Source organism: Rhinichthys klamathensis, unplaced genomic scaffold, assembly GCF_029890125.1.
Source record: "Rhinichthys klamathensis goyatoka isolate OS25496 unplaced genomic scaffold, OSU_Roscu_1.1 h1tg000144l_1, whole genome shotgun sequence".
In the NCBI taxonomy this organism is placed as follows: Eukaryota; Metazoa; Chordata; class Actinopteri; order Cypriniformes; family Leuciscidae; genus Rhinichthys; species Rhinichthys klamathensis.
The window spans coordinates 2,245-146,423 of record NW_026606679.1 but is presented as its reverse complement, the minus strand read 5'-3'; the positions used below and the strand labels follow the sequence as shown (position 1 = coordinate 146,423).

Genomic DNA, 144,179 nt, shown 5'->3' with positions numbered 1-144,179 from the left:
TAAATGTCCCAGCTGCCCTTGCTTGCACAAGTAAACAGCAGGCCTGGCAAAGCGCACCCAGGTAAAAAGGAAAGAAAGTTACAGAAAACAACTTCCACAAACAATTTTAATTTGCCAACAGTTAATAATAATAAATAAACGTGAATGACGTGCAAATCGCATAACAATCAAGTGCAATATAAACATGTTTTGTCAGGGCATCAGTCCCGAACCGGCATCAACACTCCATTTCAACATCTGCTTCCTCCTTCACACGCTGTAGAAAAGGCCCCAAAGTTATTTCAGTGTTGCTATTATTTTGTATAGTTGACCATATTAGGCTTTGTTTCACGTTTACTTCCGTTTATTCAGTGCTTGTAACGGTAGCCGAAGCGCGCGCTGGTTTGTATACTATCTGACGTCACACAGTTAGTATGCAGTACGATAGAGATAGTCAGTCAGTCGGTCGGTCGGTCGGATTGTAGATGTGAGCTGCACCTTTCTTCAGAGTGTGCGTAAATGAGAAGAGTAAGTACATATGTGATATTGTATTATTTGTTAAACTAGTTATTTCTGTTATTTGATGTGGATAACAGTTAGGAGTTTAAGGAGTCGCTATGCGACCGTGGTGCTAATTATATCCACGTTCGTTCATTTCACGCTCGAGCTTCGACTCGTCTGATTTTAGTACGTCGAGTTAACGATATGTAATATCGTGTTTAGATGTGTTTATACTTTCATATTTGTTGTTAGGATTGATCAGTACTTTGTGGTTGAGTAAAATAAGAAGTAAGTGGTGGTAAATATTGTTATTTGGATCGCTATCGAGGTTTCTCAGTCAGGGCTTTGCTAGCTCGAATGGAATATAGCATTCAGTACGGGGTTTTTTCATAATAAAACCATCCAGCTGTTTAGTTAGTTGAAGCTATAAAGTGTATTATCATAGATGACAGTAAGTGCTATCTATGTTAGTGGGAATTTAACTTATAATAGAAAATCTGAGGATCCTTTATAATAAGTGTTTGAATCTTTACATTATGCTTACAGTATTAGAGTTTAAGAGATATACTGTATAGTTATATTCTGACTATTGTTTGCTTTGTTTAGTAATGTATATTAGTGCTTAGAGAGGAATGAGTGTATGCATATGTTTAATTTATGCATTTGTAATTTGTTTCTCTCTTTATAGAAACCACACTCATAATTACACTCACCCTCAAACTCACTCACACAAGAAAGAGGAATAAAGAAACAGAATCAGAACTATTTCTCCGCTCTTTATTTCATACTCTGGAACATTTGGCCTTAAGTGGTGTTCTGGCCGACACACCTGAGTGAACTTGGTGATAAACCCAGAACTAGCACCTAGACTGAGCGTCTACCCATTATCTTCACGACATTGATGGTCCTTCGAGCCGGATCACTGAGTTTACGTCAGAGATGGAACTACATCCAGAGTATGATGCTAGTGGTGCACGTCCCAAACGGCACATTCACCCACCTGTGCGCTATGCAGATTATGAGGTCGATTATAGAGGCTACATCGGTCAGAGGTACAGAGAGGAATCAGAGAGTTATCACCAGGAGGGAAATGCCAGGATGACACCCCTCACCTCCCCACCAGACTCTCCTCTTCGACGCCAGAGGCGGGATGCTATTCTTCAGGAGATGGACCTGGGCTATAGGGCTGAGAACCAACAGCACAGCCAGAAGAATCAGCTAGCCCCCCAGCGGTTTCCAGAGAGAGAGTTTAGGGAACAGCTACGAGATTACTCTACTCCCCTACCTCCAGCGCTGCACCCCATACATCCACAGCATGACAGCCGAGTTGAGTTAGATGACATTCGTCATGAAAGACACCTCCTGCAGCAGACACAGCGGCACATGGCATCAGACTTGGTCGAGCTTAGAGCGCTGCGAGCAGACATGAGACAGTTAGTAGATTCTGTTTGTAACATGCAGAGTCCAACCTCTCTTCATACCAGAAAGCCAGAGTTAACGGTGATGTCGCCACGGCCACCTGTCGAAAGTGAACCTAACGCTGAGGAAGAGGATGATTGGCCTGCACCACCACCATGGCCAGACCCAGTAATTGACGAACTTCTGCCTGGTGACCCACCTATGCTAAATTCGCTTATTAGGAGAACAGATGAGGTTCCAAGAACTAAGGAAGAAGCATTGCCAGCCCCAGCTCCTGACATGTTTGTGGGCCAGCCACAAGTTTATCACTCAGCACATGGGGCCCTTCCTACTGCAAAGCCATGGGAGGACACTGTCCGTCAGCCATCGCCCTGGTTCAAGCCCGTTCAGTTTCTGCCACAGCCACACGGATTACCTCCAGCTGAGCCCAAGTGCCCTACAGCTTATAGTGGTCAACGGAGTAAGCTTGGCTGTAACGCAACGCCCCAACAGCGACATCCAAGCATGGCATGGACACAGCCACTGCCCTTTAGATCACCTCAGGGTCATAACTCCAACGTCCCAGAGCCAAGTTACCGTGGGCCACGCCCAACAATCCGCAACTTCGCCAGTCGGGACCCAAGTGAGTTTGCACGGCTCAAGATCTCATTGGAAAACCTCTTACCACATGACGCATCTGAGCTGTTTAAATACCAAGTGTTGGTCGATCACCTGCAACTAGAAGAAGCCAGGTTAATAGCAGATGCTTACCTTAACTCCCCAACACCCTTTTCAGACACAATGGTTGCCCTGAATGACAAGTTTGGCCAACCACATCAGATAGCGCTGAGGCGTATTGCTGCTGTGCTGGACTCACCAGACATAAGACGGGGAGACTTTGCTGCATTTGAGAAGTTTGCACTCCAGATACAGTCACTCGTGGGAATGCTGAAAACACTAGGCCACGAGGGTGAAGTGGAACTACAATGCGGCTCACATGTTGCTCGTCTGCTGAGCAAGCTGCCATCTGAGCAAAGAGCCGAGTTTCGCCGCTGCATGTATCATCAGGGCACAAGAACCCACACCTTAACTAATCTTTCAGATTGGCTGAAATACGAGTCTTGGTGCCAGGACTTTGAAGGACAGTTAGCTGTGAGAGGAGTGCGGGAGAAGCCGGTGTTCCGACAAGAGGGTAGGAAGGGTAAGCAACCTACCACTGTCCTCCATGGTGTGAAGGACACAGCTAAGAAACCTGAGGCTCCAGTGCCACGCAGCTCCTTCAAAGGGAACAAGAGCAAGCCATACTGTCCATTCTGCAATAACGAGGAACACTAACTTAGCCAGTGTACAGAGGTATCCAGGCTATCAAAGGATCAGCTGACTGAATGGATAAAAAGGAACAAGAGGTGTTGGCGATGTGCACGGCCACACCAGGCGGCTCAATGCAACTTAAAGAAAACTTGCAGCCTCTGCCAAGGGAAACACCTCCAGGTGCTGCATGAGGTGAATATGAGGTCACCTAAGGAGGCATCATCGACACCAGCAGCGGAAAGCCATGGCATAAGGGGCACAACAGAGGTTCTGTATCTAGACAGACCCACTGAAGGCAGTCGGGTTCTTCTTAAAGTTGTCAAAGTCCGGATTCACCATGGTGACCAATCAATCAACACCTATGCCATACTTGACGACGGTTCAGAGAGAACTATGCTGTTGCCAGATGCTGCAGAGAAGCTAGGTGTGCAGGGGATTCAAGAGGACCTACCACTACGCACGATTAGAGATGAAGTGCGGACCCTCCGTGGTGCATCAGTGTCGTTCTCCATTTCTTCGCCGTCAAGGCCAAAGACTAAGTTCAAGATCATAGGTGCATTCACCAGTGCTCGTATTGGACTAGCTACCCATACTTACCCCATGGAGCAACTCAGGAACACATACAAGCACCTTATTGGCCTTCCCATTCAGACCCTTATGAATGTTAAGCCCTTGCTTCTAATTGGAAGTGACCACCCCCATCTCGTCACTCCCATTGAACCTGTCAGATTGGGACCTCCAGGAGGGCCTGCTGCCATCCGCACAAGGCTGGGCTGGACACTGCAGGGCCCAGCGAGTGTAGTTTGTCACCTCACCCAACCACGGCAGTGTCTATTTACAACAGTAGCACCCCAGGTGAGCGAACTGATGAAACATGTTGAGAGATTATGGCAGGTCGACGATGTCCCATTCAGAAGCGAGAAACTAGTTACTCGTTCAAGACAGGACCAAGAGGCCATCAGCATCCTGGAGACCAAAACCATCAGGGTAGAGGTTGATGGCATTCTACGTTACGCCACCCCGCTGCTCCGCAAGAGAGACATGCCACTCTTTCAGGCTACTGAAGAAGCCGTCATGCCCAGTTTACGAAGTGTAGAGAGGCGACTGGCTAGAGATTCTGCACGGGCAGAAGCCTACAGAGTGGAGATGGAGAAACTTATCAAGGCGGGCTATGTCATCAAGTGTGGACCGAAAGTTTCAGCCGAGGAAGGTTGTGAGGAATGGTATATTCCTCACCATCTGGTGAGCCATAATGGCAAGAATAGGCTGGTATTCAACTGCTCCTACCAGTATCGAGGGCAGATCCTCAATGACCATCTACTGCCTGGGCCGACATTAGGAGCATCACTACTGGGAGTCCTGCTAAGATTCCGAGAGCATGCAGTTGCGGTTAGCGGAGACATCAGAGGCATGTTCCACCAAGTTCGCCTCCTCCCAGAAGATCGTGCTCTGCTCAAATTCCTTTGGCGCGACGTCAGTCAAGAAGGCCCTCCTGCAGTGTATGAGTGGCAGGTGCTACCGTTTGGTACAACATGTAGCCCCTGCTGTGCCACATTCGCCTTACAGCGCCACGTCTCTGATAACAGCCAGCCAGATGAAGAGGTGAGGTTCTCAGTTGAGAAATGCTTTTATGTAGATAACTGCCTCCAGAGTGTTCCCAATATTGCTGATGCGAGGCACCTTGTAGACAAGCTACGAGCCCTTCTTGCGTCTGCAGGCTTTGATCTGCGTCAGTGGGCAAGCAACGAACCAGGTGTAATAAGTCACCTACCACAAGAGAGCTGCTCTGCCAGTGTTGAGCTATGGCTGGCTCAGAACAAGACAGATACCCCAGAATCTACTCTAGGGCTAAGCTGGCTCTTCCACACGGATGTCCTTGGCTACAAGCATCGCCATGTGGAGTATGGGGTTCCTACGATGCGTAATATCTATAAGGTGCTGGCGAGTCAGTACGACCCCTTGGGGTTCATCCTACCCTACACCACCAGGGCTAAGATAATTGTCCGACACCTTTGGGACAAACACAGGGGATGGGATGATCCATTACTACCGCAGGAGCTTCTGCAGCAGTGGAAAGACTGGGAAGAAGAATTACAAGTCTTACCTCAAGTCACCCTGCCCCGACCATACTTGTCGAAGGACGTGGACACCTCCGGTCTTCAGAGAGAGGTGCATGTATTTTGCGACGCCTCAGAAGAGGCTTATGGATCAGTGGCATACCTCCGGACCACTGACAGACACGGTGAAGTGTATCTGTCATTCCTGATGGCCCGTTCTAGAGTTGCTCCCAAGCGATTTCACTCTATGCCCCGATTAGAACTCTGTGCTGCCCTTACGGGTGCACAGCTCTCGCAGGTGCTGAAGAGGGAGCTTACCATCCACATTGATCAGACAATCCTTTGGTCAGATTCCACAACGGTGCTGACATGGCTGAGGTCTGAATCTTGTCGATTCAAGGTCTTTGTGGGCACCCGCGTGGCCGAGATACAGGAGCTGACTGACAGGCATGCCTGGAGATATGTTGATACCGCAAGAAACCCTGCTGATGACGTAACACGAGGGAAGAAGCTGAGAGAGCTTGTTCAGCCAAATAGATGGAGCCTGGGACCTGCCTTCCTCCTGACCAGTCCAGACTCATGGCCAGAGGACCCTGCTGTTGAACAAGCAGAAGATACCTCAGAGCTGCGCAAGTCTACTTTCTGTGGGGTCGCCGCAGTTGCATCAAGCCAGTCGACTTCAGAAGTGAGTCAATACGGCTCGTGGAAGGAGCTGCTGGATGAGACAGTGCAGGAGCTGCATGGGGCGGCCAACTTTAATGATAAGCCCACAGCTGAAGACTACCGACAGGCTGAACGGTTAATACTTCAGAGGGCTCAGAGGGATAGTTTTCAGCAAGAGTACAGCCTCCTGAAAGCTGGTAAACCAGTTCCCAGCAGCAGTCGACTCCGTATGCTGTCTCCAGAGCTGGATGAAAAGGGAGAGCTCATTCGTGTTGGAGGACGACTCCGTCGAGCAGAAGGCCTAGAACTGACCACTCTTCATCCAGTCATCTTAGACCCAGGTCATCGAGTGACTACGCTCTTGATCCAAGATTTCGACAACCGCCTACGCCACCCAGGCCCAGAGCGGGTGTTCGCCGAGCTTCGACGCTCCTTCTGGATCCTGCGAGGGCGTGAGGCTGTCCGGCGCTACCAGTATAGCTGCGCTGACTGTCGGCGATGGAGGGCAAGACCTGCAGTGCCGAAAATGGCAGACCTGCCATCAGCCCGTCTACGCCTTTACAAGCCGGCTTTCTACTCTACAGGGATGGACTGCTTTGGGCCATTTGAGGTCAAAGTTGGCCGGCGCCGGGAGAAGAGATGGGGGATCATTTTCAAGTGCCTCACAACGAGGGCAGTGCACTTGGACCTCCTTACCTCTATTGATACGGATGCTTTTCTGATGTCCCTTCGTCGATTTATTTCCCGTAGAGGAACACCTGCCGAGCTGTTTTCCGATCAAGGGACAAATTTCAAGGGAGGTGAGCGAGAACTCCGTGAGACCTTCGCTGGAATGTCTAAAGAACTACAACATCTCCTTGCACCACAGAAGATCTCCTTCCGCTTTAACCCCCCAGCCGCTCCTCACTTCGGAGGGGTGTGGGAGAGGGAGATACGCTCAGTTAAGAGTGCACTCTATGCCACAGTCGGTGCTCAACCTGTTCCGGAAGAAGTGCTTCGCACTGTACTTACTGAGGTGGAAGGGATCCTCAACAGTAAGCCCTTGGGTTATGTTTCTTCAGATGCCAGCGACCCAGATCCAGTGACTCCCAGTGTTCTTCTTATGGGGCGGCCTGATGGTTCGTTGCCTCAGGTAGTCTACCCCGAAAGTGAGCTCATCTGTCGCCGCCGTTGGAAACACTCCCAAGTTTTGGCTGACCACTTTTGGGCCCGTTTCATCCGACTCTATGTGCCGAGCCTGCAAGCTCGCCAGAAGTGGCAGGCTACACCAGCTGATATTGAAGGGGACTGGGTAGTGATGATCGCTGACCCACATCTTCCGAGGGCTCTCTGGCCCATTGGGAAAGTGGTTAAGACTCATCCCAGCCCTGACGGGCACATCAGGTCCGCTGATGTAAAGGTGAAGGAGAGAATCTACACACGGCCAGTTGCCAGACTGGTTGTCCTCCCTGCACTTCCATCTGGAGAAGATGGAAACGGTTCCACTCCTGCCACTACACCCCAGCCATAGAACTTTGTTGCCTTTATTGATGAGCGAATGTATTACATACATTCGGGGGCGGCTGTAGAAAAGGCCCCAAAGTTATTTCAGTGTTGCTATTATTTTGTATAGTTGACCATATTAGGCTTTGTTTCACGTTTACTTCCGTTTATTCAGTGCTTGTAACGGTAGCCGAAGCGCGCGCTGGTTTGTATACTATCTGACGTCACACAGTTAGTATGCAGTACGATAGAGATAGTCAGTCAGTCGGTCGGTCGGTCGGATTGTAGATGTGAGCTGCACCTTTCTTCAGAGTGTGCGTAAATGAGAAGAGTAAGTACATATGTGATATTGTATTATTTGTTAAACTAGTTATTTCTGTTATTTGATGTGGATAACAGTTAGGAGTTTAAGGAGTCGCTATGCGACCGTGGTGCTAATTATATCCACGTTCGTTCATTTCACGCTCGAGCTTCGACTCGTCTGATTTTAGTACGTCGAGTTAACGATATGTAATATCGTGTTTAGATGTGTTTATACTTTCATATTTGTTGTTAGGATTGATCAGTACTTTGTGGTTGAGTAAAATAAGAAGTAAGTGGTGGTAAATATTGTTATTTGGATCGCTATCGAGGTTTCTCAGTCAGGGCTTTGCTAGCTCGAATGGAATATAGCATTCAGTACGGGGTTTTTTCATAATAAAACCATCCAGCTGTTTAGTTAGTTGAAGCTATAAAGTGTATTATCATAGATGACAGTAAGTGCTATCTATGTTAGTGGGAATTTAACTTATAATAGAAAATCTGAGGATCCTTTATAATAAGTGTTTGAATCTTTACATTATGCTTACAGTATTAGAGTTTAAGAGATATACTGTATAGTTATATTCTGACTATTGTTTGCTTTGTTTAGTAATGTATATTAGTGCTTAGAGAGGAATGAGTGTATGCATATGTTTAATTTATTCATTTGTAATTTGTTTCTCTCTTTATAGAAACCACACTCATAATTACACTCACCCTCAAACTCACTCACACAAGAAAGAGGAATAAAGAAACAGAATCAGAACTATTTCTCCGCTCTTTATTTCATACTCTGGAACATTTGGCCTTAAGTGGTGTTCTGGCCGACACACCTGAGTGAACTTGGTGATAAACCCAGAACTAGCACCTAGACTGAGCGTCTACCCATTATCTTCACGACACACGCGTCTGGCGTGATTTAACTTCTCCCCGGTTGTTCCATGAAAACCGCAAAACACGAAAAGCTGTGAAGTGATCATAGGGTTGTTTCTTCTTTGGGTTGAAAGATAAAAAGGTAAGCAACCACTTTTAGTCTCCGCATTTGTCCTCCGACTGTAACTGCTAGCGCTTTCACCGGAAAAGAGTTTACCCTACTTCCGGTCTCGGCGGCCATTTTTGTGAAATAGGCCTATGGTGACAAGAAAGGATGGTAAATCAACATCGTGTCAGTCGACTGCAGAGTTAAAGGGATACTCCACTTTTTTTGGAAATAGGCTCATTTTACAACTCCCCCAGAGTTAAACTGTTGAGTTTTACCGTTTTGAATCCATTCAGCCGATCTCCGGTTCTGGCGGTACCACTTTTAGCATAGCTTAGCATACATAATTGAAGTGGACAAGACCATTAGCATTTCTAAAAAAAAAAATGACCAAAGAGTTTCGATATTTTTCCTATTTAAAACTTGACTCTTCTGTAGTTACATCGTGCACTAAGACCGACGGAAAATGTAAAGTTGCGATTTTATGGTCTTGTCCACTTCAATGATGTATGCTAAGCTATGCTAAAAGTGGTACCGCCAGAACCGGAGATCGGCTGAATGGATTCAAAAACGGTAAAACTCAACAGTTTAACTCTGGGGGAGTTGTAAAATGAGCCTATTTCCAAAAAAGTGGAGTATCCCTTTAAGCAGAGGTAGAGAATTGTAGAATAAAATGTTTAAAATGATAAAAACACCGGAGAGCAGCGGCAGCCAAACGCGCCAGCGTTCACCCAACCCAACCTAACCTTCCAAAATACTCTATGTTAGTTTAATCGATGGATATGTTTATGATAGCACACATCCATGGACTGGTAATAGACACTTTTCCTGAAAAGGCAGCACTGTCACAGATTTCTGTACCTTACTCTGAACTAGCACAACTTTCAGAACCATATCATCCTGCTTTCGCTTCTTAATATTCACGGCATGCATTAACAAAACCACCTTTAAAATTCCCATTTACATAGCCTAAAAGTGCTCATCTTAAAAAACGAGCATGAGATTAAAATAACAGAGAGAAAAAGGAGAAAAGCACTTCATCATCGTTTTAGCCAGGACAGCCTCAGGGCAGCTTGTTCAAACGGTGAGTGTGGAAATGTAGTTTTGCTGCGCTGCCAGTTCTCCTCTGCGAGCTCTTTTAATCAGATAAACCCAACCCTAACCATGAAAATGAATGGGGTCCAATGATGTTTGGACGTCAGCGTTCTTTAAAATATATTTTTTGTGATCTACAGAAGAAAGAAATGCATACAGGTAACATAGGTAAAGCAAACCAACATGAATTTTCAGAACAGATGGAAAAAGCCGGTGAGACAAGATTCACCCTGGCGTCCGATAAAACCGGTCTGGACAAAACCCACGGCAGCCGTTGTGCTTCTTACCTAACCTTGATCTATTATCCAGACCAGGGCGAAACTGTGCTCACATCAGAGAGGTGAGTGTTAGTTTCACCCGCGATCGATTTCTTTCGTCTTTAATGGATGGCTTTATTTAGCCGCGAGAAAGAGCACCACTCTCTCATACACGACCAGCAAGCTGTTTAATAGACCCAAATCTATATTTCATTAAAATGATGACATTCAGCACCCCCTGCTTGCTCTTAACTCCTGTCCTATCGATCGCCGGCCGTTTAACTCTTGTAGTCATGTGATAAATGGGCTGTTCGTAGGTGGCGCTCTCCTCAGAGCCCCCCACTTTTCATGATGTTAAGAAACAGGCTCTGGATTCTGCCCATGTCAGACGGGGTCAGAGGTCACTGCTGTGCATCTGCAACACACGAGTTTGGATTTATCATCTGCTGGACGGGATCCGAGGTGCGAAGCGAGTCCGGCATGGTCACATTCTCACACAGATGGAGGAAAATTGGCTCGGCTTGCACAGATTCATCTCACTCAGTCGGCTCATATCTGCTTCATTTGTCATCGAGACAACAACAAAAAACTATGGTATCGATTTCATTCCCAGAATCACGAAAGTCTTCACTGCAGCCATTAATGTGTGAAAAGTATTTGAATTAACTCACTTTTTGACTTCTTGTCAATGGTGCTTGCTGTGTACTTACTAACCACTAAAATCAGCATGTATTTCGTCCTGCACCATTTGAGACACGAATTATACCAAATCATGTGTCTTGTTGGAGAGAGGTGTTTAGTATAAAAAGAACTATTAAATGTGTTAAAAGTAATTCATATGACACATGAACTATATTTCAACTCTTATTTGAAGTCAAGAACTGGATCAATCCTATTACTGAACTAATCATTCAGACTGATTTTGTGAACGGGATCAACCAAATCATTGAAAATATTCAGCTGGAAAGATTCATTTGTTTACAAATTGATCAACCTCCTCTCACGAGAGCACTACTTCATAGATTACACACTATCCAATGGCTTCAGAAGAGTACTTTTATGGTGCTTTTTGACATTTTAAAGCTTGACAGCGCAGTCCTCATTTAGTGGCTCCGATATTCTTCGACAATTTACCTTTTGTGTTCCACAAAATAAAATCACATGAACGACATAAAAATGAGTACATTATTATTTAGTATTCTATCTATTCACCTCACACACACATTATTGCCGTCATACAGTATTAATGCCATTTGGTCTAGTGACGGAGTACAAAAAATGCCTGACATAATTGTTGTGGAAAGCTGTGGTGTTTATGATGAACTGGCAGTAATCTGACAGGCTCTTGAGGGTAAACACATTTGACATTTTCTCATTGACCTTATGTGTGCTCGTCCAGGAGCTGATCTTTGACAGCTTCTCCTCTGCATCCTATAGAATCAGTCCACTTAACAAGCTCTGACCGATACAGAAGCCACATTCTGTTATCATAATACACTTTTGGATAGAAGATACACAATCTAGATCATTTTAACATAGGCAAGTTGTGCCGTTAGGGAGATGATCATGTTAATATTATTACAATTTGAATATTATTAATATTTTAATTATTTAAATTGTATTATTATTTAAAATAAACTATTTTCTATTTTAAAATGTCATTTAAAGCAACACCAAGTAACTTTTCCTCTGCGGTCGCCCTACAGGTTGGAAGCGGAATTGTCCATTACCGCTGTTGTAAATAGTTTAGCCTACTGTCGCACGCACGCTCGTTGTTTATCCAGCACCGGCTTTGGAATGAACGATGTCCACAGACAAGGTAGAGTATTTTGCATGATTTCATGAAAGTATGATGTATTGCGACATCAGAAACGAAGAAAAAACTAAATAATGACTATTGTAACGCTTGACGTAAAGCAAGTCAAATTTGTAGTTTTCTTATGTCTCAATAGAACTACAGAAACTCGACCCGATCTGGCAATCTTACACAGCGTGGTTATAGCAGATATAGGGCCGCAAAGCGGAGGCGTAAGTGCCTTTCACCCTGTTACGACTTAATGAACCACTGAAACGATTTTGGAAACATTATTTTAAGGTAAAAAATCTTACTTAGTGTTGCTTTAAAATAATTTTCAACAGCTATTACTCCAGTCCAGACTGATCCTTCAGAAATCATTCTAATATGCTGATTTGCTGCTTAAGAAACATTTCTTATCAGTGTTGAAAACATTTGTTCTTCTGATTAATAATTTTGTGGAAACTGTAAACAATCTTTTTCTGTATTCTTTGATGAATAGAAAGTCGAAAGAAATCGCATTTATATGAAATAGAAACGATTTATTTACTATCACTTTTGGCCAGTTTAATGTGTCTTTGCTGAATAAAAGTATTAATTTCTTCAACAACAACAAAAATCTTACTGACCCCAAACTCCGCAATGGAAGTTTCTTTTTCATGACCATTTAATGCCCTTTTTTGCTGGAACAGATTATATATTTTATGATTGTTTATAATTTACTACAGTGTGACATCAACACCGGCCACTATTAGTACACCTGTTCAACTACTTGTTAATCCAAATATCTAATCAGCCAATCACATGGCAGCAACTCAATGCATTTAGGCATATAGACATGGTCAAGATGATCTACTGAAGTTCAAACTGAGCATCCAGAATGGTGAAGAAATGTGATTTAAGTGACTTTGAATGCATGGTTGTTGGTTCCAGACGGGTTGGTCGGAGTATTTCAGAAACTGCTGATCTACTGAGATTTTCACGCACAACCATCTAGAGTTTAAAACCATTTTTCACACTTCAAATCTAGTTACTCATTGGTTGCGTGATTGGTATTGCACTGGCCCATTGCACTAGGTTGGCAATGGCATTATGTGTTAGTCTCACATCAGAAGGTTTAGTTTCAATAAATGCTCATTTAGTTCTGGTGAGGTGTTTTTTGGCTTAGAAAGTCCCTGTATGTTTTCATAAAATGGTTTTAGTTGGAAAGATCAAATAACTTCGAGATAAAATTCAGTAGATTGCACCAAAGTTAGGGGGTCACTTTGTTCATTGAATATGGACATCATCAGACATAATGGTAAAAACACACTCATCACATATGGACAAGAGCCACTTCTGAAATTGAGCAGAGAGATGCACACATCCTGAAACAATCCAAAACTACATCTCTTCCCCTCTGAAATCCATTCACCTGATGAGGCTCTCGGTGAGATCAAAGGTGGTGTAGCTGTGCTCATTCGCTTCAATGATGAATTCGCTCAGTTGAATGATTCAACAATCCAATATGAAGTGTGTTTCTCAGACGCATGTTCTCCACTTTCTTCTTTGTGTCCAGAATTACTTCAAGTGTGCTTGTGAAAGTACACGAGGGATCGTCCTGTAAATGCACTTCTTGCCTTTTGATAGTGCTAGAAACATCTAAATCCACTTGGGTATAGGAAGAGCATTTTCTTCCATGGCTCCTAAGACAATCTGTTGACTAAAGTCTCATCTGTATAGTCAGGGATATAGTTAAATTCCCACAGCCCGCTGTACTAGCTCTGTATGCCGGGAGCTATTGTTTTAAACATCCTCCTTTGTGCTCAGTGTGCAAACTCTCTGGGATACTCTGATGACACTCTACATTTGCTAAAAATGTAATGCGAAGAATCTCATTTCCCTCAGTGCGGTGCACTCAATTTGATTTCCAGTGTGACATATATTGCAGTTGATGCTTCCTGTTCCTCTCATCTACTTTCGATGCGTATTTAATAAGACTGACAAAAATTAATTTTTTTAAATAAAACTGAACTGGGACAGATTTTTGTTTTCAATGATAGTGAAGAGGTCATTGTACCATTAACACATAGCTCAAAATGTCTTCCTCATTTTAAACAAAGCATTTATATAATCAAGCTCCAAAAACATCTCGTTTGGTTATACATGAATATCAGATGATGTCACCAACGTCTCCTCACTGACGTCACTCAATTCTAAAACTTGTCTTCTGCCATCTTGAGTACCTGATTCGGCAAGATCGATATGTCAGTCGCAAAGGAACTAGAGCTTATTCTCTGGCCGAGCCCGAACTTGCGGGCCGATATTTCCCGTCACTGTCCTCGGGCCGGGCCTTTGATCTAGAGACGTGCACTCCCAATGCAAAAGAGTGCGGCGCGGGACTAGATTTGATGGCCGAGTGCGAGCGGCAATGCACTCTCGGTGTGTGTGCGCGTTGCAGGGAGAATAAAACGATTCGCGGGACTCCCGCAAACTAGAAATATCTATGAATAAAACATATAAAAACTAATACATTTTTGCAGAAAAGCAACAAGAACTAAAACAAAATAGAAACGATTTACAGGGCAGAGTTTCCCTTTAAAACACGTTTGCAGCGTTGAGCGATGTAGCCAATCACAGACATACGTGTTGATTTCTTCAACGCAAAGGCCAATCAGAAGCATTTAAGATAGACTCCCCTCACTGCTCAAAACCTCACTGCTCAAAACCTCTATGCTCAAAACGGACTTTTTGTTCAGAGCTCTGTATGCTGACAAATCCTCTAATTGTAACAAACAAAGTTTATATATTATGAAAGATTCATTGTGCAGTCAGCTTAAATGATATTAACAGAGATGTGAGATCGCGATTAACTGATGTCAGCTTTTTAGGAATTATTAAGGGAGCGCACTTTGCGTGCATTCAGTCAAAATCCTTCAATCATATCATGCCCAACCATGCACACAGTAGCTGCTTGCTTTTATGTTATAACAGTGGTTTGTGTGTGCAAACTCTCTGTGCAGTGTTCATTTTGTCTGTGGTGAGTGGATGTAAATGATAATGACCTTACGCTAGCTTAGGGGTGTGCGATATCACGATTTATGATCGTGGATTAAAATATATCCACAATCTGCTTTTGAAGAAATGTCGTAGTATCGTGCATTCTATCAGTTGCAGTTCTGGCGCCTCCGTCTCAGCATAGGCTACAACGCGACGTATATTCACATCAAATGTATGTTAACGCAGAGGAACGGGACAGTGCAGTTCACATAAGTTCATTATTTGCATGTGCTAACAAGTCATTCACATGTTGATGCGCGGTTCTAACGAGCGCTTTTCTGAACTCGTACACCCGAAGCGCACGCGCGCGCTGTCTAACAACAGCGACAGGTTACTGAACTAAGTTATCTTTCTAGTCTTATTGCACGAATACTGTCAAATACACACAGGGTTTACATAAACAAAGTTGGTTATGTATAAAGTGCAACAAACAGAGAAAATCTGCTTCCTAGCTAATGCCGTCAGTATTGTACTACTCGGCAGGTACTCAAGATGGCACTAAAAAAAAAAGAGCGGATGACGTAAGAGGTCAAGTGACTGATATTCATGTATTGCGGGATCTGTGATATCATACTGGCAAATACATTTGCATATGACTGCCTCCAGAGGAAGACACAGATGAATAGTAGAGTTGGGGTACTCGAACTCGGACTCGAGTCCAATTTTGAATGATCTCGGACTTGTCACGCACTCGGGGGAATTTGTACTCGGACTTGACACAGACTTTTTTTCCGAGTACAGTCGAGTCCGGGCACTGGAGGACACAATGTTATTCAAAAACGAAACGAAACTCTGTGTGTTGTTTCAGCGTTGAGCATATAGCCAATCACAGACTTGTATTAAGCCCATGAACGCAGTGGCAAATCAGAGGCGTTTTAGAGTCACCAGGCATGCGGAGAATTCGCTCAAAATTTATGTTCAGAATCAGCACGAGCGTTATAATTTCGCAAATCCCCTTATAAACAACAAAGTCTAGACGCAATGTAAATAAATTCACTGTGCAGTGAGAACAACTTCAGTGCTTATGACGAGAGTTTTAGTGAGAGTGCAGAACGCGGTAAGTCATGGCTTAAAGGAAGATCTAAACAATAGTTTTGTTTTTCATGCTTCTAGTGGGCCAGTGGTTACGTTCAGACAGTAAAGTTTAAGTAGTGATAACTGCATTTAAATGTGAGAGTTAATCCGCTTAATTTTAGTCCTGTGAGTCATGAAATTGCGATGATTGACATAGTAACCATAGCAACATGAGAACGTGATAACCATAGCAACATTTTGGCTTCTAATAATGTTATGATTTTTGTTACATTTACACTTTAGTCATACGTTTAGTCATACACCTCCAGAATCTCCAAAATGTTATTTGTATTTATTTTTTAATAAGAAGGATCATACAAACATTGTTTCTATTTAGTAGGCCTACTGTCCTGAAAAAAGCTTTTTCACATAACAGATGTTTAATAGCCCATTAAACCAAAATACAAGACAAATTACATAGGCTTGATTTTTAATATTGTGTGTCATTACCTAAAGTATCCATATATAACTCTTTTTTTGTTGTTGTTGTTTTTGTAATGGTTCTTCGCGAGTCCCTTGTTTGTCCCGAACACTTAAACTGCCCAATGGTCTTCAGAAAAATCCTCCAGCTCCTGCACATTCTTTGCTTTTCCAGCATCGTCTGCATATTTGACTCCTTACTAACAGTGATTGTATGATTTTGAGATCCATCTTTTCACACTGGGACTCATACACAACAATTACAAACGCTGCAAACATTTAGTGATGCTCAAGAAGGAAGCATCCGTTAAGAGCCAGGGGGTGTAAACTTTTGAACTGGATCATTTGTGTAAATTGATCTTATTTTGTTTAAAAAATAATTAATTCATTTAGTCCTGCCCTTCAACGGCTAAATAAGATATTAGCAATAGGCTCCGCCCACTTGCGTTCAGTCGCGTAACGGCTGCCAATTGCCTACACTGGATGTGAGCGTCACGTCATAAGCAAATAGAACCCATTATAATCACTGACGCTTTCTACACTGGATACATGGATCCGCTTGAGTCAACAAGACAAATGGAAGAGTGAAAGAGCGTTCGCTTTGACACGTCTAGTTTAAACAGCTCGTTTGCATCTCTGTAGACTTCAGAAGAGTCCCAGCATGGGAAAAATTTACACGGTTTATTTGAATGGTGTCCCAGATCGCGTTGAAGAATTATGTTTGTTCGGAGCATTTTGTTTTGTCTGCGAGGCAGTTTAATGGAGAGTTCGCAAAGAAACCTTTGTTGAAAGATGAAGCAGCCAATTTCATAATGCTTTGGCTGTAAATTACGGTTTTTCCACATATATATTTGTTTAAGGAACATATTAAAATAAAATAAAAAATGTATGTCATGACACTTAAAAAGCATAAAATGAACTTTCAAAAAACGGCAGAAATCAAGTTCCAACGCCAGCTGAACAACTGTTCCCCTTCAGTCGCTCACGTTCGACGTGACGTCGACGTGACGACGTTAGGGGATCACTTCAGGGAGCCCTATCAACTTCGAGTATCTAAGAACAAGCCAATGAACGTTGGCGTGCGTGAACGCGTCACGCGCCCCCGCCCCGCAGCGCGGGTATAAAACAGGAAGCGGGCGCGAGCACACACCGTCTTTCATTTCGGAGCGCGAGTTTCCTGTGACTGTGTGTCTGAGATTCAACGCCTTTTGAAGACTCAAGGAAGATCTCTGTTCCAGTGTTGGTGTGACGGCGCGATCAGCGGTGGCCGCGAGCAGTGCAGCTCTCAACTGCTGTTCTCACAGCACTTTTGTTTGTGTGTGTGTGTGTGTGTGTGTCCACACAGTGGCTACCCCTGGGCGCCTCAGCACTGTGAGAGCAATTTCCTTTTTTATTTTTACTAAAAGAGCAACACAAGCGGACCCTGCGTCTTTTTCAAGATGTCATTCCGCTTGTGCGTTTCTGGATGCTGTCGTTCCCTGGCGCCAGCAGATGGTCACAATAGCTGCATCTCGTGTTTGGGCATTCAGCACGCTGAGGCAGCTTTTGTGGATGGTTCATGTTCCCATTGCGGGAATATGACTATCGCAGCACTAAGGTCGAGACTCGCTTACCTCAAGGGAGGTACAGTCCCCTCGCATATGCCCCGATCTAGTGCTTATTCTGCCCCGCAGAATAGGCCTACTTCGGCGCATGACCAGGGTGATCTGAGGATTACCGTGAGGGATTCCCCGCCGAGGCAATCTCCGCGGGCCCCTCACGCCTCTCATGTGCTGTTGCCATCGGCGCCCCTTTGCGAACGGCTCGGTCCTTTTTCGGAACGACCAGTCGTTCCCTTTGGGGCACCAGCTGACGATCAGATGTCGATCGCAGCATCGGAGGGGGAGCGGTCATCTGGAGATGACGACTCGGCTGCGTTGCCCCCTTCGGGGTGTGTAGCGTTGTCCGAGCCGGATCCAGAATGGGCCGCTATGCTATCCCGGGCCGCCGAGAAGGTCGGGCTTGCGTGGAATCCTCCACCACGTCCCGAACCTTCTCGGCTGGACGATTGGTTTCTCGGGGCGGGCCGTGCTGGTTCTCAGTGCGCCGCCCCGGTACCTTTCTTTCCGGAGGTGCATGAGGAGCTTTCTAAGACGTGGAAGGCACCGTATAGTGCCCGAAGCCGTCCTAGTGACTCCTCTCCCCTCGCCACCCTCGACGGCGGGGCAGCTAAGGGGTATGTGGGGATCCCCCCAGTGGAGCGGGCTGTCGCGATGCAGTTGTGTCCGGCATCCGCCTCCTCCTGGCGGGGTGACCCACGCCTCCCGTCCAAGGCCTGTAAGTTCTCGTCCGGTCTAACGGCGAGGGCTTACAAGGCCTGTGGACAGGCTGCTTCCGCTCTTCATGCCATGGCGCTCTTGCAGGTCCACCAGGCCCAGGCGCTCATGGACATGAACGAGGGTGGTTCTGACCCAGAGCTCCTCCGGGAGCTCCGTGTGGCAACCGACCTCGCCCTCCGGGCGACGAAGGAAACCGCACGTTCAGTCGGTCAGGCGATGTCCACTTTGGCTCAACCTGGCGGACATGAGGGACACCGATAAGTACCGTTTCCTGGATGCCCCTCTCTCCCAGGTTGGGTTGTTCGGCGACGCGGTCGAGAGCTTTGCCCAGCAGTTCTCGGCCGCACAGAAGCAGACGGAGGCCATCCGACACATCCTGCCCCGGCGGACCGCTGCTGCTCCCACCCGCCCGCCGGCAGCAGCCCCTCCGTCTACTCGTCGCCGAGGTCGGCCTCCTGCAGCGTCCTCCGCTCCCGCTAAGCCCCAGCAGCAGCCATCATCCAGGCCTCAGCGTGGAGCAAGCCGCAGGAAGCCGACCCCGCCCGTCCAGGCCGCTGCCAATCCAGGAGGTAAGCGTCGGTGCAAACGACCCTGAGACGGGCGGCCCAGAGGTGGATCAAGTTGCTCTTCAGGAGATGGCGGACGAGCCACTCCTTCCCCCGGTGGAGGGCCGGGCGGAGAATCTTTTGTTTCCATTTCTTTTTGTTCCGCCACTGACCCACGGGTCCTGCGCGTCCTGAATCGGTCCCTGCACAGGCTACCATTCAAGATGCTTATGCAGAAACGCATTTTCAAATGCATCCGTCCCCAAGATTGGTTTGCAGCGATCGACCTGAAGGACGCGTACTTTCATGTCTCGATTCTCCCTCGACACAGACCGTTTCTTCGCTTTGCGTTCGAGGGACGGGCATATCAGTACAAAGTCTTACCCTTCGGGCTGGCCCTGTCGCCCCGTGTCTTCACGAAAGTCGCGGAGGCGGCCATTGCTCCCATGTGCGAGCGTGGTGTTCGCATTCTCAACTACCTCGACGACGGGCTTATTCTCGCCCAGTCGAGAGAGCAGTTGTGCGAACACAGGGACATGGTGCTCAGTCACCTCAGCCACCTAGGGCTTCGGGTCAACTGGGAAAAGAGCAAACTCACCCCCGGGCAGAGGATCTCTTTTCTCGGTATGGAGTTGGACTCGATCAACATGACAGCGCGTCTCACCGAGGCCCGCGTCCAGTCAGTGTTGAACTGCGTGAGTACGCTCAGACGCAGAACAGCGGCACCACTGAAACTGTTTCAGAGGCTCCTGGGGCATATGGCATCTGCAGCCGCGGTAACGCCGCTCGGATTGCTTCATATGAGACCGCTCCAACACTGGCTTCACGATCGAGTCCCGAGATGGGCGTGGCAGAGCGGCTCGTGCCGGGTTCCAGTAACCCCACACTGTCGCCAAACTCTCAGTTTGTGGTCGGACCCTTCGTTCCTGCGGGCAGGTGTTCCCCTAGAACAAGTGTCCAGGCACTCTATCACCGGCTGGGGGGCCACGTACAACGGGCATGCAGCTTCAGGTCTGTGGACGGGGCCTCAACTGCATTGGCACATCAACTGCCTCGAGTTGTTAGCAGTACATCTTGCGCTGGGCCGCTTCAAAACGTCGCTACAAGGCAAGCATGTACTGGTCCGTACGGACAACACTGCGACTGTTGCGTACATCAACCGTCAGGGTGGTCTACGCTCCCGCCGCATGTCACAACTCGCCCGCCATCTCCTCCTTTGGAGTCAGAAGCATCTGAGGTCGCTTCGTGCCGTTTACATTCCGGGCCTGCTCAACCGTGCAGCCGACGAGCTCTCACGGCAGCAGGTGCTACCGGGAGAATGGCGGCTCCATCCCCAGGTGGTCCAGCTGATCTTCAGGCGCTTCGGGACCGCACAGATAGATCTGTTTGCCGCCCCGGACACGTCTCACTGCCAGTTGTTCCATTCCCTGACCGAGGGGACCCTCGGCACGGATGCTCTGGCACACAGCTGGCCCCGGGGTCTTCGCAAGTATGCGTTTCCCCCAGTGAGCCTTCTGGCACAGACCTTGTGCAAAGTCAGGGAGGACGAGGAGCAGGTCTTGTTAGTTGCGCCGTATTGGCCCAACCGGACCTGGTTCCCGGAACTAGTGCTCCTCGCGACAGCCCCTCCCTGGCCTGCTCTCTCAGAGACGGGGCACCCTGTGGCACCCGCGTCCAGACCTCTGGAAGCTTCATGTCTGGTCCCTGGACGGGACGCGGAGGTTCTAGGTGACCTACCCCCAGCGGTAGTTGACACCATCACTTCCGCTAGAGCCCCCTCTACGAGGCGCCTCTATGCATTGAAGTGGAACCTATTCGTTGAATGGTGTTCTTCTCACGAGGAGAACCCCCGATCATGCTCGATCAGAGCCGTGCTTTCCTTCCTGCAAGATGGGTTGGAGCGAAGGCTGTCTCCCTCCACCCTTAAAGTGTACGTGGCCGCTATTGCCGCACATCACGATGCTGTTGATGGTAAGTCCTTGGGGAAGCACGACCTGATCGTTAGGTTCCTGAGGGGAGCGAGGAGACTGAATCCTCCTCGCCCACTCTCTATACCCTCTTGGGATTTGTCTCTGGTCCTTTCGGCTCTTCAGAGACCACCCTTTGAGCCTCTGCAATCAGCTGAGTTAAAAATCTTGTCCTGTAAGACAGTTCTCCTGGTTGCATTGGCCTCTATCAAGAGGGTAGGGGACCTACATGCATTTTCGGTCGACGAATCGTGCCTGGAATTCGGCCCGGATAACTCTCACGTGATCCTGAGACCCCGGCCCGGATACGTGCCCAAGGTTCCTACCACTCCCTTCCGGGACCAGGTGGTGAACCTGCAAGCGCTGCCCTCGGAGGAGGCAGACCCAGCCCTGGCTTTTCTCTGTCCCGTCCGCGCTCTGCGCTTGTACGTGGACAGAACGCAAAGCCTCAGGGCCTCAGATCAGCTCTTCGTCTGTTACGGAGGCCAGCAGAAGGGAAAGGCTGTCTCCAAGCAGAGGATGGCCCACTGGATAGTGGATGCCATCGCCTTGGCTTACGAAGCCCAAGGCGTGCCTTGCCCGCCCGGGTTGAGAGCCCACTCCACTAGAAGTGTCGCTTCTTCTTGGGCGCTGGCACATGGCGCCTCGCTGACAGATATCTGTAGAGCTGCGGGCTGGGCGACACCTAACACGTTCGCTAGGTTTTATAGCCTACGTGTTGAGCCGGTTTCTTCCTGTGTGCTCGCTTCAACCAGCCGGTAACACCGAAGTTCCCGCTCTAGTGTCGGCTTGCTGCGCCACTCCCCTCCACGGAGCGGATACGTGCGCTTTTTTGCTCCAGTCGAGTTCCCCACCTAGGCGAACCCTGTGAGTTCCTCCACACCCCTTCGGCAGTCGGACGTTGCGGAGCGTCCGACGCCAGGCCTAGTGCTCGTATGCTTGTGTAACTTGTGCTAGGCTGGGTTCCATATGTGTGATCCCTGCGGCGATCCCATATGAGTATTCTTCCACGACCAGCTCCCTGCGGTGAGCCCGTGTCTTTCCCTTGGCAGAGCTCGCTCTGCCGTCACTGTCTGGTGTAGCCTCCCCCTTCTTAGGCTGGAGCCACCCCAGTGACATTCCATATGTTGCACTGCCCTAACCGGCCAGTCCATATGTGTATTCTCCACATGGTACCTCCCTTCGGGCAGGATGTGGCTCCGCAGCGTCCCTCTCCTCTGGAGGGGCACGCTTTCCCAGTGTTATTCAAGGTTCTCTGTGTGGGTATATGGAACAGCAGTTGAACTACCTCTACGCAGGTCTTCCGCCCCAGCAGTTGGGGGTCTGAGAGTCTTGCGTAGGGCGCTGGATGTGGCAGCAACCGATGGCGTTTTCCATGGGATCCCCTAACGTCGTCACGTCGAATGTGAGCGACTGAAGGGGAACGTCTCGGTTACTGATGTAACCCTCGTTCCCCGAAGGAGGGAACGGGAGACGTGAAGTCCCGCCGCCACAGTTGCTGACCATCGCTGTACGGCCGTCATTAAACTCGGCTCCTCAGTGAAAAACGGTGTGTGCTCGCGCCCGCTTCCTGTTTTATACCCGCGCTGCGGGGCGGGGGCGCGTGACGCGTTCACGCACGCCAACGTTCATTGGCTTGTTCTTAGATACTCGAAGTTGATAGGGCTCCCTGAAGTGATCCCCTAACGTCGTCACGTCGACGTCACGTCTCCCGTTCCCTCCTTCGGGGAACGAGGGTTACATCAGTAACCGAGACGTTATTGAGACAGATGGGAATGTTAATGGATAGCTTTCTTCAGGTATTATAAACCTCAATGAGTAGAAATCAGAAACAAAATGAGTCCATTGTGATCAGTTTTCAGGTGCTGGTCCGTGCACAATGCGCTAGTTTTCTACTCTAAACATTGCCATTGTGTGGCGATTCTTTTTCTGACGCTGTCTGGCTGTCATATGCCGGTAATTATGAACAAAGCGCATGCAGAAGACAGACGAGGTGAAGAAGTAATTTCATACCAATCACTGCTCATTACCTAACGAACATTGATGACACTCAGCCCTGGAGAGGCCACACAAACCAGTACTGATGAGTTGTAATCACACTCTTATTTACCTCTTTGGAGATAACGAGGTTTTGGAATACAATTAAGCAGCAGTCAGGTTAAAGCAGGGTAATTCCAGCATTATATCCTACCGATGAATAATTAACGCTAGTATAATTGGTATTTATTTGCCTGCCAATGCTGGGCGTCGTAAATGCTTGTTAATTGTGTTTCCTTTGACTCGACTCTCAACAACTCTTTCGGTTTTAATTAATAGGAAATTAATTTTACAGTGCTCTGTTTTGACAGGGTTAATTTGCATATTGTATGTATGAGAGATGTTGTATATCAGGGTTTAAAATTGGAAATATAGGCCACTCGATTGAGGAACTTTCTGTATCAAATCTGGCTTTCGATTCCTCTCTTTCTTTTGCGCTATTCTGTAAGCACAAAAGGTGACTCTGTCGCCCAAAACCACCGTGCTCTGCCTACCTAGATCACAATTTTAGGCATCATAGGAACTTGTGAATTGCATTCGCATAGTCAAAAAAACTTCATTTGAAGTTGCATTTGGGTGGAAATGTTCAATTCCGACTTTGCAGAGTTGCGTATGTATTTGATGTCATAAGCATTGCATATGTCTTTTGTAGATAAGACTATCCCAGAATGCATTTTGATGAGCTCAGTTAAGCTTCAAGTAAGATAGAAATTAGTCCACCCAATATTTGGGCATTCTGTAGATATTTTTTTAATTGAAGGATTGAGTTATTAACAACATGCTAATGCCAACCTCCATTGGAATTAACTGTGAGTGTAAGAAGTGCTTCTAGTGAGGCTTTGAATGACTCATTTCAAATCAAGTCACAGTACACTCATGTTAATCAGTATGTATACCATATTTGCTTGATTAGTATATTGTCAAAAAATGTAAATATTAGCCAGTTTTATAAATACATGTATACTGTATTCTATTTATACAAAGTTGGATGGATGAAGTCGTGTCTTGGTGAGACAAGGTGAGCTGATACTTTATTAAGTGATCAGACTTTTTATACCTTGTGGACAACAAAACAGGTGATTTTGAAGGGGCTCAAGAAGACCTGGATGAAAGGAGCACCTTAGCAACTGCATAGCAACATCTACAACTTCATAGTGAGCTCTGCATGAGCAACAAAGAAACAAATCTATAAAAGAGCTAAACATGAGCTACCTGAGGATTAGATGCACATTTGATTATTTAAATCCCAAAAAAGACAGTCCATTCACATTATATCTGGCAAATTATTTCCAGCAAATACACGTAAAACGGCTAAACATTTCACCTTGAGGGAAAAAAGCCTTTGAATGGCCCATCATTCGTTCCTTTATGTCCCTATAAAAAGAGTTTTGCTGGATGACACAGTTATGCAGCGTCACACTGTGAGATTCACTCAGTGAAATGCCAGTGGAAAGTTCACACTACAGTATTACCCACGATACATTTCACCTGACAGCTCTGTCACAGCATTTGGTAATGATTTTTTCTTCATTCACAGATACCCTTTCTTCATTGACAGAGCTGTCATTGTGAGTTCAGAATGAAATGTTCCATATCTTGCCTTTTTTCTCGTTCCTCGGAAGTTCTTTCATCTGTACTGGGTTACACAAACATACTCTGTGAGTCTATGATGGGGAAATAAGCAAGTGTACTAAAAAGCTTTATCTTCTACGACTTGTGCTCAAAAGGCAGAAATAAAAACACATCAGCAACAGCACTTCCAGTGCCTAACATTTGTAGAAATGTTAGTAAAAGGATACGGTGAAAATCTGTTAAATGGTTAGCTGTAAGTTCCCTTACTATTTACGGTGAAAAACTGGGTAGCACTACAGTCCTATTCCCCATGTGCATACTGTACTTATTATATGAATTGCAATAACTGGGAAATAACTAGGTACTAACCCTGAACCATGTAGTTACCTTATATTACTCAGTACTTTCTTAGGTAAGTACACTATAAGTGTAAGTACTGTAAAATAAACTGCAACCAAAAACTGTAATAGACCTAATAGGACATTTCACACATTTTACAGTAAAGTACTGCCAAATCTACAGTTTTTGAAAGTGAAAAATAAGTCATCTTATGATTAGTATGACATATAGTATGAATTAGTTTGTCTTTATGGCTTTCATTGGTCTCGTACATAATGTTCTAAACAGCTTTTTCTTGTTTTTGTCTTAACCATTAACCAATCGTTGCAGCGTTGCACTAGGTAGCTCCGCCCCCAGTGGAATCTCATTGGTCCAAATTATTTCCCCACATTGCTGAATGTTAAATAATAAAGAGTCTTAACTTAGTTTACCTGTTCAGCTGATGGCGTTTAATCTCCTGGACAGCCTCTGTAGTCCCATTCAGCCACTTGTTAGCAACCGCCCTTTTCAAGACACATAACAGCTTAAAAATGGGGGATAATACTGATGTTTTTTATGTCGTAGAATAAAATGTGAAAGTGTCTTGAGCTTGTGTTCACCACAGACCTCATTTAAGTCGTTTAACCAAAATCCCATTTTAAAAAACCATTGACTTCAGGACGTTGGAACCGGAAGTGCTAAAATGCTAACTCGCTTCCACGTTTTGGCCTACAAAGTGATGTCATACCTGCACCACTCTATATACCCCTTTTGTGGCCCCGCCCCTTTTCAGCGCTGCGCTCGTTGTCTTTTGTCTTCCGGTCTGTATTTTCACAGCGATCTTGCGTATTTATAAATGAACGGCTCGTTTTAAAATCTTTCCGTTCTACTGACATTTGTTAAGACATCTGCAAAAACGGAAGTTCAGAGACAAAATTCTAAAGATGGCGGCGCCCTCGTTTCTCTGGCGCATAAGGTCTATTGCCGTACTGGGTAGCTCCACCCCCAATGGAATATCATTGGTCCAAAGTCCTGCTCCACAAAAAGTGTGATATTTGTGACGTCTGACTGTGTTAAACTCACAACCACAATGGTATGTTGTTGTGGCTGTTTCTAGGGCTTCACTAAAGTGGTTTTCATTGTCTCTCGTGTGTCTTCGTGGTTTATGGAGTGTTTTTTGTTGCTTACTGGTTTGAGTGAAGACACAATCAGGTTTTTTAAAATAAAAAAAACTTGAATATGGTCTTTTCTGTTCTTTTCTATTGACTTTAACACGTTTTTATAATCTTAAATAGAACTTGTGGAAGAGCGCGAGACCTTTTCCTGTGGCTCACACACACACACACACCACATGATGGACATGGTCTCATGATCCTTATCTCGAAGAGGGCAGTGGGGAGAAATTGAAGCTCATGAACAACCTGGAACTGGAGAGGAGAGAATGGCATGTGTCACGGAGGCGTTTTCTGTGCAGTGAGATATGAGTGTCATCTGTTTTTATCACTGTTTCTAAAAACAAACATATGGTTGTGAAATCTTATCCATATGCTGGTGGTTTTCTTCTTTCACAAACACTAATTAAAGCTCTCGCATTTCCTCCTCACTGCTGTTCTCTGCAAACATCACACAGGTGTTAGATGCCTTGGAAGGTTTTACTTGGTTCCTCTTCTCCCTCTTTCTCTCTATAAGTCTTGGAGGGCATGAAGTGTGTGTGTGTTTGTGCCCAGCCGTACACTCTAAAATGTACTGTATATAAAAAACAACAATGTACAGTATTAATTTGACAGAATTTTCCGTATTTTTTTTTTTTAAAGGTGCTTTACCTGTATTTTGAATTTTGAGTTTTACAGTTCTGTTATTTTACGGATGAATTTTTTACAGTGAATGATTGAATCATTTGTGTATCAGTTCGCAGCATCAGTACTGCAGGTTTGAATTATACTGACCTTAAATTTACTGTAAAAGTGTATATTCAACACATTCTCATCCTTTGGCGTCATATAGGTGACGCCGATATGACATTTCGTCGAAATCTTACGCACATGGCATCCTTTAGCGTCAATATAACACGCACTGTTATGGGTAGGTTTAGGTCTGGGGTAGGGTACGGTTATGACGCCTTGGGATCTGTGTCTCATATTGACGCTAAAGGATGCCATGTGCGTAAGATTTCGACGAAATGTCAAAAGCGTCACATGTATGATGCCTTGGGATGAGAACGAGCTGGTATATTTCATTAACTGAAGTCATGTTAATATACAAAATTGCTAAAAATCTGTTTTTAACCTTTATAATACTTAAAACTACCTTAACTGGTGGTAAAGAGAAAGCCATATGATGAATCAAAGTTCATCTCAACCTTTTCACAAGTTGAGGTAAATACTACACACTGTCATTCAGAGAAATCTGGGAATGTCAATGTAGCTATGTTTTTTTTACTGTAAATCTTAAAATGACTACTGTTAAAATGGTAGATTTAACCGTACAATTTGTGATATGTCCCATTAGATCTATTACAGTTTTTCACCGTAAATAGTAACGGAACTTAACGTTAACCAATTAACAATTTTACAAGTCTTTAACCATTCAAATTTATTTTTTCCAGTGTATGATTTATCATTTTATATGGTTAATATACATGATTTGCATGACTAATTTTCTCAGAAAACCTGTTGATTCTCTTTGAAGTATAATTCAATAAATTCCATTCCAAATTCCAATTCAGTGTGTGTATCACAGTGGTTTTTACCATACTTACGAGGTGTTGTTTAGGCACAAATGTGAAGCTTGCCTAAAATCCCCTTAAACATGCATGTAAAATCATAAAAATATGACGGACTCACATTGAAAAAGTGGCCTGGGCCATATCAAGAGACATGGGGCCGATTGCACCATTCACATTTTCTCAAGAAAATGTAAAAAAATTTCTGTACTTATTAAAGCTATGATGAAATCATCAGGTATTAAATCATATATTCTTCAATAGAGGACTCTACATTTAACATTTCATCACGTTTTTCTTTAATAATACATCACACACTATAGCTAATGCTAAATTCTCTCGCACATGCTGCCATGGGTATAATTACATGCAGCGCATTGATTTACCAGGGTCTGCTATATGGCCTAAACATCTGTTCTACTCCATCTCACGCTAATCATACCTGTTGTTTCTCCCACAGGAAGTTCACGCCCGTCAGGGACTTTGCCTCGTCGAATTAGGCCGTTCAACATAACGTCCACATCAAAGTCGGCGTGCAGAATAAACACATCGCCATCATTTAGCGCGAGCCTATATGGGACGTTACCACAGATCAGTCTGTGGCAAATTCAGAGCGATGTGTAATCTCCAGAAACCACAGAGTGCTTTTGATTCGTGTTCGCTGTGCACAGCACAAGTAGGCTACATCTTTGTTTTATTCATAATCGCCTGAGCTTCCTGATCAAAGACTCCCACAGTACCTCCGTCCACCCGCTGAGCGTTCCTCTGCGATTAAACGGGACTGCCTGCCCGTCTCGCACCACCCAGAACCCGCTGTAACCTTTTCATCAGGTACTTCCTTTGTTTCACTCATTAGTTGTCCTTATGGGAATTCTACCTCTCTTTCTCCCCCTTCTCTTTCTTTCCAGGATGAAATGAATGGGAAATAATAAAGCTTATATTCTGCTTTGATGCTTCTACCTGAATAAATTCTCATTTCATATTTCCAGCACATCACCGGCTCACAATGCTCTACATCTCTATAGATATGACAGAGGAAGCTGGCACAGTTGGTGGCATCTTCTAGTATGAAGTGAGATGTGACAGCTTCGCGGTTGATATCGAGACTGTTTCGACACTTTTCATCATTCGGGTTTATTTCTACTACCTTTTCACCACGTTCATTGTTCTGTAGACTTCCTGTGTCTTTTGTACAGCAGTGCTTTGTTGGAGGCCTTCGAGCACAAAAAGGCATTTTTGAGAGTTTGTATAACTCCTAGGCTGTCGTTTGAAAAGATGAAGAGGTTATATACATCATAGGAGTTGCTATGCATGGTAGGTGGTTGCTAGGGTGGTCTGGGTGGTTGCTAGGTGGCAACTTGCCTAAGGCCGTCTGTCAACCAATGAGCTTTTACCCAGATTAAAACGCCAGCACTCTTCTGAAAATTATATAATACCGTAAAACTTCAAATAGTAGTGTTGCATATAAAAAAAGACGCTGGACAAGAGGTTAATGCACACAACTCACTTTACTTTTAGAAAAAACGGGAACTCTCATTTCAGACCAAAACAGCTGCATACTCAACACATGCATCAAGGCGTTACCAAACGAACACAGATTAATTTGTCCTGAACGGAAATAACAAGTAGCCCGGGCTTTTATTTTCCCAAATCGTCAAACTGCACCGGCTTGTATTTAGAGACAGGCTTCTATATGAGACAGGCCTTTATAATTTAGTATTGAGATGTTGTTTATTGAGTGTATAGGCCTGTCTCTAATCTCTAAAAATCTCCAAATGCTCCACGTGAAACTGCGGTCTTCCGACCTTTTACTATCGCGTCAAATGATTTTGATTAATATGCGCGAGGGAGAGAGAGCAAGACAGCGCTCGTGGTGTTTGAAGACGTGAGAGTGCGCGCACGCGGCCGGGTCTCTCTCTCTCTCTCTCTCTCTCTCTCTCTCTCTCTCTCTCTCTCTCTCTCTCTCTCTCTCTCTCTCTCTCTGCTCGTAACGCGCCCTGTCAAGCGCAGCAGTCATTCTATTCTACATCACTCATCGATCAAAAAAGGCGTTTGGAGGGACAAAAATTTGCTTTGGCGGCCGCGAAAAAGCGGACGACCTGACGGTTTTAGAGCATTAAATACAACCCGAAACTAAAAAACAGACCCGGCCTCTATTTGAGACCGGCCTTTATTTACCCAAACCTGCAGCCACACCAGGCGTGTAAAAGAGACAACCGTCTATTTGGGACTCGGCTATTATTTGAAGTTTTACGGTAGTATCTGATTTCACAGACGGTTTGTTTCTGAATATATAAATGTCGATACAATTTATTTGTACGGAGACACTATGTCTCCCGGCTGGCCTGGGAACGCCTCGGTGTCCCCCCGGAAGAGCTGGAGGAAGTGTCCAGGGAGAGGGAAGTCTGGGCATCTCTGCTTAGACTGCTGCCCCCGCGACCCGGCCCCGGATAAGCGGAAGAAGATGGATGGATGGATGGATGGACAATTTATTTGTTCTAACTGTAGTTTTTAATGATTTTGTTCCGTTGTTGTTCGTGTTGTCGTCGTGGTCTGTTGCCGTTTTCGTAGCAGGATGAGGCGGTTGGTCGGTGTGGTATTGTCCCGCCCCTCCTCCACTCCAAGTGACAGTGATGAGCGCTGCGTTTTACCCAAAACTCGCGGCGACCAGTAAACAAATTTTACTTTTTAAACCTTTTTTTAAAAAGTCTTAAAAGTTAAAACTTAAAAAACCATTGTAGCAAACCAGCTACTAGGTGAATTACAACATTACAAACTTTTATTTGAAGCAAAAAAGCATTGGAAAAGCAAACAAAAAGACAAAGGTACAAGAGTGTGAACTTGACTTTAATGGGGGAAAGGACAACAATCCCATGAAACATTGTAAATGGCATACTCAAATTAAAAAGGATTGAGAGATATAAATTTGTTTTGAATAATGTCAGAAGTATTTTGGCAGCATGCGAGGCTGACTCGATTACATGTTTCATGTGAGAGGGTGTTCCTTTTAGCTACGATATTCTCGCTACGACTGGTGGACATTTCTGAACAGCATCCTAAGTAATGTAGTTTTACACCACAAATTCAGTTGTTAAACAATTTATTTGAAATAAACAAGTTGAAATAATGAAAACAGATGGCTTCAACAAAAATATATACCATCACTCTGTTTCCCTTTGCAGGAAATTAATGTTTTTACTTCCGGAGCCTGACTGTTGCACTAACATTCTGGTCCCATATCTGTGAGATTTTATTATCTTCTTGGGAAAATAGCAAATTTGGTCACTTAGAAATGTATTAGCACACCTCTCATTTAAAAACTGCATTATTTAAAAACTCATTTATGTCTCTAGCTCAAACGTTTTGGGACGGGTTATGCACTAAAGTTGTTTAGTGTCAGGGGTTTGTTCAAATCTCTTGTTAAGAACACTAGTAAATAATTATGCTTGACTTAACAAACAACACTAATTATTAGCAAACACGTTTGGATCTGGGCCCAAGAAAATGCACAGAACCCAAGAGTCGTGTTTGACTGCGAGTTGAAATGGACCATAAATTATACTTAATATTAATGCATAAAGTACTGATAATTATACGACTCCATCAAATGCGAAATGTCAAAAACGAGGTCATGAATGGATGATTTTCTAATTCGGTTCTAACTCAAAAGTTAGTGATACATGCAAATGACTTATTTTATGGTTTTTTTCACAGCCAATTGAGAGTTAAATCTATCTCGCCGCTAAATGAATAACCCACTTTTCAATAAATCAATTTATTAATTCACTAAAGTTCTGTTTAATTAACAGGGTCGGCCAGGGAGCCTCACATATGCCGAAATAACGGTCCCCTCTTTGTTGTTCATTAACAAGCGAATTAGATGGGAGCAGTTTAGTGTTTTTTCATCTTTAAACATGTTAATTAACTTTGAGGTATGTACAGTGAGCATAAAAATCAATCATTTTCATGTTTTAATCAAAAGGGATGCAATTAGAGATATCTGGAAATATAACGTTATATTAATGCCAGAGCTGTGGCGTTGTTGCATGTATATTGAGCGGCTGCTCTCATGGGAGATACACGTCATATTATACACATATTATCCTATGCGCCATTCCTCTCACATATTAATAAATATTAAATGATAAATAAAGCTGAAATAAACCAGATAAACTTTGCCAGGGCTTTGCAATTCAGTAATAAGGTTGCTAGGATATTCTGGCTGGTTGATTGATGGTTGCTTAAATATAGCTCATTTGATATAAATTTATGAGATTTTGTTTTATTTTTTATCTCTGCCAGGCAGAAATCATTAGTCTGATCACTTAATAGGAAACACAAGTGAGTTATTATTAATGTCCATAGCACAAACAGTGCACAATGATCATTAATTCCATACATTCGAGCCATGTCATTTCAGTGATTGCATTTATGAGTTGAGCGCATGTAAATGCCATAATCATCAGGATATTTTTTAGGCCATGAGATGAGGGCATCAGTTGTGGAGAAATCAATCTGGTATTATTGGTATTATAAGAAGTTGTAATTGTGAATGGTGTCAACAAATACCAGTTTAACCATTTGTTGAGCTAACACTTGTACAAAATTTGAGGTCTGTAAGATCGTTCAGTGTTTTTTAAAAGAATTCACTTTTGCTTATCAAGGCTGCATTTATTAGATGGAAATACAGTAAAAATAGCAATATTTTGAAATATTACAATTCAAAATAAGTATTTTCTGTGAAAATGTAAATTATTCCTGTGATGTTTTCACATGTGTTCAGTGTCACATGATCCTTCAGAAATCCTTCTAATATGTGGATTTGCAGCACAAGAAAGATTTTTTATTATTGTCAATGTTGAAAACAGTTGTGCTGCTTAATATTTTTGTTGAAACCGTAATACATTGTTTCAGGATACTTTGAAGTTCAAAAGGACAGAATGTTTTGTAACATACAAAATGTCTTTACTATCACTTTTGCTCAATTTACTGGATCCTTGCTGAATAAGATTATTAAATGGGTCGTGACATGAGAAATCAAATTTGCCTTGATCTTTTGACATATAAGAGGTTGTTGAACCTTTAAAACATCCTGCAAGTTTCGTAGCTTAAAACGTCCTTCTCGTTATAAACAAAGCATTTATTTACTCAAGCTCCAAAAACGGCTTGTTTGGATATTGCGGGATCTGTGATGTCACACTGGCGAATACATTTGCATATGACTGCCTCCAGAGCAAGACATCGGCAAATAGTTTTACTTCGCACCATAGGCCCCGCCCACTGCCGTTTGGTCGCTTAATGTCTGACACTTGTCTTCACTGAATTTGAGTGTTGCGTCAAAAGTAAATAGACCCCATAATAATCACTTACACAATCTACACTGGATACAGTATACAGATGCGTGTTGAGTTCCCTATCGGTCAGTCACTACAACGTAGGTCAGACTGACCAATAGGAATCTCGCTAGAGAGGCCAATCTACTTCGAGTGAAACTAAAACAAGCCAATGCACATTGGCATGCAATCATTTGCATCAGCTGCGCGTCCTCGTCAGCGCGGGTATTTAACAGCAGCTGTTATGATTGCACACTAGCTTTTTGCTTCGGAGCCAAACGCTTCATGGTAATCCTACAGAGTGTGAAACTTGGCAAGCCTTCGTTGGATCTCTCCTTGTTCGGTGCGGGCGTTACAGCCCGGCAGCGCGAGCAGTCTTGTGTCCTCTCTCTTCTGTCTGTCTTTTTTGTTTTGTTTTTTTGAGCAAATTCAAAAAAGCTGTTTTAACAGCTGGTAAGGTGCGCAGTTCAGCGCTCAAAGGCTGTTCTCACAGCCGGTAAGACCTGCCAGCGAGAGAGAGAGACAGCGCACAAACGGGTGCACATTCCCGTCTGTGTTCGCAGTGACTGTTCCCCTGCGTGCTTCAGCACCAGTGAGAGTAGTCCCTAAAAGAGCTTACACAGATAGAGAGCGTCTTTAAAAAGAAAAAAGAAAAAAAAGATGACTTTCTATCTGTGTGTTTCTGGATGCGGTCGTTACCTGGGCTCACAGGATGGTCACAAGCGCTGCCTCGTGTGTCTGGGCATTGAACACGCTGAGGCAGCGTTTGTGGATGAGTCATGTACCCATTGTGGGAAGATGACCATCGCGGAGCTACGGTCGAGACTCCTGTTCCTGCAAAGGGGCGGAGTCCCCGTGCCTCTGCCTCGTTCCAATCCTCCTCGGAGGGTTGCTTCGGGCGGAGGCACGGGTGACCTGAGGATCACGGTGAGCGCGTCTCCTTCGGGGAACCAACCCCCTAGGAGCCCTCACCCCTCTCATGCTCCGCAGCCAGTTGAGCTTCCATTGGAGAAAGCTGGACCATCCTCGAGGTGTGTACCGGTTGTCTCCTTTGGGGCTCCCAGTGACCAGATGTCGATCTCTGCATCGGAGGGTGGGTCAGACTTCTCTGCGGACGACGACTCGGCACCGCTGCCTCCTTCGGGGGTGCCAGCGGTGCCTGAGACGGACCCGGAGATGATGGCCATGCTCTCCCGGGCCGCCAACGGGGTCGGGCTCGTGTGGAATCCTCCACCGTGTCCCGAACCCTCGAGGTTGGATGATTGGTATCTCGGGGTGGCGCGCGCTGGTTCTCAGCAACCCACCCCAGTGCCTTTCTTCCCGGAAGTGCATGAGGAGCTTACGGGAACGTGGACGGCACCTTTTACTGCCAGAAACCGTTCCGGTGGCTCCTCCTCCCTCACCACCCTTGATGGCGGGGCAGCTAAGGGATACACGCGCATCCCGCCAGTGGAGCGGGCCGCTGCAATGCAGCTGTGCCCTAACTCCACTCCGCGCGGAGAACCGTGTCTTCCTTCCCGGGCCTGTAGGTACTCGTCGGACCTATTCGACGAGGCTTACAAGGCCTGTGGGGAAGCTGCCTCTGCCATGCACGCCATGGCGTTGCTGCAGGTCCATCAGGCCAAGGCACTGAAGGACCTGCACGAGGGTGGTCATGATACACAAGTTCTCCAGGAACTTCGTGCCGCAACGGACCTCGCGCTTCGTGCGACGAAGGTCACCGCGCGGTCAGTGGGTCATGCGATGTCCACCTTGGTGGTCCAGGAGCGCCATCTCTGGCTGTGTCTGGCAGACATGAGTGAGGCTGAGAAGCTCCGGTTCCTCAACTCCCCCGTGTCCCAGACCGGCCTCTGCGGTCGAGAACTTCGCCCAGCAGTTCTCGGCTGTACAAAAGCAGACTGAGGCCATCAAGCATATCCTGCCGCGGCGGTCAGCTGCTGCCTCCAACCCACCACCTGCGGCTCCTCAGTCTGCTCGTCGCCGGGGGCGTCCTCCTGCCCCTGCCCCTGCTCCCGCGCTGCAGCAGCAGCCTCCACCTAAACGGCGCCGTGGAGCCAGTCGCAGGCAGGCCGCCCCGCCCGTCCAGGCCCCCGCCAAGAAGGGTGGCAAAGCCAGAGGTAAGCGGCCCCAGGACGGGCGACCCGGAGATGGAAGGGACTGCTCTCCAGGAGACGATGACCGCATCGCTCCTTCCCCCGGAAGAGGGCCGGGTGGAAAATCCTGTGTTTCGTTTTGTTCCGCCGCTGGCCTTAAAACCAGCGGTACCCAAATTTTCAATAAAAGAGCAGTTTCTACCATCTCTGGGTCCGAAGAGGACCCGGAGAGCAGTGGGGGGACAGAATCCTCACCACTCTCATCTGCCTCCTCTGTCGCCAGTGAGCAGCAGTGTGCAGTTCGAGAACGCCACCGAGCCGCCTCCTGCACCTCTTGCCCCGTGGAACCAGGTAAGTGCTGCACAGCACACACAGACCCTGCTACGGGCCGCCTCCTAGAGAGAGCCTCCCGAGCCACGTCCCTGTGTTCCACCTCGCTGCCCCACTCCGGGTACGCCTACAGTCCCTTTGGTCCCGCTTGCACGGTCTCTGAGAGCCTGGTTAGCGCTCCCCAGTCCGTCTCGCTGGCTCATTCGGACCATCAGGCTCGGCTATGCGATTCAGTTCGCCCGGCGTCCCCCCAAGTTTCGGGCCATCCACTCCACTACAGTGAGAGCAGCCGATGCCCATGTCTTGCGTGCGGAGATTGCAGTCCTACTGGCGAAGGACGCGATAGAGCCGGTCCCTCCAGCCGATATGGGGTCAGGGCACTACAGTCCCTACTTCATTGTACCCAAGAAAGGTGGTGGGTTACGACCGATCTTGGATCTGCGAGTTTTGAATCGGAGCCTCCACAAGCTACCGTTCAAAATGCTCACGCAGAGACGCATTTTCGGATGCATCCGTCCCCAAGATTGGTTTGCAGCGATCGACCTGAAGGACGCGTACTTTCATGTCTCGATTCTTCCTCGACACAGGCCGTTTCTGCGCTTTGCGTTCGAGGGTCGAGCATATCAGTACAAGGTCCTGCCCTTCGGGCTGTCCCTGTCTCCCCGTGTCTTCACGAAAGTCACGGAGGGGGCCCTTGTTCCCATGAGAGAACAGGGCGTTCACCTCCTCAACTATCTCGACGACTGGCTTATACTAGCACACTCTCGAGATCAGTTATGCGAACACAGGGACCTCGTGCTCACGCACCTCAGCCAGTTGGGCCTTCAGGTCAACTGGGAAAAGAGCAAACTCGCCCCTGTGCAGAGGATCTCTTTTCTCGGTATGGAGTTGGATTCGGTCGCACAGACAGCGCGCCTCACAGAGCAGCGCGCTCAGTCGGTGCTGAACTGCTTGAACACGTTTAAAGGCAGGACAGCGGTCCCACTGAAATTTTTTCAGAGGCTCCTGTGGCATATGGCAGCGGCAGCAGCGGTAACTCCGCTCGGCTTGCTTCATATGAGACCGCTTCAGCACTGGCTTCACGGCCGAGTCCCGAGATGGGCGTGGCATCATGGCACTCACCGGGTGGCAATCACACCGGCCTGCCGCCAGACCTTCAGCCCGTGGTCAGACCTCTCGTTCCTTCGGGCAGGAGTCCCCTTGGAACAGGTCTCCAGGCATGCTGTGGTTTTCACAGATGCCTCCGCCACTGTCTGGGGTGCCACGTACAACGGGCATGCAGTGTCAGGGGTGTGGACGGCTCCCCAACTGCATTGGCACATCAATTGCCTCGAGTTGCTAGCAGTACATCTCGCTCTGAGCCGCTTGAAAAGGTCGCTACAGGGCAGGGACGTACTGGTCCGTACGGACAACACAGCGACCGTTGCGTACATCAACCGACAAGGTGGTCTACGCTCCCGTCGCATGTCGCAACTCGCCCGCCATCTCCTCCTCTGGAGTCAGAAGCGTCTGAGGTCGCTTCGAGCCATGTATGTCCCTGGCGTGCTCAACCGTGTGGCCGACGAGCTATCACGAGCTGTGCTTCCGGGAGAATGGCGACTCCACCCCCAGGTGGTTCAGCTGATCTGGAGAGAGTTCGGAGAGGCTCAGGTAGACCTGTTTGCCTCTTCAGAGACCTCCCACTGCCAGCTGTTTTACTCCCTGACCGAGGGAACACTCGGCACGGACGCACTGGCACACAGCTGGCCCCGGGGCCTCCGCAAATATGCGTTTCCCCCAGTGAGCCTACTTGCACAGACACTGTGCAAAGTCAGGGAGGACGAGGAGCAGGTCCTTCTGGTGGCTCCCTATTGGCCCACCCGGACTTGGTTCCCAGAACTCATGCTCCTTGGGACAGTCCCTCCCTGGCCCATTCCTCTGAGGAAGGATCTTCTGACTCAGAGACGGGGCACCCTATGGCACCCGCGTCCAGACCTCTGGAAACTCCATGTCTGGTCCCTGGACGGGACGCGGAGGTTCTAGGTGACTTACCCCCTGAGGTACTTAACACCATCACTTCAGCACGGGCGCCGTCCACGAGACGTGTTTACGCCCTGAAGTGGAACCTGTTCGTCGAGTGGTGTTCTTCTCGCCGAGAAGACCCCCGGAGATGTTCGATAGGGTCTGTGCTTTCCTTCTTGCAGCAAGGGTTGGAGCGAAGGCTGTCTCCCTCCACCCTCAAAGTACATGCTGCCGCTATTTCAGCTTATCACGACCACATAGATGGCAAAACAGTGGGGAAGCACGACCTGGTCGTCAGGTTTCTTAGGGGGGCGAGACGATTAAATCCTCCTCGACCCCCCTCCATACCCTCTTGGGATCTTTCCCTGGTGCTTCGAGCACTTCAGGATGTTCCCTTTGAGCCTCTGCAGTCAGTAGACTAAAAGCTTCTTTTCCATGAAGACTTTGCTACTGGTTGCACTGGCCTCTGTCAAGAGGGTAGGAGACCTGCACGCATTTTCGGTCGACGAATCGTGCCTAGAGTTCGGGCCGGGTGACAACCATGTGGTACTAAGACCCCGGCCTAGCTATGTGCCCAAGGTTCCTACCACTCCCTTCAAAGACCAGGTAGTGAACCTGCAAGCGCTGCCTTTGGAGGAGGCAGACCCAGCCCTGGCTTTGCTCTGTCCCGTTCGCGCTCTGCGTATGTACGTGGACAGAACTCAAACCATCAGGACCTCAGACCAGCTCTTTGTCTGTTACGGAGGCCAGCAGAGGGGAAAGGCTGTCTCCAAGCAGAGGATGGCCCACTGGATAGTGGATGCCATCGCCTTGGCTTACCAAGCTCAAGGCGTGCCCTGCCCGCTCATGTTGCATGCACACTCCACGAGAGGCGTTGCATCCTCCTGGGCGCTGGCACGTGGCTCCTCGCTAACAGATATCTGTAGAGCTGCGGGCTGGGCGACACCTAACACGTTCGCTAGATATTATAGCCTACGTGTAGAGCCGGTCTCCTCCCGTGTTCTCACCCTAAACGGGTAGAAGCACCGAGAGGCCCGGCTCTGTCGGCTTGCTGCACCCTACTGTGCACCCTTATTGCTCCAGAGTGAAAAACCTGTTGAGTCCTCCAAAAACCCCTCGGCCCGGACATGGCGGAGCGTCCAGGTGCCAGGCCTTTATCCGCTGAATCCTTGAGAACCGGATCTGGGCTGGGTTCCATATGTGTGACCCTACGGGGATCCCATATGTGTATATTTTCCACGGCTGCTCCTAACAGAAGCCCGTGTCTTTCCCTTGGGCTAAGTCACCCACTATCTCATATGTAGTACAGCCTTCAGGCTAATCCATGTGTATTCCCCACATAACTCCTTGAAGTAAGTGGCTTCCGCAGCGTCCTCCTTCCTAACTGAAGGGCACGCTTTCCCAGTGTTATCCAATAATCTCACTGTATGGGTTATTACGGAACAACAGTGACAGATACACTCTGTGTGTAGCCTCCTCCTATCGTCCTTCTAGGCAAGAAGGTGTAGAGGCTTGCATGGGGCGCTGGATGGGGTGCAGCAGCTGTGGCGCTTTGGTAGGGATTCCTATTGGTCAGTCTGACCTACGTTGTAGTGACTGACCGATAGGGAACGTCTCGGTTACATATGGTAACCCTCGTTCCCTGAGGGAGGGAACGGAGACGTAGGTCCCGTCGCCACATCTGCTGCCGCCCGCTGGGGCGGCCAGCTTTTTCAGGTTTGGCTCCTCAGCAAAAAACTAGTGTGCAATCATAACAGCTGCTGTTAAATACCCGCGCTGACGAGGACGCGCAGCTGATGCAAATGATTGCATGCCAATGTGCATTGGCTTGTTTTAGTTTCACTCGAAGTAGATTGGCCTCTCTAGCGAGATTCCTATTGGTCAGTCTGACCTACGTCTCCGTTCCCTCCCTCAGGGAACGAGGGTTACCATATGTAACCGAGACGTTTCTGACGCACTGCACGTGTTTGAGTCTGTCGACAACGGGACAAATGGAAGCGTAGAGGAAAGTTCGCTTTGAGGCGTCCTGTTTATTTCTGTGGAGACTTCAGAGGGAAACCACCATCAAGAACAAGTGGATGGGTTATTTTTAATGGTGTCATGGACCACGTCAAAGGATTATATGTTTGTTCGGAGAATTTGACAGCCGATTGTTTTGTAAATGAGGCACAGTGTAATGGAGAGTTCGCAAAGAAACTTTTTTTTGAGAGATGAAGCAGCCGACTGTATTGAATCTGACAGCAGCTGCGTCACAAACTGTAAGCAAATGATTTCATAATACTTTGTCTGTAAATTATGGTTTTATATGGATAATGTTTTCAAAACACTTTACTCATGTGCAATAGCGAGTGAAACTGTCATCTATGCAATGACGTTGGCCAATCATAACAGTCGCCATTTACTGACAAGCTTTAAAGGAGCCACCCCTTAAAAACAGATCATTTCAGACAGAGGGTCAGAATGAGGGTTGAAAATAGTCATTTCCCCACATATATAAGTTTACCACACATAACTTTATTAACATATTGACATCATAAGTAAAGCTTAAGGAGCATATTAAAATAAAAATAAAAACGTGTCATGACTAGTGTTGCTTTCGTCAACGAAAATTATGACTAAATGTCGTCGTCAACGAACCTTTATCACGTGACGAAAACGAGACGAGACGCAACGTAAATGCTGGTCATGTGACGATGACTATAATTAAATGTATAATGCATTTTCGTTGACCAAAAGGAGACGAGACGAAATGTTAAAGGAACACTCCGACTTTTTGTGACTTTAGCCTATTCACCTTATCCCCCAGAGTTAGATAAGTCCATACATACCTTTTTCATCTCCGCATAGCTGCCAACTCTCACGCATTGGCCGTGAGACACCCGCATTTGATTGGTTTCACACGCTCACACGCCACACTCCCGATTTCTCACGCTGAAGTGTCAACCCGGGCGGTCAAATGCCTGGAAGATGAGTTTATCTATATATCTACCTGTTGAGCCACTCGTGATCGACTAGTTATACCGCAAATTCGTTAAAAATCTCCCGTTATCTAGAGCGAGCGTGCATGCGAGACAGAGATTGTGCTCCAAACCGCGTAGAGCGAGCGAGAGACCTTGCGCGAGCGAGACCGCCCCCCCACCCCCCCCCCCCCCCGTCAACAAATCTCACTCGTCTCTACCCCCCCCCCCCCCGTCAACAAATCTCAATCGTCTCTACCCCCCCTTCCCCCCCCCCCCCCCCGTCAACAAATCTCAGGCCGAGCAAAACTCAAAAGTTGGCAGGTATGTCTCCGTGCGTGCGTCTGTTTGACGCACCCACCGCTAGCCTAGCTTAGCACAAAGACTGGATGTAAATGGTTGCAGCTAGCATACTAATCCAAATAAGTGACAAAATAACGCAAACATTTTCCTATTTACATGTTGTGATTTGTATAGTCACATAGTGTACAAAAAACAAAGTCACATGAGACACAGACATATTTTAACCGTATAAATACTGGGAACTATATTCTCTGAAGGCGAAGCACTGCTACTTGGGCGGAGTGATAACCGCAGCACCTGAGACGCGCTCTCTGCTCCTCACCACGGCTGCTGCGGGTGCTGCTCAGGTGCTGCGGTTATCACTCCGCCCAAGTAGCAGTGCTTCGCCTTCAGAGAATATAGTTCCCAGTATTTATACGGTTGGTTAAAATATGTCTGTGTCTCATGTGACTTTGTTTTTTGTACACTATGTGACTATACAAATCACAACATGTAAATAGGAAAATGTTTGCGTTATTTTGTCACTTATTTGGATTAGTATGCTAAAAGAAAATTTTGGTTTCGTCTATACTACTAGGTAAGGTACTTATACTACTGTATATTGACTAGGTTAAATAGAATTGCATTACTAAAAAGAGACTAAAATACAATTTGCATTGACTAAAACTAAACTATGTCTTTCGTCGACTAAAACTAGACTAAAATGTCATCAGTTTTCGTCGACTAAAACTAGACTAGACTAAAAAGAGTATGAACGTGACTAAAACTAATAAAAAATAAAATGACAGCTTGACACAAAGACTAGACTAAAACTAAATGAAAACAGGCTGCCAAAATCAACACATGACCCCTTTAATTTGTTTTTATACTGATCCCAATTTTTGCACACTACTTTACAGTATATGTTGATAAAATCACCGGAAAGCAGTGTAGAGATATCATACCCTGAAGCATTGTGTACGTTGTTAATTAAACTCACTTCATAGTTTGAGAGGCCATGTAGATCTACAGGAAATCCCTAGGCACTCACCTCGTTGTGAGACGCCACCATGGTTGTTGCCAAATGAGGCTCAACTCCAGAGTCCTGCTGTATTCCCAGGTAAACCGGTCCCGGATTTAGTTGAACAACCCGAGCAGCAGCAAGATAAGCAAAAAGCCATGAGTCTTTCCAGTAGACGCAATGCTGTCTAGCGGTCTGTTTGCATATCACAGCGCATCCATGATCGAAAACAGATGAATAAATTGCATAATGGCCGAGTAAGTTTTGATGAAAAAAGATGGATACACTGTAAAAAAAAATCCCGTTGTTTTTACGGAAAAAAACTGGCAGCTGTGGTTACCAGAACTTTACCGTCAAAAATACGGTATCAACGTTTTTGGTTTTACAGACTTAACTTAAAATTTACAGTAAATAAACCGCAATTCATTATCTGATATAATGATCATTTACCAACCTATTGAAGTATTAATATCTGTTTTGCACCATTGTAATACACTTACAAACCAACAATCATCACAGCAGAGATGAGAGTCAAATGATAAAACAAAGCTCATCACAAGCAATCTTCCACAAGAAAGTTAATACTATTATATTGAAGCTGCACAGTGTTATTTGCACAAACATTAAACACCATCATGGTAACACACATGACATTTTAAAAATGCAATAAACATTAATTTAACAACATTAAATGTAACATGAAACCCTAATGTACATAACTGATTAGAAAAGAACTAAGAAAACTAAGAAGAAACATTGTTAATTCAACAAAAATAAATCAAATGTGAAGTGTCATGCAGGGAATTGTGGGAATGTCAATTTATGGTCTTTCACTGTAAATTATACAATGAGTTGTTCTTTTCACTTTCAAAAACTGTATTTTACAGTAAAATTACATTAAATGTACCGTTAGATCTATCACAGTTATTTACCGTATATAGTAAGGAAACTTTCTGTTAACCAATTAACAGTTTTGCATTGTAGCATTTCTTTTACCGTTAAAATCACGATAATTTTTTACAGTGTAGATACCGGGAGAGGATCAAAACTTAGACATTTGTTTTCCCTGCCCAACGTGATAGTTGCTTGCGTTCCTGAAGCACAGCTGATCTGTGTAAAGAGTTCTGGAAACAATGCGTAGTAGTGTGAAAAACACACCACAAAGTGTAGACTCGTTTAGCTCTACTTATAAAATTTGATATGGCCTCTGACAAGTATGCATTTAAGCAAAAAAAAACAAAAAACGGGCAATAGTTGTAGAAACAGTGGAGTTGCAGCACCTGCCAAGATGCGACGCCACACCGCCGTCGTGTTGCGTTTAAAACCGACGCTAAAGGCTAGAATGCACTACAAGACTGTCCAGTTTTTCCTCTGTAACCATTTACAAAGTCAGCAAGTTTATGATGCGTAGTATTTTAAAACCTGTTTAGATGGTAAAAGTCATGTAATGTATTCCAGCCTTAAGTTACACCACAGAAACGGTCCAAAAATACAGGCGTTTCAGATTTTTCCATCATGGTCAAACAAATCCGTGGGACCTCATAGTGGGAGTCGTGCAGGGGCCCGGGGGCCGCCTGAGGGGTCTGGGGCAGAAGGCGATTCACATTCACCGCTAGGTGTTTTATCAAGGCATGCTTCAGTTGCTTTATTGCTGACTTTGGAATAGAAAGCCAAACATGAGTGAAGGAAATCGCTAGGGGACGAGTTTAATGAAGGAATGGGAGGGAGGACAGGAAAACATGTCACTATCGGTAAGTTTTGAAGAGTGCTAAAGTGGATGGTGAAGGGATGGGAAATGTGTTTGGGGAAACTCCTCTAGAGTTCAAAGCGAGGAGCTTACAAAGCCCTGTCCTATATGACAAGATGAACTCAGGACGGCACAACCTGCGACAAGTCTTACGGCTTCATCCGCTGGTCTGATTTAATCTAAGGACAGATGAGATACGGCAATGCGCCATATGTATCGGTCACGAAGCACATAATCTCAAAAAGCCCTGGGATCAAGTTTAATCTGTCATAAAACACAATTTTAGCAAGAAAACACCTAACTCTCGACATATTTGGCGTGTTAGGCGAAGCATCACAGTGAAGATTTAACTCCTCCAGCATATTCAGTCGCAAACATTAAGGGTGAGGAGACATAATGCTCAGTCCATTTGCTTAATATATGTTTTATGTTGTGGTGTAGAACGTTACAAGGATCAGCAGTTGTTATACAGCATTAAGCTTCCTTTCCTTTGCTCTGATCTCTCTGGATTATATGAGATTACGGGATTTCATATTTAAAATCACAGCCGAAGTTTCCGTAAATCCAGTATAAGAGATTCCGGAGAACAAAAGACACAATGAGACACCCTGAGATTTGATAATCACCTGTCCTGGGAATTTATGCAACATGCAATTGCAAACATCGCAATTTAAGGCACGCGTGTATATTTGTATGATAATAGAGAGATTCTTGCTTTGATGTGACAGGCATGAATTTTAATGTCGTTGCAATTGTATATGGATGTATTTCGGAGAGGAATGACAAGAAAAAGCAGATAATCTTGATGATGACGAGCTGCACACTCATTATCACAATAATGTGAAATTAGATCCAGATGCACAATCTCAGTTTTGAAAGAGTTGACCTTTGTTATTGTTCCCATCATGACTGTGGTTCACATCAACTCGAATCAACTCTTAGTGAGAATGTAAAGAGCTCCTAAAGGGACACGGTGATGGACAAATATGAAATGGGAGGAAAAAAAATACATTTCAGTGCTTTTTGCGTCCACTCACAAAAGTTTTGCATTCTCCCGAGAAACTTTGCATTTGCTCGCAAAACTGGTCTTATGGTCTTTGCGAGCGTGAACTTGGGTGAACGCAAAAGCAATGACATCATTTTTTCTTCCCATTTCATCCATGTCCCTTTGGGGCTCCGTAAGAATGTGCGTCGTTGATGCAAATCGCTTTCATTTTGAACAGACCTTAAAATTGCACAAACTGTAAACACATAAATTTACTTATTTTTACCCATCTTAAATTGAGTCATTCCTGTGAATGCATTAGCTATATTTCATGTCCCCGTAATATACCATTCCAGCCCAGTCTCACACCCAAGGCGTCATCTAACTGACGCTTTTGACCATGTTTGGCCATGCGTCAATATGCCGACGCACAGGGTACCCCTTGAGCGTCAATATGAGACGCGCCTCCTAGTGGTCTAATCCTAACCCTACCCCAGACCTAAACCTACCCATAACGGAAGCGTCATCTAACTGACGCTAAAGGGTGCGCGGCATTTGATGACGCCCGAGGATGAGCGTCTCATGTTGACGTTTGGGGGGTGGTGTGTGCGTCGGCATGTTGACGCATGGTCAGAAGCGTCAGTTAGATGACGCCTTGGGATGAGACTGTGTTGACCATTCAAAAGTGTGCGGTCGGTATAAGATTTGTTAATGTTTTTGAAAGTCTCTGCATTTATTTGATCAAAATACAGTAATAACAGTAATATTGTGAATAACTGTTCTACACTGTAAAACAAATATATGATCAATAAGTTATGGCAACGTGTTTTACATTGCTTGTTTTACAAGTTATACAAGATTCAACTCATTTTTCTAAGTCAGTTTAATGTAATTTAAGTTGAAATGACTTAAACATCCAAGTTAATTGTACTTTAATTTAAGGCAGCACTTGTTTTTACAGTATATATTTTAAAATGTAATTTATTCCTGTGATCAAAGCTGAATTTTCAGCATCATTACTCCAGTCTTCAGTGTCACATGATCCTTCAGAAATCATTCTAATATGCTGATTTGATGCTCAAGAAATATGTATTATTATTATGAAGTTGAAAACAGATGTTCTGCTTAATGTTTGAGGAAACTTCATTTTTTTTATGAATAAAAAAAGCTCCAAAGGAAAGGATATATTTGAAAATAGAAAACAATATTAATGTAAACCTTTGATCATTAAATGTGTCCTTTCTGAATAAAAGTATTGCTTTCTTTAAAACAAACAAACAAAAAAACTATTGTAGGCCTACGTCTTTGTGATTCTTAATATTTTACCCATTACACAATTTTCAAAGATGGAAATGTTAGAAAGTTTAGTTTTTCCACAATGTCACAATTAAGTGAACATGGAGTGAATGTTGTATCATTTTACTTTATTGGCTTTTGGATGTTTATTTTTTTATTTTTTTTATCTCTAACTAGCAATAACAACTTTATTAACAACAATTTACTAAGAAAAATTCTTAATTTTCTATGAACAAAATGATAATTTTGTAATAGTGTTTTAACTGGTAATGATTGTTGTTTAGTCTGTGGTGTTTTATTATCAGGTTGTTTGTTCCACTCATTAAGTTCGGTAAAATATATGAACATTTCAAAAGATTATTTTTAAGATATCAAAATGATCATGTAAACTAACTCTCAATCACAAAGCAATGGCTAACTTGTTATTATCATTCTGCCAGGCATCTGGTTTAATTTCTTCCTATCAATGTATTTAAAATGAAAGTTATACAGGTGAAACTCTAAAAATTAGAATATCGTGCAAAAGTTCATTTATTTCAGTAATTCAACTTAAGGTGAAGCTAATATATTATATAGACTCATTACATGCAAAGTGAGATATTTCAAGTCTTTATTTGTTATAATTTTGATGATTATGGCTCACAGCTATGAAAACCTTTTCACAATATTCTAATTTTGACTTTGGGGTTTTCAAAAGCTGTAAGCCATAATCATCAAAATGATAACAAATAAAGGCTTGAAATATCTCACTTTGCATGTAATGAGTCTATAATATATTAGTTTTACCTTTTAAGTTGAATTACTGAAATAAATTAACCTTTGCACGATGTTCTAATTTTTCGAGTTTCACCTGTATTTAATAAAGCCTGTATACGCTTTTATTGAAATACTTCCTTAAATTAGAACAAGAGTTCAGAAAGCACTGCATTACACGAATGACCCATATAAAGATCAGAACGCAATATTCTATTCTATTAGCATTACGTAGTGTTGTTGTGCTGCCATTAAGAGCACCAGTGGCCCTTTCGACAGATGGTTCATGTTCATAAGAGGATAGATTCACACGTTTATCCCGTTTCATTTCCATACACAGCCTGCGTGCGCACATGCTAAAAGCCTTTCAGGACGGTTTGATGTGAAAGCCTAAAATCACGAGGTTATGTGTCTCAAATCCTTTCTGTGAAGGCAAATTCGTATTTGGGTCAAGATTTCGTTGCAACTCTCTCTTTCACACTCCATTTCATTGTCTATTTTGCTCTTTCTTGCTCCCGCCCCCCCATTCCTCATTCTCTATCCTCTCTCATCCGAGAACACAAGAGGACATGTTAACCTCTACTGTATAGTCAAAAAGAGAGGAATATTAAGGGTGAGCTGCTACATGTTTAGTGCTGATTGGTGGGTGTAAGCACAGTTTACGCAGGGGCTCGTTGCTTCTCCAAACTGCCCGCTGACCGGCCAATTGACCTTGGAAATATGGATAAGATGGAAAGACCTGACCGTGAAGCACTTTAGAAGATCATTTTCATAATCAGCACATCAGCAAATGCCCTACAGCCCAACACACTGCACTTTTGGGAGGCCGGCCATCTTAGACACCACATGAATAATATGATAAAGCCTTAAATATGTGGAATGAAATTAATAGGTTTTTTTTCTTCTGTTTTTCGTTTGGTAATGTTGAAGAAGGGCATTTTGTCTAGTGTGCTTGATTATGCGATCTATGCCAGTGGGTCATGACTGTAAAATGGGTTTACGGTCTGTTCGGATCATGCATAGTTAGGATTTAGCATTATAAAAGGCTTAGGAACTTTTACAGTGCCCCTATTATTTCAGATATTGCATTTCATGTAGTGTGTAAAATATTGTATTTTTGATCAAATAAATGCAGCCTTTGTGAGCAGAAGAGACTTTCAAAAACGTTTTAAAATTACATAAATTTATTTCTATGTTCATTTTTTGGGTAACCCGTCACAAAAAGGTTTCATTTGTTATCTGTTTACTTTAGTGAGACTCGCGCTTAGGACTGCGCATGCGCATTAGCTTGGTTTTTTGTCATGATTCGACAGTTTAGAAACAAAATTCATGAGACAGTCGTTGTCAGATTTCATTGGTGATTTCAAATATGAAATGTAATCATAAGCTTGGCGAAAAGTTTTGGAAAATGTTTTGTTTTCCCGTTCAAAGAGATAGGAGCTGTACTTGAATGCCCGAGAGTGAAATGACTTGTCTTAAAGGGACTTTGCTCGTGAGTCCTCGTGTGACTGTCTATGCTACGAGGCATCATTTTTCTGTGTGCGGATGAGGTACAAACCTGCATTACGTCGATGGAAGACATCACCATGGTTACAAAAGTTGTTTCCGTTCTACAGTTTGGAGGTGAGAATGGAAAGGGAACATCCTTTGCACCTCTAACTTAGCTGGAGGGAGGCATGCAGCTACGGTAAATTGTTAAATGTCTGAAGATCGATATTCCTTGTCCGCTTGCCTCCTCGCTGATGGGTAGAAATGCTCTCAGCTTTCATTAGGAATGTCAGCAAACCAGAGATCTGACCTACATGCAGCCAGAGGTCAAACTGGCGCCCACTCGCGTAAGTTACACAATGCCGACTGAAAACGAAATAGAATGAAATATTTTGAGGCTTGTGCTGTATGACAGGCGTTTATCTTTCAGTGGCTATTAACTTCTTTTAGTCCAAAACATCCATAAGACTTGATGTGACCGGTAACATTTGTAATGCAAAATGTTCATATTTTTAAATAAGTGTTTGTCTAGAATAGATCTTTCTAATGGACTGAGGTCAGCGCCCTTTGCTGGACTTCAACACGCACATAGAGATACTGAGCGCCATCTAGTGGTGTGAAACAACAAGTCTGAACCCAGATCACTCACTCTCAGAAACATCCTGCACTATAAAATATACAGATTCCAAAAGGAGGTTTTTGTAGCGATGACTTTAAAGATTTTTCAAAATTTCAGTCCTGAATATTTGGAGCGTAAATCATCCCACGTAATTTTTGCGCTGTTAATTTTCCACCTGATGGATTTTAATTTCACCTGACAAATGATGAAACAAAAACAAAATCGTTTTAGACTTATCATAGGCTCTTTTGACTCAAGCTAACAAAACCACCCCAAGACAACCCAGAAAAAAAACATGGAAACCGCTTAGCAACAAATTAAAAATCACTCAGAACCACATAGCTATGCCCAGGTAACCACAGGCAAACATTTTCATCAGAAAAAAATAGTTTATAATAATAACTAATAAGTAACAAGACTGGTATTAACCATTAAAAAAAAAGCCCAAATAGCATTATGCATAAAAAAAAGCATTCTTAAGCACATGGACCACCCCCATACCTAAAAAAAGACATTTATTTATACTAATAACGACAGTAAATAAATAAACAAACAAACTTAAATTAATTATTTAAAAAAAAAACATAAAATGGCCTAATTTTACTAAAATAAAAAGTATTCTAAAGCATGCAGATTCCTCAAAACATAATTTATAACAATAACTATACTGGATGAATAAAGAAATAAATAAACTGGTATTAAGTATTAAAAAAACATACAAATGCCCAAATTTATTCAAATAAAAAAGCATTGTAAAGCATACAGATTCCGCCCAAATAATTTTATTATAAAAATTAATTTTTATAAAAAATAAAGTGCATAATTAAATAAACAAACAAGCTGTTTTAAAAATGTACATAAAAATGTCAAAATTTTATTAAAATCAAAAAGCATTTGAAAGCATGCATTTCTCAACAAAAAAGAAAGAGAGAAATAATTATATTTATAATATGAACAAAACAAAAATGACCTAGACTGGTATTAAGTACTTAAAAAGCACTCTAAAGCGTACAGATTCCCCCAAACTTTCATTTATAATAACTAAACTGGTATTAAGTATTAAAAAAGATATAAACTGTCCAAATTTTATATATATAAAAAAAAGCATTCTAAAGCATACAGACTGCCATGCTCTAACCTGTTAAGATTTAATTTTCATTAATAGTTTTCGCATGAATCAATAACAGCTGTAGCTGCCTAACTCTTATCCTGTTAGAGACAGATCTGTGGTTTCCTGCAGTCCTCCAGATCCGTCATATCCCAGAAACGCCGTCTGTGTCCTCCCTCCGGAGCTCGCTTTCAGTCTGGGACGTTTCTGCATCCATCATACGTGACAAGCGCAGCCAGACTGTTGGAAAACACACTAAACATGTTGCTTCACCAGAACAGGCTGCTGGGAAAGAAAGATCATGTGACCTGTAAACATGTAAGCTCTCGATAAACTGTTTAGCTCTTTCCAGACCATAGAAATGGACATAAAAAAAAAAGAAAAACGAAATATAGAAACGTGATTTAATATAGTGTAAACTAGGAATGTTCTGGGTTTAAAAACAGCGAAGCTTTATTACCAGCATTACATTTGGACTCATCCTTCATGTTTCTAATATTCTGGCTATACTTTTCAAAACTCTGTTTACCAGAGTGTAATATCTTGCAGAAAACAGTTCTTTTAAATGCGTATTTTTATAAACTGATGTTTCTTTTCTTCTTCTGGGAATCAAATGAATAGCATTTATATGAAATATAAATCTTTTGTAACATTATTATTGTCTTCATTCTTAATGCATCCTTACTAAATGTATTATAAAATAAAAGAATGTTTCTTTCAACAAAAAAAAAAATCATACTGACTTTTGAACGGTAGTGTATGTATGTTATCATAGAGCTTAAGTTCTACTGAACCTACAAAGAATCCCTTAATATAAATGATGTGAAGGAAAAGCTGTGATCTCATTTGGGCGAACGACAGACCGCAGATCTCCAGTAACGTCTGCCCACGTCTCTCTTCCTGCAGGAAAGCTGCTATCACGTTTGATAATGGACCATTTAACGGCTTTCTCCAGGTAATGAGGCAGATGACTCAACTTCCTGATAATACAAAGAGCAGTCTGGGAGCGAGACACACTGAGAGAGAACCAGACAGTGAGGTAAGCAAATACACCTACCTTTCTGCCAGTGCAAAACTTGATGCTTGGATGTTTTTGGTGGTTACTAGGTTGTCCTGGTTGGTTGCTAGGTAGTCAGAAGTCGAAAAGAGCCCACCCTCAAATCTCTATAATATTCTGGTATCTAGACACCATGTGGGAAAATCTGGTGACACTGGTTAGTTGTGTTTTTGGTACATGGCTGATTTCTAGATTGTCTACTCTACACTATTAAAGGTGAACTAAGTAACTTTTTTACCTTAACCGAACAGCTTTGGAGTCATTGTAATGTTTATATTACTGATTTCGTGTTGAATGGTGGTCGTCTCGCACCCCCCTGGTGCCTGTGAGCCGCAAAACCACCCTTGCAACTTTGGGCCGGCGGGCCGCCTGCCTCAGCGTTAGGAAGTGTGATATCAGGTCTCGCGAGGTAACGAATTGCTTTACGGCAAAAAACAGATCTGATAAAATTCTGATAAAATGAGCATCAAACAGAAATAACCCGGCGCCGTATACATGTGGTGTTCGAGGCGCACATACAATACAGACTGCCGACAGTTAAACAGGGCGCGCAGCTCTTAAAGGGGCCATACCTTATTTCCACTCGTTACAGCGTCCATCCTACTGAACAGGTACCGGTGTACAGGGGGAGGGGATCCGGCCGTGAGTGCGAGCCATCTCTGCGTGAGTGCTATTCACGACAGTACAAGTGCTCCACAGCGACTCTAGGGGTCGCTGTTTGACAAAAACGGAATTCCTACTTAGTGCTGCTTTAAACATCAAGGTTCAAAAAGGGGGTTTTGCAGTGATGCATAGAATAACCATTTTTTGTATTCCAAAAAAACATTCAGTGAACTGTTCTTAAAGGGATAGTTCACCCAAAAAATACAATTATTTCATCATTTACTCACCCTCAATTTGTTCTTGTATGAGTTTCTTTCTTTTGTTAAACACAAAAGAAGATATTTTGAAGAATGTCGGTAACCAAAGAGTTGATGGGCCCCATTGACTTCCATAGTAGAAATAAAATACTATGGAAGCCAATGGCTACTGTCAACTGTCTGGTTACCAACATTCTTCAAAATATCTTCTTTTTGAAGAAAGAAACTCGGGTTTGGAACAACACGAGGGTGAGTAAATGATGACAGCATTTTTATTTTTGGGTGAACTATCCCTTTAAAAAGAACCATTTTAAGTGTGAAGGACACTTTAAAACTTTTTTCACTCCATAGAACCTTTTGTGGAATAGAATTGGAATTGAATAGAATTGGTTCCATTTTCTTGGAACTATAGATGCCAGTAAAGTTTCTTGATTTGAAATTGTAAAGCTCGTCCAACAGAAGTGTTCAACAGAAGAAAGAACAACTTGAAGGTGAGTAAATAAAGAAGAATGTTCATTTTTTGGTGACCTATCCCTTTAAACAAGCTGTATAATTTGATGTATTTTGTGCCGAAAGTTTTCAAATCTCTAACCTTTCAGCATGAGCAAAAATAATAGTGATTCTTGCCTTTGCAAACACCACTCATCAACACTTCTTTTTAACATTGTAACAGTGCCCATAAGACAGGCGCATCTGCAAAGCACAGATGGCCACATTCATAGTTGATAAGTGTACATCTTCAGCTGTCTCCAAAGAACAAGCCCTTAAAAACTGAAGAGCATGGCAGAAAGCATCGCAACTTTCATGAGGATGTGTGCTGTGATGGACACTTGATTTTTTTTTTTCAACTGGCTTTAGTTTCTCGTCAAACTTCTGTCTTGTTGGTGTTTGAAGTGTCAAGCTCTTGTGAGCGTGCAAATTGAAGAGTAGCTTTGTGTGAAGGAATGTCAGGGAACAGAATGTGTTTTTTATTAAGTCATGTCGTACTTGCAGAAAACATCTTGTCAAAAATATTTTGAACCTTTTGCTGTGTAACATTTATTCAAAGGAATAGGAACTTGAACATTCTGTCATTATTTACTCACCTTCATGTTATTTCACACCCATTTTCTTTCTTCTGAAGAACATACAACTTAGCGAGATGCCGATGCTACTTTTTTCTTGCATAGAAAGTGAATGGTGAATACTTAATTGTGATATGTATATATTCAAATGACAAAACAAGGACAAAATGTGCAAATATTCAAATCACATGAATGAGATTTGTGAGCTAAGAGGAGATTGTCATAACAGCCTAAATTTCAATTTTTCAAGCTTATCATATGGATTTGTAAGACTTGGAAAATACACTGCCGTTAAAAGGTTTGAGGTCAGTACGTTTTTTATGTATTTGAAAGAAATCATTACTTTTAATCGGCAAGGAGACATTAATTTAATCAAAAGTGACGGTAAAGACATTTATGATGTTAAAATAAATGCTGTTCTTTTGAACTTTCTATTCAAAGAATACTGAAAAGTGTGTATGGAAGTAAAATAATGTCAAATGTTTTTGAAATAAAAAGCCTGTTGAATTGCACTACTTGAAAAAAATAGGCATTGCATTAACCATGCTTGCATTTTTATGCATTGTATTTTTAGGGCTTGCATTTTTATGGGCTGAAATTCAACATGGTTGAATATTTAAGCTGTGAATATTTCAATTAAAAACATTTCAAACACATTTTCATTATTAAAAATGCAATAATCCATATTCACCATTCATATTTCATTTCCAAAATATTCAAACTGTTTAAAAATACAACCAATAATATTCAACAGGCAATTTTCGGTCCATTTTATTTCGCTTTGCAAATTCGCTTCCACAAATTCAGTGGTTCAAATTCGACAGTAAATTCAACATTGACGTCCAGGAACTGCAGGAAAAGCAGAAGATTGCCGAGCATAATCTCCATCTGCTGTTAGTCGACCTCACCAGCAGGGGGTGCAAAAGCGCTTGTTGTTGACGAAGACATTCATTCATAAAATGGAAATGATTATCTGTGACAGTATATGCGGAAAAGATGATAAACACACAAAAGCTGTGTTTATGTTTCATTCAATAACTTCATTGTTTCTTTCCCTGTGTATTCTACATGTCATCAGCTTTCTCTACCATGAACAGGATTATAATCGGTTTCCCTCAATACCTCATACTCAAGGATTCCCTTTCCGTTGGGACAAAACGCTTAACACATACAGTGTCATGAAAGACCAATCTTGCACCTTATTGGGGATGTAGGCTGTAGGCTACTATATAGGCTACAGGCAAGAAGATGGACTCAGATAATAAACTTTACGCGCAAAGTTTCATGCTGAGCGTTTCGTGATATACTGGCATAAAATCAACACTTGATCAATTAATACTAACACTTTCTATTCTATTCTCTCTCTCTCTCTCTCTCTCTCTCTCTCTCTCTCTCTATATATATATATATATATATATATATAAAGTCCTAAAATGCCTACGTGTATTGCATTAGCTTAAACTGGGATCATAGCACTTGCATATTGTTGTCCTCCTATTGTTAGTTTAACTGTAATCGCTTTGGATAAAAGCGTCTGCTAAATGACTAAATGTAAAATTGGCTTGACATTGGACATTCGCACATTTAGGGACCGTCTCTAAAGTTGCATACAACATTGGCAAGTACGTTTCTAACTTCAATCGCAAACTTACATTTATTTGAATAAATATCAAAATCCAAAGGGTGCGCATTATGCCTGACACTACATGAACACTTACAGTTGGTTTTATGACTGTAAGTCGTTCTATTCAAATGCTATTGAAGTTAGAAACGTGTATACCAAAGTCGTAGACACTTTAGAGACGGTCCCTAAATGTCCGAATGTCCAACATCAAGCCAACTTAATGCCAGTCTATCACTGGGAAACGCTTAGCTGTGCGCGTTATTCTGAGTCCTTCTGCTTGCCTGTGAGTTTGGACTTTTACATCACTAGTCCATTAAGCTACGTTAAGCGTATATGTCCAGCAGGGGAATCCTGAAGTATTGAGGGAAACCCTAATAGCCTGCATGCAGCACATCGCCACAATATAAAGTTAAGGCAACTAAACAACCAAGAGAAATATATGTCAACCTCAAAAATGTAACATTGGATCTGTATATCCACATCGGGGAATAAAATTATGATCTCGTTCACGGTAGAGAAATATGCATGTAGGCTACACAGGAAAAGTAACCGTGAAGGCACCGAATTTAACAAAAACAGCCGTCATAATAATCACAAATAAACTTACATTGCTGTAAATGAGTTTTATGAATGAATGACTTGCTCTAATTTTGCTGGTCTTCGTCAACAACAATCGCTTTTGCACCCCCTGCTGGTGAGGTCGACTAACAGCAGATGGAGATTATGCTCGGCAATCTTCTGCTTTTCCTGCAGTTCCTGGACGTCAATGTTGAATTTACTGTCGAATTTGAACCACTGAATTTGTGGAAGCGAATTTGCAAAGCGAAATAAAATGGACCGAAAATTGCCTGTTGAATATTATTGGTTGTATTTTTAAACAGTTTGAATATTTTGGAAATGAAATATGAATGGTGAATATGGATTATTGAATTTTTAATAATGAAAACGTGTTTGAAATGTTTTTAATTGAAATATTTACAGCTTAAATATTCAACCATGTTGAATTTCAGCCCATAAAAATGCAAGCCCTAAAAATACAATGCATAAAAATGCAAGCATGGTTAATGCAATGCCTATTTTTTTTCAAGTAGTGCAATTCAACAGGCTTTTTATTTCAAAAACATTTGACATTATTTTACTTCCATAAAAGTGTATTTCCACAAAAATATTAATCAGCACAACTGTTTTAATAATAAGAAATGTTTCTTGAGCAGCAAATCATCATATTAGAATGATTTCTGAAGGATCATGTGACACTGAAGACTGAAGGAATGATGCTAAAAATTCAGCTTTGATCACAGGAATAAATTACATTTTATAATATATTCAACAAGTAAGGACTTTTTTTAATGGTTATAATATTTCACAATTTTACTTTGATTTTTTATTAAATAAATGTAGCCTTGGTGAGCATAAGAGACGACTTTCACAAATATAAAAAATCTTACTGACCCCAAATTTAGAACAGTTAGTGCTTTCTCTCTTTTTTTCGTGTTTTGCGGTCCTTACATTTACTTTCATTGTATGGATAAAAACGCTATACACATTCTGCCTAAAATCTTCTCTGAAGCAACATAACGTTGAGTGAATGATAGCTAAATATTAAGCTTAGTCTGTCTGCCTATAAGGGGTTGAATGACTTCAGATTTTTTCAAGTTGACATCGATGTGATTAAAGTCGAGTCGACGTTGACTAGTCGCTGATGACGTCATTAATGAACAAAAAAGCCTGAACCTCGAGCTGAGACTCGAACGCGGGTTACCTTGTGCACAGTTATGGCAAATGACACAGCGCTCCTGCATAACAGATTATTTTATCAGTTATTTTGTCTTTGGGTCGTTATATTTCTCACAGATTTTTGCTCGTTCTAAATCAGATACAGAGAAGCTGGCACAGTAAAGATTACATATAAATGCATTACAGAGAGCGATTGCGTGTGAAACAAGTATACCTGGCTGGCAGCGTCTCTCTACTAATAGTGAAGCTGTGGGTTTTAGTTACTAAGAAATATATGCTAGAACGTTTCAGTTTCTAAGCTATTTTATTGATAAATCACAGAACAGTTGACAATACATTTCTCCGGTATGTTTTAGCTTACCTCAAGGGCATCCAAGATGTAGGTGTCTTTGTTTCCGCAGTAGTTTCAATTTTGATATTTTTAGGTCAAACCGTTCTTGTCTGTCAGTCATATAATGCAGGTCTATGGTCACCACCTCAAAGAGCATACACAGAGAAGTCCAGATTAAACATGATTTAATGACTCGTAAATGTAAGTACACATTGATGGCCTAAGACACGAAACGAGCGGTTTGTGTGAGAAAACGAACAGTATTTATATCGTTTTTACCTCTTGTAACCTCTGTGCAAGTGCCGGAAAGCGCCGGAAGTGATCTCTCGTGCATGTACGTCACTCATTGTTTACACAGAACAGAGATTGTAGGTAAGACGGCTAATTAAAATGGTACTAATTTGCGCTTATCCGGGATGTTTAAACCGTCGTAAAATAAAACTATAAAAAAAATAAAACAATTGTACGAGTGACATACATGCGCGAGAGATCACTTCCGGAAAAGACCGAAGCGCCCGCGCCCGCGCCCTCAGATCACTTGGACGTGGCTGTGTTTGCAAGAGTGTGTACATCAATGTGTACTTACATTTACGAGTCATTAAATCATGTTTAATTTGGACTTCTCTGTACATGCTCTTTGAGGTGGTGACCATAGACCTGCATTATACAGTATGACTGACAGACAAGAACGGTTTGACCTAAAAATATCAAAATTGAAACTACTGCGGAAACAAAGACACCTACATCTTGGATGCCCTTGAGGTAAGCTAAAACATATCAAAAATTAATTTCAAAGTGAACTATCCCTTTAAGGTCGACTAGTCTGTGCAACCCCTGTGCAATAAAACTGTTTTATTGTGATTTTTGACCTTATTTGTCTGGTTAGACCTGTGCCGTAAGACAAGCTCTAATGTCTCCGGGATCCTGAGCCATTTGAAATGCTTATGCTGATATGGCTGTAACCGCTAATACCAACTGGCAGCAGTGCACCTTCTTTTCCACAAAAACCTATCATACAGTAAGAAATGCTTCTTGCTTCTTTTGTCCTGTTTAATCTGGCTATCGTTCTCCCATTGGTGTCATGTGCTCTGAGACCTGTGAGAGGCCGCTACTGTCCGTGTAGTCTGAATTTATAGCATGCTAATTACTCCTTACGGAGTTCTCGCTTATTGACAATGGCTTCCTCGAAAATGCTCGTCGGGGGACTAATAATGAACAGATGCTTCCCACACTGCAGCGCAAACTAATGAATACTCTTTCAGTCAGGGCCTGTGATGGATTTAATGACAAAAATCATTTTCGCCCACAGTCCACATGAAAAACGGACCGAAATAAGCAGAATTGCATTGGTCCCAGAGCACTTGAAATCCGCATGACCCGGATCAAACGCCGGTGGTAAATGGGGTTCGTTGTCTTTGTTTCATTTCATTTTGTGTTTGTTTTCGCTTGATAAGTGATGAATGAAAAGCTTTATTGTATCAGTGCGTATCTCAATGGCTGCCATCTGTCTGAGGGCCCCGTTCGTATGCCGTTGTGGGAGGAAGCGGCTTTATTGATTCGATTCTGAGCTGAGTCTCCTTGCAGGCTATGCCAAATCTTTGAGTTAAATGACAAACAGGCTGAGAGAAAAGAGAAATGACTCTTCTAAACGTGCGCCAGGTCGTGAATGTATTTCCTAAGGACATCCCTCGCAGCCAGGGGAGTCACATTTTGGCAGGCTTTGATTGGTTTGATGGTTTCGGCATCCTCAAGAAGGGTTGTTTCACAACATGCAAGACCTTTAAGAGGATTTACAGTGTTTTGCGCCTGGAGCCTTCGGGCTTTGTCTCATTAATACCTGGGAATCTCTCTGGATTTGTTGTGGGATGAAATGAATGTTGCATATTTACTGTCGTGCTTTGAAATGTGTAATCCTCCTTCAATTCAAGGTCAAGTTATTGAGATCTGCACTTCATTATTAAACTCTAATCTGTATTTAACAAGTGATATGGTTAACATGCTAAGAGCTATTAAACACGTCTGTGATTACAGTGTCTAGTTACAAATATAGAGGGCAGATAATATAGATTAAAGCAATAAACCACTCATTAAATGGATTTTACTCTTCTTATGCAAACTGAGCGCCTAAATCCTTCCCAGTGGCGCATAATCACCATAAAACATTGGCATTGAGTTGCCTGTTTGCTACAAGTAATGTAGTTTAAATGGTCCCTTTGCATATTGATTCTGATTGGTCAATACAGCCCATCTGTTGTATACTATGCTGCTACATTTTTTAAATATGATGTTGTTTGTGGATATTGTCAGGTCACTGCACAATTTCAATAAGAACAATAAACAAAGAAAGAAGAATACTATTTATTGTAATACTTCATTTGATCATAATATAATGTAATATTTCTTAATGTACACAGAATATATACTTATTTATATATTTGGGCATAAGCTACTACAAGGGACACATACAGTAATTAAAGCAAACATAGAAAAAACATCAGAATATCATTGGCACAAATGTGAAAAATACATACTGGATGAAAAACTAACTCAAATAAACACATTACAGTCTCACAGTGAATACATTTTCATCTGTTTTCACATTCATGGCTTAATACACAGATCTGGATGAAAACACAAACGTATGCTGGAAATAAATAGCTCTGAATGAAGAAGCGCTTACCCAACATTTACCCAGACGAGCTGCCTCTTTATAAAAACACACACACACACACACACACTCCTAAATATTTGACTTTTTTGTGTCATAGAGATCCATCACCATGATGTTTGAATTAAAGACAGAGGAAGGTGCAACTTTGTAAAAGGAAAGATGATTCAAGTCATGGAATATTGTTTGTATCCCATTTAACTTCCCTTGTGTGACATATTTCAGCAGGATGTTCAACGAGAAAAAGGCAGGACTTCATCTAATGGGAATTGATTAGATCGTGAAATGTCGTAACTACAGCATCTAGACCCAAAAAGCATCTTCATCCATGGATAGATAGATATTCATAAGTGTCTTCTGATCAAATATATTAAGCACAAATATATTATTGTACATATTTTGTCATAAGTTTATATATTAATTAGATACACATACTTGTAATATATATATATATACACTCACCGGCCACTTTATTAGGTACACCTGTCCAACTGCTCGTTAACACTTAATTTCTAAGCAGCCAATCACATGGCGGCAACTCAGTGCATTTAGGCATGTAGACATGGTCAAGACAATCTCCTGCAGTTCAAACCGAGCATCAGTATGGGGAAGAAAGTTGATTTGAGTGACTTTGAACGTGGCATGATTGTTGGTGCCAGAAGGGCTGGTCTGAGTATTTCAGAAACTGCTAATCTACTGGGATTTTCACGCACAACCATCTCTAGGGTTTACAGAGAATGGTCCGAAAAAGAAAAAACATCCAGTGAGCGGCAGTTCTGTGGGCGGAAATGCCTTGTTGATGCCAGAGGTCAGAGGAGAATGGCCAGACTGGTTCGAGCTGATAGAAGGGCAACAGTGACTGAAATAACCACTCGTTACAACCGAGGTATGCAGCAAAGCATTTGTGAAGCCACAACACGCACAACCTTGAGGCGGATGGGCTACAACAGCAGAAGACTCCACCGGGTACCACTCATCTCCACTACAAATAGGAAAAAGAGGCTACAATTTGCAAGAGCTCACCAAAATTGAACAGTTGAAGACTGGAAAAATGTTGCCTGGTCTGATGAGTCTCGATTTCTGTTGAGACATTCAGATGTTAGAGTCAGAATTTGGCGTAAACAGAATGAGAACATGGAACCATCATGCCTTGTTACCACTGTGCAGGCTGGTGGTGGTGGTGTAATGGTGTGGGGGATGTTTTCCTGGCACACTTTAGGCCCCTTAGTGCCAATTGGGCATCGTTTAAATGCCACGGCCTACCTGAGCATTGTTTCTGACCATGTCCATCCCTTTATGGCCACCATGTACCCATCCTCTGATGGCTACTTCCACCATGTCACAAAGCTCTAATCATTTCAAATTGGTTTCTTGAACATGACAATGAGTTCACTGTACTAAAATGGCCTCCACAGTCACCAGATCTCAACCCAATAGAGCATCTTTGGGATGTGGTGGAACGGGAGATTCGCATCATGGATGTGCAGCCGACAAATCTGCGGCAACTGTGTGATGCCATCATGTCAATATGGACCAAACTCCCTGAGGAATGCTTCCAGCACCTTGTTGAATCTATGCCACGAAGAATTGAGGCAGTTCTGAAGGCAAAAGGGGGTCCAACCCGTTACTAGCATGGGGTACCTAATAAAGTGGCCGGTGAGTGTACAGTAGGAATATTTTATGATATATATATATATATATATATATATATATATATATATATATATACACTCACCTAAAGGATTATTAGGAACACCTGTTCATTTTCTCATTAATGCAATTATCTAATCAACCAATCACATGGCAGTTGCTTCAATGCATTTAGGGGTGTTGTCCTGGTCAAGACAATCTCCTGAACTCCAAACTGAATGTCAGAGTGGGAAAGAAAGGTGATTTAAGATATTTTGAGCGTGGCATGGTTGTTGGTGCAAGACGGGCCGGTCTGAGTATTTCACAATCTGCTCAGTTACTGGGATTTTCACGCACAACCATTTCTAGGGTTTACAAAGAATGGTGTGAAAAGGGAAAAACATCCAGTATGCGGCAGTCCTGTGGGCGAAAATGCCTTGTTGATGCTAGAGGTCAGAGGAGAATGGGCCGACTGATTCAAGCTGATAGAAGAGCAACTTTGGCTGAAATAACCACTCGTTACAACCGAGGTATGCAGCAAAGCATTTGTGAAGCCACAACACGCACAACCTTGAGGCGGATGGGCTACAACAGCAGAAGACCCCACCGGGTACCACTTATCTCCACTACAAATAGGAAAAAGAGGCTACAATTTGCAAGAGCCCACCAAAATTGGACAGTTGAAGACTGGAAAAATGTTGCCTGATCTGATGAATCTCGATTTCTGTTGAGACATTCAGATGGTAGAGTCAGAATTTGGCGTAAACAGAATGAGAACATGGATCCATCATGCCTTGTTACCACTGTGCAGGCTGGTGGTGGTGGTGTAATGGTGTGGGGGATGTTTTCTTGGCACACTTTAGGCCCCTTAGTGCCAATTGGGCATCGTTCAAATGCCACGGCCTACCTGAGCATTGTTTCTGACCATGTCCATCCCTTTATGGCCACCACGTACCCATCCTCTGATGGCTACTTCCAGCAGGATAATACACCATGTCGCAAAGCTCGAATCATTTCAAATTGGTTTCTTGAACATGACAATGAGTTCACTGTACTAAAATGGCCCCCACAGTCACCAGATCTCAACCCAATAGAGCATCTTTGGGATGTGGTGGAACGGGAGCTTCGTGCCCTGGATGTGCATCCCACAAATCTCCATTAACTGCAAGATGCTATCCTATCAATATGGGCCAACATTTCTAAAGAATGCTTTCAGCACCTTGTTGAATCAATGCCACGTAGAATTAAGGCAGTTCTGAAGGCGAAAGGGGGTCAAACACAGTATTAGTATGGTGTTCCTTTAGGTGAGTGTATAGATAGTGTATCACACCAATTTCCTGCTTCAATAAGAAATGTCAACACTTTCTTTTGTACTTTCTTGTCGATAACACTTAATTGAACGTGTTATAATAATTATAGGTTATTAAAGGGTTCAACTGCTTCAAGGGGATTTTCAAGGGGAATACGTTTTTACAGCACGTATTTAACACACACATGCTTTTGCCCTTGGTCAGTGTTCACACTCCAGATTAGCTCTATTTCCGTAATTAATATGCTTGACTTGTGTGAGCAAACTCTTCCATCAGCCCACATTAGCATGGCAAACAAACAAACAAGCACACTAAGACCCCAGTGCAGCAGAGCATGATGGGTAATGGGGCGTTATGCCTGACGGCTCCTTCAGCGGTAACAGAAGCAGTCGAGTCACGTGACACACCCGTGTACTAAGAGGCGGAGTTAAATTAGTGTCAATCACCATGAAAGTGTATTTACCGACTAATCAAGCGTCAGTCAGACAACGTGTACATAAAAGCTCAGCGGAGACAGAAAGGGCATCTTGTAAGTCTGCTGACACTGCGGCGCTGATCTAAACCCAATCGCACGGTGCTGACAGCGGCTGAATGAGACCCAGAACTCATGGAAAACGAGAGCTAAAGATGCTGAACGAGGTGAAAAACTGAGGTGTGGCTGCAGAGAGATGTGTGTAAGTGTTACCCTTGAGGAGCAGACAGATGAAGAACAGCCTTTATGGGGAAAACTAAGAACGTGCATCGTTACGATCCCTCCAAGAGATCAAACCGAGGTCATTCCAGTCAGATACAATCAAATAAATAAGATACGCTGCTCTGGGGGAGTACAGTGGTGAAACAGACCAAGAACCCAAAACACTCTGATGCTTAACACAACGACATGGCAATTGAAACCGCTTCACCCATCTCACGACTACCAGACACTCAAAACTGCTAACAGAACATGTTTTCACACACTATACAATACATAAAACAAACACAACAGGGCCGCAACTAGCATAAACACTAAGACACTTTCTCTTGATTTTTCAATCAGCAAATCTTAAGGGAAACAATAAAGGTTAATGTAAAAAAATATCGGTGCTGAAAAGAAAGGTGTGGAAGCTTTAGGTGCACTACCGTTCAGAAGAATAGTTTTTTTTTTTAAAGAAATAAATACTTTTTATTAATTCAGCATAGATGCATTGAATTGATCAAAAGTGGCTGTAAAGACATTTATGATGTTACTAAAGATTTCTATTATGAATATATACTGTTCTTTTGAACTTTATATTCATCAAAGAATCCTGGGGGAAAATGTATTACGGTTTCTGCAAAAATATTAAGCAGCACAACTGTTTGGAACATTGCTAATAATATGAAATGTTTCTTGAGCAGCAAATCAGCATATTAGACTGATTTCTGAAGGATCATGTGACTCTGAAGACTGGAGTAATGATGCTGAAAATTCAGCTTTGATCACAGGAATAAATTACAGACTTCTTACCAACCCTAAACTTCTGAACGGTAGCTTTAAACCTTTCCATACAATCAAAGCCTTTTCTTAGAGACGTTATTTCTGTGGTAAGTGTAGGGTAAAGGAGGCTAAAGATGATAGGATGGATGTAAAAAAAAAGGAAAATAAACGACCACACATTTTAGTATGCAAGAAAGAAAACCAATTACAATTCAAGTATGCAAGTTTCGCGCTGTCCTGCCTTGCAAAATCTATAAGTAAAGCATGAAAGTATTCCGTTAATGTTCGGAAGAGTATGTCACAAAAGCATGACATAAGGAAATACATTTTCTGTTGAGTGTGATGGCAAAACCTCTTTCATATGCATTTTAGCCCATCCAATCCTGAATATGTAGTCATCCATGAAGTATAAAGAAAATAGTTATGAATGCTCGTTCAAACAGTTAAACTGCAGCAAAGTTATTTAAAAATGTCTTACAAGAATGTATCATTTTAAAATCAGCTTTATAATGACTGGGTTTTTTCTTCTTCATGTTTTTATAGGGCTATGTTGTCATTTCTGGAGTTTGACACCCCAACACTCCTTTGTTGTTCCATGGAAGAAAGAAGAACTCTTGATTTGGAATGACATGAATGGTGTGTAAATGATGACAGAAGTGAACTAACCATTTGAAATGAATCAACAAAACACTGACATGACAGAAAAAGTTGAGAAATACTCACTTTGTGATAGTTAAGGCTGGAATGGTAAACACATTCAGATCATGAGCTCTTTTCGCCAAATGAATACTGTTACAGGGGAATGTGTTCCATCACGATACATAAAAGAATGGATTTGGCTTATTTCACAGTGAGATTCTCACTTCACAACATGACAGTCGAAACACAAACTATAAAAGAATGAGAACATGAAAACACTGAAGCGTTCTCATAACGCGAGACTTAAACGCCAAGTGAATGACTGAATTGACTCTTCAAGTATTAAAGTCCAGTGATATCTACCTCTTCAAGTTACAAACGGCGCAGCAGATTTACGTTCGGTGTCTGGAGGGAATGAAGAACCAATGCTGTTGTTACAAAACCAGCTACACACTGAATTTACATTCAAATGATTAACTCCAGTGATTATTCAATGTTAAAGGGTTAGTTCACCCAAAAATGAAAACTCTGTCAGTAATTACTCTCCCTCATGTCGTTCCAACCCCGTAAGACTTTCGTTCATCTTCGGAACACAAATTAAGATATTTTTGATTAAATCTGAGAGCTGGATCACTCCTCCATAGGCTTCTTAAGGGATCGAAACTGGCCGGCCCAAAAGTTATGAAAGACATCGTTAAAATAGTCCGAGTGACTACAGTGGCTCAACCTTAAGTTTATCAAGTGACGAGAATACTTTTTGTGCGCAAAAAAACAAACAAAAATAATGACTTTATTCAACTATTCATTTTCTTCTCTGTACGGCCGTGATATTTCACGTAGTGAAACTGCGCAAAGCTTCTAGGTTGTACGTCACGCATCACACACATGACCAGCGTCGGCCAATAGTGAGCCTACGTGTGACGTACAACCCAGAAGCTTTGCGCAGTTTCACTACGTGAAATATCACGGCCGCACAGAGAAGGAAATGATTAGTTGAATAAAGTCGTTATTTTTGTTTGTTTTTTTGCAAACAAAAAATATACTCGTCGCTTGATAAACTTAAGATTGGGCCACTGTAGTCACTCGGACTATTTTAACGATGTCTTTCATAACTTTTGGGTCGGCCAGTTTCGATCCCTTAAGAAGCCTATGGAGGAGTGATCAAGCTCTCAGATTTAATAAAAAATATATTAATTTGTGTTCCGAAGATGAACGAAAGTCTTACGGGGTTGGAACAACATGAGGGTGAGTAATTACTGACAGAATTTTCATTTTTGGGTGAACTAACCCTTTAAGTTACTACGTCGAAGCTTCATTAAGGCGTGTAGGCCTTCCGCTATTTGCTTAGTATAGTGTTCTTTCTGTACAAATTTTACATACATGTATTCAGATTCATGTTCTGAATCTTCAATTTCTGTTCTCTTTGCATCCATAGACAAAAAATTCCAGAGCTCATTATGACTCTGAAATGAAATGTGATTGGCTGATGCGAGGATGTAGTCTGATTGGCTCTCCCACAGAACTGAGATGATGGCATCTCTGAAGCGTGGCTATTTGAAGTAGTTGAGCCCGGCCACCAGAAGAAACTTCTCCAGGAAGAGTTCAGAGTCAAGCACCGCGATGTGAGCCGCGCGTCCGATCAGCGTGTTGGCCGTGTTCGGTAACGCATGGAACACGTTCTGTCGGATCAAACGACAGTTTGGAGCGCTCAGCAATGGCTGGAGTAAGTTATTGATCATCTCTGTATACACTGGACCTGTTAGGGGGCAACACACACATTACATACAACATTTAATATACACATACACACTAGTGTTCAAAAGTTTAGAGTTAGTTTTTTTCATGGAATATGAATGATATTGTATTTAGCTAGGATGCTTTCAATTGATCAAAAGTGACAGTAAAGACTTTTGAAGGATCATGTGACACTGAAGACGATTAATGTTAAATTACATTTTAAAATATATTCAAATAGAAAAGTTATTTTAAGCTGTAATAATGTTTCACAGTTTTGTATTTTTTTAACAAATGAATGCAGCTTGGTGAGGATAATGTCTTCTTAATGATTTTCAGTTTTGTTCAAGATTGTTAAAGTAACAGTTTTTCAATAACGGAAGAATATGTAAAAAATTGGGGGTAAAAGGCACCCCTTGTTACTCGAGGATGGATCTGGATATTCTCTGACTCTGTGGGCATTATTGTCCGACTCGGGGTCGAAATGAACACCACTACTGAGAGTTTCTGTTTTGATATTATCATTCCTTGAGATGAGATTAGGCTTGTTTGAGATGCGCCTTGCCTCGCCTGAAATGTAGTCGAGAGTAGGCGGCTGCAGTGAGAGGAGGAGTGAAAAAAGCGCAGGCAAGCCGGACAGATCGCTCTTCTCGCAGTGGATCTGACACCTGTGAGATCAAAGGCGGATATCGCGGGATTCACGGGATTCACACTCGTGCACGGTGTTGCTAATAAACTGGATGTATTTTAAGTTTTGTTGCTTGAATATGAAAATAAATATAATGAACAAGACACCCAAAGTACTTATTTAATTCCATTTTAAATAGGCCTATATGTTTATGAATCATTTTTTCTTTAATACAGATAGGCCTATGTGTTTTTTTGTGTTTTTTTTAAATAACATCACATAGATCGCACTGTTAGAGATTTTGGGGATATCCACACATTATCTATACACATAAAACATGATATCAGAGTTTTAAAATCAAACATTTTAAAAGAGAACAATACATCACGGTTGTTTAAACTGTAGTGGCAATTTTAATGATATTCATTGATCTTTAGTAAAATATAGATGATTCAAAGAATGTCACATGTGTGTCTCACTTGTAGTGAGAGAAGATTCTGTTTATGTACCTGGGGAGGCAGAAGAGGGAGACACTCCAGAGAACAGACGAACAAGGACCTCTGACCTAGATGTCAGAAGGCCATTTTGGGTGCAGGGGGGCTTATTGGGCCAACTAGTGACGTCTATGGAAAACTACTGGGAGGAAGGCTCTGGGGGGAAGAAGGCCTTGAAACTAAGATAAAAGCTAGTTCAGTCTGTCTGGGGGGGTGTCACTCTTCTGCACAGGGTAACAACTGTGTATTAGACTGCTCCTATTCTTGCAAGAATAAATACTTCTATTTTATATAATTTGACTATGAGTGTCTCTTACGCAGTGATGTTTGTTTGAGATGAATTTTTGCCACAACAGTTTTGGTGTCAGAAGTGACATTCCTTGGACGTGCCTCCTGGACCTGAGATCGGACGGTGTTTGGCCACCTGGACTAAGTAAGTTCCAGCTCTACCTCGTAAACTTGAGAGAGAGGGGCCGACCGATATCAGGGCCGGGAGAATCGACCACTGGAATCTAAAGAACCCGCAGGTGGCAACAGAAGCATCTCTGGTAAGAGACAGTTCAATTTATTTTCTTTTGGGTAAGTTAATTAAATTCAGTTTAATTGGGGAGAAGAGTGAAATTGAACCATATTGGCTGAAGACTGTTTCTGTGGTACGTAATCTGAGATTAATTGAGATCTATATATAGATCAAGAGATTTCAAACAGATACGAGAGGAAAAAATCTGAGATTAATTGAGGTCTGTAACAGAACAAGAAATTTCAAGCAGATAAATTATCTGGGATTAAGTGAGAACTGTAACAGATCAAGAGATTTCAAACAGATAGGTACCCTGAAAATTAGTTGTTCCACCACGGAGCAAATTGTTTTTGGGTGCTGAGGCTAATTAGGGGGAACCAGAATTTTTTTGGTAAACCATAATTAGGAGGGCACTAATAGTGCAACCCGACTGATTTGGGTTAAAAGAAAAGAATCAGATTTGTTGGGGACGCCTAACAGATTAAAGAAAACGCGCGTTGAAGAGAAATCCACAGAGAACAGAGAAGCAGCCAGTATGGGGATGTCTCAAAAGCAAGCTTGCGAAATTTGATACACCGGTTTTCTGTAGAACTAGGAAAGAACTAGGAAAGTATGGGGGGAAATGTATGTTTTAGATATTGAAAAACTGAGAAAATACCATGATTTTCCCAGGGAGGGAACACTGAGCACAAATAGACTAAGAGTGTGCGAGAATCAGTGGAACAGGGCAGCGGGACAAAAGGTTGTTGTGGCTGCGTTCAACATGTGTGTAAAAAATGTGAACAGATAATGGATTATTGGCTTGAAGATAAAAATGTCGAACTGCCAGGAGAAAAATGTTTTTTACTTCTTCATCCAGTAAATGGATGCATGACATTAGATGTCTATAGAACTTAAATTTATATGACAAGGATTGAAGTAGCAAGAAGCAATAAGGCTGTCTGTGTGAAATAGAGGTAACTGTAAGTGAGACTTGGTGGAAGAGGGAAGTAAAAAAAACAAAAAGGTTGGTGTGTGAGATATGTGTGTGTGGGGATTGTTCAAACAATCATGTACTGGTTAGATAATGAAGGAACTGGCATGTTTGAGAAAAGAAAGGAGAGGAAAATGAAGGAACTGGCATGTAGGGAAAAGAAAGGAGAAATATAGTAGAAAACTATATGTGATGAAAATAGACATGGTCTGATAGAATTTATGGAAGTCAAATTAACTGTTTAAATGATATGAAAAGTTTTAGAATAAAATAAGGCATTGTATGATTGACAGGGATTAACATGATATGAAGAATGTTTTAAGCAGAATGGGGAACAATTCTAGATTTTGATAAAATAATGATTGAAATGATGATATATCTGCTTTATTTTATTAATGTTAAGAAAATAAGGGTATTGAAGCAAGTAGCTATAATGGTTGTCTGTGTAATTTACGGACTGAGTAATATAATCTGTTTTGGAGAAACAGTAGAGATAAGACTGAGACAATAATGTGATGGAGGGAAAAAGGCTTCAAACCAGTTGTAATGAAAATGATGATGTACAAATTGTTACACTTTATGAAGAGTAACGGAACAGTCCGGGAAAATAAATAAATAAATAAATAGTGAGACAGAAGAGAGCAAATGCTGTAAACAGCTCTGCTCTGAAGATCTCACTTTGAAGAGATTTGCAGATGATGTTTTGTAAAAGATAAGCTGGGATAACAGCAACAGTACTTGTAATTAGTGTTGTTGATGATAATACCAAATTAGTAAGGTAAAGACAGAAAACAAATTCGAATATTTTGAGCATTTTCTGTGCTGCTCATGAAATTATGTTCTGCCAATAATAATGATGAAGAGTATGATTTGGCTATAGTGATTGAATCCGCCATTGGTGGATGGTCAAAAGAATACAGAGAACTGCTTATCAGTGGGTCTGTTTACATTCCTGAATGGGACACACACTGCTTCAAGGGCGTGTTAAGTTGAAGCCCTTTGGAAGCTCACAGTGATCAAACTGCAAGGTGTCTGATGCTGAAGTTGAGGCTGAAACAAATTCACTAGATGACAGAGAGTGTTTTAATGGTGGTCATCAGGACAATTTAATAGGTAACTGTAAATGACCACCGAGAAGGTGTTTAAAAATGTGATAAAATGACAACACATTTCTGGTAATAATATTGGTTTGAAAATAGATCAGTGTTTAAATGACGACAGTGACAATTTTTGGTCTGAGAAATAAGAGATAAAAAACAAGGTCAAAAGATTGATCTTAAAGTGAATCCTTTTGAAGAAAAGATCTATAATAGTAATTTTTATAAGTGAATTGAATACAGGGTGATGCAAAATGAATGACTGCAACAAATGTGAGTTGCAAAATATAGTAAAGGTAACTAGAAGGAGAATTGTGTTTTAATTAAGCATTTTTAAAAGGGTTCAGGTAATATAGAGAGACAGATCTCAAAGATGATTTATAATAACTGCAAAAGAGGCAGTAGCCTTGTAAAAGTTAGTTAGTGAATCCTGATTGGAGACTGATAAACTCCTAGAAGAGAAAACTTTGAGGTCAGATATTAAGTTATGGTAATTGAGAACTTGACAACTAAAATTGAGATTGAGAAATGTGAAACGTTATTGAGAACTAGAATAATTACCATTATGTAAGAACAAATAAGCAGAAGCAGTGTTATAGGATTAACAGTTGCGAAATGTAAAATGTATAGAGAGGCATTTGATTAAACAAAAAAGGCCTGCTAGTGTTGACCATGAAAAGAACAGAGCTGATGTTTTGCTTTCAAAAGATAAGTTTGTTATTGGCTGTAATGAAACAGTTCGCTTATCTAAAATCTGATGTGTGCTGTGCCTGAAACTGCCAGTGCGACAGAGACTCAATCTGAGTGGAAATTTGTAATGTCTAAATTCCCTGAGGTGGGCAAAAGACAAATATAAATAATATGTTTATTTGAAACCGTATGTAATTTCTGGCAAAGATGCCTTAAGCTGGGATAGAGTTAAAAGATAATAGATAAAAGTTTGATGTTAGAAGTATATAAGAGAGCAGTGTACCATCCAATAGAGTCTCAGATTCTCTCTCATTCAATGAGTCAGCTAAAAGCTGGTATCTGTGATAATGTGTAAAGCACAGTGTTTCAGTTGAAGGATCATAGACACAGAGATGTTTTAAAAATAAACCTGAATGACTTTAAAGAAGTATTTAAAATAATAATACAGATAGAGATGACATTTTGATTAGGTTAATTTAGGACCAGTAACTTCTTTGTCTGATCTTAGTCCCCACCATGAAACGGGGGAGGGGCCGACGGAAATGTACACTGAATGTACGGTTGTGATCTGAATTCACTGAGTATAATCCAAGTAGCTAGGTTGCTGCTTTTAAGATGGTTAATGGATTTAAGTGATTAAATACTGTTGTTATTAATCTGTCTCCCTATGTGAACACTATTAGGCAATCCGAATGGCTCTGGTGACTCTTGAACGTGCCTTTCCTAAGCTCTAGAAAACAGCTGAGTTCTGTTGAAGCAAACAGCCTGTGATGGGAAAGAGCGGTCACCAGTGGGCACGAGTGGCCATCTCTATGACGGGTAAGACCTTCTATTGGCCTGACAGGGGGCAACCCAAGCCAGAGTGGATCACGTAAAGTCATTGGGCATCTCCTGAATGGAGGTGTGTTATGTGAGACAGGTATGAGGGTTGAGCAGGAGCTGTGAGGCCAGCAGCGTCCTTATGGCGTTAAGGGGAGATGACGCGGTGACGAGTCACGGCATGTCTCCCCAATAAAGCAAAGCTCCTCGATATATACCACTCGCCAGAAGAAACCGCATTAGTTGTATGGCTTGTTTTTTTTATTGTGACAAGGGTCTGCAAATATGCCAGGGGAAAACACCCTGATGGAGATTATAGATAAAGGGCTAACAGGAGTGGGCGAGCAGGAGCCAGCTGAGGCCATGAAGTGATTCCCATTAGTTGTTGTGGAGACAGTAGCAAAACTTTTTATGTACTGGTTTGCCTTATGGGCAAGGAAAATCATAGTGTTGATTTTGAACTAATAGGTCTATGACATAGTTTTAACTCCTGAAGGTCGTTAGACATGGTGGTGGCTAAAGATGAAGACAGCTTTTGATTTAAGAAAAGTCTGGATAACAAGGTGAATGGTCAAAGGTTATTGTAATTAATTTAATATTACATTTTGTCTAAGTTACAGCCTTAGAAGGCTGTTGAAAAAGATTATTTATTTATAGTGAGAGAGACTGCTTGAGCGGAGGAAGGGATGGTAACTGTGTCTGTCTTTGTTATCGGCCTGCTAGAGCAAGCTGAAGCAAAATAATGATAATGAAACAAAACAACCCAGCTGACCTTGTTAAATTCTAATGAATAATGAACAAGACATGCTTTGAAACTGGTTGGGAGACCATGTAAAATTAGGTAGATGCTACAGGAAAATGAAAAGGTTAAAATCTTATTTAAAATTTAAATCTTTAAGCAATAATATAAAGAAAAGTGAACATTGAGAATGAGCAGTTAACATATGTGTGTCTAGTATGAGTGCGTGTGATGGTGACAGCACCTTATGTCTTGTATGTATTAGTTTGGGGCACTAATATTGCGCCTGTAATACTTTTGTCATACATAATGTAGATTTGAAGATCAGTAAATTGGAATTGTAGTAGATCACCATCTGGCATGGGCTGAGATAAATGAAAATGTTGTAGATTTGAGGGAAACAACAAAGTGACATATTGGCTAAGTCAACATGAAATTATCAAGAGAGCCTCTCACATTTATGATTATTGTGAACAAAGGGGGAGAAATGATTGACTGACATTGACCAAGTCTGCACAGCACGACTTGACCTGATAGGGAAAATTGATGACTTTGGAAATGTTTGTAGATGACTGACTTGAGAGACCAAACAACAGGCCTGAAAAGCAAGATTCGATGTGAGACTGAGGGCCGTTGCTTTTCAAATACTTCGATAAGAAGATGAGATTGTGGCTTTAAGTGAAGAATGTAATATTTTTGTTTCAGAGGCAGAGAAAGATGTCTGGAGGGAATTTGTCTGAAGGACAATGTTTGGGTTAGTGTTGATGGCAAACTTTATAAAAAACACTATGTTAAATGTTATGTTAAATTGATGCTCGAGTGTCGTGCATCAAGAGGGAGATGGTATAACAATTGCCAAATATGGTTTATTAAGGTGTTCACAGTTGCTGAATAAATGTTGGGAGAACACTAGGGGTAATTTGATAAAAGCCCTGAAAGAAGCCATTTTTCTGCCTAACAAAATTTATGTCTGTGAGTGTGCACACACACCAATAACAAAGATTGTTTCAACAGGAAACGCCAGGGCATCGAAGGACACGGGAGAACAGTAGACAAAAGAAACTGCGTACTTTACTATCTGACAATAACCTCGAAATTTGTTTCTCTTTACAGAGAGCATGCAGGATTGGGAGACAGGGAAAAATGTGCCCAATAAAATGATGGTTATGGATGAATTTGGCTAACTGTCCTGGCCTGGGTTATTAGTGTGGCAGAAAGGTGCTACACCTGCGCAGCGCATAACTTAAAATTTTCCTTTTACAGAATGTCAGGATGGATTGGATCAAACAGAACTAATTCTGTTCCAAATGTATAAATATTGTGTTTTTCAGGGTAAAAGGACCCCGAGTGCTATTAAGTGAGCAAGAAATTATCCGGAGATAATGTTTCAGGTTGTTGATTCCACAGGTCACACCAAAGGGGACGAGCTGCTAGACAAGCGGTCACTAACAAAATACTTAAGGTCTCCATTCACAGGTGACAGTTCACTCCAGTGGGGGTGCGGTCGTGATATAAGGGAAAACCTTATAAGGATCAGAAAATGGTTGGAGAGTGTGACACCTGGGTCCAAGCCTCTCACCTACACCAACAGGCCACAACCATCCCATAGTCCATGGGGCGAACGAGATGATCAACACGCCTGGAGGAGGATGTGAACCAACTAATGGTTTAAGAATGTGGTTTTGTGATTATTTTGAGGATTTTATTTGATTAAATCAAAATAGGGCTTAGTATTGATATACAGTAGATCAAAAGATTTGATTGGTTACTTATTCATTAGGAAATATTTAAGGAAAATGTTTTTGGGAAGAGAAGATCTATTAATTAATGTAAATTGTAGGGATAATTGTTGAAGCTTATTAAGTAGAACCACAGCATGTTTGAATTAAAAGTTAAAGGTAAAAGAACACAGAACGTCCGTGGGGCGAACGAGATGATCAACACAACTGATGGTTTAAGTTTAACAGAAGAATCTGTTTTTGTGATGATTTTGTTTGATTGAATCAAACTAGGTATTGATTTGATTGTAAATGTAGAAAATATATTGATTGTGTCTGTAATGGAAATATTAGAGTTAATATTGAACAACTGCATTGGTTGGAAGAATGGATAAAATTATAAGACTTCTCTGGTTAGATTTTGTTAAATATGGCATTAAATAGAGCTTACTAAATTGAATTAGAAGTGAACAAAATATGGTTAGGAAAACCGAGGTGAAATATGGAGATGGGCGTAGATTAATGGAAAAGGCTTAATGATAGGAGTTAGGATTGTTATTCTAATAATTTTGTTATTCATGGGTGAATATGATTACAGTGACAGGTGAAACATGCTGTCTGTTCAATTGGTGAAAATGAGAGTCTATCCCAAGGATGAACAAAATTATGTGACGATACAGGTAGCGGGAGCTACAGTGAGAGATGTGTTAAATGTATGTTCTGTTTGTTTTTCTTCTATTTGTTTATTTTCTGAGAAAGATTAAGGGCAAAAGATTTAAAGAAGGTTACAAGCAGCGGTCATCCGTGTTACGAGATGGCGTACAAAGATAGGGTTTGAAACTGAGTGATTTTTATTATACTTTTATCTGTTTGTTTCCTTACTATGTTATAACTACCTTTTTCCTTACTGGCGTGACTGAGGGTCTGTTTACAGGAGCGCAGGAACAGAGATTTCTCGCTTAGCCCGGCGTCGTAAAAATGTTTACTTGCTAGCTAAAATATTACGGGGCCTTTCCCCAACAAAAACAGCCTTATGCTTCTTCATTCTAAACTTTTCTTCACAGGTTCAAGGAGAGTGATCATTTATGCAAAAATCAGAGATAAAGAGTATAAGTGTGATGATATGACTTAAAATTTGTTTTATTGTTTATTATTGTGATTATGGGTAATCAGAATGATAAAAAGTGAGGAGTTGTAGTGGCAATTTTAATGATATTCATTGATCTTTAGTAAAATATAGATGATTCAAAGAATGTCACATGTGTGTCTCACTTGTAGTGAGAGAAGATTCTGTTTATGTACCTGGGGAGGCAGAAGAGGGAGACACTCCAGAGAACAGACGAACAAGGACCTCTGACCTAGATGTCAGAAGGCCATTTTGGGTGCAGGGGGGCTTATTGGGCCAACTAGTGACGTCTATGGAAAACTACTGGGAGGAAGGCTCTGGGGGGAAGAAGGCCTTGAAACTAAGATAAAAGCTAGTTCAGTCTGTCTGGGGGGGTGTCACTCTTCTGCACAGGGTAACAACTGTGTATTAGACTGCTCCTATTCTTGCAAGAATAAATACTTCTATTTTATATAATTTGACTATGAGTGTCTCTTACGCAGTGATGTTTGTTTGAGATGAATTTTTGCCACAACAAAACCAATGAGCATTAAGCTGTGCCGTCAGCAAGTCGTTTCCCATCATGCTTTTGATCAGCGCAGTCGGTGGAGAGCAACTGCGCGCGACTGCAGAATCCGACACGTGCGCCTTGCGGTCGCGAGAGTTTTTTGACACACGTCAGCATGACATCAGAGCAAGGCGGACCGCACTCGGACACATTTCTAACCGGCATGCATCTCGCGCTGATCACCGGTGATCGGTTCTGCGCAGATTTTGCTCATCTCAAACAAGCCTATTGTCTTGACTGAGCGCGAGCTCGTGAGACTCCGCCCCCTGTGCCGACAGCAGCAGCTCATTTACATTTAAAGGGATACACACTAAAACAGCATGTTTTTCTGAGCCCCAAAAAGTGACAATTTAAACATGCTGTAAAAAATTATCTGTTGGGTATTTTGAGCTAAAACTTCACATACACACTCTGAGGACATCAGAGACTTGTTTTAGATCTTGTGAAAAGAGGCATAATAGGTGCCCTTTAACGTAGACGTTATTAAAAGCATATTATTTTATCTAAAGTATTTGTATCTATTTTTTTGTGCATTTTGCCCCACGCTGGTGAGCCTTTTACCCCATGTGTGGGTAATAAACCACTTTCATGATTTATTTTCACACAAAATCTGTTGCCCCATCAATGTTCAATACAAATAGTATATCTTTTTTTCTGCAATTATACACATTTTTCTTAAGGTGTGCCTTAATCCCTGTTGTATACTACATAAATAAAAGTAACATTTATTCTGGTGTAATGCCTTGCCATCGGCTGAGTCAAAATATTTATTTTAGCAAATCAAAAGCATGCAACAGTCTTGCATAAACCTTGCAAACCCTGCAAATCTAGTGACTAGTTATTTCCCAGAAGGGCCTAAGAATTCGTAAACATGACTTGTCTCCTAGTGGATTGATAAAAACCTGTGCGAAGAGACTCTTGAAAAGCCTACCAATCTGATTGCTGATTGGAACTCGTCATATTGAGAAAGCTCTTGCCATTTTTTACTGTCTGCAACTAGCTATGCATCGACATGGTGTGCACTGTGCACATTTATATCCAAACAAAGTCTCTATTTCTAGGCATCCTTCATTGTTCTATGTGATCATAGTCTTTGTGTGTGTATGTGACAGTTCAGAGTGTGTATCCTTAGCTCTGTCTGTCACACTGACACTCACAGAGAGGCTAAATTCTCTAATCTGTCTTTCAAACCGAGAGAAAAATACCTGTCAAAGAGCCGCACGCCACTCTCAGTGGTGACAGTCTCATAAAATGAAGAACGATCTCCCTCCTCTCGCTTTCTCTTTTACTTCCTATCGCAGCTTCCCTTTCATTCAATTTCATTCACACTAATGGCAGATCGATTCACTGCCAATGGGATATGTGTGCAGAAACATCTCAGATTTATTTGTATTTTATATGTAAAAAATTTTAAGAATTGTTGAAGCAATTGATCTCTGGGCATTCCAACCGGTTGATAGGGTGTTACTATGTACTTGCTAGATTATCCTGGAAGTTGCTAGGGCATTACTTTGCAGTTGCTAGGTGGTTTTGAGGGTTTTAGAATGTTGGTATGTGGTTTCTGGAGTGTTCAGCATTATGTCAGGGTGTTTCATAGGTATGTTTACGTAGATGGGGTTCAACCGCTCCAGACACGTCGACTTGTCTGCCATCTTAGAACAGTTAACATGACACTGTTCATCACTCAGACTAACCAATCAATGAACTTTCATTGAAAATGTCAAAGCATTGTGCAGTCTATTGTTGTAAAAACTACCGAGCTATAAATTCCAGATGTACTGGGATAACCTTTTAGAAGTAAGAATGAAAGGTTCTATAAGCACCGCTCAGAGCGGGATTCGAAACGGTATGGGAAGTAGGCGCGCCAACAAGGACGATAAAGATTGCAGCCAGGTTTACCTGCACGGCTCTTTAGTAGCTGGTCTACATTACACTCACTCCCATCCAGGTCACGGCACCAACGTAACCCCTTCGGTTCTACTCGCACCACTCCAAACGGGATTCGAACCGATGTTTCCGGCATGGGAGTTGGGCATGATAACAAGGACGTTAAAAACCGCAGCCTCTAGAATCAGTCTGTAATGTGCCTCTTGAGGCCAGGGCAGTGAGGTTTACCTCACTCCAATCCTGGTCACGGCACCAATGTAATCCCTCTGGTTCTACTCGCATCACTCCGAGCGGGCCTCTTGAGGCCAGGGGAGTGAGGTTTACCTGCACAGCTCTTTACTAGCTGGCCTCCATTACAGTCACTCCATCAGTCCCACCCGGGTCACGGCACCAATGTAACCTCCTTTGGTTCTACTCGCACCACTCCAAGCGGGCCTCTTGAGGAGTGAGATTTACCTGCACAGGTCTTTACTAGTTGGCCTCCATTACAATCACTCCCATCCGGGTCACAGCACCAACGTAACCTCCTTCGGTTCTACTCGCACCACTCCGAGCGGGCCTCTTGAGGAGTGAGGTTTACCTGCACAGGTCTTTACTAGTTGGCCTCCATTACAATCACTCCATCAGTCCCACCCGGGTCACGGCACCAACGTAACCTCCTTCGGTTCTACTCGCACCACTCCGAGCGGGCCTCTTGAGGAGTGAGGTTTACCTGCACAGCTCTTTACTAGCTGGGCTCCATTACAATCACTCCATCAGTCCCACCCGGGTCACGGCACCAATGTAACCTCCTTTGGTTCTACTCGCACCACTCCAAGCGGGCCTCTTGAGGAGTGAGGTTTACCTGCACAGGTCTTTACTAGTTGGTCTCCATTACAATCACTCCATCACTCCCATCCGGGTCACGGCACCAACGTAACCTTCTTCGGTTCTACTCGCACCACTCCGAGCGGGCCTCTTGAGTAGTGAGGTTTACCTGCACAGCTCTTTACTAGCTGGCCTCCATTACAATCACTCCATCACTCCCATCCGGGTCACGGCACCTCCTTTGGTTCTACTCGCACCACTCCAAGCGGGCCTCTTGAGGAGGGAGGTTTACCTGCACAGGTCTTTACTAGTTGGTCTCCATTACAATCACTCCATCACTCCCATCCGGGTCACGGCACCAACGTAACCTCCTTCGGTTGTACTTGCACCTCTCCGAGTGGGCCTCTTGAGGAGTGACGTCTACCTGCACAGCTCTTTACTAACTGGCCTCCATTATACAGGTTTGTGTTTTGATGTATAACTCAATATCCGACAAACTAAATGCTGTAAAAATCATCTGCTAATGTCTATTGCAGATATAGATATTTGAATTCATGTGAATAACTAGGTTGCAGATGTACAGTCAATTTGCTCTTGAGTGTCACGGACTGGATTTGACCGTTCCAAAATGCAGAAGGCTTGCGTATAGCAGCCTATATATCTATGGGGTTTTCCTGTTGGTTGCTATGGGGGTTGCTATGTCCTTTCTATGGAGTTCTGGGTTGGAACAGGGCGTTTTTGAACTAACAGACCTGTGGTTCTGTCTTTAAGGGCTGTCCGACATATCTCAATGCGGGCCGAGTGGAAGGGCACGTATCGGTCCTGTGGGGAGGCCACCAACACCACGTTTTTGAAGAACTGGAGACCTGGACAAAGAAAGTAAGAAAACCTAGGTATTGATGTATATGTGTGGGTGTTCATTCTGGCTTATTTGCCCATGTGTCTGTACCTGGTTTCTTGCTGAGTCTGTAGAGGAAGGTCTGTCGTGGGTCAGTGTGATCCCTAAACGTAAGCTGGAGTAAAGATCCGGACTTCTTCAGTTTCTGCATTAGCCATAGACCTGAAGAAGTCATAAGGGTTCAGAATGATGTGGAAATCATCATACACATTTATTCCAGGATTCTTTGATGAACAGAAAGTTCAAAAGAGCAGCATTTATTTGAAAAATAGAAATATTTTGTAACATTATAAATGTCTTTATTGTATCTTTTGATCAATTTACTGCATCCTTGCTGAAAAGAATTTAAAAAAAAATCAAAAAAAAAAAAATCTTACTGACCTCAAACTTTTGAAGGGTTTTTAAGTGTGTGTGGTGTATTTCTGTGTGTACCTGTGCTGACTAGCGTGCTGTTGTTATACAGCGTTCCCAGGTGGGGTCCAGACAGGGACAGGAATGTGTGGAGTTTACAGAGGTAACAGCGAAATCTGGGTCGGGTCAGAACAGAGCGAATGATGACGTTCCCCAAAGAGTGCCCGATAAAACTGCAGAAAGGAAACAAAAAAGTCAGGCATCAAACTTTCCAAAAATAAAATGAAGATTCAGTTTTGACGAGTTTAAAACTCTTTTCATGCTAATTATTTCTACATTTTACTTAGGAGCTACAGCTTTAATTAAGTCTCTCTCAATCATCATTAAACTTTAACATTTGATTTTGAAAAGACATTAGAGACTTTATAGTAGGAACAAAGACAGAGAGGGCAGAGAATGGGAAGTATATTAAAAGACAAAGAAATGACTGTGAAATTAAGATTAAAACTGAACTAGGAGAAACGTTTGTTCCATTTTCCAGTGCATTGTGCGAGTATGTTTAGACTTAATTGCTTCTGAATTCCAAACACTACCTATCTTTTACTCTACTGCCATCTTGTGGTAATAATAAGTATAGCAGATGCAGTTCTAGTGGGATCAGTGGTCTATTACCATCCAGGAGCAAATATCACATTTTAACTTCTGTATACACTATTTGTATTGCTGACTCTAAAAGCATTTCCTTAAAGTGAAGCTTTATACTTCATGCTACACTTCATCTGGATCAAGCATTTGAAGGCAAATTTTGTCTACAACATACTATTTGGTAGCAAGCACCCACTGAAGATCACACATCATACATACATGTCAGATTGTTCATGAATCCAGATGCAAAAATAATGAGGCTTAAAAAAATGATTAACTACTGTAAAGTGGTTGTGGCAGATGTATCTAAATGTTCAACCACAAGAGGGCGCACTAGTCTGTAATTTGTGTTTTTGTGTACACTGTACATGGTTTTAAAAAGTAATATAGTTGCTTGATTGGTAAATATGACCTAGTTAGGCTTTGCTATTAGATGTTGTGACTATCTGGATGCAAAAAGCATTAAATTGAATGTCTAAAATACAAACAGGTCAGACCCATAGTTTGAGCTCTGATGCTGTGCTGCTGGAAAAATTGGCTGTGGTTTGATTGCATGGCTGTAATATGTATATGATGGGTGAAATGTATGCTGTTGATGTTTATAAACCTGATTCGGTTGATGGTGAGGTTGTACAGCTGGATGTGCTGAATGATCTCGTCCATAAGTCTATCAGTCATGGTGTCAAAATCTGCAAATGTGTCCACCTGGAGACAGAAAATGAGAGAATGTCAACAGAAAGCTGATCAAACTTATACTGGGGACCATATGAAGTTGTGATTGGTTGTTGAGGGGGATTGGAGCTTTCTGATTGGCTGCTGTGCGCAGCTAAGGTGTTAACTAGTGGTCACAGAGTGATAATTGCATGTTTTTGTGTTGACATGATCAAATTAGTTTATAAAATAATGACATATTATAGATATGAGCAGAAAAAAAGTAAAAAAAATTGTAGACATTTTTTTTTTCACTCTTTTTTCCATACTTTTTAAATGCCCTCATAACCAGAAGAACCCTGGTTCGTGTGTGTGTGTGTGTGTGTCTATGTGTGTGTGTGTGTGTGTGTGTGTGTGTGTGTTGCTACTAGAGCTCACCAAATTGTTTTAATCCCATTGTTACCTATAATAATTGTCTATTTTTAATTACTGTTTAAAATTAGAGTCTTCCTAATGGTTTATTATTCCTTCCTGGCTCATATTCTCCAGGTTGTTCTTTCATATACTTCAAAATTGCTGAACAGATTTTTGGCGTGATCTTTTTGAAACTGCAGATGGATTTTGATCTAACATCCTGAGTGCTCTGATTGGCTGAATGGAGTTCAACAAGTGTGCTGATTGGATGGATGTTCTACCTGGTTGCGTTCTGACATGAGGAAGTCCAGTCTAGATCCCGGCAGCCCGAGCTCTATAAATGTCTTGACCAACCGCAGATCAGCGCTGTTACCTGGTAAAAAAGAATCACAAAAAAATGTACAACAGATACAGCTATTTTTTTTTTCATCTTACATGTTTTGTAAACCTCTATAAATCTAAGTGTATGTCTTTAAGGTTTGAATGTTTACCATCAAGTCCATGGACACACACCACAAGGTGTATCCCATCCTCAAACTCTGTGTCGTCTTCCTCAGGGGGGAAGTATGGATGATCGGAGGCGAGGTGAGGGAGATCACTGTAGAGAGTGCCTCTGAACACCAGCTCACTCAGCAGGGCTTCCTTTGCCTTATAGAAGCTATAAGCCAGCAATGAAGAACTTTAATACTACAGTGAACAATGCACTAAAGTAGTAGTAACAGGGTGTTTTTGCTATGTATTTGCTAAGGTGTTTTGGTTGCCTTTAGTGCATTCCTTTACTGTTTTATTGTTTGTTAGGGAAATTTACATTTTTGAAAATTACATGTTCCTAGTGCAGGACAATTTACTACCTAGGTGCAGCGATTTGAATCATTAAGCATGAGCAATAGTAACAGTGACACACTATATAGTATACAGTATAGACACACAATAGTGACTTATTTAATAATAGTAAACACACTAACAATAAAATGTTGCTGCTGACTTTAAGCATTGTTAAAATCAAAGAAAAAGTTACTTGATCATTCGTTCGTTGATTTTCTGGTCATCCCCGAAGAAGGTATTGGAGGAGATGATTCCGAAGGACCCCAGGGGTTGATGGGTAATTGGGGAGGTGGCTTGGCGTGTGGAGATTCCACTGACCGACGGTGAATCACGGAGTACGGACGAGAAGGGCAGACACGTGGGGGCGCACGACACCGACAGGTTCACAACCTCCACCACCTTTTTGTTCATGAATGCCAGACCTGTACTTTGCACTTTATTGGCTCTGCTCTGCCCCTCTAGCGCCTGCTGCTCTCTCTCATTGGCCGGAAGCTTGATGAGATCTGCGAGCCTTTCTTTCTCATTGGCTGTTATTCCGTGACCGCTCTTGTCATTGGTTGGTAAATCTGGGAGGTTCTCCATACTTACTTCCTCAAGTTCGTTCAAATGAATGTTACAAACACTGATGTCATCATGGTCCTTTTGATATGCGTTTGACTCTAGCTCCCCTTTGTGTTTGCAGTATTCATTTTCACAACAAATCTCTGTCTTGTCATCCATTACACCAGAATACTCTTTAAGCAATGCGTTTCCTTGACATTCCTCAGAGTTTTCAGTCAGTGTGGCATTTTCAACACCATTATCCATCAGAAATTGCTGGTATAGTAACATTTCTGTATTTACAAAAGCAAGATCTGTCTTTTCCTGATTGGAAGACTCATCTGTGTCAGTCTCCTGATTGGTTGCTTCGTTTCCGTCCTCCCTAGTAACACCTTGAAGATTCCGCTTCACCTCATTGGCTGCTTCAGTCCTCTGCCTTAGCTGATTGGCCCCACAAATATTCCTCTTCTCCTGATTGATTGATTCCTCTCTGTCCTCCCTAGTAACAGCTTGAAGATTCCGCTTCACCTCATTGGCTGCTTCCTCACTCAGCCTCAGCTGATTGGCCATACAAACATTCATCTCCTCCTGATTGGTTGTTTCTTCTTTGTCCTCTCTAATAACGCCTTGAAGATTCGGCTTCACCTCACTGGCTGCTTCCTCACTCAGCCTCAAATGATTGGCCACACAGTCCACCTGATTGGGTGTTTCACGATCCTCCTCGTTGTCGTCAGGGCTGCTGATCTGCGGCGCCGAGACAGATTTGGTCAAAGTGTTGAGCTGCCTCTCCTCCTCCTCTTCGTACGGTAGCGAGCTAATGGAGGTCAAAGAGGCCTGTGTGGCACTGGGAAGGCTTCCGTGACTTTCCGTCTGCAGGCCCTCGAGAGAGCTCTGATGCGCCGCCCGACACCGCGCCAAGGTCTGCAAGACGTCACGGCCCCCTGCGACAACTCCTCGACCCTCCAGGGTCCAGGCCACAGAGCTCGGCTCGCTCTCAATACCGGAGTCTGAGATCACGGAGGAGGAGCGGTTTATTAGCTTAGCCCCGCCCAAGAATACTCCCCTGGGAGGGTTCTCGGACAAGCGACGGTTCTGTTGTAGAACGTTACGAGAAGGAGACTTGGTGTTCAGTAGATTAGCTGGTGATGTATCCTGGCTCCCATAATCCTTTGCAGGCGCTTCAATGTATCTGTCATCCGACTGTGGCTCCTCGTTGCCAAGACTCCCAGGTGTTTGAAGATGGTTGTCATGGTTGTGAGTGGGCAAGAACTCAAAGCTGTCAAGACTGGTGTGGTCGGGAAGTTCTGCAGAGTCAACAAGCAGCAATGTCTGCCTGCTACTCAAATCAGTTATTTGTGTGATATCAGTTTGTTTTAGACCTGCATGTTCAGATTCGTCAAAGTTTACCGTTTCTTTTTGGCAACTAGTTTTCTCCAGGTTATCTGTATCTATTGCTTCATCGCTGTCCACAGACCTACAGTCGACATCAAATCCTTCCTCGGTTTCATATCGGCATGTGGCTTCATCAACAGACTCAATTCTTGAATCTCTGCTCGTCACGATGCATTCGCTTCTGTCAATATCTGTCTCACACACACGGCCAATCAGAGTCTCTGCTTGTGGTCCGGTCTCTTTATAATCAGTGATGCGATCCTCCTGCTGGCCAGTCAGCGTCATGTCCGTGGGCAAATCCTTGCAATCTTCACAGGGAGGTTTGTCAGGGGCTGATGCTGGTGAGTTGGTGTCCTGTGTTCCTTCAACTGGACTGATAGTTCTGGTTGGCTCAGGAGACGGCTGAGAGTTCAAGACAGTCTGATTTTGTTCATGGAGGTTGTAGTCTAGAACAGAGAAACAGAAAAGGGTTCAACTGTGTTTTTGTTATTTATAAAAATGAAAGATACTTTAATGTGTACCTTTGGTCAACCACATGTTTTGTTGACCTATATTCTTTTGTTTATCTTCTTGTTCATCTGTTCATTCATCCGTTTGTTCCTTCATTTGATTCTTCGTTCATTTAATCATTCATTTCTTACGTTCTTTAGTTCACTCACTCATTCATTTGTTAGTTCAGCATTTTAATTAGTTTGTTCGTTCATTTATTCTTCTGTCATTAGGTCGATAATTTATTTGTTAGTTCATTCTTTCATTAATGTGTCTGCTCATATTATCATTCTTTCCTTAATTTGTTTGTCTATTCATTATTGTTTGTTCATTCAATCATTTCTATGTTAATTCGTTCATTTATTTGTTTGTCGATTCGTCCATTCATGTTAGTCTGCTCAAAAGCTCATTATTAGGTTCTTTCATTATCACACAATTATTCTGTTTGTTAATTTAACCTTGTGTTCATTAATTCAATAATTAGTTAACATATTCATTCATTAGTTTAATTCATTCATTTGTTTGTTTGTTCATATGCTCATTCTTGTGTTCAGTTTGGCCATTAAAGGTGCATTGCGCAACTTTTCATGTTAAAAATACCTGTTTTTCTATCCTATACATGCTTAAAGAACTGCCTGATGGGCTGAATGAGCCCTTCTCTGCGCACTGAGATTGCCTCTATAATCCTGTACAGTAAAATATATAAGAGGGATTCGGGCTCGAATTTGAGACTGGGCGTGACGTCATGCGCGTTCAATCTCACCAGGCTATGTCTCGCAGGTTTGTGTATTCGCCGGCGCCGCCATTCTCCGCATCAGCGAAGACAACTCGTGCGTCAAAGGTAGAAGATGGATTCAAAGAGACCGGCTTGTAGTCCATTCCAAACCCCAACGCAAACTCCACGTAAAGTAAAGAAAAGAAAAATTTTGTCTAGTGCCACCAAAAGGTCCAAATTGGAGTCAGACAGGCGTCGGAGTAAGACGAGAGTCAACCTCGGGAAGGCATTCAACAAATGGAGAGATCTCCGGTCTGCTCTTGGTCTCAAACGGGATCCTCAGTTGGCTTTTTTCTTGATAAAACGGTAAGATATAGCCCAGTCTCTAATGTCTGATACGGCCAATCTATGTATGACAACACATGACGATGCGTAAAATGTGTAACTAATGCTTTAGCGTAAGCTAAATACATGTACAATCAGAATTGGTTTTACTACCATTGTTAGTGAACAGTTTCATAAACTAGGAATTGTGTTCGGAAGAATAGTACAACATGAAACATAAAACATATCCAATAAAAGCGTGTGGTCCATGAGCGTGCACAACTCTGGTTGCAGTTTCGCTTGTCGCCAGAGGGGGCGTAGTTCTGCAAAAACTCAGAGACTTGCGTTTTGCACCTTTAATTAATTCATGTATCCATTAATTTGTTCTCTTTTAAACAGGGTCTCTGTTGGCCGTCACCTAAACAGGGCGTGTCCACGTATCTGTCCTCGAAGATGATTGGCAGGCTGTTCCAGTCTCCGTCAATGTCCAGGCATTCCACAGGAAGTGGAGGCATTCGGAGCAGGTAATCAGAGTTGCGCATCTCTGTGGCCACCTGTGCGTGTCTGTTGATACTGTCATGAGGGATACACAGCGCTTTCAGTCAGTATTTCTTGGCTCACATCATGTGTATGTATGGCACAGTTACTATTCTTATTTATAGCAGAAATACAAATCAAACAAAACTATGCTATATGAATATGGCACCATGGTATTAAAGTCACATATCGCCACAGTACTTTTTAGTGCAGTAGTAATAATTCAGCCCGATCTCACGGCAATTCGTACGAATTTTACGAGGTGGCTAATTCGTACTAATTCATACGACCTCACTCGTACAAATTCGTACGATTTTTGCTAATTCGTACATATTTTACGAGTTACCAAATTCGTATGAATTTGTACGAATGACCTACCCCTGACCCCGCCCCTAAACCTACCCATCACGTGGGTTTAGACAAATCGTACAAATTCGTACGAGTGAGGTCGTATGAATTAGTACGAATTAGCCACCTTTTAATCACTCGTACGAATTCGTACAAATTGGTCGTGAGATAGCGTTGTAATAATTAGCTTTAATTAGAACAAGTGAGGTTATGTCTCCGTTTTGATAGCTAGGTAGAAAACTAGAAAGACAGACACTATAATAAAAGACTCACAGCTCCTCCTGAAATGTTAGCGAGGACTCTTTGGGATGCTCCGTGAAGAAATACGCTTCAGAAAATCTCCTGACCTGCACAAACACACACATTTAATATGTACACAAATCATTTGACAATGACACATTCTTTGTTGTTCGTTAAGATTTTTCAATCAGGGGCACTTTTAAATATTCTAATCGACTCTTGAAATAAAATGATAAATTGTACATACCTAATAAACTGAACATAATAGTATTTTTTAACATGGAAAGTAGAATATGTGATTTAAACACTTTTTAGTTGTTAAAAAGCCTGTGTGAAAACAAAAAAGTTACCTTTTAACTATCTTTTCTTTAAAAAAAAGGTTTTATTGAAGAATCACCAATTTCACAATAAAAATAAGTATACTGTATAAGTCATTGTAGATCATCAGTCATTTCAACTATTCTCTCTTGCAGGCACATTTTGAACGCATTACACCAAAAGCGATTAAAGCGATATATAAACAATCTTTTTGTACCAAATGCAATAAGTCTTTTGAATAAGAGGAAGTAAATGTGAATATTTTAATTCTTATGTATGTATATTGTGTATTGATAATTGTTTTGTGATTGTATGGTGAGACCAAAGACCAATTTTCAGCCAAGGCTGAACAATAAAGTACTACTAACTAACTACAATCTTGTGTCTTATATTTCTTTTTTAAGATCAGACAGTGAGCAGAAATATTTTATAAAAAGACGAGAGACCAATAAAGCCGCTCTAGTAATAAAGTCAAAATTGGATTCATCTCTTCATCTTTTTCATCATTATAATAACTCACAGTTCTGTAATTAAAAGCTGAGCTCTCCTGTGGGTGGAATTACTGCATGTATCAGAAGAGATAAAGTTTCTATGTCTAATACATTTCTCTAGAGAAAACAGAGTTGTGAGGGATGCTGGGAAGAGTTGGAGAACCGCAGTTTATTGCAGGATTTATCCTACAGTAATATAAATCAGACTGACTTGAGACAAATTCTACTGTTAGCAATCAGGGAAATATGTCAATTTGTTGCTGGAATTATGAAGTAAGCTATTGTATTTGAATTTGCATACTTCATAAAGCAAAAATGGACTTGTCACATTCGAAATTTACCCTGTTTTTCTTATTTAGTATATTTGTTTTTTTTTCCAGTCAAAATATCTAACAAAAAATCTTAAATCAAGATGCATTTAATAGACAAGTAAAATTATGTAAGATATTATCTCTTGTTTTCTGAGAGAATACAATTTAAATTAAGTGAGTTTTTGCTTAAAACAAGCAAAATTATCTGCCGATGGGGTAAGAAAAATAATCTTGTTTAATATCTTACATCATTTTACTTGTCAAATGCATCTTGATTTAAGGTTTTTTAGATATTTGAACTGAAAATAGGAAAAGCCTTTTTTTCAGTGCCTGTATGGCAGGGTAAATTCAGGGTTAGAAAAGAAGAACTATGGGTGTTGAACATGCTCATAAAAGTCCCAACTCTGAGTGAAACATGATATTTAAAGGTACACTATGTAACTTTATTTTCGTTCAAAATTGACAACATTTAGATAATGGGTCAATACATCATCAATGCTTCTTCCAAAGCGTGTCTTTGTCTTACCCTGATTCTGTCACGATAAATACGGGTGAACCCAAACGCAAACAGGATGTAAAACAAATAGTTTATTTACTAACAAACAGGGAAAACAAAACCCACGAGGGGGCAACCCGTAGACAAAACACAAAGAGACTAAACTAGATTACGACAAACAATAAGACAATATTCTGGAACAGGAAACTCACAGGATATCACAAGGTCTCAAAACTCACAATGATCACACAGAGGTAAGGATCACAATGAACCGACACAAGACAGCAAACACAAGGAGACTAAATAGGAGAACCAATAAAGGGAACAGGTGATGCTAACTAGACAATCATGACAAACGAGGATAACAAGGAGGCGGGGTAAAGTAACGAGACACACAAGCACATGGCCCAAACGAAAGACCATGTGTTGTACACAAACATGGGTCTGCCATGATCCTGTCTCAGAACTAGAGAACTCAAGGACAGAATCATGACAGAACCCCCCCCTTAAAAAGCGGCTTCCAGACGCTTCTCAAGAGGACACAAAACTCAAGACATAGACATGAACCAACACAACATAACCAATAATAACAAAGGCATACATGAAAACACAATGACAGGATTAGGGTGAAAAATTAGGAACAGTAAACAAGGGAGGGGAGGCGGAGGCACAACAAAGTTCACGGGAGACTGTCCAGGGTGGGTGAGTGGGACGGTGGTCTTGGGTCTACGGGATGTAGACTTCTGACGAGGGACCCGGACGGGTTTGGGTGGGGAAATGGTAGACACAGTCCGGGGTTGAGCCTTAACAGGGAGGACCGGGGAAACATACAGAGGCTGGGTGACAGTGGGAACTGCTGCAACTGGCAACGGAACGAAGACAAGAGGTGTAACCGGTGGTAAGTAATCGGGAACAAGAGGTGCTGCGGCGGACGGTGGCGCTGGGACAGGACCCACGGTCTCATCTACAGATTCGGAACCCACACACTCTATCATTGACTCAGAAACAGAGTTCTCTGTAGTAACCATGGAGACCGCTCCCTCTGCAGCCGACTTGAAACCCGCACTCTCCTCTGCTGTGGACGCAGGACTTGAGGATAAAACAGGTCTGACAGGAACTTCCAGAATCTTTACAAGACTAGACAAGTAGTTAGATAAAATCTTGGCCGTAACTGCAATCGGCATGTCCTGAGGAGCTGATACTGCCCGGAGGAGTGCTTCTGCAGCTGTGTCGGCCGCCGCCCTCTCTGAAACTGACTCTGAGATATCGTTACCGGCAACAGACTCGAAACCCATCTTCACCGTTGCAGGATCCGGAATAATCCTCTCTGCAGCAGCCTCAGGAACAACTCTCACCAGTGCTGACTGGGGACCTGCGCTCTCTGCAGCAGGTTCGAGAGTCCTCGTGGACTCAGGCGAAGACAGAGACGGAGAACAGAAAGTTCCCCTCTTCCTCCTCTTTCTTCTCGGCCGCGGAGCAGAGGCCAAAACCGGACTTGAGACCGGTTGGAAAGACTCAGAGGGAACCACACCAAGAACTGTCGTCTCTGTGGAGGATGACTCTGAAGCCGACTCCCACGACAGCCGTCTCTCTCGTTTTCCACGAAGACTTATAGCTGTGGAGGATGCTTCAGAAGTCGCGCTGGGACAAGTCTGGCTCACCAACGTGGCCACGGTGAGGATGCGACCCTCCGGAATCACGGGCAGCATACCAGGTGATGACGGTCTGATGGAAGTCCGTGATTCCTTCTGTGCCAAACAGGTAATCATCTCCTGGAACGGATGACGAACCAGTCTCTCCCGTTCCGCCAGAGGAGGCGGCTCATTTAGGCCCGCGATGAGGTAGCGTTTTAGTAGGGCGTCAGGCAAGAAAACCCTCCTTTCGTCCACGACCCGGGCGTACTGTCTCAGAGACCACTCACCCTGGGGAGGGAAGGGAAGTTTGCCCCTCCTACTATCAGCAATCGTCTCCTGCCACCATTGTACAAGAGGGTCCGAATACTGATCAAGACGTGGTGGCGTACTGTTTGCTGGGTTCTGGTATGGTCGGTTCATTCTGTCACGATAAATACGGGTGAACCCAAACGCAAACAGGATGTAAAACAAATAGTTTATTTACTAACAAACAGGGAAAACAAAACCCACGAGGGGGCAACCCGTAGACAAAACACAAAGAGACTAAACTAGATTACGACAAACAATAAGACAATATTCTGGAACAGGAAACTCACAGGATATCACAAGGTCTCAAAACTCACAATGATCACACAGAGGTAAGGATCACAATGAACCGACACAAGACAGCAAACACAAGGAGACTAAATAGGAGAACCAATAAAGGGAACAGGTGATGCTAACTAGACAATCATGACAAACGAGGATAACAAGGAGGCGGGGTAAAGTAACGAGACACACAAGCACATGGCCCAAACGAAAGACCATGTGTTGTACACAAACATGGGTCTGCCATGATCCTGTCTCAGAACTAGAGAACTCAAGGACAGAATCATGACAGATTCACTATGGTATGCTTATTATAAGTGTATATATTTTAGACTCGTCGGGATGGTTTTCGTGGGAAATTGCGTAATACGTAACTTGCCCGTTTACTTTCACACGTGTATGGTGTGGGAGTGGCATAGGTTAGTTGCCACAACGAGTAAGAAAGGTTGACATGGAGCAGCTAAATCTCGAACCTCTGGGGAAAACGCAGAAGAGGAGAGTCTGCTGCCAAAAAGAAAACACGGCGATGAGAGTACCAGGACTTTAGTGGGTCTAGTAGGACCGGTTACACCTGCACAAACACTGGGATGCGCACTGTTTGTTTTTAGACTGGATATAGTCAGGTAAACAAAGTAGCAATGTTATGTCATCGTTCGTTCCTCAAGTCTGTGGAAACACGCGGCCAGTTCGCGATAGGCTCCAGTTGGCCCGGCTGAGAACTGGCCGAGAGCCAGGTCCCGCACAGGAACATGAACCGCGTCAGTGGGGGTTCACTGGATATTACAGAGTTGATTGTAAAGCATCATCTGTTGTGAAGGGTTATGGTTGTTGTAGCGCTGTGCTGGAATGTATTTTCAAGGAAGTATCGTGTCTATTAATGGGTAAAGCTACAGTAACGTCTTCAGCTCGTCAGCTTGAGATCCTCTCCTTCTAAACTGGTTATATCTCTTAAGACTAGTAGTCAATGTTTTATGAGCAGAAGTATATCCATATTCATCCGCAGAGTCATGCAGAGCCAAAGCACAACCAAAACAATGTTCTTCCGCAAAATGCGTCCAGTTTAGTTTTTTAACTCTAGAGCGCCAAAAGTTACATAGTGTACCTTTAAACAGATAAAATGTAATCAAGGACTTCCAAGACTAACATAAAACAGCCTCTCTCACCCTGAGCGTGTGGTGCTCCTGGGCCAGGTATGAGCGGATATGTGGATTAGGAACCGTGGCTTCCAAAAACTGTGTCCAAAGAGCAGACAGCTGAGCACAGAGCTGCGTCAGGTCTTTACTGATCTGTTCAGCTACCTTCTCATGGCCACTCTGCAGCTACAGAGAGAGAGAGAGAGAGGGGTCAGTCTTATTTAGTCACAGAACAATACTGATTCATGTGATGGTGTTAAATAACCTACTTCATTGCCATTAATTGTATGTTTTTACAGTTATTGGATTATGTTTCCCAAACCTGCAGTTCAATGGTCAGCTGGTTTAATGTTTCTTCAAGGGGAAGGTCCTCTGGTAACAAGAACATTAGGAAAAAGTTAGACCATGCAAAATTCCACTGACAACAAAAGTCTCATGGTAATACCATTTTACCAAGTCCCTTTGAGTACCATGTGAATACCATGATAAATGGATATGGTGATGCTTTAGTGCAGTATGTGTCAAAGTATGGTATTACCATCCATCATGTAATCGCTGTATTATGCTATTGTCAGTCCACCTGTGATGAAAATCAAGCTTTTAATGTTGTTTATATGTCTATGTGGTGTTTTTAATATGCTTTAAGACAAACCATGTGCAAATTCATAAATCAACAGCACCATATTTTCTCCTTAAAACTGCAGTGAAACAAAGACGGTCTCAAAAACGCAGTTTGAAATCGCTGGTGTTTCTGACATCACAAACTACCTTGTAACCAATCACGTCAATGTGTGATCGTCAATGAGTGGATCTCTGAGCTGGTGTGAGTGAGTGGAGGCGGGGCTCAGTTGCATATTCATAGAACCACGTATACTAAATGACTACATGAGGCAAGGGTGTAGTTACATTCAAGCTATTTTAAGGCACAAAGACATTTTTTATGTCATTTTGGTAATCACAGATGAGTTTTAAGCAATAAAATTATTGACTGCAGGGGAACTTTAAGGATGTCTGTGTTGCTGATGATATAATGCAGGGATTCCCAAAGTTTTTTTTTTCAGCCGAACCCCTTTGACTTCAAATATTTACTTGAAGTACCCCCTGAGAGTTAATATTTCAATACAGTAGTTTAACAACACATTCGCAAGTTCTTGCAGGTAAACAAATACAATATTTCATCTTTTTTTTAGTAAGTGTTTTATTTTGATGTATTTTTATTCTAAAATTATATTTCTTTTAATTTTGCATTTTCATAATTTAATTCATTATTAGCTTTTCATCACTTTTAAAGACCCTGCAGTTCACCATATTCAGATATTCATAAATATTATTATACACATAATATCATGGTTTCACCTGCTGCTACTCTGTGTTGCTTCAAAAGAAATTCATTCATAAATGAAGATTGTTATTATTTACTCGCACAGTTTTGCTTTAAACTAAAAATAAATGATTAAGCACATAGTCTTGGCTGCATTATTCTTGATTGTACTGTGAATCATTAAGTCATTAATGATGAAAAGCATGAGTGAGATTATCAAAGAATACTGACTTAAATTTTGGCCTGTTCCTCACAAAAATAATGAATGATCTACCGTACTTTTATGTTGCTGACTGTTATGGTGCTTTTGTCTTTTTTGGATCTTCTGTTTAGAATATGTTTTGTGTCCCACAGAAGAAAGAAAATCTTAGTGGTTTTAAAAGACATGAGGGTAAGTAAATGATGACTGAATTGTCATATTTTTGAGCGAACTGTCCCTTTAAATCATCCATGAGAAAGCCACATGCATTTATAGTTGAATGAGTTACATGAGAGGTAGTGTTTATACCCATCTCTTTGCGTTGCAGTTGAGGGATCTCCTTCATCAGTACTGTGTAATACGAGCGCAGAGCTCTGTGAGCCGCCAGCAACAGTTTACAGATGCGCCGGTGCCACGTGTACGCTCTCTGCAGACAGTTCTCTGATGGCACGTAAAAACTGCCCTGGAAACAAACACACACACACACAGGACATAAGGGGTGGAGGTCAGATTTTACTGCATGTCACACTTCTTGCCTGTTATTTCTGCACACACACACAACCAGGTTGCATAAATGCTGAACAAAGGTTTTCTCAGCTTTAGCACAACTTTAGTTACACAGCCACTGCTGAGTTCTCATAAATGCTCATTTAAGAGCTGAAAGCACATGCTTCTCATGACAAAAAGAGGAAAAAGGGAATAGATCATTCCTGCCTCTCTGTCTGTCTGTTTGTCTTGTCTGTCTGTCTGTCTATCTATATGTCTGTCTGCCTGTCTGTCTGCCTGCCTGTCTGTCTGTCTGTCTGCCTGCCTGCCTGCCTGTCTGTCTGCCTGTCTGTCTGCCTGCCTGCCTGTCTGTCTGTCTGCCTGTCTATCTGCCTGCCTGTCTGTCAGCCTGCCTGTCTGTCTGTCTGCCTGTCTGTCTGTCTGTCTGCCTGCCTGTCTGTCTGTCTGTCTGTCTGCCTGCCTGTCTGTCTGTCTGCCTGCCTGTCTGTCTGTCTGTCTGCCTGCCTGCCTGTCTGTCTGTCTGTCTGCCTGCCTGTCTGTCTGCCTGTCTGTCTGTCTGTCTGTCTGCCTGCCTGTCTGCCTGTCTGCCTGTCTGTCTGTCTGTCTGCCTGTCTGCCTGCCTTGTCTGTCTGTCTATCTATCTATATATCTGTCTATCTATCGTTATATATAATTTATATATAGATTAAGATATATTCTGATATAATGTATGTGTTATGTGGTTGTTAGGAGCAGCAGCTGTATGTTTATGTTTAGTTGAGCCTGAAGCTCAATAATTAGATGAAGATCAAACGCAGGGTAAAACTAAACGCAGTCAGTTTCCCAGCAGTAAAATAGAAGTGTGTATACGTGGCACTCGCTTATGGAGAACGACACGGGACGTCCTGTTGGCAGGAAGTGCACACATATACTTCTCTGAGAGGACAGACCCTCTCTGTTCAGTAGTAATGTAAACACACTGCACTGACAATTGCATTAAATTGTGTGTGTGTGTATATATAGTGTCACTCTTTGATGCATTTTGTTTGATTCGCAGTATTTTCAGTCAGAGAGAGAAAGTGCTACTTTGATCTTTTGTTCAGGTGAATGCTCATATCTTGTTTTATTATTGATTTAAAAGTTTGGGTTCAGTAAAATATATATTTTTAATGTTTTTGAAAAGTCTCTTTTGCTCACCAAGAATGCATTTATTTGATCAAAAATACAGTAATATTGTGAAATATTATTACAATTTAAAATAACAATTTCCTATATGAATATATTATAAAATGTCATTTATTCCTGTGATGCAAAGCTATATTTTCAGCATCATTACTCCAGTCTTCAGAGTCACATGATCCTTCAGTAATCATTCTAATATGCGGATTCACTGCACAAGAAACATTTCTTCTAATGCAGGGGTGATTGTGGGTCTGTTGGGCCTCTAATATGTCTTTACTGCATACTTGTGTATACTGTGTAATGTGTTTATGTTTGAGTGTAAAGATAGTGGTGAACGCTGTCATTATATGTGTGAAGCTTTGTAATCTACATTCAGTTATGTCCTTTTTACTCAAACAGATGCGTACTGAATTCAGTCTCTCTCTCTCTCTCACACACACACACACACACACACAAACATCTGCTCTGTGCTTTCTCACTTTTTAGTACTATAACAGCTGGAAAACACAGTCAATATTACACTCACATAAAACCAACATCGATCATAGATTGAGTTCATAGAGCCAAACTGAATGTAAGAAAGCTCGAGTGCAGAGTAAATATGCCACCTTGCATCGTGGGATAGCGCCATCATCACTGGGCGGCCATCTGTTTGTGGTCAACGTGTACAAATGTACAAGCACATTCATGCAATACACTACTGTATACATACAAGTACATTCAGGAGTCAGTTTGATCTAGTTTAACTCACCAGTGACTTCAATGTTTAGCAGGGAGCATATAAAACAAACGAATTTAATTTTAGGTTCACTGAAGTTTTAGTTCTCACATAAAGCTATTATATGATTCAGAAGTCTTGTAATAGACTTGTATGATACTTTTTGGTAACACTTTGAAGGGGCACTTAAGACAAAATAACTTTGCTTGTACTAACTCGAACACCTAACAGTCTACTAACACTCTAATAAGAGTTGACATGTAGTTACAAAGTTACTTATACATAGTACTAGTAGAATGTCTAAAGTGGCCCATCGAAATAAAGTGTAACCAACTATTTTCGGATGCTTTTAGAAGTTTAACACCTCCAGTCCTCATTCATTGTAATTGTGGGGGAAAACCTGACAAAGGTCATTAAATGATTAATGACCCATGCATTAAGTTACAAAATGCATTTTGCTAAATACACAAACATCAACTCATCACCCAATCAGCTTAAAGATCTAATCTTATGGCATATATAGAGAAAAGAGTATACCGAGAGGAAAGTATCACATTATATGCTTCATGGTTAAAGTAAAACTGCTGAGGAGGCTGGCGAGCGCTTATAGAAAGAAGAGAAAGAGAGAGAGAGAGAGAGAGAGAGAGAGAGAGAGAGAGAGAGAGAGGTGCTTGCTCCTCATGTTTGGAGGCCAGTAAAGCTGGGCTCGTTACGCTGATCAAACGCTGCCTCCCTCCAGTGTAACGCTGTACTTAATAAAGTGCCCTGCAGGGGGGGTGTAAACGCAGGACCCATACGGAGACGAGAGACCTCGTTACCTTTTCCTGCCGAAATGGAAATCTCCACAGGCAAGAGAAACCTCTCAATTCTTCCAATCAGAGAAAAATGCAGGGCTACTTTGTCCTCAGCTTCTGGTCAGAAAGGTCAGATTATCTATGCCGTTTAACTCTAAATGGCCCTGAATGTCTAGAGCCAGTTGAAGCAGGTATTATTGGAAAATACTTGGAATACTAGTATAATGCATATTACCGGTATGCATACTGCCTGGCATTTTTAAACGAAATAATTGCATTTCGCACCCAGTAATATGCAAAGAAAGTTTTAAAAAATGACAAAATATCCCCTTTTTATTTCACATTACATATTGTAAGGATACCTTCAATTCATTCATTACATTAAAAATGGAAGGTCAAGTTATGTTGCATTGCATTGTGGGATACCCATACATCATCTCACAATGTACTGCACATTTTGGCAAATATAATAGGCCACATGGATTTTCTATATACAGAAAATACGATATGCATAGCCTACTGCAAGAATTGTGCTATTCACACGATTCATTAAAACTCGATCATTTAAGCGCATGATTATGTGTAAAATGAGTTGTCTTGATCAGGTTCGATGTATGTGGTTACCTCTGTTGGGACAGGTTTGCAGTATCCAGCCCCAAACATCAGATTCTCCACTGACATCGCAGAGGGCGGAGCTTCGCTCTCGGGAGACCCTTTCCCCAGCCACGACCCCCTACCACTGCGCGCAAAACTAGAAGACAAATCACAGAGCGTAAGTACCTGTAGAGTTATCAATGTGTGCAGCTGTTATCAGTGGAAGGGAAGATTATTTATACTGCATGTCTGTCTGAAAACAATGCTACACACAAACATAAACCCACATGTCTGATTATTTCTTTAACGTCGGTCTTGAGAATGTTTGAGACTAATGAAGCTTCTGTTCTCTGAAATCCATTTCACGTAACAGCTGACAAACACACACACTTTGGATTTGACAGCTTTGCTTTCAGGAGGGTTCAGGGAAAGATCTAGCACTTTAAAAGCTCGGTTTGAAAGAACAGATCCACAGCAGTGAAAATACATCACATCCTGCCAGTAACACCTCCTACCAACTGGAGATCCAACAAACAATACACAGGATTTAGCAGTAAACTAGGAAACATAGCCATGAATAATACTTGCCATACACCTAATGATAAAAGTATTAAAATTAAATAAAATTAAATTAAATTAAATTAAATTAAATTAAATTAAATTAAATTAAATTAAAAAATCAGCTTTGCTATCACAGGAATAAATTACATTTTAAAATATATTCAAATAGAAAACATTTATTTTAAATTGTGATAATAAGAGACTTCTTTCAAAACTATTTAAAAAAAAATCTTACAGACACCGAAACTTTTGAATGGTATATGTAGCCCACTTTGTTAATTATATTAATAATTAAAATAAATGTAAAATATATTAAACTATATTAAAATAGGAAACAGTTATTTTAAATTGAAATAATATTTCACAATATTAACTGTTTTTTTAATATACTGTGTAATTCAGATCAGCTAAACTAAATAATACTTGCCTCGTTGCCTTAATGTCTAAATTAAATTAAATTAAATTTTTATAAAAAAAAATCAATTTCAAACTTTCATCATTAGTGGTATATGGCAAGTACTATTATTATTATTATTGATAAAACAGTTCAATATTTATAATAATGGTGTCCTTGTCTGGGACGAGGAGAAAACAATCAAATTTATAGACAAAATGCTTTTGAAAAGCAGCAAAATAAATTATGAAGGCATGGTAGTTGGTGCCCTATTGGTGATTGGCTGAGAACTGGTGGGCGGAGTTGTGTGTGATCACCTGATCAGTGGTTGGTGCAGTGCCACCAGGGAGGCGTGGACTGAGACGGAGATGACGGACAGGTGGAAGTAGTCAAACATGACGGGCAGGTGGTGGTGTAGGCCTTGGTGAGGATGGAAGTGCAAACCCAACGTCCTGCTGCTAATCAGAGGCACTGAGGGGAGATCCGCCAACCTAACACACAAAGACATGGACAAAATAAACATCTAAAGCTTTCCTGTGTAGCTCAAACAGGAGATCATGATGCAAGCAGCGCCAAGGTCATGGGTTTGATTCCAGGGAAAGCACGAACTGACAAAATATAAATGTGTACCTTGAATGCAATGTAATTCGCTTTGCATAAGCAAATTACAAACTCCGTTCATACGCATGTAAACGATGGAGACCGGAAACAGAACATAATATGTCTTTATTGTGTGTAATTTTGCGGTGAAATTTTCTGGTTCAACTCATCCATTTAAATAAAAAAATAAAAAAAATTATTTAACCTGTACTTGTGATTTGATATGTAAAAAAAAAAATCTAGAAATATTTAAAATAAGTTATATTTTTATACAGTATTAAATATGTAATATGGGAAATATATAACAAATTATAGTGAATTCAAGATATATATTTAAAAAAAAAAATTCACAGAAAAATGGAAAAGGTACAGGTAATTTTCTGCCAGGACATTTCCCGTTACGTTTACAGACATTTCCTGTAACCCTAAAACACAACACGGTACAAAGCGTAATTCAAAATATGAAGGAAAAAATCCTGAGATGGAGAGAGAGCATGAGGAGGAGAGTGAGATGGACAGGTAGAGCAGTTAATGAGCTGGTCTCGCTGACGTCCCAGCAGAGCTCAGGGGCCACGGGGCCACGGGGCCCGACCGCTGCTCTGGGGCTCCGCTGCAGGGAAGAGGCTCAAGTAATTGCTCTCATTTGTGCTGCTTTGAGATAGGTGTGTAGGTGTGTGTGTGTGTGTGTGTGTGTGTGTGTGTGTGTGTGTGTGTGTGTGTGTGTGTGTGTGTGTGTGTGTGTGTGTGTGTGTGTGTGTGTGTGTGTGTGTGTGTGTGTGTGTGTGTGTGTGTGTGTGTGTGTGTGTGTGTGTGTGTGTGTGTGTGTGTGTGTGTGTAAAAGAGTATTTTAAGCTGAGGGCCATCTGTGCAGTTGCTCTTACTGTTCTTGATTAATATACGCACACATGCACACACACACACACACACACACACACACACACACACACACACACACACACACACAAACACAGATGATACAAATTACAGGAAAGAGGGAGGCAATGCCTGTGTTTGGAATGGAATACTTGCATATTTAGTTTTTAATTTCATGTGAAATAGTTTGCAAATGTTTCAAATGAATTTATTCACTGTTCTCTCACTACCTCATAAAGTTGCATGTTTAATTCAGTGAGTTGTTTTCACCTTCTGAATGTTTTGTGTAACTATATGACTTACTAAATGTACTGAATAAAGTGTGCTATGTGAAATACCGTCTCCCATAATGCAATGCGCTTGATTTGATCTTCCTTTTTCACTGTGATGGATGAAACAATTTCAGAGGGGATTTGTATCTCGTTGTTGGCACTGATGCATTGAACTGCCAAATGTAAAGATATTTTTATTCAAAATTGGATAGATTAATTTTGACAAACTATTTTCTATCAAATGTCGTAGGCGTTTACACTTTATTTTAAGGTGACGTAGTTATATTGTACTTACTAGTACTGAGTAATATTAATTAACTACATGTACTTGAGTTACAGTTAGGGTTTGGTTTAGGGTTAGTTACTTGTTAATTATGCATAATTTACAGTTATAGGTAGTACATGTAGTAACGTGCAACTACGTCACCTTAAAATAAAGTGTTACCTAGAAGGCTACTATTCCATACCAAACATACACAAAAGTGTGTAAAAAATTTGGGGTCAGTAAGATTTTTTTTTATTTTTTTTTATAATAATTTTATTTATCTACATTAAATAGATCAAAAGAGACAGTAAAGACAAAAAAACTCACAGATTCCACAAAAAATATTAAGCAGCACAACTGTTTTTTAACATTGATAATAATAATACATGTTTCTTGAGCAGCAAATTAGCATATTAGAATGATTTCTGAAGCATCATGTGACACTGAAGACTGGAGTAATGATGCTGAAAATTAAAACATATTCAAATAGAAAATAGTTATTCTGAATTTTAATAATATTTCACAATATTACTGCTGTTTATAAATAGCAATGTAGTAAAACAACTGTAATGTAGTCTGCAATGTTAAAAATCATGGTTGATACTGCTTCATTTTCATGCATATCTCTGTACGTGGAAGATCAAGTGCATTGCATTGTGGGATACAGTACCCAGTGCAGTAAGCTCTGCGTGTGTACTAAACATTTAGGGAAAGTAGTAGGTCATTCCCTGAATACTGAAGATCCACATACTGTGCAGAGTACCAACCGCATATAGCAAAATTAACATGATAGTACGCTATTCTGAACACAGGCAGGGATGATGCAGAGGGAGAAAAATGTGGAAAAGTGAGAGAGGGACTCACTGCTGTTCATTGTCAGTGAAGTGCAGATCTAGTTTGAGCTGGACGTCCACCTCACTCATGGCTTCCTCCACCTGAGAGAAACACATCACCACACCTGTCAGTCAAAACCAACTGCAGGTTTCAAAAACAAAACACCATCTTTTCTACAGCGTTCATGTTGTGATTGGTTGGTGTTGTGGTGGTGTTGAGTGGTTGCATTATGTCTTTATGATCTCTATAGTTCGATTCCTAGATATGGCGGGACCCTTCAAGTGATTTAAGGTTATATTCATTCCACATGCACTCATATGTCAAACATGTAACTGTTGTTTCTCATGTGCAAAAATAAGATGAAACATACACTTACGACACACGTCTAAAGGACGAAAACGCAAATCTGAGCAGGCTGAGGTAAAAGAACAGCGTTGAAACAGTCTTTTAAAACATTTGAATGCTCTGCTGTCAGGGAAAGTTCATTTTCTACATGAACTAGTTCAAAGTTCAGTTCACAAATTTTAAAATGAACCAGTTCAGTTCATAGTTCATACTTCAAAAAATGAACTAGTTCATAGTTCTTTTTTCCATATGTTGCTGCGAGCTTTTTTTATTTATTTTATTATTATTGCCACAGCCCATATACAACCACAGACAGCAATTATTTTATTGACGGCCAAAGTTTGCACAGAAATGTAAGATTTTTCCCATCGTCACCGACCTTGGCCCAATCCCAAATGGCACACTTCATGTGCACTTTCGGTCTTGTGGACTTACAATGGCTGCCGCGTGCGCGTGTCCGTTAAGTCCGTGAGACCGTAGTGTGTCCCATTTGTCATTTTTAGATCTCAGAAGGGTGCTCGCGAGCGCCCCGTGTGGTCGATTTGCGCCCTTGATGCGCACTTTTGCCGAGCCCGTGCTGATGAGGACTCCACAGCAGACTTCTTCCCAACAGTCAAAGCGGCATTACGTTACGAAAGTGCGGACTCAGAGGAAGACCGCAAGTGCTTAGGGTTCCATTTGGGACAGGGCCCTTGTCATACAACTCGTTTAAATAATCATACGACGCCTCCTCGCTAGCTGCTTGATGACGCATGCGGCGGCCGCGGTGCGACACTGGTGGTTGGTGTTGCCAGATTGGGTGTTTTTTCCGCTACATATTAAAGCAGCACTAAGTAGGAATTCCGTTTTTGTCAAACAGCGACCCCTAGAGTCGCTGTGGAGTACTTGTACTGTCGTGAATAGCACTCACGCAGAGATGGCTCGCACTCACGGCCGGATCCCCTCCCCCTGTACACCGGTACCTGTTCAGTAGGATGGACGCTGTAACGAGTGGAAATAAGGTATGGCCCCTTTAAGAGCTGCGCGCGCCCTGTTTAACTGTCGGCAGTCTGTATTGTATGTGCGCCTCGAACACCACATGTATACGGCGCCGGGTTATTTCTGTTTGATGCTCATTTTATCAGAATTTTATCAGATCTGTTTTTTGCCGTAAAGCAATTCGTTACCTCGCGAGACCTGATATCACACGATACTTCCTAACACTGAGGTCGGCGGCTCGCCGGCTCAAAGTTGCAAGGGTGGTTTTGCGGCTCACAGGCACCAGGGGGGTGCGAGACGACCACCATTCAACACGAAATCAGTAATATAAACATTACAATGACTCCAACGCTGTTCGGTTAAGGTAAAAAAGTTACTTAGTTCACCTTTAAGGCCTGTTTACGCGTGTTTTAGCCGGGTTTTCGCCTGGAAGGCTCTATAGAAATCTGGCACCCTATTGAACACAGTTGAACTGAGAGAGCGTGCGTTCACACTTCACAGACACCAGAATGAACGAGTTCACCGTAACGTTCATCAGGCAGTAATTCAGTACGTTCAGTTCACGTTCGCCCAAAATATGAACGAGTTCATGAACTATCGTTCATTGAACACGTTCAGGCACAACAGTGTCCGCTGTGTTATGCGACCTCATGCCGAATACAACACTGTGATTGGATTAAAAGAGTTCAGAGACTGATGACATAAATGCGCACTCTCCAGCCACTGGAGCCAATAACCACTTCACACAATCACATGTTTATGTGCTCTCACATGTGCACACATATTTAAGGACCCTTCAAATAAAAACATGGTTTTAGCATGTGTTATTCCCACAGATTTCCTGTATAAACAGAACATGTGACGTAGACAGAAGGTTTCACCCCGTTCTGATAAACTGGTGTACTCCTCCGCCGATCTTTGAAAACAAACAGGGCTGCCCCAATTATTGATACACGGATTGATTGAACTCACACTCTGGGGAAATGGAAAGCTATTTTTAGACCTCTTATCTGAGGGGGAGAGACAGAGAGTGAGACAGGGAGAGCGGGCAGAGATAACTGCTTCAAGGTTAATAAGAAAGATGGCCATAGAAATCTGATTAGACACTCTCCCACCCACAACTCCCTGCCTCTCTCTGTCTCTCTTTTTCCCATTTCCCATATTTCATAATGTCTGAAATGAGCTGGTGTATCAGCAGGGTATGATTAGTCATAATATTTGAATATAATAAAGTGTGTAATAATATAATTCAATGCTGTGAAATAATAAGTAAACCCCATGAAAAGTATTTTTCTTTGTTTTTGTTTATGAAAATTTTTGGTCATACTGATAGTGGACTGGCATTTCATCAATGTTGATCAATAAAAGGCAATAGAAATAAAACAAATTGCACTTGGATTTTACATTTTGTAACAACTTACATGAACAAAGATTCTTGTGTGGGAAAAAGTTAGTACACCCCTCATTAAAGGTGCAGTAAGTGATTTCTGAGAAACACTGTTGATATTTGAAATCAACCCACACAAACACACCCCTCTCTTCATTGCTCCACCCCCAAACTGCACAAACACTCAATGCAATAGTGGATATCTCTTTATCATAGCTGAGGCTAAGGAAGGAAGATCAAAAGATGAACATACAGTGCACAAGAATATATTCAAGAAAGAGTTGGTTATTGCACTAGGAAGCTTTCATTCCTCTGACCTTTTCTCTTTTGTAATGTCTCTCAGCCATCTCTCTTTTTACAGTCTTTCTTCAAATCTCCCTCTTGCTCACTCTCTCTCTCCTCCCCCATCACGAGTGGACACGCCCCCTACTGCTGATTGGCTGTTGTGCTGCTCGGTTCAATCCACTTTCAACAGTGTTTCTCAGAAATCGTCAGATACTGTACAGTACAGTAAAAGCTCGTATTTTGTTACAAAATATTTCTATTTCAAATAAATGATCTTTTAATCTTTCTATTTACAAGACTCCTGGAAAAAAATGTTCCACTATTTTCCACTACAAAAATATTAATACACAAATAAAAAAGAGTTCTACACAATTTGTGTAGAAACAGTTCTACACAAATATAATGTTTTCAACATTGATAATAATAAGAAATGTTTCTTGAGCACCAAATCAGAATGATTTCTTCAGGATAATGTGACACTGAAGTCTGGAAATTTAAATACATTAAAGGGTAACTAAACCCCTGGTCAGAGCCTGACTCCACCCACTGGCAATATTTGAAAAAATGCTGGAAAAGTGGGCGGAGCCCAGCGGAGATAAAGGGGATGAACGGATACTCTATCCTGATCGTTTTCAATACTCGCAATTCCAACTCCTGACTCGCTACAGTGGTTTTGACGAAACAAGATGGTTTTTAAACTGCCATGGGCGGGGTAGCTCGTACCAAGGGCGTGGTAAGCTGAAACCTGCTTACGTCAGCTCTCACCGCTACCGTCACGAACTACCGCAAACATCCAATATGGAAAATTCAACTGCAGTAGTCACCGTTCAACCTGAAGAGGTTTTTGGGATGTTTTTACACCATATATAGAATTAAAACACTTTATACCCAAAGTCAAAAAAGTTACTTGAATCAATGAACAGCACTAATAAAGACCCAGTCTTACAGATCATTAACTAAAAAAAAGTTGGTTTAGTGTTTAGTTACCCTTTAAAATAGAAAACAGTTATTTTAAATATTTTAAAAATATAATTTCACAATATTATTGTTTTCACTATATTTTTATCAATTCAATGCAACCTTGGTGAGGATAAAAAAAATAAAGTTTTGAACGGTAGTGTATGCAAGTTTCCACCCTATAATATTTGCGATTTACTTCTGCGTATTTTAAGTTAGAAGCATTTTGATTGAAGTAGGAACAAGTTCTTCATATTCCATCTCACGCTGTATTCTGTGTAGCCGATTTTTTATAGTGGGATTTGAACCTACAACCTTTCAGCTACCAGCCCAGTTTTTTGTCAATACTAGGTTGCTGATACCATAATCCACAGCATGAGCCTCACTTCTGTTCTCAGAGCAGCGGGACACTCACCCTCTCACCGTCCAGCAGCAGGTGCACTCTGAAGCTCATGCGGTCCTCCAGGGTCACCTCCTCATTCCTGTACAGGATCTGAAAGATCCGACTGAACACTCCGCCATCGTGAACCCCTGCGCTGCTGAAACTGCACTCGCCTGCCCGGAGGAAGACAGACAGACAGAGAGACGGAGAGAAAGAAGGTAGATTATTTTCTCCTCCATTCACATCAAAGCATCTCCAGAGAGAGAGAGAGAGATTCTCCACTCTGTGCACATCAAAGCACGTTCAGTGATGGTTCCCAGCAGAAAGAGAGATGTAGACCTGTTTCATTCATATTCAGTGTGTTGTTTTCTGACAGTGTTTGGCAGGACTGATTTTGTGTGTTTGTGGGGCTATGAAAAATAAAAAAATCAATTGAAACACTTGTGGTTATGTCAGAGCATGGCCTGTAGGAATACAATTATTGTATATCTCAATCTCAAAGTCCTATTATAGGTATTATATTATATTATATTTATTATATTCACACACAAAAAAAAAATAGTTAAGTAATGTTGCAGTGCAATGTTTATAATTGTTTTAGAAACCACACACAACAAATTTACAAACTTTTTGTAATTTATTTTATTTAGTTAATTAATGTCGCAATGCAATTTAAAAAAAATGTTTAAGAAAACAACCCAAAAAGTGCAATGTTTTGTCATTTGTTTTATTTCATTAAGTTATGTTTCAGTGCAAAGTTTTAAAAATGTTAAATGTTCTGTCATTTATTTTATTTTATTACATTTAGTTAAGTAATGCTGCAGTTCAATAATTATAAATGTTTTGGAAACCACACACAAAAACACACTCTTTTTTAAATTGATTTTATTTTATTTAGTTAAGTAATGTCGCATGCAAAGTTTTACAAATATTTTAGAAACCACACTTACCAATTCGGGATGCGCCCGAGGTTATGTTAGTAACCAAGACGTTTTCTAGATAATTACATATAGCCTCAAAAAGTAAAAAAAATAAAATAATAATTTACCATAAAAGGCATGTTTAAAATGCACATTCTGTATATATATATATATATATATATATATATATATATATATATATATATATATATATATATATATATATATTGATTAGGATGAAATGGTAAGAGAATCATGTTAGTCAGCTATGATTAGCCTACATTTATATCCAAAATATAACTAGGCCACATTACAATGTTTGTGGAATGTTTTTCGGATGTTTTTAGCCTTAAAGACTAAATACTGTGGCAGAATACTGTAACATGACTGTAAAAATATTGTCAATTTTAACACGTGACAGTCCCTGGTCAACATTTGGAACAACAGGAGGGTGAGTAAATGATGACAAATCTTTCATATTTGAGTGAACTCTTTTCATTTCTCCAGTTGAATGTTTAGCAGAAACATATCTGAGAAAAGTTTCAAGAGCAACATAAGAGCAAGGAAAGTTTCCAAGGAGAGAAAATCACGAATCTGTCCATCAAATCCAGCATTACTCGTCCTGTTTTTCTCTAGCCACTAAAACAGCCACCATCAAGGCCATAACCATGAATCGGTGGCCACTGGCTCCACATCCACCCGGAGAGAGACTGAGATCTCGTCTGTGACGGATGACAGCACCTCAGTGGGGTTTCTCTTCAGTGGAGAGGATGCTAGCGTGTGTCAGAGCAGAACAGCGAGGGTCTCGTGTGAAGACAGACCCCTGCTGAGTCTGTCTGTCTCTCTCTTTCTATATCTTTCTTCCTCGCTGCGTGCCACCAACACAGATCTGCAGTGTGCCAATGCCTCAGAGACACAGAGAGAGAGAGTCGGAGAGTAGAGTCGAATCTTGCCAGAGGAGTCATGGTGTGTGTTTGATGGAGGGGATGATTCAGAAACCGAGAAAAAAAGATGATGGATCAGGTCAGTGTGTTTCTGATGAACACGAAAGAGAGACTATTTCGAGCCGCCTGACAGCAGTGTGGAAATTCACAGCACTGCACTGTAATGCGGCATATTGTATAATCTATAATATTCCTTAAAGGGATAGTTCACCCAAAAAGGAAAATGTTGTTGTTAAAAACCTGGATGACTTTTAGAGTAAGCTAAGCGAATATCCTGGACACTATTTTCAATATAATAAACATAAATGAGGCCAAAATAATGAAATGATCAATAAAATTGATCCTAAAGGTAGCCCATATGACTTGTGCACTAAATGGCAAGTCTTTTGAAGTCAAATGATAGCTTTATGTGAAGAACAGACATTTAAGACTTTTTTTTAAGACTTCCGACTTCAAGACTTAAAGAGGATCTATAATGCTTTTTTTACACGTTCAGCTTTCTTAAGTGTGTAACGTTGCTGTTTTAGCATGACAACGGTCTGCAAAATTACAAAGCACAAAGTCACACCAAAGGGAGTTATTATTTCTGAACTTCCTGCAATGCCTCTATTGTAGTTTTCTTCCAGGTATTTTGGTACAAAAATGTGGTAAGGAGCGTGACATTTCCGAAACACACTCAAAGCGGTTCACCAATCACAACACACTGGTCCAGCCGACCAATAAGAGCACATTGTGGTTTTTGGAAGGAGGGGCTTAATAGAGAAAGGAATTAGACAGTCAAGCATTCAAGCATGAGAACACGACTTGAAATAAAGGCTCTGAAAAGGGGATACTAGGTCCCCTTTGCGACTTCTTTTTTTGTGTGACTTTTTCAGACTTTAGCACATTTCTGAAGAAGCTGCAACCTCTGATTTATGATAAAATTATTCTTTTGAGTTCAACATTTTTATTGAATCAATCACAACTTGAACTGTTTGAGTTCTCAAGTTCAACTCACTCAGTGATCCAGTCAGTTAACCAGTTAATAACCCACTCAATGACTTAATTATCAATTTGTTCCTCGTGTAACCTGTCCTACTCGACCCGCTCCGAGTGGGATTCGAACAAGGATGCTAAAGACTGCAGCTTCTAGCATCAGTCGCTAGCTCGCCTCTTGAGGCCAGGGCAGTGAGGTTTACACGCACAGATCTTACTGGCCTATGTTAGTAACACTCACCTCCCTAAACCTCGCTCCCATCCGGGTCACGGCACCAATGCAACCCCTCTGGTTCTATTCGCACCGCTCCGAGCGGGATATGAACCTGTGTTTCCGGCATGGGAGGCAGGCACACAAACAAGGACGCTAAGTGCGCCTCTAGAGATCAGGGGAGTGAGGTTTACCTGCACAGCTCTCACTAGCTGGCCTCCGTTACACTCATCCCCTAAACCTCACTCTCACCTGGGTCACGGCACCAAATTTAATCGGTTTTACTCGATCTACTCCGAGCGGGATTTGAACCCGGGTCTCCGGCGTGGGAGGCGGGCGCGCTAACAAGGGGGTTAAAAACTGCTGCCGCTAATACCTCATAAGGGCAGGGGAGTGCTACACCTACACAAAGCTACCATATGACTTCAGAAGACTTGGAATATCATGCACAAGTCATATAGGCCACAGAGACCCAAGCATTGATATCCATTCGTTTTTTGTTGTTGTTTTTTTAGCCTTAAACATGTCTTTAGGAAGCCATTAGAAACTAATTTTAAAACTATGTTAAGGCAAAATTTGCATTGAACTATAATTTGGAAAACATTGCAAACTTTCACTACTACATTTTGATACAGTAAATGAAAGTTTGGAATTCATAACACAATTTAAAAAACATAAACAAATTCAAGACATTAAGCATTTTGCCATCACTAGACAAATTTAAAAAATAATAATAAAAAAAACATGTCTTTGTTAATAGACTAAATATATTTGTTCCAAACGTGTTAAGAATAGTGTTTTTCCCATATCTAGTCAAATTAGAATAACCGTGTAATTCTGCTATGCTGAGACTCTTAGACTACTTTTATGGTTATTTTGTGTCTTTTTGCGTTTTGTGGTTCTTTTGTGTCTCCAATATTCAAAATTTCTCCTTTTGTGTTTCACAGCTGAAAGAAAGCCAAACGAGTCTGTAACAGCTTGGCGGTGAGTAAATGAGAGCATATGCTTCTGGTTGTATTGTTCTAGTGCTGATACTGATCCAACATTTGTCATATATGCAAAACCTTTTGATACAGGAAGATGTTTTTTGAGCAACATATACAAAGTATACTTGTTAATTTATTTGTCGCTTGTATAAGAGTGTCTGCTAAACGAACAGATGTAAATAATCTAAAAAGCGTGCGGGGGGTGGGGGGTTCATTTCAATTTCAATTCATTTTGGTACCATCTTATGTATTTCACAGCAACTCCTGCAAATACTGTTAGGATGGTGTTTGTGGACACAGCAGCACGGGATTATGAATCAGGACAGTGTGTTTCTGATGAGCATCACAGAGAGACTGAACAGGACAGTTTCTGCTGCTGTCTGAGTGCAGTATGGTAATTCACTGCACTGCAATATGACAGATTGTACAGTCAGAATTAGCATTTTAGCTCATGTCTTTATGTTTTATTATCATATGATGTGGCATGTGATTCATTCTTTTCATACTTATAATATTGTCCGTGTTGTATGAAGCTGGAAAGGAAGCTGGAAGTGTTACCTGTGGAGATTTGAATGCACTGTGTCGCACGCTTTACCTTTTTTACATGTGATAATGACAGGAATAATGTGCATAATTAATAATACAGAGCGGGAAGGATCCTAAGCATCTCTTGCTTAGGTTGAGGAAGAACTTGTGAGGCACGAATCAAAACGGAGTTTGTATATTTGAACAGTTCTAGTTAGTAGAGAGCACAAAAACACTGAAACACTTCAGTTTAGTCAGTCCGCCTGCCAGTACCGGATGGCATTTTAAGACAGGAAATGAAATCACTTCAGAGACCGAATGACTGACATATCCAAAATGGCCGCTGATGCCAGTGTGTGTGACAGTTTTATTCAGACCGTTGCTGGGATTCAGTCAAAGAGCAGTGCCAAGACTCAATGTCAGACAGAGGCCGTAGAGTTTTGCTGCCAAATACACACGCACACACACACACACACACACACACACACACACACACACACACACACACACACACACACACACACACACACACACACACACACACACACACACACATACCTACTTAACCACAATGTGAGGACGTATGACTGGGAACCCTACCTTTAGGGACACCCCTTTCTGAAGGGTCTAGAGACAAAAGAAAGACATGACTGCACTTCTGGAGAAGCTGTCATCACACTTATCACTTGATTTTATTAATAAAAGTCTTCCTTAAAGACCTGACATTTTGCCTTCACTTTAGGGACAGTATTTTTTATGTCCATTTTGGGGACATTAAACACAAACTCTGATCAAGTCATACTTTGAGGACCATGGTGATACACAGACTCTGGTTAAGTCATACTTTGAGGACCATGGTGATACACAGATTCTGGTAAAGGTATAATATCAGGACTTTGTTGAGATGGTATATATTTAGTGAGTAAACAGTTTTTTATTTTTATTTTTATTTCGTCAAGATCACAGAAAATGGGTAGCCAACATTTTTGTCTGATTTGTAGCTTGAGATGAAGTGTCCTTCACTGCTCAGTTGGGGAATGACAATTAACATTCAGAAATATTATTCATTTGACTGTATTTGATTGATTGACTATCAGAGAGAACCAAAGATGGAACTGAAGACAATAGTGTCATTATTCAGCTCAATTCTATTTCAACTGTAAAACAGCTCTACAGAAGTCATTTAATAATTGCTGAAATTTTACAAGTTATGTGCCTGAAGTAGAGGTCAGCACAGGCTTTAAACTTAAGCCCAAACCCGGCCCGTACCCGAAATCATTTAACCTGACCCGAACATTACGGTTATATTTTAAGCCTGAGCCCGACCCAAACCCGAGGTCCGTTTCTCAGTAAATTGCTTTTTTTTTGTGCAATATGCTGTATTTTATGATTGCTTGCCACGATAATTAAAAAAATAAGCTACATGTACAAACACCGTTTCACCAAGGCACATCGGCCCCTCATCAGTCAGCACACAAGAAAAAAAAGAGAAAAAGCACAGAACTTACTAATTACGAAACTTTGATGAGGTTGAAAAGGTGAAACAGTCATAAATTCCCCTGGAACCCAAACATTAAACTTCATAAAGTTTGCGCAGTTGCACAACTATTTACACAAATATAGCCTATCCTTCTCAGTCCGAGTTATGAATGAAGGGAACAGCATCGCGAGCTGATGTTTCAGCGCATCCTCTGACTGCGTGTTGTGACTGAAATTGTGTGTGCGGGAGCACATGCACAAAAAAGTTTTGTAAAATGATATATGATAAAATAAAAATGATTCATATATCATTTTACAAAATTGTTTTGTTTGTTATTTCGATCACATCACAATCAGAGGAGGACGGCTGAAACTGCACACATCTACTTTCTCTCTCGCGTGATCGTATAATTACGATCACAACACAGCAAGCAGCCGAGCACACGGCACGCAAACTAATATATATATATATATAGCCTAAATAGTTTTTCTAAGACCACGGCCTGCATCCCTCTAGTTAATTTAGCATCGACTGCAAAATAATCATTATCACAAAAACATCTTGAGTCTTTGGCTACTCACTGGTAGCCTGGTTCTACCAGACTCTCGTACATTTCATTTGTACAGAGAGTCTGGCCTCGCTCCATTGAGAAACGTTTACTTCCTTGTAGGCGGGTTCTCTGTTAAAGTTCAAAACTATTGGATCTGCCCAGCGTCACTCAGGATCTGCCATAGCCAATCGCTAACGTGTGGTCGTGACGTATGTCATGCGCCGTAACCGGCTGGAAACAACAAGTCCGAATTCCATATTCATAAATCTAAATATCTAAATGCTAAACCTCTCTTTCTTATATTTGTGAAAGAATTTTAAAAATACCTCTTTTCAATTAAGTTGTCTGAGAACAAAAAAAGCCTTAAAAACATTAACTGTTTGTAATTATTTTCCTTTTTCAGTGTCATGTAATTCTCTTAACTTGTTCATGTTTATTTTATATTATCCTCCTACTGTTTTATTTTTGTTTTGTTTTTATTATTATTTTTTGTTTGTTTTTGTATTATGTTTTCTGTTATTACTTGTGTATTGTTTTAAGCAATAAAAAAACAAGTCCGAATGATCAGAGGATTATGTTTAGAATAAGATGTCTGTCAACGAGAGCTGCATGTTTTGTTCATCGAATTTAAGAGTTCAAGGAACAATTCTAAATTCTAAATGTTTATTTGACACTAAGGACAGTGATGTATTCAGTCAACTGTCGAAGCTGGGTGTAATCATTAACAATACGCCGCTGCGGTCGTTTCGGATCTGCCGCAAATGCTGTACAGTGATCATCGTGCACGCCGAGCTGCCCAGCACCAACTCCTAACCTTTCTGCCTCCCTCACTTGGTCCTCCATTAGTGCAACAAGAGGAGACGACAACAACTATCGGCTTTGCATCCTATCGTTCGCCTTAGCTAACTCATTCACCACTAGCGGAGTGAGCTGGAAAATTAAACTTTTCCCGAACCCCTTGGGGAGGAGGGCCACAACATCATGGCCACCAACAACACTTAGCAAACATTGATCTTGCTCCGGCTTTAACTTCTGGATATTCGGCAGTTTTGCAACAACGGACCGAATAGATTTTCTCACGTCTTTCTCCGCTGCCATTACTGAACTCCAACTCAAACTGACGCGCTACATCAACGTCATCGTTCTCAGCCACTCCCTCTGTTCGCTGATTGGACCGGTAAAAAAATTATTTCTGGAAACCAAAGTCTACAGCACAATCCCAGACGTAGTACTGAAGGAAAATAAAATTGAGCGGAAGTGCGTAGGAGGGCGGAGCCAGGCTAACTCACTGGGGCTTTAACACATTAGTCATGTTCTTCTGTAAAGTGTAGTAATTGTCCAAAAAACAAACAAAAAAAACACACACTTCAATTAAATGACTCTTTGGGGACTTGATAGACACACACACACTCCGATTAAATGACTCTTTGGGGACTTGAGAGACACACACACTCCGATTAAATGACTCTTTGGGGACTTGAGAGACACACACACTCCGATTAAATGACTCTTTGGGGACTTGAGAGACACACACACTCCGATTAAATGATTCTTTGGGGACTTGAGAGACACACACACACTCCGATTAAATGACTCTTTGGGGACTTGAGAGACACACACACTCCGATTAAATGACTCTTTGGGGACTTGAGAGACACACACACACTCCGATTAAATGACTCTTTGGGGACTTGAGAGACACACACACTCCGATTAAATGACTCTTTGGGGACTTGAGAGACACACACACACACTCCGATTAAATGACTCTTTGGGGACTTGAGAGACACACACACACACTCTGATTAAATGACTCTTTGGGGACTTGAGAGACACACACACTCCGATTAAATGACTCTTTGGGGACTTGAGAGACACACACACACACTCCGATTAAATGACTCTTTGGGGACTTGAGAGACACACACACACACTCTGATTAAATGATTCTTTGGGGACTTGAGAGACACACACACTCCGATTAAATGACTCTTTGGGGACTTGAGAGACACACACACACACACACACACTCCGATTAAATGACTCTTTGGGGACTTGAGAGACACACACACTCCGATTAAATGACTCTTTGGGGACTTGAGAGACACACACACTCCGATTAAATGACTCTTTCGGGACTTGAGAGACACACACTCCAAGTAAATGACTCTTTGGGGACTTGAGAGACACACACACTCCGATTAAATGACTCTTTGGGGACTCGAGTGACACACACTCCAATTAAATGACTCTTTAATATTAACAGTCTTGAACACATTGTGTTGAAAGTACACATTGCAGTTAATGACAGAAATTCAAAAACATAAAAAAAAAAAAAAAGAACAATGAAAAATCAATTAACTTGGAGGTGGGAATGATTCTCAGTGCACAACCATCCTCGATATTTCCTCCATCCACCCATCAAAATCTCTACCTCCTCCTTTACCTTCACTCCTCCCTCTTTACCTTCACTCCTCCCTCTTTTCAACCTCTTTACCTTCACTCCTCCCTCTTTTCCATCCTCTTTACCTTCACTCCTCCCCATTTTCTCCCTCTTTACCTTCACTCCTCCCTCTTTTCCATCCTCTTTACCTTCACTCCTCCCCCATTTTCTCCCTCTTTACCTTCACTCCTCCCTCTTTTCCATCCTCTTTACCTTCACTCCTCCCTCTTTTCTCCCTCTTTACCTTCACTCCTCCCTCTTTTCCATCCTCTTTACCTTCACTCCTCCCCCATTTTCTCCCTCTTTACCTTCACTCCTCCCTCTTTTCCATCCTCTTTACCTTCACTCCTCCCTCTTTTCTCCCTCTTTACCTTCACTCCTCCCTCTTTTCCATCCTCTTTACCTTCACTCCTCCCCCATTTTCTCCCTCTTTACCTTCAATCCTCCCTCTTTTCCATCCTCTTTACCTTTACTCCTCCCTCTTTTCAACCTGTTTACCTTCACTCCTCCCTCTTTTCAACCTGTTTACCTTCACTCCTCCCTCTTTTCCATCCTCTTTACCTTCACTCCTCCCCATTTTCTCCCTCTTTACCTTCACTCCTCCCTCTTTCATCCTTTACATTAGCTGTGTTGGACATGGGCTGTGGCTGGATGTAACCGATCGGTGAGAGTTGCCGTGTGGAGGCGGGAGGAGCTGAAAACTGAGACGTGAGTTTGACTCTTTCTGCTTCCCGTAGTGACGCTTGCGCTGTGTTTGCATACTTTACCACAGCTGAAGTGGAATAAATGCATTATTTGCCAAATACACCGATATTTCAGAGACATTTTGATTCAATACATGTACTGCTTAATACAGCGTCTGTTTGTACAAGAATATAGTTCAACATAAGCCTAAATCCCAATGAAGTGGGGTCTACATTGTATCAGTTTTATTTTGATAACCATGACAATATAACATCGCGACTACATGAAAAGAGCTTTCACTGTTATAAAAAACAGATTTGTGCGGTGGATTCGGCAAATCGTGGATCAGTTGTGTCGTCATCAGAGCTCGTGAGTCGCTCTGGAGAAACTGCTCTGGCTGAGTCCTGCTCTCGAATCGCTCTCGCCGTACTCTGAGACCATACGTCACAGTCACGGGGCGTCGCTGTCTGAAGCCGTACACAAGCTCTAACCGTCATGCACTGCTCAAGTCAGCCGTCTGTGCAGCGCTGTCCAACAAGTTCAACAAGCATAAAGCTCTCCTCCCTCTTTACATCATCTTTATATTCTCCTCCCTCTTTACATCCCCTTTACATTCTCCTCCCTCTTTACATCTTTTACATTCTCTCCTCCCTCTTTACATCCCCTTTACATTCTCTCCTCCCTCTTCACATCCCCTTTACATTCTCTCCTCCCTCTTTACATCCCCTTTACATTCTCTCCTCCCTCTTCACATCCCCTTTACATTCTCTCCTCCCTCTTTACATTCTTTCCCCCCTCTTTACATTCTCTCCTCCCTCTTTACATCCTCTTTACATTCTCTCCTCCCTCTTTAAATTCTCTCCTCCCTCTTTACATCCTCTTTATATTATCTCCTCCCTCTTTACATTCTCTCCTCCCTCTTTACATTCTCTTCTCCCTCTTTACATTCTCTCCTCCCTCTTTACATTCTCTCCTCCCTCTTTACATTCTCTCCTCCCTCTTTACATTCTCTCCTCCCTCTTTACATTCTCTCCTCCCTCTTTACATTCATTCTCTCCTCCCTCTTTACATCCTCTTTACATTCTCTCCTCCCTCTTTACATTCTCTCCTCCCTCTTTACATCCTCTTTATATTCTCTCCTCCCTCTTTACATTCTCTTCTCCCTCTTTACATTCTCTCCTCCCTCTTTACATTCTCTCCTCCCTCTTTACATTCTCTCCTCCCTCTTTACATTCTCTCCTCCCTCTTTACATCCCCTTTACATTCTCATCCCTCTTTACATCCTCTTCTCCCTCTTTACATTCTCTCCTCCCTCTTTACATCCCCTTTACATTCTCTCCTCCCTCTTTACATCCTCTCCTCCCTCTTTACATTCTCTTTATATTCTCTCCTCCCTCTTTACATTCTCTCCTCCCTCTTTACATTCTCTTTATATTATCTCCTCCCTCTTTACATTCTCTCCTCCCTCTTTACATTCTCTTCTCCCTCTTTACATTCTCTCCTCCCTCTTTACATTCTCTCCTCCCTCTTTACATTCTCTCCTCCCTCTTTACATTCTCTCCTCCCTCTTTACATTCTCTCCTCCCTCTTTACATCCCCTTTACATTCTCATCCCCCTTTACATTCTCTCCTCCCTCTTTACATTCTCTCCTCCCTCTTTACATTCATTCTCTCCTCCCTCTTTACATCCTCTTTACATTATCTCCTCCCTCTTTACATTCTCTCCTCCCTCTTTACATTCTCTTCTCCCTCTTTACATTCTCTCCCCCCTCTTTACATTCTCTCCTCCCTCTTTACATTCTCTCCTCCCTCTTTACATTCTCTCCTCCCTCTTTACATTCTCTCCTCCCTCTTTACATCCCCTTTACATTCTCTCCTCCCTCTTTACATTCTCTTCTCCCTCTTTACATTCTCTCCTCCCTCTTTACATTCTCTCCTCCCTCTTTACATCCTCTTTACATTCTCTCCTCCCTCTTTACATCCTCTTTACATTCTCTCCTCCCTCTTTACGTTCCCTCCTCCCTCTTTACATTCTCTCCTCCCTCTTTACATCCTCTTTATATTATCTCCTCCCTCTTTACATTCTCTCCTCCCGCTTTACATTCTCTTCTCCCTCTTTACATTCTCTCCTCCCTCTTTACATTCTCTCCTCCCTCTTTACATTCTCTCCTCCCTCTTTACATCCCCTTTACATTCTCATCCCTCTTTACATCCTCTTCTCCCTCTTTACATTCTCTCCTCCCTCTTTACATCCCCTTTACATTCTCTCCTCCCTCTTTACATTCTCTTCTCCCTCTTTACATTCTCTCCTCCCTCTTCACATCCTCTCCTCCCTCTTTACATCCTCTTTACATTCTCTCCTCCCTCTTTACATCCTCTTTACATTCTCTCCTCCCTCTTTACATTCTCTCCTCCCTCTTTACATCCTTTACATTCTCTCCTCCCTCTTTACAATCTCTCCTCCCTCTTTACATTCTCTCCTCCCTCTTTACATCCCCTTTACATTCTCTCCTCCCTCTTTACATCCCCTTTACATTATCTCCTCCCTCTTTACATTCTCTCCTCCCTCTTTACATTCTCTTCTCCCTCTTTACATTCTCTCCTCCCTCTTTACATCCCCTTTACATTCTCTCCTCCCTCTTTACATCCTTTACATTCTCTCCTCCCTCTTTACATCCTTTACATTCTCTCCTCCCTCTTTACATCCTTTACATTCTCTCCTCCCTCTTTACATTCTCTCCTCCCTCTTTACATCCCCTTTACATTCTCTCCTCCCTCTTTACATTCTCTCCTCCCTCTTTACATCCCCTTTACATTCTCTCCTCCCTCTTTACATTCTCTTCTCTCCTCCCTCTTTACATTCTCTCCTCCCTCTTTACATCCCCTTTACATTCTCTCCTCCCTCTTTACATGCTCTTTACATTCTCTCCTCCCTCTTTACAGTCTCTCCTCCCTCTTTACATCCTTTACATTATCTCCTCCCTCTTTACATTCTCTCCTCCCTCTTTACATTCTCTCCTCCCTCTTTACATCCTTTACATTATCTCCTCCCTCTTTACATTCTCTCCTTCCTCTTTACATTCTCTCCTCCCTCTTTACATCCATTACATTCTCTCCTCCCTCTTTACATTCCCTTTACATTCTCTCCTCCCTCTTTACATCCTTTACATTATCTCCTCCCTCTTTACATTCCCTTTACATTCTCTCCTCCCTCTTTACATCCTTTACATTATCTCCTCCCTCTTTACATTCCCTTTACATTCTCTCCTCCCTCTTTACATCCTTTACATTATCTCCTCCCTCTTTACATTCCCTTTACATTCTCTCCTCCCTCTTTACATTCTCTCCTCCCTCTTTACACCCCCTTTACATTCTCTCCTCCCTCTTTACATCCCCTTTACATTCTCTCCTCCCTCTTTACATCCTCTTTACATTCTCTCCTCCCTCTTTACATCCTCTTTACATTCTCTCCTCCCTCTTTACATCCTCTTTACATTCTCTCCTCTTTACATTCACTCCTCCTCTTTACACCCCCTTTACATTCTCTCCTCCCTCTTTACATCCTCTTTACATTCTCTCCTCCCTCTTTACATCCTCTTTACATTCTCTCCTCCCTCTTTACATCCTCTTTACATTCTCTCTTTACATTCACTCCTCCTCTTTACATCCCCTTTACATTCTCTCCTCCCTCTTTACATTCTCTCCTCCCTCTTTACATCCTCTTTACATTCTCTCCTCTTTACATTCTCTCCTCCCTCTTTACACCCCCTTTACATTCTCTCCTCCCTCTTTACATCCCCTTTACATTCTCTCCTCCCTCTTTACATCCTCTTTACATTCTCTCCTCCCTCTTTACATCCTCTTTACATTCTCTCCTCCCTCTTTACATCCTCTTTACATTCTCTCCTCTTTACATTCACTCCTTCTCTTTACATCCCCTTTACTTTACAGATGTAAAGAGGGAGGAGAATGTAAAGGGGATGTAAAGAGGGAGGAGAATATAAAGATGATGTAAAGAGGGAGGAGAGCTTTATGCTTGTTGAACTTGTTGGACAGCGCTGCACAGACGGCTGACTTGAGCAGTGCATGACGGTTAGAGCTTGTGTACGGCTTCAGACAGCGACGCCCCGTGACTGTGACGTATGGTCTCAGAGTACGGCGAGAGCGATTCGAGAGCAGGACTCAGCCAGAGCACTTTCTCCAGAGCGACTCACGAGCTCTGATGACGACACAACTGATCCACGATTTGCCGAATCCACCGCACAAATCTGTTTTTTATAACAGTGAAAGCTCTTTTCATGTAGTCGCGATGTTATATTGTCATGGTTATCAAAATAAAACTGATACAATGTAGACCCCACTTCATTGGGATTTAGGCTTATGTTGAACTATATTCTTGTACAAACAGACGCTGTATTAAGCAGTACATGTATTGAATCAAAATGTCTCTGAAATATCGGTGTATTTGGCAAATAATGCATTTATTCCACTTCAGCTGTGGTAAAGTATGCAAACACAGCGCAAGCGTCACTACGGGAAGCAGAAAGTGTCAAACTCACGTCTCAGTTTTCAGCTCCTCCCGCCTCCACACGGCAACTCTCACCGATCGGTTACATCCAGCCACAGCCCATGTCCAACACAGCTAATCACTCTTCACTTTATCATCTTTACATTCTCTCCTCCCTCTATAACAGAAATATCAAAAAGTTTAACATGACATTCCATCCAACTTCATTGCAACTGAACAAAGAAAACTGAATAAATGAAATTAGACTATATTACTATCCTCTACTTCTTCATTAGCTTTCTTATACTCTAACTTTTCACTTTATATTCTGTTTCATTCCATCCTCAGAATATTTCTACACCTTTATCCTCATTTCTTTTAATTAAGCTCAATTTCTTACAAAAAGAGCATAATATGCAAAGTGTTGAAGTGTTGATGGCTCCCTACAAACCACCCTTTCTTTTAAGAGTCGTGATCCTGTTCCGCACATAATTTTTCACACCAGTCCATGTTCGCTGCTTCAAAGCTTCTGGCTCTGCGTGAATGCATCTTTCACAGTCTTGCTTACCAGGAACTTTGCATGTCTTGATGAACTTCATCATGTGTCTCTCTACTGCTTTTACCTCACTGTCCTCCCATTTCTTTTTTGGAGCGTGTGAAGAACCTATGAAATAGTTAAAAAGTAAATTCTCATTACAACTAAATCGGTGAGTAAAGACCAAATCAAGATTGTGTCCTCATGTGTTGATTATTTGAATTTGGCTGGATATTGCTGCTTGGAGCTAATTCATGTTTATTTGATTATTGTTGTTTGTGCAGTTTAGAGATTTTTCTTACATTGATCCACCTGTGAAACAGATTGATCAGATTGAACAGGTTGAACAGGTTGATCAGATTGAACAGGTTGAACAGGTCGATCAGTCTCTGCTGGTGCTGTTGTCTGAGATAGGTCACTGTAGTCCTCCTCATCACTTGACATGGAATCACCTTGGGCCTCAAGTTGCTCTAAATAATTAAATGACAATAAAATTAACACTATATTGCTTATACTTAGTATCTGTGACATGATGTGTTTTGCAAATAAGTACAGCACAGATACACACAGACTAAATATACTCATACCATTTGGGTCAATTTCAATGTCATCAAGTTTCTTTCCTTTGTAGTCAGACAGTGTTCCTTTCTCCATGGCCATTAGGACTTTACTCATTTTTGCCAGCTGCAGTGTTCCCTCTGGTAACCGGTAATACTGTCTGTGGATTCTGATATCGTGACCAAGGAAATCAGCCAGTTGGTCTGCTTCATTCTCATCAAGGTTAAGAATTTTAGACATGGTTGCTATGTGTTTCCTGAGCCTAGTTGATGACAGTGCTTCAGGGTTCTTTATGCCACATTCGCAAGCAGCTTTGTTGATGCACTCTCCACCTCTGTAGGCTGACATTGCTCCACATCTGGCAAACATAAAGGGATTCTCTGCTGGAACACCACAAAGCTCCCGCGTTTCAACGAGCAGCTCCATGGCAGAAACCATGGAAGGCTTGAGGAGCACAGGAACCTTTCTGCCTCGTTTACCCCGGATCTCAACTCTTGTGAAGTGCAGACACAGCTTCCTCTCAAACTCAGACAGACAGATGGCAATGTCTTTGTGTAGCTCAGAAGAATCCCTACTTTTAAAAGCTGACAAAAGCATCCGGGATACCTCACCTTCTCTCCTTCGGTTGAACAGGATGACCTGGGACAGTGTGACCTTGGCTAGAGCAGAGTAGCTGTCAGCAGAAGGGCAAGTTCTGAGCTTACTTAGGAGCCCATCGTGTTTCTTTTCAAGATGTGTGTGCAGGACTTTGACATCCTGAGTGAAAGGAATGATCTGTGGTGTGTTCCACTTGGCTTCTTTCAATGTAGTTATAGCACCAGCAGAAATGTACTCATTCCACCTTGCCTGGTGTATTTTCCTGAAGTCTCGGGCGCATTCAGCACGATCATGATCTCCATACATCATGGCATTGCTCTCAACAATGCTACAGACCTTGTTTAAAGAATGCCCAAGTTTGAGAGCTAAAGAAGGAATGCGGTAGGAGTTTTTCTCTTCATTGTAGCCACATAAAACTTTAACAGCTGCTATGACATGTTTGAAGTTTGCTGGTATGAAGAAGTCTACCATTGTTCTCAGTGGGGTAATCTTCCTTGCTTCAAGAAGAAGTCTGCCTACTTCTCTCATCTTCTGTCTGATGTAGTCATGTTTGGTCACATCAGACCCCATCCTGTTGAACATGTGCTCCCCCAGCTGCATGATGCATCTGTCAGTATGAACTACACGCGAAACTTCATCATAGTTCATAAAGGACAGTATTTTCTTGAAACCTTTGCTCACTTCTAAGCCAACTGGTGTGTTTAAAGCACACAGAGATCGAACTCTTTTCCTGCCCTGGGCATCATCCTCTTTAGGTTTAAGGGGACAGTTTTTGATATGCTTCCAAAGGCTATGCTTGTTGTAAAGCCCTTGGCAGTAAATGCAGTGAATAAATTCTTTGGCTCTTTGTCTATTTTTTGGACGGTAGCAGGCAATCATCTCCCCATGTCCTTGTCTCACCACATCTGTGTTGTGGGCAAAGTTGCCCCTTTTTCTAAGGAGGTTTAACTGGACTTGTCTTTCTTTGGAATGTTTTGGAAATGCTATTGCCTTTACAACCCCCACTTCGTTGCGATGGACAAATTCAAGGTGTCTTGCCATTTTTGAATATGGCTTAGAGCAATAAAGGCAATACTGCTTCTTGTTGTACGCCTTGCGTTCCTGCTTTGGTGATGGCATTGACTGAATAAAAGTCTTTTCACCAGACAAAGTGTTTGTCTCTTTAGATTGGCATTTCATCTTTTTTGGTGATGGTGCGGTCATAAATTGATCAGATGAACTACCTGCCTCGTTGGGAGATGTTGGATGTATCAAAGCACTTTTGACCATGTCATGTCCAGAAGAACTACCATCCGATTCATCGGAGCTGATTTTTGGTATGTAGTCAACATCGCTGTAGTCTGTGACATCGCTGTAGTCTGTGTCACAGACGGAACTTCCGGAATACTGAATGAGAGAATTTAACACTTACTCAAGGCAGTGGTTGCTGTAACATTACGTTTCATCATATTGCGGATACTATTATGCAAGCCAATTCATAATTATGCAAAAAAAAATTGCATATAAAGTATCACATGGCAAGTCACATACCTGTCTTTTTCTTGATGGCCTTAAAGAGGATATCTGGAAGAGGATGAATACAAACCAATATAAATGATATATAATTTCATATAATCTATTGTTAGTTCTACCAGTGCAATACACCCCGACCATCCCAATAATTCAGCAAATGAATCTACCCACCTCCCATGAGAGTGTCTCAGACACCTGTGATGAGTGAACCACTGGTGTTGACACAGCACAAGGTGAAGATAAGGGTGGAGCAGGCGAGGATGAGGATGATGAATGCTGCGCATAAGGCGATGAGGGCTTCACAGGCGAGGATGATGAAGGCTGCACAGGCGAGGCTGATGAAGGCTGCACAGGCGAGGCTGATGAAGGCTGCACAGGCGAGGCTGATGAAGGCTGCACAGGCCAGGCTGATGAAGGCTGCCCAGGCGAGGCTGATGAAGGCTGCCCAGGCGAGGCTGATGAAGGCTGCCCAGGTGAGGATGATGAAGGCTGCACAGGCGAGGATGATGAAGGCTGCCCAGGCCAGGCTGATGAAGGCTGCCCAGGCCAGGCTGATGAAGGCTGCCCAGGCGAGGATGATGAAGGCTGCCCAGGCGAGGCTGATGAAGGCTGCACAGGCGAGGATGATGAAGGCTGCCCAGGCGAGGATGATGAAGGCTGCCCAGGCGAGGATGATGAAGGCTGCCCAGGCGAGGATGATGAAGGCTGCCCAGGCGAGGATGATGAAGGCTGCACAGACGAGGCTGATGAAGGCTGCCCAGGCGAGGCTGATGAAGGCTGCCCAGGCGAGGATGATGAAGGCTGCACAGGCGAGGATGATGAAGGCTGCCCAGGCGAGGCTGATGAAGGCTGCCCAGGCGAGGCTGATGAAGGCTGCCCAGGCGAGGCTGATGAAGGCTGCCCAGGTGAGGCTGATGAAGGCTGCACAGGCGAGGCTGATGAAGGCTGCCTAGGCGAGGATGATGAAGGCTGCCCAGGCGAGGCTGATGAAGGCTGCACAGACGAGGCTGATGAAGGCTTCACAGGCGAGGATGATGAAGGCTGCCCAGGCGAGGCTGATGAAGGCTGCACAGGCGAGGATGATGAAGGCTGCACAGGCGAGGCTGATGAAGGCTGCCCAGGCGAGGATGATGAAGGCTGCCCAGGCCAGGCTGATGAAGGCTGCCCAGGCGAGGCTGATGAAGGCTGCACAGGCGAGGATGATGAAGGCTGCCCAGGCGAGGCTGATGAAGGCTGCCCAGGCGAGGCTGATGAAGGCTGCCCAGGCGAGGCTGATGAAGGCTGCCCAGGCGAGGATGATGAAGGCTGCCCAGGCGAGGCTGATGAAGGCTGCCCAGGCGAGGCTGATGAAGGCTGCCCAGGCGAGGATGATGAAGGCTGCCCAGGCAAGGCTGATGAAGGCTGCCCAGGCGAGGCTGATGAAGGCTGCACAGGCGAGGATGATGAAGGCTGCCCAGGCGAGGCTGATGAAGGCTGCCCAGGCGAGGATGATGAAGGCTGCACAGGCGAGGATGATGAAGGCTGCACAGGCGAGGATGATGAAGGCTGCACAGGCGAGGATGATGAAGGCTGCACAGGCGAGGATGATGAAGGCTGCACAGGCGAGGATGATGAAGGTGACGTGGGAGGTGTTGATGTTGATGAGGACAGGGCAGGAGGGCATGAGGTTGATGAGGCCATTATAGAGGTGGACACAGCACAGGGTGCTGATGAAGAGGGTGCACCAGATATGGATGCGACTGAGGATGACTGTAACAGTCTTGATTGAAACCGCTTCTGCAGATATATAAAGAGATATTTAGCTTAAACAAGAATAAAATGACATTAAAAATATTGAAAACTGTGGCACCCATATAAAACAAAACAAACACACTGTAGGGGTAAACAAAAAATAAAGAAACGTGTTTTGCACACTTCAAAGCAAAGATCATTAATAAAATAAAAAACAACAAAATTGTGACAATAGTCAAATTAATAGTTACACTGGTTCAGACATTAAAACTCTGAACCAATAACTACTTAAATGATTAGTTCACTTCAGAATTAAAATTTCCTGATAATTTACTCGCCATCATCACACCATCTAAGATGTTCATGTCTTTCTTTCTTCAGTGTAAAAGAAATGAAGGTTTTTGAGGAACACACTCCAGGTGTTTCTCCATATAGTGACTTCAATGGGGTCCAACGGGGGGGCTTGTTTGTGTGATAGACATTTTGAACAATCTTTAATGACTCGTGACTACTGAGTTGTCTCAGAGAGTGATTCTTTAATTTTGTGTTGACTGCGCACACACAACATCCTATAGGTTCTGTACTGGAAACAGAAATGATTAGTTAAATCACTCGAGTCTTTGGGTCCTTCGTTCTTCCCATCAGTCCCATTGAGGCTATGCTGTCAGTACTGGAAAGATAAATGATTAGTTCACCTCTCAAGTCCTCGAAGACTCAAAATATGAACTAATCAATTCTGCATCCAGTATTGACTGCATAGCTCAATGGGGCTGCCACGTGATGAACGAATGACTTGAACCCGAAGTCGATAGACTCGAAACGTGTACGTATCCGGTACTACAGACTGCATAGCTCAATGGGGCTGCCACGTGATGAACGAATGACTTGAACCCGAAGTCGATAGACTCGAAACGTGTACGTATCCGGTACTACAGACTGCAAAGTTAAGTTTATGAGGATGTCACAGGATGAACGAACGGCTTAGATCGGGAGGTGAGGTAACTAACAGACTGCATAGCCTGAAGACCCAAATAAATTAATGAATCATTTCCGTCTCTCATAATTTGGCCTTTTCCTTGCATCGCACTTTTTTTCTTATTCTAAATGCGATCAACATTTGATGTGTTTGGGGAATTTGGCTACCATTTTAAATACATTCTACTGAAATGAACAAAAGGTTTTCGAAAAAAGATTTGTTAATTTTGATGAACGAGATTCAAAGATCCAAGTCAGTAAAATGATCCGAACGTGCCACAACTATTACACACGTGTGCTGGATGAAGTGGATATGCACCTGTAGTCAACTGGTTGCCTGTGTTGTTCATTATTTTGGGGGCGGAGCAATGAAGGGAGGTGTGTGTTTGTTTGGCTGTCGATTTTAAATATCAACAGTGTTTATCAGAAATCACTGACTGCACTTTTAACTAGCTGGCAGTAAACATCAGTAGATCGCTGCTGCATGTATGAGATGGTTACCGTTTTATTCCTTGATGTTCTTGCTTTGCCTGACAGCTTATGTGGACCCTTGCTGTTCACCTTGTCCAATTCAGGAAAGGGAAGAGAAGCTGCACAATGGGGCTAAGAAAGCAGGAAATATTTGTGAAGGACAGAAAAACTTGTTTATGTTCATTTCTCTAGCTGTCCTACACTTTAACTATCATTTCTTTCACACACATCTCTAAGCTGAAATAGTCAATAATATAATGATACAGATGTTTTAAAGTGGACCTACCGATTTCTGCGGGCCCAAACTGCTGGCTGGCTTTTTATCAGTGGATTCTGCTGATGCTTGATTTAAAGGCTTCAGAAATATGAGACCACAATCACATGGTAACTAATCAGAATGACAGTAAAAGATTATCATGAATTACTGATCAATCTCTTTAGCATTTTCTTGATAGTACCTTGACTCGCCATGGCCAATCTGAGTCTCCATAATTGTAAGTGATTTCTTCTCCTGGTAGAATGTCTCGTACAGCAAAGAGACACAGGTGAGGTTTTCTGCTCACTTCAACGGTTCTCATTTTGCAAGTAGGATTTCTGGTCTGATCGTTTACAAGTCTTCCCAAGGACAACCCGTCTTCTTTAGATGCATCCATGCTATAAAGACATCCAATTATCACTCAATACTTGTAATCTTAGTATACATGATAGAAATGTACAGTTATTTTCTATAAGTGGTTCTGAACCCCAGTCCTGGGAACCCACCGCTCTGCATATGCTGTATGTCTCGTGTTTTAATCCAGCTGATTCAGATGAGGAGTTTATCATCAGAACACGGCTCTATGAACTCAACTGAGTGTGTCTGGTGAAGGAGACATACAGAATCTGCAGAGAGGGTCTGAAAACCACTGATATATATGATAGTGTACTGCAACATCCTCTCAGCTCTCAGATAAAGCCATCTCAAATTAAAGGGATACTTCACCTCTGCGAAGATGAATATGTATTTAAAATGGGTCATTTATGTAGAAGAAATGTGAAATTATTTTTGAATTTGGAGCTTTCTACTGTAGACTGAGAAAAGCCAGAAAATGTATTTTTGGCTTATGTGGATGAAAGACAACAACTCCCAGAATGCACTTGCTTCGCTGCCCTAGGAGGCCACGCCTACCGGTAACAGAGCGCAGTAGTTAAACAACAAGTATAGGCTACTAGTGAGTTCGAAAATGTGTTTTGAGATCGCCCAAAATGTTCGGGATTCGGCTTTTGCGTTCTACAGTCACCATTCATTATGTTTACTGTGGCGAGCAGGACGAGTGAGAGCCGCGGGAGAACGACGCGAGTCATGTTTACTGTGGCGAGCAGGACGAGTGAGGGCCGCGGGAGAACGACACGAGTCATGTTTACTGTGGCGAGCAGGACGAGTGAGGGCCGCGGGAGAACGCGCGAGTCATGTTTACTGTGGCGAGCAGGACGAGTGAGGGCCGCGGGAGAACGGCACGAGTCATGTTTACTGTGGCGAGCAGGACGAGTGAGGGCCGCGGGAGAACGGCACGAGTCATGTTTACTGTGGCGAGCAGGACGAGTGAGGGCCGCGGGAGAACGGCACGAGTCATGTTTACTGTGGCGATCAGGACGAGTGAGGGCCGCGGGAGAACGGCACGAGTCATGTTTACTGTGGCGAGCAGGACGAGTGAGGGCCGCGGGAGAACGGCACGAGTCATGTTTACTGTGGCGATCAGGACGAGTGAGGGCCGCGGGAGAACGGCGCGAGTCATGTTTACTGTGGCAAGCAGGACGAGTGAGGGCCGCGGGAGAACGGCGCGAGTCATGTTTACTGTGGCGAGCAGGACGAGTGAGAGCCGCGGGAGAACGACGCGAGTCATGTTTACTGTGGCGAGCAGGACGAGTGAGGGCAGCGGGAGAACGGTGTGAGTCATGTTTACTGTGGCGAGCAGGACGAGTGAGGGCCGCGGGAGAACGGCGCGAGTCATGTTTACTGTGGCGAGCAGGACGAGTGAGGGCCGCGGGAGAACGACGCGAGTCATGTTTACTGTGGCGAGCAGGACGAGTGAGGGCCGCGGGAGAACGACACGAGTCATGTTTACTGTGGCGAGCAGGACGAGTGAGGGCCGCGGGAGAACGCGCGAGTCATGTTTACTGTGGCGAGCAGGACGAGTGAGGGCCGCGGGAGAACGGCACGAGTCATGTTTACTGTGGCGAGCAGGACGAGTGAGGGCCGCGGGAGAACGACGCGAGTCATGTTTACTGTGGCGAGCAGGACGAGTGAGGGCCGCGGGAGAACGACACGAGTCATGTTTACTGTGGCGAGCAGGACGAGTGAGGGCCGCGGGAGAACGCGCGAGTCATGTTTACTGTGGCGAGCAGGACGAGTGAGGGCCGCGGGAGAACGGCACGAGTCATGTTTACTGTGGCGAGCAGGACGAGTGAGGGCCGCGGGAGAACGCACGAGTCATGTTTACTGTGGCGAGCAGGACGAGTGAGGGCCGCGGGAGAACGGCACGAGTCATGTTTACTGTGGCGAGCAGGACGAGTGAGGGCCGCGGGAGAACGGCACGAGTCATGTTTACTGTGGCGAGCAGGACGAGTGAGGGCCGCGGGAGAACGGCGCGAGTCATGTTTACTGTGGCGAGCAGGACGAGTGAGGGCCGCGGGAGAACGGCACGAGTCATGTTTACTGTGGCGAGCAGGACGAGTGAGGGCCGCGGGAGAACGGCACGAGTCATGTTTACTGTGGCGATCAGGACGAGTGAGGGCCGCGGGAGAACGGCACGAGTCATGTTTACTGTGGCGAGCAGGACGAGTGAGGGCCGCGGGAGAACGCGCGAGTCATGTTTACTGTGGCGAGCAGGACGAGTGAGGGCCGCGGGAGAACGGCACGAGTCATGTTTACTGTGGCGATCAGGACGAGTGAGGGCCGCGGGAGAACGGCGCGAGTCATGTTTACTGTGGCGAGCAGGACGAGTGAGGGCCGCGGGAGAACGACGCGAGTCATGTTTAATGTGGCGAGCAGGACGAGTGAGGGCCGCGGGAGAACGGCGCGAGTCATGTTTACTGTGGCGAGCAGGACAAGTGAGGGCCGCGGGAGAACGGCACGAGTCATGTTTACTGTGGCGAGCAGGACGAGTGAGGGCAGAGGGAGAACGGCTCGAGTCATGTTTACTGTGGCGAGCAGGACGAGTGAGGGCCGCGGGAGAACGACACGAGTCATGTTTACTGTGGCGAGCAGGACGAGTGAGGGCCGCGGGAGAACGACACGAGTCATGTTTACTGTGGCGAGCAGGACGAGTGAGGGCAGCGGGAGAACGGTGTGAGTCATGTTTACTGTGGCGAGCAGGACGAGTGAGGGCCGCGGGAGAACGACACGAGTCATGTTTACTGTGGCGAGCAGGACGAGTGAGGGCCGCGGGAGAACGACACGAGTCATGTTTACTGTGGCGAGCAGGACGAGTGAGGGCCGCGGGAGAACGGCACGAGTCATGTTTACTGTGGCGAGCAGGACGAGTGAGGGCCGCGGGAGAACGGCACGAGTCATGTTTACTGTGGCGAGCAGGACGAGTGAGGGCCGCGGGAGAACGACGCGAGTCATGTTTACTGTGGCGATCAGGACGAGTGAGGGCCGCGGGAGAACGGCACGAGTCATGTTTACTGTGGCGAGCAGGACGAGTGAGGGCCGCGGGAGAACGACACGAGTCATGTTTACTGTGGCGAGCAGGACGAGTGAGGGCCGCGGGAGAACGACACGAGTCATGTTTACTGTGGCGAGCAGGACGAGTGAGGGCCGCGGGAGAACGACACGAGTCATGTTTACTGTGGCGAGCAGGACGAGTGAGGGCCGCGGGAGAACGACACGAGTCATGTTTACTGTGGCGAGCAGGACGAGTGAGGGCCGCGGGAGAACGGCGCGAGGCCGGTGGCGTGATTACTGATGAGCGACACCTGTGAGACGAAATTTTCTTAGCAATGTTAAAATGCACATCAACCGATCACTTGTTTAGCTTTCATGTAAACACTACATTCAGATTCACCAATCGGAATGAATTCAGTTAGATTGAAACAAAAGGTGTGCATGTAAACAATGAATGGCGACTGCAGAAAGCAAAAGCTGAATCCCGGACATCGACGGCCGGACATGTCCGGGAAAAAGAGGATGGTAACCCCTACTACTCAGCTTTCGCCACAGAACAAGAACCTGCTAGCTTAGCTTCCAGAAAAAGATGTCTGACACTATGTGTACATTGTGTGAGTGAGATCCCACCCTCTATGGGCGGGTTGAGAACATGCGGGACAGCCCCTACTACTGGCTGTAGTCTTTAGCCTCTGGCCAAAAAATCCTCCGATGACGCAAAATGACGAATTTTGCTTCATCGGAGGATTTTTTCCAGACAAAAAATACATAAATCTCTCGTCTCAGGGGGATATGAGGGTGGAAAGCATGGTAATTCGAAAATACTACAGGTTTTCTACTAATACAAAGCTTAATGCTAAATCCTGAACTATCCCTTTAACCATTTTGTTCTCTTTAGGGAATACAGAGAAAAACTCTGGTGCGGTTTGAATGAAATATGAGCATAACATGGACCAGAGACATATAAACGAACCAAAAACAGGAAGATGTGACCCTAAAAAGGACAAACTGGTCAAGCATAACAGGTTTGACGATAGAAATGCCAATCTGAACACTAAGCAGACCCGGACCAAACGAACCAAGCGAACAGAACTACAGGCATGAACACACCCTGAGTATTTTACAGTTCCAGATATTTTATCATCACTACTACATCAATCCAACAGTTCTTTACTCACCACCAATTTCTGCCATGCCACTGAAAATCAAACAGGAACGTGTTCTCAGCTTCAGTGTAGTGTTCAGTTCGAGCAAGACTCTCCTCTGAACTCAGAAGTTCACCTCTGTATTCAAGAACAAAATCCCCTCTGAAGAAAGCTCCAGTGGTGAAAACTCCACGCCCTGAAGAGGAGAAATTCATTAGCAGCAGTTTCTTTAATGTCAACTATTATTTTGATTATTACTAAAAGTTCTTAACCATATGATGTACATTATATGATGTAAAAGGGAAATTACTGTAGGAAAATAGTCAATAGCCAGGCTAATCTCAAAGTATGCTTTGCTTTTTATACTTTACATTATACTTTTAAAGGGGTCATGACATGAGACCAAATTTGCCTTGATCTTTTGGTATATAAGAGATCTATGTATTATTAAAACTTCCTGCAAGTTTAATAGCTTAAGATGCCCCCCCCCCCCCCATTATAAACGAAGCATTTATTTAATCAAGCTCTAAATACAGCTCGTTGTGGATCCATGGTACGAGGTGACGTCACGGTACGAAGTGACGTACCAGTCGTTTGCATATGACCGCCTCCAGCACAAGACAACTATGCCTCATTTCGCATCATCGCATGCGTTGTCATGCAGCGAGTGGGTCTGTTTACAAGAAGATTGCGATGCCACGCAGACGTGCTGTTCCTGGCTGCGGACAAACAACATGTTTGAATACGCCACCGAACGATCCAGGCGTCAGGGAAAGCAGTTGGATGCAGTTTATTTGCCCCGCCAAACAGGGGTGATTCTAGGATTTTATAAATGGGGGGGCCACAGGGTGGACCAAGGACCAGTCAGGGGGGCCCATGGGAAATCAGCTAGAAAATTCAACTAGAAATAAATACTTGTTTAGAAAATATTAAACACGAATTAAAAAATCTTTGCAATGCCCAGTGCCCTAATATAGATGGTATTAAATGTGGCACTGAACAAGAGCCTGAAAATCATTTTGTATTTAACATGGATTGGACCACACAGTTTTGTTCTTATAAATAAAAAAAACATCACCTAGGCATTAATTAGTCATCTAACATGCATTATTCTCAACACAAACATTGAATGTGTGTGTGAGTGTCGGTGAACGTTCTCTGCATGAAATCGGTCTCTAAAATGATTTCTTAAAGAAATCTTGGATGTCCTGTTGCGGTGTATAAATAAACAAAAACCCATTAAGTATCTAAATTACACAGTTGCATGTAGCTATGGTGTTAGTTAACATTCTCACATTTTAATGTTCACCACGGCACGACTTTTTTGGAAAAAGATTATTGTGCCTTTAGTATTTAAAACAACAGATAGAGTAATCTATTAAAAATCTATAAAAATTATCTATTTTATATTTATGTGGTCGTGCGCTGCCACGGAATCTCTATTCAGTCTGCCGAAATTACGTTAGCTGATCTAACGGTACTGGCTTGATCAGTCACACATGAAAGTAATCAGACTAACATACGGTGCAATATTTACAATGACGTGTCGAGGTATCTCTCTCTCTCTCTCCTACTGTTTTAAAAACGCGGACCTGTGATTTCGCTTTGCGAATCGCAAATCAAGCAGTGATTGACAGCGCTCTGATCCAATGGCGTTGGGCATTGTCAGGTTGACAGTAAATCTAGCCCAATGATGTTGGGGGGGCACCAGGGGGGGGTCAATCATATTCCAGGGGGGCCAGTGCCACCCCGTGCCCCCCTTCTAGACACGCCCCTGCCGCCAAAGCCTTATTTGATCGGTGAGTGATGTAGATGAGTGTGACAGGGCGCATGTTACTGAAAGAACGAGCAGAGCCCCGGCCGCGCGCGCGCCTTCAAACTGTCTTGCTCTCTCTCTCCCTCCCTCGCGCATATGCAGGGATGCAAACACATGTATGGTCCAAAAAGAGAGAGGTAATCGAAGCCCTCGCCCCGCAAATTTTCTTATAGAAAATATCCAGAAACTTACATTGCCACCAACCCCTGCCATCCCCGGCCCACCCCTATAGGCACATATAGTAAAATTAAATTCGAATAAAGTTGACAAAAAAGGTTTTATAAAAAGATAAACCTCATTCTTTTTATAAAAATGATTTAAAGGCTGAAATATACGAGTAAAAAAAGACAAATTACTTGACATGTACATTAACACTAGAACTCCCAAGGCAGTCATTTTGACTGTTTTAAAATTTTGCAATGTAATAACTTTGTTGAAATAAAACCCATGTAACTATAGGACCCTGACTTTTCCTAAATGTGTCTATATTTTATTCTATCATTGTTATTTTATTAAAATTACAAGACACAAAAGACTGAGTTTTGAGTATTTCTACCTTGAATGGTCATAACAGTCATACTGACCGTATGCATTACAGACCGTGTGTCGGTTGCTCCTTTTTCCTGCTCTTGAAGATGCATCACCGTTGACTAGCAACAATTTCTCTTGTTGTTTGTTTAGTCTATTGCAAAGCTGAAATCTAGCTTTAGCTTCGAGCTAAAACCAAATTGAAATATTGAAAAGAGAATATCAGAACAATGTCAGCAAGAAGAATGACTGCCACAGAGGCTTTAGCCATGCTTCAGAGCCTTGATGAGGCTGAGTGGTTGTTGGTTAACTAATACAATTTTACATACATCATAATTAAAATGTAGTGTTCTGATGTTTATTATTACCTATCCTAACATAACAGATCCATTTATTCTTAGATTTGATATAGCTTTTTGAAATGATATGCAAATAATGTATGAGCAGTCAGAATGACTGCTATGGCCATTATAGTAGTTATAGAATTCTGGGAGTCCTAGTGTTAATGCATATTAGCTTATATTTTATTATTAATAGTAAAATAACAGTCTGATTTTCCCGTGGCGTCTGTTGTTGCTATGCAACCATGCACTGCACTCTCCACAATGACAAAGAAGTTTTAGTAGGATTTTGACTGTACCACTTCTGCATGAGATGAGAACACTTTTTGAGAACACTTTTTAAGATGTTCTTGGGTCAAGAAAACGCTCGCTCTGTCTGGATGTGCTTAAATCCACAATAAGGACACTTTCCAGTCACACATGCTCACTTCAATAAGCCACAGAACGCAGGTTAATGTGTTTACATGCTGGGCAAATCTGGAATAAGGGGCAAAAATCTAGCGGTGTCGATTGGTTTATGCTTATGCCGTTTATGATGACCTTAGTCTGCGTTTACATGACCACACGCACTATGGGCTTATTGTGCATAATTGGGCTAAGAATGCGCAAATAAACACTGACTTTGGGTTGATGGAACCAGAAATGCAAAAATGCAACTGTTTTTGTTTTCGGGCTAATGCCTGCAGAACTCTATTCAGAAATCTTGACTGCACAATAAAAATAAATTATATATTAAATTATCAGTTTTGTAGAGTAACGTTATTACTGCTTATTCATAAATACTTGCCTTTATATTTGCTGATGAACTGCTCTTGAAGCTCAGGCTTGTCGGTTTCACAGGTAATGTGATGCTCAGCGTCCTGCAGAGGTTTCTTACGTCTTTTATTTCCCAGCATGGCGACTTACTTTCTTGAAATGACTGGGAAAAAAAAAATATATATATATATATATATATATATATATAATGTGAATGAAATAAACAAGCATATTTAAAAAATCTTGTTGATCTTACTGGAATTGTTCACCCAAAAACATACGTAATTAACATACAATTATGTTAAGTGTTCCAATTGAACCTCATGTTGTTCCAAACACGTGTGTTTTTTCTGTTCAACACTTAAGTATATATTTATATTATATCACAGAGCTCTATTCAATGACAGCACGTGTGACCAGTCTACAACAGGAATTTAGATTAAAAAAAGGCAATGTCAATGATGCCAAAAAACATTGGTTCTTGTGTGTCTTGTGACCACAATTGACATGAATCTACTATATTGATTAGCTACAGCATACAGGATATTTTCAGTCAATAACCAGCTAGATTTATATGGACTATTTCTAATGTGCTTTTTGTCTGCTTTGGACATTGAAACACACAATAAAAATACTATAAAGTGTCTATGTACCATCATTGGGCAAAAAAAGATAAAAAAGATAAATAATAAATCTAGAAAAAAACATTCCACTGAAAAAAAGATTTTTGGGCAAATATTGTATTACATAAAATTAAAAATATATCAAATAATAATGATATAAAAATATATAATTAATATTTTAAATCACAGTTGCAATTTGACAACACTTGAGAAAAACAATGATATAGTAGGCTATCACTGACTCGTTTTTTTTTTAATTTGTAGAATCTAAAGTACTATTATATAAGAAATAACAAAATTATATTTACTGGTCAATGCCTACAAGTAGGCAATATACTTTTTTCCTTATTGCAACAAATTATCAAATGAGAAACAAATAAAATACAATCGAGAAGTAAATAAAACCCTAAGCAAAAAATAATTAAACCACTAAAATAAACATACATCTTACTAACTTTCATATTTCACAATGTATTTAGTTATCATGCATTTTCAGGACAAGACTTCATCTCACCTTTCCTGCGTGGTGGAGGGTGGAGGGCTGTCGTCTGACTGTTTCGCGTCCCATTGTCACGTGTCTGCATTTCCCGGGAAAATACATCCACTGTCGCAGACGTGCGTAAATGACGTAGTTACGTATTTGGATTTCACGTTGCAATTGTGACTATTTATTTGACCGAATAGAAAACTCTCTGATGACAAGAATCTTTTTTTTTTTAATCGCAGTAGTGTTTCTTCTTCTTCTTCAAAAAAAAAAAAACTGTCGTGGATCAAGTCTTTCTAGTGGACAGAGCACATGATCACTTGTAAACGAACTCACCCGACTCGAACTAGGAACCAGTGCGCATGTCCGAACAAGCACAGGTTTAAAAGAGCAAAAAATGCAAAATGAGCAACCTAGATATCTTGAACAGACATCTTATTTTCTACTAATAGCATTTATTAATCAAAATAGTAAACTGATGTATGCAAATACACAGCAGGGCTGATATTCAAGCTGGTATAATATGTCTCTACTTTTGGAGTCTGTGTTGTTGTCAATTTATTCGAGTTAAGATGGGGGATGGGTGTGGATTATTTCGAGGCTCTAAATTAAACTTTAACAAGTACTTTAACAGCATTATCTTCTTTGTATTTCTTTCATAAATTAATGGTATTTTACATTACAGGGCGGAGAAGCTAATAGACCTTGTAAAAGTGCTTTAAAAACGCATAGCCACGACAGTTTGTGATCTTTTGAGCAGCACTTCTGCTTAGCTATCTACCTGTAACTGTCAGTCTGTTAGTTCAGCCAGAGACAAGTTCAACTCTCTGTCACTCCAGTCAGTCTCAGTGCTGTGGGGGAAGGGCGCGCGCGCGATCAGTCTCTCTCAGTGCTGTGGGGGAAGGGCGCGCGCGCGATCAGTCTCAGTGCTGTGGGGGAAGGGCGGCTGATCACAGTGTGAGCAGATCTCAGTCAGACTGACAGTCACAGGCAGAGCTAGGGTTAGGGTTAGGGTTAGTGCAGATCCAATGGCTTTTAAAATCAAATTAAGTACAAAATAATTATGTAAACAAACATTTAAACGTGTCAGCTTGATTCATGATTCTTTTAAACACTTTTTTTCTTTTGTATGACTATATGTAACTGCTCTGCCCCCCCCCCCCCCCCTCTCTCTCTCTCTCTCTCTCTCTCTCTCTCTCTCTATCTATCTATCTATCGATTTATATATATATATATATATATATATATATATATATATATATATATAGGCTATATATATATATATTGAGAGATAGATAGATAGAGAGAGAGAGAGTGAATGTATGCTGTAACTGCTCTCCTCTATAAACAGTTCTTATCAGTCGCTTTGGTACATTTCTTGAATCATCCTTAAGATTTGCAAACAAGGAAAGTGCATTTCGTACAAACAGCAGAACACAATAGGATTACATGACAGCATTTTGACATTCTTGTTTGTGACACAAGGCACTGATATGTTCATTGATATATATTGTACTAAGGATTTTTAACAAGTTACAGGCTTTTGATGGTTGTCAATATAACTGTATCAGTATTTTGAGAAGTAAACACTGGCTACGATTTTGATGACAATGAAAAGACTGCACATTATCTGTATGACACATAAACACATGTACCCATTATGAGACTGGACTCACAGATACACTGTTGGTCTGTTAAAAAATGACAATGCCATTGCGATGAACAGACTATTCAAACACATACTGTATATGTGTGTGTGTTACATTATGTCTCTATCAAGTATATTTATATAGCGCTTTTCACAATATAGATTGCATCAAAGCAGCTTCACAGTATCAATCAAAACATAATAACAATGTTCGTTTCTTAGTGGAAAAACATCCACGTTTGGTAGAGCTGATCAATGGTATTAATGATTGGTTAATTAATTTGAATATCCCCAACTGAGCAAGCCAAAGGCAACAGTGGCAAGGAACCGAAAAACTCCATCAAGTGACCCGATGGTGTCCTAAAACTCCATCAGGGACCCAATGGAGAAGAAAAAAACCTTGGGAGAACCCAGGCTCAGTGGGGGCCAGTTCTCCTCTGGCGTTTATGAACTAGAGGCCGGATTTACAGTAACTGCAAGGTAAAAATGTATATGAATGTCTCTAAACAGACTTTAAACGTGAACCTGTGATTAACGCTGATGGCGTTCACATGCGCATTAAGAATTGATTCTATAGTTATGTGCGTTTGAATATATGTGCGTAGGTTTGTATTTCCCTAGAAAACCATGCCTGAACAAATTACTTGTCTATAAATTTGATACATAATTTTGTTTTATTTTATCACTTCGGGGTAGGTACGCGAAACTAGATTCACAACGCTTTATCTGTAGAGTTTATTGTTTATTGTTTATTATTTAGATCCCCATTAGCTACTCCATTAAGCAGCAGCTATTCTTCCTGGGGTCTTAACAATTTTTCAACAAAATATTAACATCAAGGCTGTACAACAATGAAGACAAATACAGAAGTGCACACAACATCATTTAAGATATCTAATTAGTGGGAAAGGGATCTCTATCACGTATTTTTACTGTCTCATGTAAAATGCAAGTAGACTCCACTGTAATACAGTAAGTCTACAGCTTATGGTGAACAGTACAGTATAGTGAACACTGTCTGATTACACGCATGTTCTGTCTATAAAGACTTGAATGTTTGAGGACACACACGGTTGTTCTCCCAACATTCAGCTCAGCTTTCAACCCGCCTCGGCCATGAGGTCATGAACATGATCTACAATATTGGCCCCTATTTCTTCAGAAACCTACAATCTCTCTGTTTTACCTCTGTATCCTTCCACCACACATCCTTACTCCTCCTCTTCTTCTTCTCGGCTGTTACCCTGTTGTTCTTCCATTCTCAGAGTGTGTATGTGTTGTGCTCTGTCTATATGGCTTCCAGAGGAAGCTTCATGAGATGCACTCTGAGCGATTATAGAGAACTGGTGATCATTGATTGATCTAATGCTTTACATTCCCCTTCATTAGTGAAATTCAAAATTCACATCTGCAATTCAGGACAAAAAAAGTATAATAGAATTGTATAGAAAATATGTTTGACAGTTTATGACAACTAGTAATTTAATGCCTATATGTTTTGAGGGGTAAGACTATTCAACAGAGAACCAGTATAATACATTTTGATCAACATGACATAAGCAATTGATAATGTAAGAAACAGCAGACACTTACATTTATTGCATGAATGTACCAAAGCATTTGCAATTTGTTCAAAAGAATGATAAACTGCTTTCATGATGTGCACAAGTGACTAGATGATGTGGAGGTTGAACAAGAATTTTAGTTGTGATTTGAGAAATGCACCAAAGCGCCTTAAAAAAACGTATGTAATTAGTGTAAACATTTAATTAATATAATAATATAATATGAGAATGTTTCATGCAGCTGCTCTCCTCTATATAATATAATATAAAATAATATAATATATACTACAAAGAGAATGTTTGCTGTAACTGCTCTCCTCTTTATATAATATAAAATAATACAATGCAATATAATATAATAAGAATAATGTTTGCTGTAACTGCTCTCCTCAATATAATATAATATAATATAATATAATATAATATAATATATAAAGAAAAAAGTTAGCTTGTTTGCTGTAGTGAATGTGTTGCTGTGGTAACTGGTAACGGAGTCCTGTCCTGCTCGTGCGGGGGGTGGGGGAGGGGCGGTGGCCACTCAGGGAAATCACTGATATTATGAGAGGAAACGGCAGAACGCAAAGTAGGAGAAAACACTTCAAACAAATAAAATCACTCATAAAAGCAAGCGATTTAGCATGTTTTCACATCTTTTGGTGGCTTGTGTGTTTTTATTAAACAAACTTGGATGAATAAATCATCACATCCATATTGACAGATTTAAACAGCTGTTCCTCCGCTTTTGGAAGAAAATATGTACTTTGTAAATTCACATGACGTAATGTCTCTGTCTCTTCCCCGCTTCAAACTCGTTCCTACATGATTAATAAACTCCTATGTAAGTTACTGTACAGCTGTATAGTCTCGGTGACGCGCAGCAGCGCGATCTTCACACACACATAACGTTACACAGAGCAGACTCCGATGCGAGAGCAAAACTGCGAGGATTAAAGTTTAATAACATGCCCATATACATCGTGAGAGCTCCTGCTGCTCAGGGTAAATTAGTCTATTTTTATTTAAATAATAATTATTGCGAATTTATCTATTATTGAATGTGGATTATCTGTCAATTCATTCATAATAATGATATCGCCTCCGCTCCGCCATTTTTGTTGATGACGTGATGGCCTCAGATTGGTCAGATCATTAAGTCCCGCTCTCATAGTGGCTTCCTGCGCTCTGATTGGTCAGAATCCCCGAAGTGTGTATCTTTTCCGGAAGTGCAGTACTCCTAGAGGGCGCTGTGTTATACACACTTTAGTGGGGGGGCATACACACTTCACATACACAAATCACTTAAAACTGATTTTTTGGGACAAGTGAGATTTTAAGTCTGGACACCATTTTAGAGTATGCTGAATGCCATTATATAGTCAAACAAATGAGGACATACAAAATGTCCTCAATTTTTGAGGTGGTCCTCAGTTTACTGGTGTGTATCCTGGTGAATGTACCCAAAAGGGACATAAACAAACACACACACACACACACACACACACACACACACACACACACACACACACACACACACACACACACACACAGACAGACAGACAGACAGACAGACAGACAGACAGACACACACACTGTAAGGCCTCAATAAAGACATTAAGATCAGATTAAGATAAGCCAAATAAAAAACTGCTGATCTCATATGACTAAAACTGAAACAAAATGAGCAACTGAATGAACAGGAAATACTTAATTTATCAGTGTCCTGGTTTGTTAGGACAAAAAAAGTTTAAAAAGGGACATGGAAATCTTTTTTTATATATATATTTTTTATATCTTAATATTGCGTTTTTTTTCTGGTTGGGACAGTTCTGTGTTTTTTTGTGTCTGTATTAAAAAATACTGCTTAACACAATTTACATTAAGGTCCCATTAGTTAACATTAGTTAATGCATTGCCTAGCATTAACTAGCAAGGATCAAGACATTTGTTAATATTTATTAATCCTGGTTAATGATAATTAATACAAAAATATAGCTGTTTATTGTTAGTTCAGTCAGCTCAGGTCCATTAAAAAATATTAACAGATGCACCTTTTAATTAACATTAACTAAGATTAATAAATGCTTTAGTTGTTCATTCATATTAACTAATGTAGTGTTAACAAATGAGACCTTACTGTAAAGTGTTACTGACATTTATAGTCAATAAACAATAAACGCTGTTTTTTACTTTCTATTCATCAAAAAAAATCACGGTTTTATCATGGCTTCCCACTTAAGCAGCACAATAACTGTTGACTGTTAACATTGATGATAATGAGAAATGTTTCTTAGCAAATCAGCATTTCAAAGTGATTTATGAAGGGTCATGTGACACTAAAGACTAAAGTAATGGCGTATACTGCAGAGAATGTAATGTAAAGAAATGTGTCTTTTTATAACTTTTCAGACAGCAGACATCCAAAAACAAAGTTCTAGTCTTGTTAGTGCCTCGCACATAAAGATGAAAGTGTGCCCAGAAGCTCATTACGGTGAAGAGATGTCATTCAGATGGCAGTATTTGATCTGTAGTTCATAGTGTGCTGGAATCACGAGTATCTGAGGCATACTGAACAAACATTTCACTTTCAGAAGCATGCTAATACACTTTCTCACTACTGTGAAAGCAAAATTGTAAGTAGTATGGGTAAATACGTAATAAAGTAAATAAAGTAAAAATGTCTTTGGTAAGATATGACAAAGAAGCCTTCTTGACAATATTGTTAAATAATAGTATATAATATGAGGTGTTGTCAACTAAAATGATTCTGGCTGGTGTGTGTGTGTGTGTGTGTGTGTGTGTGTGTGTGTGTGTGTGTGTGTGTGTGTGTGTGTGTGTGTGTGTGTGTGTGTGTGTGTGTGTGTGTGTGTGCGCGCGCGCGCGTATGTGCACATGTGTGTGTGTGTGTGTGTGTGTGTGTGTGTGTGTGTGTGTGTGTGTGTGTGTGTGTGTGTGTGTGTGTGTGTGTGTGTGTGTGTGTGTGTGTGTGTGTGTGTGTGAGACAGAGACCAGAAGCCGTGAATGTTGTGAAAAAGGACTATATTTTCACCTGACACAACATGCGCCCGTGTCCCGGACTGCCGTCAGATGGCCATAAAACTAAAGCCGTCTTTAGATTACTGTTTTGAGCACAGAGTGTGTGCTGAGAATGTGAGAAGAATGTAAGTTAGCAGCACACAGAACAGGACACACAGGTAACCTAAATTACATAGTGTGTTTAATCAGGTGAGGGGGTTCAGGTCACAGAAAACCATGAGAAAATGTCTCGCAGCAAAACTATTACAACAGCAAATGTAAACCTTTATGTTTAATATAGAATACGCCAATGAGAGGCCATGAATTTAGACATTCCACCCTGCAAAAACTCATTTCCTGGAGGTGAGGGCTGTCTTCTCGACAATAATGCAATAAAATAGCCTTACATATTTCACCCAAACAAATACTGAAAGTATTTTTTTTAAATATCTTTTGTTGTTTTTTTCAACAGAGGAAAGAAACTCATAAAGATTTGGAACAACTTGAGGGTGAATAAGTAATGACAAAATGTTAAATTTTGGGTGAACTACCGGTATCCCTAACCATTTGACCCTATGAATCACCCTAGTTCAAGCCAACCAGGATTGTCAGGTCCGCGTTTTTTTCCTACTCCAAACATTATTTGTTGCACGCCTCCCATTCAGTAATCGCAGAGAGCTTTGTGGTTTGTTACTTCTGATTAGAAAAGTCTCAGATTTCAAATTCTGTCCATTTTGATTTTATCACAAAATTCAAACAACGTTTTGGCGCTCTTAAATGTGACGTAATGTCATGCGTCGCAGCCTCAGTTCAAGCGGCAACATGGAGCGCTAGTCTTAGCTACTCTTGTTCCACTTATAACACGACAAATAAACATTCATTAACATGAACACCAAAAGGTATGTTGAAAGATACAGTACAACTTATCAAAATGTATAATCTCATGTGATCGCTCATTTAGCGTTTCAACCGCGAAAAGACGTCAATAAAACAGCTTGTCACAAACTTGCATTTACCTCAGGAAAGGTTACTTAGGCTATCCAATGTTTACAGTTCATTAGTTATCTATAAAAACACTAGATTATTTACTGTTAATTATGTTTGAATAAATGTATTATGAAGACATGTGTTTATGCAAACTACCTTGTGTGCAACTGTTAAAACATTTAAATTTTTTATAGTGCAATGATTATCTGAAAATGAATAGCAGTTCAATATAACAGATTATTAGGCTTTGTTGTTAGTTTTAACCTCAAATATTATAGCAATATGTACAAATTGAGAGGGTTCCCTGTATAGTTTACATTATAAGTTGGGAGAGACTCCCCCCCTTAAGAAAATCAAAGTATCTAGGCAGATATTCTGAATAATGGTATTGGACATTTTGTATCAGTGTTTATTTTTATTAATAATAATACCATAGGAAAATTGGTCTGTTAGATTATAGTTTCTGGGTAATATTGTAGACATATAAATATATAAAATAAATAATTATATAATATTTCTTAATATAGAAGTAGCTATTTCAGCTGTTCAACTGTAATGACTTTATATAAATTTAGAATAGCATAGTAAACACTTTCTTTCACTTTCAAATCTTTGAAATGTTGAACAAATCTTATTTAGCTCTCAATTTCTATGTCGATCTGTTTTTATAGTTTTAGTGCATAATTGATAATTTGTCAGACTTTAAAAGCCTCATATCTAGATGGTAAAGACTTTATCTCTGTTTGAGTCTCCCTCTCTCTCTCTCTCTCTCTCTCTCTCTCTCTCTCTCTCTCTCTCTCTCTCTCTCTCTCCTCTCTCTCTCTCTCTCTCTCTCTCTCTCTCTCTCTCTCTCTCTCTGTCCTCTAAATGCTGTATTTTTGTCTCAGAAAACTTTGTGTCTGAGTGGTTTATTCTGCACATTTATTTTTAACTGCAGGAGTAGACAAACAGTGAGGGGAATCCTCCCAAAGCCTCTTGGTAAGAGCCCTCAACTGAAACCCTGGAGCAGACTCTTCCGATGGGCTTCACTATCGTCCTGTATCCATTAAAACAAGGTATAGACTGAATAAGTGTAACCAAAATGAGTCCTCACAAACAAATGCATTGTGCATAATAACAGTACTTGCAGGCTGCAAGTTCGACAGTCATTGTCTCTAAAATTGTTGTTCAGGGGGTGAATTTAAATTTGAAGTGCTGCTTTAATGGTCACAGTGGCCCTGTTAATGGAATAAATTCATAGAAGCATCTCCTCATAGAAGATTTTAGCATGCTGAGAGTCTAAAACTCTCGGATGATGCATCTCGAATCCAAACCACTACCCCTAAACATACTAAATCTAAAAAATGGAATCAAAAGAATGTAGATACACTCACTAGCCAGTGTCACTGACTGATTAGTTGCATATTTTCTGACACATACATTTATGGAGACACTGAAACAACACACAGTAAAGAAGGTCAACATAGGTCAATATAGAAAGTTCTCACCTGTGTATCCAGGTGTTGTGGCAGTGATTCTGTGGGGAACCCGAGGAGACACGCGTAGACCTGCCCTCACCTGATAGAAGCTGCAAGTGACAAAAAGTGAAAAAGACCCAGAATTAGACCTCATTTGACGAATCATCATCAGATATGTACAAGTTACAGTTAAAAGAGACAAACCAAAACACAGAGCAAGTTACATTGTGTCTGAAATTGATGATGTCCTTGCTTAAAAAAAAAACACATAGCATTAACATAAAATCAAGATATAAAATAAAACTTCTTTTTTTCCGTTTTTTAATATTTCATGTGATTTCAAATTATGGTTAATTTAATGTTTTGACACTTGTATGGTACTAATATTTCACAATATCACTTTTTACTGTATTTCTGATCAAATAAATGCAGCCATGGTGCACTTGTTTTAAAAATATTTAAAAATATGAATTATTCCAAACTTTTAGAATACTTTTCAGTGTATACAGTATATATACAAATTTAAAACACATTGAATTCTATATAAACTAAGCTTGTGTTTTCCTAATAAAAGACTGTGGGATGCTCTACTGGTAAATTTCTCTACATATGACTAAATTATGAAAACCTCTCAGGACAAAATGGCAATAAAAAAATGGATATAATGCATACCTATACCATTTACACTAAACAAGACCGGATAAACAGCTTTTTATCTGGTCAGTGTGAAATCTTATGCAGTGAATCTCTAGTAGAACATAAAATAATGATGATGAATTAATGTGAAAGCTTAGTCGGCATGTT

At 41.9% G+C, this 144,179-nt stretch overlaps 1 protein-coding gene and 1 long non-coding RNA gene across 2 annotated transcripts; both read right to left on the bottom strand.

Moving 5' to 3' along the window:
* Positions 1-64,065: 64,065 nt before the first annotated feature.
* LOC130090413 (uncharacterized) lies at positions 64,066-64,711 on the bottom strand. Its single transcript, XR_008807699.1, has 2 exons — positions 64,581-64,711; positions 64,066-64,468 (listed from the first exon to the last, which is right to left on the bottom strand). It is a non-coding gene; the product is annotated as an uncharacterized LOC130090413 (long non-coding RNA).
* A 943-nt stretch (positions 64,712-65,654) lies between these two features.
* On the bottom strand, positions 65,655-104,926 carry fam135b (family with sequence similarity 135 member B). Its single transcript, XM_056257772.1, has 17 exons — positions 104,797-104,926; positions 100,460-100,530; positions 97,903-98,076; positions 96,661-96,787; positions 93,166-93,319; positions 91,659-91,708; positions 91,367-91,522; positions 86,399-86,472; positions 85,659-85,813; positions 81,974-84,158; positions 81,447-81,613; positions 81,237-81,328; positions 80,498-80,595; positions 79,327-79,478; positions 78,946-79,056; positions 78,749-78,862; positions 65,655-65,973 (listed from the first exon to the last, which is right to left on the bottom strand). The coding sequence occupies exons 1-17, from the start codon at positions 104,833-104,835 to the stop codon at positions 65,768-65,770; spliced, it is 4,125 nt and encodes a 1,374-aa protein (XP_056113747.1). The 5' UTR covers positions 104,836-104,926; the 3' UTR covers positions 65,655-65,767.
* Between the last annotated feature and the right edge of the window lie 39,253 nt (positions 104,927-144,179).

What these genes read in the sequence shown, in the direction of transcription:
- fam135b (XM_056257772.1), bottom strand. Translation starts at nt 104,835, where the DNA reads ATGAGCTTCAGAGTGCACCTGCTGCTGGACGGTGAGAGG. An exon ending in GCAAACCTGTCCCAACAGAG is followed by an intron (nt 93,320 to 96,660) that starts GTAACCACATAC and finishes GTTTGTTTCCAG; the next exon opens with GGCAGTTTTTACGTGCCATC. An exon ending in AGGAGCACCACACGCTCAGG is followed by an intron (nt 86,473 to 91,366) that starts GTGAGAGAGGCT and finishes GTGTTTGTGCAG; the next exon opens with GTCAGGAGATTTTCTGAAGC.